Consider the following 139,946-nt stretch of genomic DNA (forward strand, 5'->3'; position numbering starts at 1 on the left):
AACAGTGGGAGGTATTTTCGGTATAGGTATACTCGTGGAAGCAAGACCATGTGGGTTAGAAAAGTATCGCCAGGGTATTGTGCTCATATCATCCAGCCCGATACTTGTACTGAGCAGATGGGAGAACTAGGGATTGGTTTCTTTAATGGGAAAAATAAGATTTTACTCACCGGTAAATCTATTTCTCGTAGTCCGTAGTGGATGCTGGGAACTCCGTAAGGACCATGGGGAATAGCGGCTCCGCAAGAGACTGGGCACAACTAGAAGAAAGCTTTTAGACTACCTAGGGTGCACTGGCTCCTCCCACTATGACCCTCCTCCAAGCCTCAGTTAGGATACTGTGCCCGGAACAGCTGACACAATAAGGAAGGATTTTGAATCCCGGGTAAGACTCATACCAGCCACACCAATCACACCGTATAACTTGTGATACTATACCCAGTTAACAGTATGAAATATAACTGAGCCTCTCAACAGATGGCTCACCCTTAGTTAGGCAATAACTACATACAAGTATTGCAGACAATCCGCACTTGGGATGGGCGCCCAGCATCCACTACGGACTATGAGAAATAGATTTACCGGTGAGTAAAATCTTATTTTCTCTGATGTCCTAGTGGATGCTGGGAACTCCGTAAGGACCATGGGGATTATACCAAAGCTCCCAAACGGGCGGGAGAGTGCGGATGACTCTGCAGCACCGAATGAGAGAACTCAAGGTCCTCCTCAGCCAGGGTATCAAATTTGTAGAATTTTGCAAACGTGTGATAAAGCTAAATATTTATCGTATATAATACCCTTTATGAGGTCTAAGAACACTGTACGCTATCTACGTATGAAGTACCGTAAGGGTACGCTAGTTGCGTAACAATCGCTTTGCCGTGATCGAGACGCTCAAGCGTCACGTTCACTCACGGCCAAGAGATCACAGGCAGGCACGTTATTGGCTGTTAACTAACGTAATGATTCGCTATAGCGTAGCGGACGCTCGGGACCACGAGGAGATCACCAGCGGCGCTGACGCTCACTATATTAAACCTTTGTATCTAAACCATAAACAGTGTATTGTGAAGTAAAACCTTAGTGTAATGTTAGAGTGTAAATGCAACACAGTATAACCTTATTACCTTAAAAGCTGTTCGAGCGTCACCGACGCTCTGAGAATACTTAATACTATAAGAAACACACAGATACCGTGCTCAGGGTCCAACGCCTAAAATATATATTATGAATGCTATACTTGCAAAAGAGTTTAAACACAATACAAGTCATACACTACAATATAACATAGACTACCTAACCAGATAACTACACAGGAAATACAATACAATACAATTTAAGGGAAAATGAGAGAGAAAGAGAAGGAGAGAGAGAGAGAGAGAAATTGAGAGAGATTGGCTCGGAATAACAAGAAGATCAATATGATTGCGGAGAAACACTTACGCACAAGGGGAAACGATCGCATGCGCCTCGATATCCAGCTCCCGATTATCAGCAATGAGAACCGTTGAAGAGAGTGAACTGGATATGGTCGGCCTGCCTATTTATGCCCCACACACAATACAATTCAATGGTCCCTACAATCTCATTGTTCATTGGACACAGGAATTCGGCTTCGCATTATAACAAAAGGTCATAGGTTGATTCATACAGGTGGGCTGTGACTGCTTCCAACTGTTCAGGTGGGTGGGATACTGAGTTTCCCGCCGCATGACTAAATAAGAACAAATAATAGTAAATGGACATAAACTTCTTATGTCCATAACTATTCGCATGAGCGATTAATCCGCTCCAAACAAACACCGGAATATTGCTATTTAAATACTCTTCCGATGGGTACCAAACACCACTGTATGACCCCTGTTAGACCCTTCGTACAATACAAAGAGGGATCTCTCTGTTCAGGAACATGCTATATTAACTAAACTTTCAGAATCTATCAAAGGGACCATGATCTACAAAATACATTATTACTGAAAATATGTAACGATTGAGTCGCACGCTACGATCACATAAACTCTACCGTAAATACGCATACCGTGCGCCTGCGGGTGCCCGCGACTGTGAGTATGCGCACGCACGGGAGAGCGCACGCATGCGCAGCGCGGACCAGAATGAGGTGCAAATATGGCAGTGTGTATAGAGATATTTTTCTGACTTTGACACGTGTTTGCCCCTGACCAAGTTGCAGCTCGGCAAAGTTGTAAAGCCGAGACCCCTCGGGCAGCCGCCCAAGATGAGCCCACTTTCCTCGTGGAATGGGCTTTTACTGATTTAGGATGCGGCAATCCAGCCGCAGAATGCTCCAGCTGAATTGTGCTACAAATTCAGCGAGCAATAGTCTGCTTAAAAGCAGGAGCACCTATTTTGTTGGGTGCCTACAGGATAAAAAGCGAGTCAGTTTTCCTGACTCCAGCCGTCCTGAAAATATAAATTTTTAAGGCCCTGACTACGTCCAGTAACTTGGAATCTTCCAAGTCCCTAGTAGCCGCAGGCACTACAATAGGTTGGTTCAAGTGAAAAGCTGATACCACCTTAGGGAGAAACTGGGGACGAGTCCTCAATTCTGCCCTATCCATATGGAAAATCAGATAAGGGCTTTTACATGACAAAGCCGCCAATTCTGACACACGCCTGGCCGAAGCCAAGGCCAACAACATGACCACTTTCCACGTGAGATATTTAAAATCCAGTTTTAACTGGCTCAAACCAATGTGATTTTAGGAAACTCAACACCACGTTGAGATCCCAAGGTGCCACAGGAGGCACAAAAGGGGGCTGAATATGTAGCACTCCCTTTACAAATGTCTGAACTCCAGGCAGTGAAGCCAGTTCTTTCTGGAAGAAAATCGACAGAGCCGAAATCTGGACCTTAATGGAACCCAAGTTCAGGCCCATAGTCACTCCTGACTGTAGGAAGTGCATAAAACGACCCAGCTGAAATTCCTCTGTTGGGGCCTTCCTGGCCTAACACCACGCAACATATTTTCGCCAAATACGGTGATAATGGTTTGCGGTTACTTCTTTCCTGGCTTTTATCAGCGTAGGAATGACTTCCTCCGGAATGCCCTTTTCTTTAGGATCCGGAATTCAACCGCCATGCCGTCAAACGCAGCCGCGGTAAGTCTTGGAACAGACAGGGCCCCTGCTGTAGCAGATCCTGTCTGAGCGGTAGAGGCCATGGGTCCTCTGATATAATTTCTTGAAGTTCTGGGTACCAAGCTCTTCTTGGCCCATCCGGAACCACGAGTATCGTTCTTACTCCTCGTTTTCTTATTATTCTCAGTACCTTTGGTATGAGAGGCAGAGGAGGGAATACATAAACCGACTGGTACACCCACGGTGTCACTAGAGCGTCCACAGCTATTGCCTGAGGGTCCCTTGACCTGGCGCAATATCTAGTTTTTTGTTTAGGCGGGACGCCATCATGTCCACCTGTGGCCTTTCCCAACGGTTTACCAACAGTTGGAAGAATTCTGGATGAAGTCCCCACTCTCCCGGGTGTAGGTCGTGTCTGCTGAGGAAGTCTGCTTCCCAGTTGTCCACTCCCGGAATGAACACTGCTGACAGTGCTAAGACGTGATTTTCCGCCCATCTGAGAATCCTTGTGGCTTCTGCCATCGCCATCCTGCTTCTTGTGCCGCCCTGTCGGTTTACATGGGCGACTGCCGTGATGTTGTCTGATTGGATCAGTACCGGCTGGTTTTGAAGCAGAGGCCTTGCCAGACTTAGGGCATTGTAAATGGCCCTCAGTTCCAGAATATTTATGTGTAGGGACGACTCCTGACTTGACCAAAGTCCTTGGAAATTTCTTCCCTGTGTGACTGCCCCCCAGCCTCGAAGGCTGGCATCCGTGGTTACCAGGACCCAGTCCTGTATGCCGAATCTGCGGCCCTCTTGAAGATGAGCACTCTGCAGGCACCACAGTAGAGATACCCTGGTCCTTGGAGACAGGGTTATCAGCCGATGCATCTGAAGATGCGATCCCGACCACTTGTCCAAGAGGTCCCACTGAAAGGTTCTTGCATGGAACCTGCCGAATGGAATTTTGCTTCGTAAGAAGCTACCATTTTTCCCAGGACTCGTGTGCAGTGATGCACCGATACCTGTTTTGGTTTCAGGAGGTCTCTGACTAGAGATGACAGCTCCTTGGCTTTCTCCTGCGGGAGAAACACTTTTTGCTGTTCTGTGTCCAGAACCATCCCCAGGAACAGTAGGCGTGTGGTAGGAACCAGCTGTGACTTTGGAATGTACAGAATCCATCCGTGCTGTTGTAGCACTTCCCGAGATAGTGCTACTCCGACCAACAACTGCTCCTTGGACCTCGCCTTTATAAGGAGATCGTCCAAGTACGGGACAATTAAAACTCCCTTTTTTCGAAGGAGTATCATCATTTCTGCCATTACCTTGGTAAAGACCCTCGGTGCCGTGGACAGTCCAAACGGCAGTGTTTGGAATTGGTAATGGCAATCCTGTACCACAAATCTGAGGTACTCCTGGTGAGGATGGTAAATGGGGACATGCAGGTAAGCATCCTTGATGTCCAGGGATACCATGTAATCTCCCTCCTCCAGGCTTGCAATAACCGCCCTGAGCGATTCCATCTTGAACTTGAATTTTTTTATGTATGTGTTCAAGGATTTCAAATTTAAAATGGGTCTCACCGAACCGTCCGGTTTCGGTACCACAAACAGTGTGGAATAGTAACCCCGTCCTTGTTGAAGTAGGGGCACCTTGACTATCACCTGCTGGGAATACAGCTTGTGAATTGCCTCTAGCACAGCCTCCCTGCCTGAGGGAGTTGTCGGCAAGGCAGATTTTAGGAAACGGCGGGGGGGAGACGCCTCGAATTCCAGCTTGTACCCCTGAGATACTACTTGAAGGATCCAGGGATCCACCTGTGAGCGAGCCCACTGATCGCTGAAATTTTTGAGGCGGCCCCCCACCGTACCTGGCTACACCTGTGGAGCCCCCGCATCATGCGGTGGACTCAGAGGAAGCGGGGGAAGAATTTGATTCTGGGAACTGGCTGACTGGTGCAGCTTTTTCCCTCTTCCCTCGTCTCTGTGCAGAAAGGAAGCGCCTTTGACCCGCTTGCTTTTCTGAAGCCGAAAGGACTGTACCTGATAATACAGTGCTTTCTTAGGCTGTGAGGAAACCTGAGGTAAAAAAATTTCTTCCCAGCTGTTGCTGTGGATACGAGGTCCCAGAGACCATCCCCAAACAATTCCTCACCCTTATAAGGCTCTATGTGCCTTTTAAAGTCAGCATCAACTGTCCAGTGTCAGGTCTCTAATACCCTCCTGACAGAATGGACATTGTATTAATTCTGGATGCCAGCCGGCAAAATATCCCTCTGTGCATCCCTCATATATAAGACAACGTCTTTAATATGCTCTTATGTTCGCAAAATAGTATCCCTGTTTGACAGGGTCACAGACCACGCTGCAGCAGCACTATCTGCGAGTGTGTAAATACAGACTTCAGGATAGCCTCCTGCTTTTTATCAGCAGGTACCTTCAAAGTGGCCGTATCCTAAGACGGCAGTGCCACCTTTTTTGACAAACGTGTGAGCGCCTTATCCACCCTAGGGGATATCTCCCAGCGTAACTTATCCTCTGGCGGGAAAGGATACGCCATGCGGGAAAGGATATGCCATCAGTAACTTTTTAAAAATTACCAGTTTCTTATCGGGGGAACCCACGCTTTTTCACACTTCATTCACTCATTTGATGGGCGAACAAAACACTGCCTGCTTTTTCTCCCCAAACATAAAAGCCTTTTTTAGTGGTACTTGGGTTAATGTCAGAAATGTGTAACACATTTTTATTGCCGGGATCATGTAACGGATGTTCCTAGTGGATTGTGTATATGTCTCAACCTCGTCGACACTGGAGTCAGACTCCGTGTCGACATCTGTGTCTGCCATCTGTGGGAGCGGGCGTTTTTGAGCCCCTGATGGCCTTTGAGACGCCTGGGCAGGCGCGGGCTGAGAAGCCGGCTGTCCCATAGCTGTTACGTCATCCAGCCTTTTATGTAAGGAGTTGACACTGTCGGTTTATACCTTCCACCTATCCATCCACTCTGGTGTCGGCCCCACAGGGGGCGACATCACATTTATCGGCATCTGCTCTGCCATCACATAAGCCTCCTCATCAAACGTGTCGACACAGCCGTACCGACACACCGCACACACACAGGGAATGCTCTGACTGAGGACAGGACCCCACACAGCCCTTTAGGGAGACAGAGAGAGAGTATGCCAGCACACACCAGAGCACTATATAATTTAGGGATTAACACTATATTGAGTGAATTTTTCCCAATAGCTGCTTGTATATACAATATTGCGCCTAAATTTAGTGCCCCCCTCTCTTTTTAACCCTTTGAGCCTGCAAACTACAGGGGAGAGCCTGGGGAGCTGTCTTCCAGCTGCACTGTGAAGAGAAAATGGTGCCAGTGTGCTGAGGGAGATAGCTCCGCCCCTTTTTCACTGACTTTTCTCCCGCTTTTTTATGGATTCTGGCAGGGGTATTTATTACATATATAGCCTCTGGGGCTATATATTGTGATATATTTGCCAGCCAAGGTGTTTTTATTGCTGCTCAGGGCGCCCCCCCCCCCCCAGTGCCCTACACCCTCAGTGACCGGAGTGTGAAGTGTGCATGAGGAGCAATGGCGCACAGCTGCAGTGCTGTGCGCTACCTTGGTGAAGACTGATGTCTTCTGCCGCCGATTTTCCGGACCTCTTCTTGCTTCTGGCTCTGTAAGGGTGACGGCGGCGCGGCTCCGGGAACGAACACCAAGGCCAGTTCCATGCGGTCGATCCCTCTGGAGCTAATGGTGTCCAGTAGTCTAAGAAGCCCAAGCTAGCTGCAAGCAGGTAGGTTCGCTTCTTCTCCCCTTAGTCCCTCGATGCAGTGAGCCTGTTGCCAGCAGGTCTCACTGTAAAATAAAAAACCTAAAATAAACTTTCTTTCTAGGAGCTCAGGAGAGCCCCTAGTGTGCATCCAGCTCGGCCGGGCACAGAAATCTAACTGAGGCTTGGAGGAGGGTCATAGTGGGAAGAGCCAGTGCACACCAGGTAGTCTATAAGCTTTCTTTTAGTTGTGCCCAGTCTCCTGCGGAGCCGCTATTCCCCATGGTCCTTACGGAGTTCCCAGCATCCACTAGGACGTCAGAGAAATTTGCAATATGGTGATGTTATATTTTGTCCCCTATGTCCTCCCAGATGATGCCTATTTCATATGTGGGAGGAAGGCGTACAAGTGGCTTGCACCGAGCTCAGAGGGATTGTGTTATATTGGGAGAGTACTGCCAGAGGTCATGACCATAACCCATGATAAGATGAAAGACGTTCACCGCAGTGCTCAGGCTCCTTATACTCATACTCACTATGAACACATCATCAAGAGACACCTCATAGATAGGACAGAGCACGCAGCCTCTGATTTGATCCACGAATCCAACGGGATTCAATTCCTTCTCGCATTAGACATCACCCGTACTGCCAGAGGAATTATAAATTATAGGTATATCCATGCGCTAGCGAACTTGATAGATAATATCACTGAGATGTATGACGACACCTTCAGGTATACGGGAAGGGAGTTACAAGCTTATAAGCAGGAACTGATACCACGCAATTGGTTCTCAGGTTTAGGAAAGTGGGCTCAAAATGTCATCATGAGTGTAGGGAAGTTTCTCCTTTGTATCCTGGGAGGCGTCATAATTATTGGTTTGATGTTTAGGTGTGTTCGAATTCTGACGCGGCGCAAGCATGGCACAAAATTGATGAGTCTAAGGAGCAAGGGTACTGTTACAGCAGCAGATTTAGTTTACGACCCATCCATAGAGACTGTGATATGATAAGGAATGCAAATGAATTTCATGGCCTTTCGTTCACCCGTTTTTCTTTTGTCTCCCCCTCTGCCCAGATACATCCATCCGGAAAAAGACATCAGCCCTACCCAAAATGTTTATGTGAATGTATTTTATTTATATGTTTTATCTTCATCTCTGCAACCTTCAGTTAATGGCACACATAGTCAACAGGTGATATCCACATATACTAGCACTCACATATGTTTCCCCCTCCATGTATCATCAACTAAATGTGCACCCCATTTGTTGGAACAAGAAGCCGAAAAGAGCTCGGTAGTGTTTGTTGGCCCATTTACAGACCTTTGATACGGGATGAGAAGGATTTAATGTATACTTCGCAATACCTCGAAGCTTATTTAGAACATATACGGCACGATGATACATGCCCCTCAGACATGGATTCATACATACATGCTTTTACTATCCCACTAGGTCATACATTTCCCACCTACGATTCTCCTCCGACAACTCCAAGCTTCTGTAGATATTGTGTAGATATTTTTCTGTTTTTAGCGATTAGTTAGTGGCAGTTATTGGTGACTGCCAAAGGGTGGACTGTCAAAAGTTGAAAAATATTGCAGTACACACATCACGTACAAACTACCAACAGATGGCCTCCGTGCGCGTATTTGCTCCCCTGTGCGTGCGCATATTCGCAATTTGCGTATGGCCGCTCCCGCGGTCCTGCGCATTAGCGCGTGGTATGAGTATTTACGGTAGAGTTTGTGAACGCATGGAAGGCTATCAAAATACATTACATATTTAATCCAAATAGTGCACAATGTACACATAGCCTCCCTGCACCACATCAGAAAGTAACAACAGTTTGAATGGTTTCAGAACAAAGGGATTCACCTTTACAGAATAGGAGGGGACAGAACAAGGTTACAAGGTGGTGTTTGGTATCCAGCTGAAGGGTATTTTAAGGGACACATTCCGCTGTTGGTTTGAGGAAGACCGCATGTTCCCAGGAGCAGAATATAGATATAAACTGTATTTACTGTACATTATGTATGCGGCGGGAATCCAGAGGAGACCACCCACAAGAGCAGTGAAAATAGACATCGCCTACCTATTCAAACAGACCTATGACCTCTCCTGTACTGTAAATGACCATCCTTGTGTCCAATGGACAAAGAGATTACAGTATCCATTGTGTTATGTTTTGGATGAAGTGAATAAAGAGAGCCTGCAGCAGGCCTGGTCAGACACAAGGCTCGCAACGTTATCTATCAGATGACCGAGGACCGTAACGGGTTGCGCAAGCGAATCCACTCACGTATGTAACATTGACTGTAGCCATTTACTCTGTTATATTGTATTGTTTGTATTGTAACCCCTTTCAGCAATAATACACTGTGGTGTCGGAACCCAGTGGTTTAACTACAGACTGGTGTCGTGTATTTCTTTCCCTGCTAAGGTTTAAAGTGTAATAGCATCACACTGCATTGCTGCATAAGGTTTAAAGTGTAATAGCATCACACTGCATTGCTGCATAAGGTTTAAAGTGTATTCATTGGGTGTGTACGCACTGTGTGTACTTTGTACCGTCAGCGCGGCGTTTGTACGCAAAGTCCGTACACGATACGGGACTCTACGCTAACAGCGTAAAAAGTACGTAAAGTGTGTTTAAGGTATAGCTTTCATTTCTGTATATAAATCAGCATTGTCACTTATACTGTTAGAGGACAGAAGCGTTTAAATCATATTGTGACTTTGTGGACATTAAACACAGTCACTACAGTTATTCAAAAACAAGATGATTGTCTCTTATTTCCAATCTGTATACTTTGGGAAAATAATAATTGAAGCCTACTTATGGCATTTTACAATCCCTCCTTTCACTATTTAATTCCAACATCTTTGACAGAGAATTGTATTACTAAAAATCATTGAAATTCTGGACAGTGAATGTCAGGGTTTTTGCAAGAAAGTGTTAGTAATACCGCACTGATCAATAGATTATCGAATTGATATGTGAACCAATAATAGACAATGTAGGAGAAAAAAAACAAAAATCAGTCAGATTGGTGGTGCACCCAGAGTCAGTGAGTAAATCGTATGAGCCAAAAAGAGAAAAGAAGACTCTTGTGTGGGCACACTCTGGAAACTATTAAGAAAAATTAGGTCATATGTAGATTTAAGATCAAAATGTTTTATTAGATATCGTTAAAACAATTGTATAACAAACTGGAACAGAATCAACAACAAAGTGAGACACCACATATAAATTAAAACTTTTTAAGTAAAGTAAAGAGAAGGTCTCCTTCTTGGATCTAAATATCTATAAAACCACTGAGGGTACATTAGCGACAGCTATTCCGCAAGGATACAGCAACCAACAGCATCCTTTTCCAAACCAGTTCCCATTTTCCACCAACTATTGAAAATATACCCAAAGAGGAATTTTTGAGACTTAGGCGCAACTGCACTGAAGACCATGTATACAAACAGAAGAGCTCTGAGTTAACTGATCGCCTAATGGCACGAGGCTATAGTAAACGCTCTCTGAAAAGAGCACAACATCAAGTCTCAGGAATTAAAAGGGAATCATTGATCTTCCAGAAGTCCAACAAGAATAAGGAAGACACTAAAATCAGATTTGTAGGATCCTTTTGTCCAGAATGGCGGTCCCTTAGTGATGCTATACAAAAGCACCTGCCTATTCTACACCTGGATGCAGACTTATCATCCTTTCTGGATTCCAAAATACAGATGAGCTGGCGTAGATCCAAAAACATACAGGATATGGTAGTACGCAGCCACTTCACCAAAGAACCAGCCAGATGTGATAAAATAACGGGATCTTTTCCATGTGGGCATTGCAAAGCCTGTCCTCAGATCCACAAAAGTAAGTTAGTCCAGGATAGGATGGGACAAGACATTATTACCATCAAACATTTTTTTAATTGTGATACCCAAGGCTTGGTCTACTGCATCACATGCAGCTGCGATCTAAAGTATGTCGGGATGACGAGAAAATTTGAACTAAGGATTTTGGAACACATGGGAACAATCCGGAATGCCATGATGGATTTGTCAAGAGGCAAAAAACTCACATCACTAGCACGACATTTTCATGCTAAACACCGAGATTCGCCCAGTGAGATGTGGATTTTTGGGCTGGATAGTGTACATCTAGGAATCAGAGGTGGTGATTTAAGTAAAGAATTATTAAAAAGGAAAGTGAACTGACCCCTTCTTGTTAGGGGGTCTGAAGCCGACAGGCCTCAATGAGTATATCAACTATAGTGTCTTTCTCTAAGGTTCAATCAATGAGTATTACATACTTCAGATTTTAGGACCCCTGCAGAGCTCCTTTTTATAGTATCCGTTAGATAGGATCTGCATACTCTATTGATTCATACCAACAGATATATTTAGGCTGATTTATCGTATGTGAGACCTTTATGATAATAGAGAATCTGTGGGACCCATGTATGCATCTTCATAAGGCATGCTAGCTCATACCATATATATTCACGTGCACGGATGGGATATGTCGATATCTCCTCATACAAATAACACTCAAATCTAAACAGGCATTTTTTTTTATAGGCGTATAGATATAACTAAGTGGATTCTGTTTTTTACAGAGTTAAATTTGGGTTAAACTAAACTTTACTTTACCTCTTCCTGACTTTAACACCACCCCAGGGTACAGGGACCGTTTTTTACTATCGGATCCCACAATGCATGGATCCGTTCTTGTTTCTCATACTTACCCAACTTTGCAAATCCTATACTAGCATATTTATAGCCAGCTCCTTCCAGGTCACACTTCACTTGTTTTTAGCACATCTCACTCTCATGTGATATGGTCACTGACACCTTTTCACGTTTGGTTTTGCATCTCTTTTGCCACCTGTAATGTAGGACTTATGCTTCTCTGACACAGGTTTTATCGACAAATTGTAGACCTTGTCTTATTTCCATTCCAAAAAATTGTTTTGGTTTTCGTTCTTGGCACTCCCACATTTTACACTGCATAGCTCACTTTTGGCACTGAGAAATCACACTGATACTAATTACTACTAGGACTTAACTTGGGTATGATCACACATTATCTGTGACAATACCACGTTTCATCTCACTTTTTTATTCACCTTCACTGTTTAAGTCTCTAACTATAAATAGCTTGTATATATATTAAATGATAATATAAAAAATTAATAATAAAAAATAGGATTTTGGTACTTACCAGGTAAATCCTTTTCTTTGAATCCATAGGGGGCACTGGAGTACTCTTGGGATATGGACGGCTTAGCAGAAACAAAGGCACTGAATATTTAAATTTAGAACTCTCCACCCCTCCATATCCCCGAGTACCTCAGTGTATTACCTCAGTGTTTTTTACTGAGCCGAACAGGAACTATAGAGAGGTTGACAATGGAGAATTCCTATAACCTAACGGACAACAACAAAGTTGACACATAACGTTACTGCCAACGAAACAGTTGACACCATAACCGATAGAACCTTATAATTTGAACCAGTCGGTGAAAATGTGTTACCATAAGATCCCCTGAGCTTAATACAACCCAGGTAAAACTGCTCTGGGTGGGCGTCCAGTGCCCCCTATGGATTCAAAGAAAAGGATTTACCTGGTAAGTACCAAAATCCTATTTTCTTTTTCATCCACTAGGGGTCACTGGAGTACTCTTGGGACGTACCAAAGCTTCCCCCGTGGGCGGGAGAGCTGTTTGACACCTGTAACACTAGACGGCCAAAGCTAGATGCTGATGCCGCAAACGTATCAAACCTGTAAAAGCGCACAAACGTGTGCACTGAAGACCATGTAGCCGCACGGTCAAGCTGCGTCGTAGAAGCTCCACGACCAGCTGGCCATGACGTTCCCACAGAACCTGTGGGATGAGCTATTACTGATGTAGGCGACTGTAACCTAGCCTTAAGGTAAGCCTGACGTATAGTCAGTTTTTCCATCTGGATAAGGTCTGCTGAGAAGCTGGCCAACCCCACTTGGCAGCATCATAGAGAACAAACAACGTATCCGTATTACGAACTGTAGACGTTCGGGACATATAAACGCGTAATGCGCGTACCACATTCAGAATTCTAGAATGTGCTGTCAACACAGGAACCACTATTGGTTGATTGATGTGAAAAGATGACACTAGCTTTGGTAAGAAATCGGGATTCGTCTGAAGTTCCGCTCTGTCATCAGGAAACACCAAATACGGTGGCTTGCATGACAAGGCACCCAAATTTGAAAAACGCCTTGCCGAAGCTAAGGCTAGAAGAAAAAACGTTTTCCAAGTCAGAAACTTAATATCCACTTGCTGTAAGGGTTCAAAATATGAAGACTGTAAGAAATCTGAACCCAAATTCAAGTCCCATGGCGCTGTAGGTGGAATAAATGGAGGCTGTACTCTGAGGACACCCTGCAGAAAAGTGTGTACCGACGGCAATAGAGCCAATCGTCTTTGAAAATAAATTGACAACACAGATACCTGCACCTTCAGTGTAGATAAACGCAGTCCTCCATCCAACACCATCTGTAAAAATAACAGAATACGGGTAACTTGAAATATGATGTCGGAAACTTCCGAGCTTCACACCAACCTATATAGGCACGCCAAATTCTGTAAAAATGAGCTGCCGTAACCGGCTTCCTAGCTCGTAACATGGTTGGTATAACCGATACTGTAATGCCCTCTCTTCTTAAGAGGGCGGTCTCAACAACCACCCTGTCAACCGCAGCCGCGCTAAATAGGGGTAAAAGAACGGCCCCTGTTGTAACGGGTTGGACGTAGTATGAGCGGCCAAGGATCGTCTGCGAGTAGTCCTCGGAAATTCGAGAACCAAACTCTCCGAGACCCATGAGATATCACTAGTATGACTGTGACGGACTCTCTTATGATCCGTTTTAGCAACGGAGAGAGCAGCGGAAAACGGTGGAAACAGATACACGAGGCTGTACGGCCACGCGATTGTGAGAGCATCCACCGCCACTGCCCTTGGGATCTGTCGTTCTGGACACATACTGGGCGTTTGTAATTGTGGCGAGATGGCATCATGTCCACCTGAGGGTTACCCCACCTGTGGACCAACATGTGAAACACCTCTGGATTTAATGCCCAGTCTCCTGGATGAAAATCCCGACGGCTGAGATCATCTGTCTAGCAGATGTCCACTCCCGGAATGAACCCAGTCGACAATATCACCTTGTGGTATTCTGGGCAATTGAGGATTCGAGCTACTTCCCGCATTGCCATGCGGCTTCTCGTTCCTCCCTGGTTGTTGTGTATGCGACTGCCGTCGCGTTGTCTGACTGCACCTGGACAGTCTGAGAGCGAAGCATGTAGTGCATTGTAAATTGCACGGAGTTCCAGGACATTTATAGACAGCAATCTGTCGTGATCCGTTTAGAAACCCTGTTGCTGACCATTTTAAACTACAACTCCCCAACCTCTGAGACTCTCGCCCAGAGTAGAGACACCCTCGCTTCCCTGTGGGAAATCTGCCTATGTGAGGGCGACTACTGCTGTTGAAATGGACGCGAGTGAAAACCTCCGAACTGAAGCGCTTCGAAAGCCCATCATTGTTCCTAATAGGCGAATACACAAATGTACCGATAGTGTGCGTGGCTTGAGCACTAATTGTACCAGATGGCGTATAATCTGTTCTTTCTGGTGTAGTAGGTAAATTATTTGATTTACCGTATCTGGAATCATACCTAGGAATTGAAGTCGTTGAGACGGAATTAGATGCGATTGTTTTTGAAGTTGACACTGCAACCGTGGTGTACGTTAACAGCGCAAGTCGGAGGAGCATCTGTTGAAACGGAGCTCTTGTGAGCAGATCGTTAAGTACGGAACGATTGTCACTGCCAGGAATCTGAGATGAGCTATCATCACAAACATCACTTTGGTGAATACCCGAGGCGCTGACAAGAAGCCAAACGGTAGAGCCTGAAACGGTTAATGGCTGTGGCGTATTGCCAAACGCAAGAACCTGTGATGAGGTGACCAAACCGGAATGTGTAAGTACGCATCCTGGAGATCAAGCGCAACCATGCAATCGTGTGGCTCCAAATATGCAAATACTGACCGCAGAAAATCCATCTTCAATCTGTAGTAAGTGACTTACTGATTGAGACTGCGACGGAGCCCTCCGGCTTTGGTACCACAAACAGACGGGAATAATAACCCTGACCTTGTTGGTGTACCAGGCCTGGAAATAAAAACTGCTGAATCCAGCAGAGACTGAATGGCAACCTGCCAAAACGCCTTATTTCGTCCGACAGAGGCAGTCCTGTCTTTTAACCCTAAATAGCGGATCCATCCATGAGTGGATGGCTGGAAACCCGGCAAATGTAACGTGTAAAGGCGCGCTCCCACAATTGGAAAGATGGGCTGGGAGCTCGTCAAGCCACTGGCTTGTTGTGACTTTAGCGCCCTGGCGTTACAACGCGTGACTGTTTTTGTACCACAGCCTTGAAAAGACTGAAGTCTAAAGGCTTTAAACGCCGGACCAGAGTATTTCCGTCTTGATACCGGAGGAGGCAATGGCTAGACCCCCCCCCCCCCCCCCCGCCTTGGCCTGAAATATCAAATTTAGGACCAAACAACTTCTGGCCTTGTCGTGCTGAAACTAGCGACGATGAAAAACGAGAATCGAGGTAACAGGCGGCAGCAGAAGCTTTACAGAGATACTCTGCAGCTTCTCGATAAGTCTAACGTGATCGTCATTGTTTCCATACATAGAGCGCCTAGTGAACCAAATGTATCTTGGGTCTTTATAAGGTTTGACACAGACGAATTCACCAATGGCGGATTCTCCTATTTAGATGTGGAAACGGGTAAATAGACTTAAATCTTAGTAAGATATTCTAAATAAGAAACTCATTGAAGATCTGTCGTTTAGTAAATACGACGGATTAGATGTTAGAGTCTCCTTAGTCTCTGTAAATTTGAGACACTGACTCACTGGTCATTAGCAATGTATGGTTGTCAAAACCCGCACTATCTGACTGCTGGTCTAATGTGCCCTTCTCACTCGTAGTTAGCGCTGTGAGGTTTGACATAGAATTGTCAGACTGCATTAAATTATAAGACCAGTTAAATTAACACCCTGGTACCCAAAGGGAAGTTGGACCTTTGGAAAGGCTGAGACTCCTCCGTTAGAGCTGGCGGAGTAACTTCCGAGACTCCGATCTTACCGCTCCTGTCGAGCGGAGTCAATTTGAATTGCCAATGCTTAACATAGGATCTGGGAATGAACCGGCTTCCGGAGTGGAAACCTACAAAACAAACTGAACCTGTGGTAGATTTATGTACAGACATTGTAGTAAACCTTATTTTTAGTCTGTGTTGGAGCCTTACTCCTTATACAGACAGACAACACAATAGCCAAAGGACAGACACTGGCACGACTCAGTAAAATCTTTACTTAAGGTGTGTAATATATATATATATATATATATTTATGGCCGAAATACAGTTCACATGGCCAGCCTATGTGAAACCTGAACCAAAATTCCCACTAACACCCCTGCGCCTCCGTGTGGAGTAGAGATGTAGGGCAGGAATGTTCTGGAATTACAAACTGGAAGAAACAGGAAGCATGGTTAAAATGGCCCCCATGCCATGCTTACACTGATAATCACAGGACAGGTTACAATACCTGCTGCAGTGTTAATATAGGCTCAATAGACTATTATACAGTGATAATCACAGTCTAGTATACAGTGATAATCACAGGCAGGTTACAATACATGCCTTCAGTGTTAATATAGGCTCAATAGCCTATTATACAGTGATAATCACAGGCAGGTCACAATCCAGTTAATATAAGCTCTGCCTGCAGTTTAATTCTGTATTAATACCTTCTATAGATATGGCAGCCTGCTATTCTTTTCCTTAATTTTCCCCCTTGCAGCCGCGCTGTAATCAGCCAGGTCCCCCCCCCCCCCCTTCCCTGTACTCCCTGTAGCGCTGTGTCTCAGCGGGGAGCCGGGAAGCTCATTGCAGGGAGGCGAGGGACACGTATTTCAGAGCAGCGGAGGTCGGCTGGCCGGAGCGGCGCGTAGCGGCTTCCGGCGTCGCTAGCCGAGCTGCGGCGGGTCTCCCCCTCTGAGCGCTGCACTTTCAATACAGCGCTGACGGAACGCCTGGCGGGAGGACGGAGCGCCTGGGGCGGGAGGACGGAGCGCCTGGGGCGGGCGGACGGAGCGCCTGGACGGAGCGGCTGGGGGGGCTATTATGAGCGGCAGTGAGCGGGCGGCATTACCAACGGACCGCCCCGTTTCCCCAGCATACCTTGTTGCAGGGAGGCCTGCGACGGGCTTCATCTGTAAGCTCCGAGCTCTTCAGTTTATGGCTGCGACGGTGCTTCTATCTGTAAGCTCCGTCCAGCTGTTGCAGGAGGCAGTGGACTGCCTGTGGCTGTGAGGGTGCTCTTTGTGAGGACCGACACGCTGTTGCAGGAGGCAGTGAGGGTGCTCTTTGTGAGGACCGACACGCCATGCGCTGTCCGTGCAGCGGCACTATCCCGGACCCATGTTTTTAAAGAAACTGGGAAGGGATGTGCTAAGTGAAAAAGTAAAAATGTAAAAGTAAAAATGAGAAATTAATAAAATCTTCAACAAAGTGTGGGAACTCGACACAAGCCTTGTTAGTGCTGTGAGCACAGAAAAAACACTGAGGTAATACACTGAGGTACTCGGGGATATGGAGGGGCGGAGAGTTCTAAATTTAAATATTCAGTGCCTTTGTTTCTGCTAAGCCAGACATGTCCAAACTGCTGCCCTCCAGCTGTTGAGAAACTACACATCCCAGCATGCCCTGACACAGCTTTAGCATTCTCTGACAGCAAACTGTGTCAGGGCATGCTGGGATGTGTAGTTTCACAACAGCTGGAGGGCCGCAGTTTGGACATGCCTGTGCTAAGCCGTCCATATCCCAAGAGTACTCCAGTGACCCCTAGTGGATGAAAAAGAAAAATACATTCCCTTCCTGGTGTTATTCCTCATACATTCTGAGTATATTGTACATATATTTTCTTTTTAAATAAAATATTTAGTATCATTTAGTTTCATTTTTTGTATTACATTAATTATTTTTATTATCTTTTTATATATTTATATATATATATATATATATTTTTATATTTCTTTATTCCTTATTTTTCATATTTTTTTAATTACGGTATATTTTTTTGCATTTATATTTATTTTCATTACTTTTATTATTATATTTTTTTTTTCATTTTTATTATTTCTATACTAAGAATCTATAATGCCTGATTTATTCAACTTTTCTTAAAAAAGGAATCCTATTTGGATTTTAGACGAAAATGTATATACTTGGTCCTCAATTGTTCTGTTTATATGATATAATGAATAGCTGACAGGTATTAATATCAGCATCTACACAGGTCTCTATATGTTACAGTCTAAGTTTAAAACCTTACCGAATTGGCTATATAGGATACAACCTAAGCCTGCTGGTATCTAAAATGTGCATCTGGAGATACTAGGCCCTTTTATTAATATGCTGGAACAATATATCTCTCTGTCATGATGCAGATCATCACTGACAAGGGAGAACACAATTGCCGTGCGCCCGATGAGCTTTCTTCAGCTTCCGGCAACACGCAGGGACGTGGCTCTCGGTTGCATGGTAACCAAGACTTACAAGCCATGACCACTGCGGGGATTGGCTGGAATCTAATTCCACAACGGCTTCTGGCGGAACACTGATGTCACTCTTGGTTGCTCAACAACCAAGATCAACTAATTAATATCTTAGTGTGGATTGGTCGGAGCTTGAAATTAAAAACAATTTAAATAGCTCCAGGGGGCGGGTTGAATACTCAGGAAGTGACCAAGGCCGTGCAGCGGGCAAAACGCATCTTCCGTCACCCAAATATCTACATCCACGGGTAATATCATCTCTCTCACATCCCTCTATGCTGACATTGCTTATGCCTGTATATTGATGCTCCTGGCCGCGAGGGCTCATATTTTGCATGTTTCCCTGTAGCAGGCTATTCATCATGGGGCACTGGAATTGAAGGGATTTTGTTATTTATTTATAACTGATACAGGGGCTGTTAATTTAGGAGGCATATACACTGCTAAAAAAAATTAAGGGACAACTTAAACAACACAATGTAACTCCAAGTCAGTCACAATTCTGTGACATCAAACTGTCCACTTAGGAAGCAACACTGACTGACAATCAATTTCACATGCTGTTGTGCAAATGGAACAGACAACAGGTGGAAATGATAGGCAATTAGCAAGACACCCCCAATTAAGGAGTTGTTCTGCAGGTGTTGAATACAGACCACATCTCAGCTCCTATGCTTTCTGGCTGATGTTTTGGTCACTTTTGAAAGCTGGCAGTGCTTTCACTCTAGTGGTAGCATGAGACGGAGTCTACAACCCACACAAGTGGCTCAGGTAGTGCAGCTCATCCAGGATGGCACATCAATGCGAGCTGTGGCAAGAAGGTTTGCTGTGTCGGTCAGCGTAGTGTCCAGAGCATGGAGGCGCTACCAGGAGACAGGCCAGTACATCAGGAGACATGGAGGAGGCCGTAGGATGGCAACAACCCAGCAGCAGGACCGCTAACTCCGCCTTTGTGCAAGGAGGAACAGGGGGAGCACTGCCAGAGCCCTGCAAAATGACCTCCAGCAAGCCACAAATGTGCATGTGTCTACTCAAATGATCAGAAACAGACTCCATGAGGGTGGTATGAGGGCCCGACGTCCACAGGTGGGGGTTGTGCTTACAGCCCAACACCGTGCAGGACGTTTGGCATTTGCCAGAGAACACCAAGATTGTCAAATTCGCCACTGGCGCCCTGTGCTCTTCACAGATGAAAGCAGGTTCTCACTGAGCACGTGACAGACATGACAGAGTCTGGAGACGCCAAGGAGAACGTTCTGCTGCCTGCAACATCCTCCAGCATGACCGGTTTGGCAGTGGGTCAGTAATGGTGTGGGGTGGCATTTCTTTGGGGGGCCGCACAGCCCTCCATGTGCTCACCAGAGGTAGCCTGACTGCCATTAGGTACCGAGATGAGATCCTCAGACCCCTTGTGAGACCATATGCTGGTGCGGTTGGCCCTGGGTTCCTCATAATGCAAGACAATACTAGACCTCATGTGGCTGGAGTGTGTCAGCAGTTCCTGCAAGACGAAGGCATTGATGCTATGGACTGTCGTGGCCGTTCCCCAGACCTGAATCCAATTGAGCACATCTGGGACATCATGTCTCGCTCCATCCACCAACGCCACGTTGCACCACAGACTATCCAGGAGTTGGCGGATGCTTTAGTCCAGGTCTGGGAGGAGATCCCTCAGGAGACCATCCGCCACCTCATCAGGAGCATGCCCAGGCATTGTAGGGAGGTCATACAGGCACGTGGAGGCCACACACACTACTGAGCCTCATTTTGACTTGTTTTAAGGACATTACATCAAAGTTGGATCAGCCTGTAGTGTGTTTTTCCACTTTAATTTTGAGTGCGACTCCAAATCCAGACCTCCATGGGTTAATAAATTTGATTTCCATTGATAATTTTTGTGTGATTTTGTTGTCAGCACATTCAACTATGTAAAGAACAAAGTATTTAATAAGAATATTTCATTCATTCAGATCTAGGATGTGTTATTTAAGTGTTCCCTTTATTTTTTTTGAGCAGTGTATTACTGCATCAATTATTCTGTACTTTTGCAACAGTATCAAACAATTGTTACTTTGTCACTGTCAATATTCAACACAGCAGTTGTTACTTTGTTTTGTGTAGTAGCTGATGAATTATGAATAGGTACCACTTTAAACATTTTTCATCAGTCGGTACCTATCAATTAGGTGTAAATTTCTTAATAACACTCTTAGTTGGATTTATTGACCCTGTATATTTATACAGTACCATTGCACGGAGTATATTAGGCAACATTGCCATCATCAATTTTGTATCTGTATTACTTTCTCTACGAATGTCTATCTGTGCATATAAGATCTCCACCTAATATACGAATCCTTATTAGGTGCAGGTGATTTAAACAGGGGTTTCTGTGACAGTGATATCGCCGGCATTTTAACAATAATTAACCTGTATGGTTTGAGATCATTTAGCATTACAATTTGCCTATGCCGTCTGATCGTGACTGTCTGTTAATAGTGTCACACCCGAGAATTAGGGTTTACCTAGCATTTATAGAACAATAAGTAGAACATCAAGTATATATCATTACTTCGGGGTTCATTTCTTCGGATATAACCTCAGTACTTCTGATTTCGTTCTACACTATTTCATGGACTCTCATTAGCGATTCATAAGGTTATGACTTTTCATTTTTCTCTTGCCATACCTCTATCTCTACTTAGCTTACTCTCCCATTAGGTGAACTCTCATCAGTGATTCCGGAGTTAGGGGCTACTTTTCTACTATCATACCACATTGTTAACGCCCGACCCCGTCCGATCTTGGAAGCAAAGCAGTATTGGGCTTGGTCAGTTCTTGGATGGGAGACCTCCTAGGAAGACCCAATTTTGTAGAAATAAAGATCATGGCCATACTCCGTGCCTAACATTGACAGCAGATTCACCACTTGATACTTGTTCCCACTTCTATATTTTTTTTACTAAGTGTTGTTAACAAGGGAGTACACGTTTCTCCCCTTGGTTGGGTGTGCACGTGTTTCTTTGCTGATGGATTTACAGTCAGATACAATCAGTTTATATGCTTCCTAAATCTACACAATCCTGACAGGAGATATTTACATTTCTCTATACCCCTGAGCGTGTTAACAAGGGAGCACACGCTTCTCCCCTTGGATGGGTGTGCATGTGTTTCTTTGTATCTGACTGTCTGTAAATCCATCAGCAATCAGTTTATATGCTTCCTAAATCTACACAATCCTAACAGGAGATATTTAAATTTCTCTATAACCGTGAGTTGATAACAGACCTGACGGGTTTGGGTCAAATATATGTCTTCGGTCCAAATGATTTAAACCAACTGATGTTCATTTTCAATATCGGTGTAAACCTGATGAACCGTAGACTTTAAAAGTTTTAATTTATATGTGGTGTCTCACTTTATTGTTGATTCTGTTCCAGTTTGTTATAAAATAGTTTTAACGATATCTAATAAAACATTTTGATCTTAACTTTATATATGACCTCATTTTTCTTAATAGTTTCAAGAGTGCGCCCACAAGAGTCTTCTTTTCTAATTTTTGCTCAATGTCAAGAGTTTTATAAATAGATCAGTATGCTCATTTACAAGCAAAAATAAGATTTTACTCACCGGTAAATCTATTTCTCGTAGTCCGAAGTGGATGCTGGGAACTCCGTAAGGACCATAGGGAATAGCGGCTCCGCAGGAGACTGGGCACAACTAAAGAAAGCTTTAGGACTACCTGGTGTGCACTGGCTCCTCCCACTATGACCCTCCTCCAGACCTCAGTTAGGATACTGTGCCCGGAAGAGCTGACACAATAAGGAAGGATTTTGAATCCCGGGTAAGACTCATACCAGCCACACCAATCACACCGTATAACTCGTGATACTATACCCAGTTAACAGTATGAAAATAAGATTTTACTTACCGATAAATCTATTTCTCGGAGTCCGTAGTGGATGCTGGGGTTCCTGAAAGGACCATGGGGAATAGCGGCTCCGCAGGAGACAGGGCACAAAAAGTAAAGCTTTTCCAGATCAGGTGGTGTGCACTGGCTCCTCCCCCTATGACCCTCCTCCAGACTCCAGTTAGGTACTGTGCCCGGACGAGCGTACACAATAAGGGAGGATTTTGAATCCCGGGTAAGACTCATACCAGCCACACCAATCACACCGTACAACCTGTGATCTAAACCCAGTTAACAGTATGATAACAGCGGAGCCTCTGAAAGATGGCTTCCTTCAACAATAACCCGAATTAGTTAACAATAACTATGTACAATTTATGCAGATAATCCGCACTTGGGATGGGCGCCCAGCATCCACTACGGACTCCGAGAAATAGATTTATCGGTAAGTAAAATCTTATTTTCTCTATCGTCCTAGTGGATGCTGGGGTTCCTGAAAGGACCATGGGGATTATACCAAAGCTCCCAAACGGGCGGGAGAGTGCGGATGACTCTGCAGCACCGAATGAGAGAACTCCAGGTCCTCCTTAGCCAGAGTATCAAATTTGTAAAATTTTACAAACGTGTTCTCCCCTGACCACGTAGCTGCTCGGCAAAGTTGTAATGCCGAGACCCCTCGGGCAGCCGCCCAAGATGAGCCCACCTTCCTTGTGGAGTGGGCCTTTACAGATTTAGGCTGTGGCAGGCCTGCCACAGAATGTGCAAGTTGGATTGTGCTACAGATCCAACGAGCAATCGTCTGCTTAGACGCAGGAGCACCCATCTTGTTGGGTGCATACAATATAAACAACGAGTCAGATTTTCTGACTCCAGCTGTCCTTGCAATATATATTTTTAATGCTCTGACAACGTCCAGTAACTTGGAGTCCTCCAAGTCACTTGTAGCCGCAGGCACTACAATAGGCTGGTTCAGATGAAATGCTGACACCACCTTAGGGAGAAAATGCGGACGAGTCCGCAGTTCTGCCCTGTCCGAATGGAAAATCAGATATGGGCTTTTGTAAGATAAAGCTGCCAATTCTGATACTCTCCTGGCAGAAGCCAGGGCTAGAAGCATGGTCACTTTCCAAGTGAGATATTTCAAATCCACCTTTTTTAGTGGTTCAAACCAATGAGATTTTAGAAAGTCCAAAACCACATTGAGATCCCACGGTGCCACTGGAGGCACCACAGGAGGCTGTATATGCAGCACTCCCTTAACAAAGGTCTGGACTTCAGGGACTGAAGCCAATTCTTTTTGAAAGAAAATCGACAGGGCCGAAATTTGAACCTTAATAGATCCCAATTTGAGACCCATAGACAATCCTGATTGCAGGAAATGTAGGAATCGACCCAGTTGAAATTCCTCCGTCGGAGCACTCCGATCTTCGCACCACGCAACATATTTTCGCCAAATTCGGTGATAATGTTGCACGGTTACTTCCTTCCTTGCTTTAATCAAAGTAGGAATGACTTCTTCCGGCATGCCTTTTTCCTTTAGGATCCGGCGTTCAACCGCCATGCCGTCAAACGCAGCCGCGGTAAGTCTTGAAACAGACAGGGACCCTGCTGAAGCAAGTCCCTCCTTAGAGGTAGAGGCCACGGATCTTCCGTGATCATCTCTTGAAGTTCCGGGTACCAAGTCCTTCTTGGCCAATCCGGAACCACTAGTATCGTTCTTACGCCTCTTTGCCGTATAATTCTCAATACTTTTGGTATGAGAGGCAGAGGAGGAAACACATACACCGACTGGTACACCCAAGGCGTTACCAGCGCGTCCACAGCTATTGCCTGCGGATCTCTTGACCTGGCGCAATACCTGTCCAGTTTTTTGTTGAGGCGAGACGCCATCATGTCCACCATTGGTCTTTCCCAACGGGTTACCAGCATGTGGAAGACTTCTGGATGAAGTCCCCACTCTCCCGGGTGAAGATCGTGTCTGCTGAGGAAGTCTGCTTCCCAGTTGTCCACTCCCGGGATGAACACTGCTGACAGTGCTATCACATGATTCTCTGCCCAGCGAAGAATCCTTGCAGCTTCTGCCATTGCACTCCTGCTTCTTGTGCCGCCCTGTCAGTTCACATGGGCGACTGCCGTGATGTTGTCCGACTGGATCAACACCGGTTTTCCCTGAAGCAGAGGTTCTGCCTGGCTTAGAGCATTGTATATTGCTCTTAGTTCCAGAATGTTTATGTGAAGAGACGTTTCCAGACTCGTCCATACTCCCTGGAAGTTTCTTCCTTGTGTGACTGCTCCCCAGCCTCTCAGGCTGGCGTCCGTGGTCACCAGGATCCAATCCTGTATGCCGAATCTGCGGCCCTCCAATAGATGAGGACTCTGCAACCACCACAGAAGAGACACCCTTGTCCTTGGAGACAGGGTTATCCGTAGGTGCATCTGAAGATGCGACCCTGACCATTTGTCCAACAGATCCCTTTGGAAAATTCTTGCGTGGAATCTGCCGAATGGAATTGCTTCGTAAGAAGCCACCATTTTTCCCAGGACTCTTGTGCATTGATGTACAGACACCTTTCCTGGTTTTAGGAGGTTCCTGACAAGCTCGGATAACTCCTTGGCTTTTTCCTCCGGGAGAAAAACCTTTTTCTGAACCGTGTCCAGAATCATCCCTAGGAACAGCAGACGAGTTGTCGGCATTAACTGGGATTTTGGAATATTCAGAATCCACCCGTGCTGTTTTAGCACTTCTTGAGACAGTGCTAATCCCATCTCTAGCTGTTCTCTGGACCTTGCCCTTATTAGGAGATCGTCCAAGTATGGGATAATTAATATGCCTTTTCTTCGAAGAAGAATCATCATCTCGGCCATTACCTTTGTAAAGATCCGAGGTGCCGTGGACAATCCGAACGGCAGCGTCTGAAACTGATAGTGACAGTTTTGTACAACGAACCTGAGGTACCCCTGGTGTGAGGGGTAAATTGGAACGTGGAGATACGCATCCTTGATGTCCAAGGATACCATAAAGTCCCCCTCTTCCAGGTTCGCTATCACTGCTCTGAGTGACTCCATCTTGAACTTGAACTTCTTTATGTACAGGTTCAAGGACTTCAGATTTAGAATAGGCCTTACCGAGCCATCCGGCTTCGGTACCACAAAAAGAGTGGAATAATACCCCTTCCCTTGTTGTAGAAGAGGTACCTTGACTATCACCTGCTGAGAGTACAGCTTGTGAATGGCTTCCAAAACCGTCTCCCTTTCGGAGGGGGACGTTGGTAAAGCAGACTTCAGGAAACGGCGAGGTGGATCTGTCTCTAATTCCAACCTGTACCCTTGAGATATTATCTGCAGGATCCAGGGATCTACCTGGGAGTGAGCCCACTGCGCGCTGTAATTTTTGAGACGACCGCCCACCGTCCCCGGGTCCGCTTGAGAAGCCCCAGCGTCATGCTGAGGCTTTTGTAGAAGCCGGGGAGGGCTTCTGTTCCTGGGAAGGAGCTGCGTGTTGCTGTCTCTTCCCTCGACCTCTGCCTCGTGGCAGATATGAATAGCCCTTTGCTCTCTTATTTTTAAAGGAACGAAAGGGCTGCGGTTGAAAAGTCGGTGCCTTTTTCTGTTGGGGAGTGACTTGAGGTAGAAAGGTGGATTTCCCGGCTGTAGCCGTGGCCACCAAATCTGATAGACCGACTCCAAATAACTCCTCCCCTTTATACGGCAAAACTTCCATATGCCGTTTTGAATCCGCATCGCCTGTCCACTGTCGCGTCCATAAAGCTCTTCTGGCCGAAATGGACATAGCACTTACCCGTGATGCCAGTGTGCAGATATCCCTCTGTGCATCACGCATATAAAGAAATGCATCCTTTATTTGTTCTAACGACAGTAAAATATTGTCCCTGTCCAGGGTATCAATATTTTCAATCAGGGACTCTGACCAAACTACCCCAGCACTGCACATCCAGGCAGTCGCTACAGCTGGTCGTAGTATAACACCTGCATGTGTGTATATACTTTTTTGGATATTTTCCATCCTCCTATCTGATGGATCTTTAAGTGCGGCCGTCTCAGGAGAGGGTAACGCCACTTGTTTAGATAAGCGTGTTAGCGCCTTGTCCACCCTAGGAGGTGTTTCCCAGCGCTCCCTAACCTCTGGCGGGAAAGGGTATAATGCCAATAATTTCTTTGAAATTATCAGCTTTTTATCAGGGGCAACCCACGCTTCATTACACACGTCATTTAATTCTTCTGATTCAGGAAAAACTATAGGTAGTTTTTTCACACCCCACATAATACCCTGTTTAGTGGTACCTGTAGTATCAGCTAAATGTAACGCCTCCTTCATTGCCAAAATCATATAACGTGTGGCCCTACTGGAAAATACGGTTGATTCGTCACCGTCACCACTGGAGTCAGTGCCTGTGTCTGGGTCTGTGTCGACCGACTGAGGCAAAGGGCGTTTCACAGCCCCTGACGGTGTTTGAGTCGCCTGGACAGGCACTAATTGATTGTCCGGCCGCCTCATGTCGTCAAACGACTGCTTTAGCGTGTTGACACTATCCCGTAATTCCATAAATAAAGGCATCCATTCTGGTGTCGACTCCCTAGGGGGTGACATCCTCATATTTGGCAATTGCTCCGCCTCCACACCAATATCGTCCTCATACATGTCGACACACACGTACCGACACACAGCAGACACACAGGGAATGCTCCTAACGAAGACAGGACCCCACTAGCCCTTTGGAGAGACAGAGGGAGAGTTTGCCAGCACACACCAAAAAACGCTATAATTATATAGGGACAACCTTATATAAGTGTTTTCCCTTATAGCATCTTTTTTATATATTTCTAACGCCAAATTAGTGCCCCCCCTCTCTGTTTTAACCCTGTTTCTGCAGTGCAGGGGAGAGCGTGGGAGCCTTCCCTCCAGCCTTTCTGTGAGAGGAAATGGCGCCGTGTGCTGAGGAGATAGGCCCCGCCCCTTTTCTGGCGGGCTCGTCTCCCGCTATTTAGAGAAATCAGGCAGGGGTTAAATATCTCCATATAGCCTCTAGGGGCTATATGTGAGGTATTTTTAGCCTTTATATAGGTTACATTTGCCTCCCAGGGCGCCCCCCCCCCAGCGCCCTGCACCCTCAGTGACCGCGTGTGAAGTGTGCTGAGAGGAAAATGGCGCACAGCTGCAGTGCTGTGCGCTACCTTTAGAAGACTGCAGGAGTCTTCAGCCGCCGATTCTGGACCTCTTCTGACTTCAGCATCTGCAAGGGGGCCGGCGGCGCGGCTCCGGTGACCATCCAGGCTGTACCTGTGATCGTCCCTCTGGAGCTTGATGTCCAGTAGCCAAGAAGCCAATCCATCCTGCACGCAGGTGAGTTGACTCCTTCTCCCCTCAGTCCCTCGCTGCAGTGATCCTGTTGCCAGCAGGAATCACTGTAAAATAAAAAACCTAGCTAAACTTTTTCTAAGCAGCTCTTTAGGAGAGCCACCTAGATTGCACCCTTCTCGGCCGGGCACAAAAATCTAACTGGAGTCTGGAGGAGGGTCATAGGGGGAGGAGCCAGTGCACACCACCTGATCTGGAAAAGCTTTACTTTTTGTGCCCTGTCTCCTGCGGAGCCGCTATTCCCCATGGTCCTTTCAGGAACCCCAGCATCCACTAGGACGATAGAGAAATATAACTGAGCCTCTCAACAGATGGCTCAACAATAACCCTTTAGGTAGGCAATAACTATAAACAAGTATTGCAGACAATCCGCACTTGGGATGGGCGCCCAGCATCCACTACGGACTACGAGAAATAGATTTACCGGTGAGTAAAATCTTATTTTCTCTGACGTCCTAGTGGATGCTGGGAACTCCGTAAGGACCATGGGGATTATACCAAAGCTCCCGAACGGCGGGAAGAGTGCGGATGACTCTGCAGCACCGAATGAGCAAACTCTAGGTCCTCCTCAGCCAGGGTATCAAACTTGTAGACTCTTGCAAAAGTGTTTGAACCCGACCAAGTAACAGCTCGGCAAATTTGTAAAGCCGAGACCCCTCGGACAGCCGCCCAAGAGCCCACTTTCCTCGTGGAATGGGCTTTTACAGATTTAGGGTGCGGCAGTCCAGCCGCAGAATGTGCAAGTTGAATCTTGCTACAGATCCAGCGAGCAATAGTCTGCTTAGAAGCAGGAGCACCCACCTTGTTGGGTGCATACAGGATAAATAGCGAGTCAGGTTTCCTGACTCCAGCCGTCCTGGAAACATATATTTTTCAGGGCCCTGACTACGTCCAGTAACTTGGAATCCTCCAAGTCCCGAGTAGCCGCAGGCACTACAATAGGTTGGTTCACATGAAAAACTGATACCACCTTAGGAAGGAATTGGGAACGAGTCCTCAATTCCGCCTTATCCATATAAAAAATCAGATAAGGGCTTTTGCATGACAAAGCCGCCAATTCTGATACACGCCTGGCCGACGCCAAGGCCAACAGCATGACCACATTCCACGTGAGGTATTGTAGCTCCACGGATTTAAGTGGCTCAACCCAATGCGACTTCAGGAAATCCAACACCACGTTGAGATCCCACGGTGCCACTGCAGGCACAAACGGGGGCTGACTATGCAGCACTCCCTTAACAAAAGTCTGAACTTCAGGCAGTGAAGCCAGTTCTATTTTGGAAGAAAATCGATAGAGCTGAAATCTGGACCTTAATGGAACCCAATTTTAGGCCCATAGTCACCCCTGACTGTAGGAAGTGCAGAAATCGACCTAGCTGAAATTCCTCCTTTGGGGCCTTCCTGGCCTCACAGCACGCAACATATTTCCGCCATATGCGGTGATAATGGTTTGCGTTCACTTCTTTCCTAGCTTTAATTAGCGTAGGGATAACTTCCTCCGGAATGCCCTTTTCCTTCAGGATCCGGCGTTCAACCGCCAATCCGTCAAACGCAGCCGCGGTACGTCTTGGAACAGACAGGCTCCCTGCTGCAGCAGGTCCTGTCTGAGCGGCAGAGGCCATGGGTCCTCTGAGATCATTTCTTGGAGTTCTGGGAACTAAGCTCTTCTTGGCCAATCCGGAACAATGAGTATAGTTCTTACTCCTCTCCTTCTTATTATTCTCATTACCCTGGGTAAGAGAGGCAGAGAAGGGAACACATACACCGACCGGTACACCCACGGTGTCACTAGAGCGTCCACAGCTATCGCCTGAGGGTCTCTCGACCTGGCGCAATATCTTTGTAGCTTTTTGTTGAGGCGGAACGCCATCATGTCCACCTGTGGCCTTTCCCAACGGTGTACAATCATTTGGAAGACTTCTGGATGAAGTTCCCACTCTCCCGGGTGGAGGTCGTGTCTGCTGAGAAAGTCTGCTTCCCAGTTGTCCACTCCGGGAATGAACACTGCTGACAGTGCTAACACATGATTTTCCGCCCATCGGAGAATCCGTGTGGTTTCTGCCATCGCCATCCTGCTTCTTGTGCCGCCCTGTCGGTTTACATGAGCGACCGCCGTGATGTTGTCTGACTGGATCAGCACCGGCCGGTGTTGAAGCAGGGGTCTAGCCTGACTTAGGGCATTGTAAATGGCCCTTAGTTCCAGAATATTTATGTGTAGGGAAGTCTCCTGACTTTTCCATAGTCCTTGGAAGTTTCTTCCCTGTGTGACTGCCCCCCAGCCTCGAAGGCTGGCATCCGTGGTCACCAGGACCCAGTCCTGTATGCCGAATCTGCGGCCCCCTAGAAGATGAGCACTCTGCAGCCACCACAACAGCGACACCCTGGCCCTTGGAGACAGAGTTATCCGCCGATGCATCTGAAGATGCGACCCGGACCACTTGTCCAACAGATCCCACTGGAAGATCCTTGCGTGGGACCTGGCGAATGGAATTTCTTCGTAAGAAGCTACCATCTTTCCCAGGGCTCGCGTGCATTGAAGCACCGACACCTGTATTTGTATTAGGAGGTCTCTGTCTAGAGACGACAACTCCTTGGACTTCTCCTCCGGGAGAAACCCTTTTTATCCTGTTCTGTGCCCAGAACCATACCCAGGAACAGTAGATGCGTCGTAGGAACCAGCTGCGACTTTGGAATATTCAGAATTCAGCCGTGCTGTTGTAGCACTTCCCGAGATAGTGCTACTCCGACGAACAACTGCTCCCTGGACCTCGCCTTTATAAGGAGATCGTCCAAGTACGGGATAATTATTTCGGCCATTACCTTGGTAAATACCCTCGGTGCCGGGGACAGACCAACGGCAACCTCTGGAATTGGTAATGACAATCCTGTACCACAATTTTGAGGTACTCCTGGTGAAGAGGGTAAATAGGGACATGCAGGTAAGCATCCTTGATGTCCAGTGATACCATGAAATTCTCCAGGCTTGCATTAATCGCCCTGAGCGATTCCATTTTGAACTTGAACCTTCGTATATAAGTGTTCAAGGATTTCAATTTTAGAATGGGTCTCACCGAACCGTCTGGTTTCGGTACCACAACATTTTGGAATAGTAACCCCGGCCTTGTTGAAGGAGGGGTACCTTGATTTCACCTGCTGGAAGTACAGCTTGTGAATTGCCGCCAGTACTACCTCCCTTTCTCCGAGGGCAGCAGGCAAGGCTGATGTGAGGTAACGGCGAGGGGGAGTCGCCTCGAACTCCAGCCTGTATCCCTGTGATACTACTTGCAGAACCAAGGGATCCACCTGTGGGCAAGCCCACTGGTCCCTGAAGTTCCCGAGACGCGCCCCCACCGCACCTGTCTCCACCTGTGGAGCCCCAGCGTCATGCGGTGGACTCAGAGGAAGCGCGGGAAGATTTTTGATCCTGGGAACTGGCTGTCTGGTGCAGCTTTTTCCTTCTTCCCTTGTCTCTGTGCAGAAAGGAAGCGCCTTTGACCCGCTTGCTTTTCTGAAGCCGAAAGGACTGTACCTGAAATACGGTGCTTTCTTAGGCTGTGAGGAAACCTGAGGTAAAAAAATTTCTTCCCAGCTATTGCTGTGGATACGAGGTCCCAGAGACCATCCCCAAACAATTCCTCACCCTTATAAGGCAGAATCTCCATGTGCCTTTTAAAGGCAGCATCACCTGTCCACTGCCGGGTCTCTAATACCCTCCTGGCAGAATGGACATTGCATTAATTCTGGATGCCAGCCGGCAAATATCCCTCTGTGCATCCTTCATATATAAGACGACGTCTTTAATATGCTCTATGTTAGCAAAATATTATCCCTGTCTAGGGTATTAATATTATCTGACAGGGTATCAGACCACGCTGCAGCAGCACTATTTATGCTGAGGCAAATGCAGGTCTCAGTATAGTACCTGAGTGTGTATATACAGACTTCAGGATAGCCTCCTGCTTTTTATCAGCAGGCTCCTTCAAAGCGGCCGTATCCTCAGACGGCAGTGCCACCTTTTTTGACAAACGTGTGAGCGCCTTATCCACCCTAGGGGATATCTCCCAACGTGACCTATTCTCTGGCGGGAAAGGGTACGCCAGCAGTAACTTTTTAGAAATTACCATTTTCTTATCGGGGGAACCCACGCTCTTTACACACTTCATTCACTCATCTGATGGGGGAACAAAACACTGGCGGCTTTTTCTCCCCAAACATAAAACCCCTTTATTGTGGTACTTGGGTTCATGTCAGAAATATGTAACACATTTCTCATTGCCGAGATCATGCAACGGATGTTCCCAGTGGATTGTGTATATGTCTCAACCTCGTCGACACTGGAGTCAGACTCCGTGCCGACATTTGTGTCTGCCATCTGAGGTAACGGGCGTTTTTTGAGCCCCTGATAGCCTTTGAGACGCCTGGGCAGGCGCGGGCTGAGAAGCCGGCTGTCCCACAGCTGTTACGTCATCCACCCTTTTATGTAAGGAGTTGACATTGTCGGTTAATACCTTCCACCTATCCATCCACTCTGGTGTCGGCCCCACAGGGGGCGACATCCCATTTATCGGCCTCTGCTCCGCCTCCACGTAACCTTCCTCATCCAACATGTCGACACAGCCGTACCGACACACCGCACACACACAGGGAATGCTCTGACTGAGGACAGGACCCCACAAAGTCCTTTGGGGAGACAGAGAGAGAGTATGCCAGCACACACCAGAGCGCTATATAATGCAGGGATTAACACTATAACTGAGTGATTTTTCCCCCAATAGCTGCTTGTATACACATATTGCGCCTAAATTTAGTGCCCCCCCTCTCTTTTTAACCCTTTGAGCCTGAAAACTACAGGGGAGAGCCTGGGGAGCTGTCTTCCAGCTGCACTGTGAAGAAAAAATGGCGTCAGTGTGCTGAGGGAAATAGCCCCGCCCCTTTTTCGGCTGACTTTTCTCCCGCTATTTTCATGGATTCTGGCAGGGGTAATTTATCACATATATAGCCCTGGGACTATATATTATGATGATTTGCCAGCCAAGGTGTATTATATTGCCCTCAGGGCGCCCCCCCCCCAGCACCCTGCACCCATCAGTGACCGGAGTGTGAGGTGTGCATGAGGAGCAATGGCGCACAGCTGCAGTGCTGTGCGCTACCTTGTTGAAGACAGAAGTCTTCTGCCGCCGATTTTCCGGAACACTTCTTGCTTCTGGCTCTGTAAGGGGGCCGGCGGCGCGGCTCCGGGACCGAACATCGAGGTCGGGTCCTGTGGTCGATCCCTCTGGAGCTTATGGTGTCCAGTAGCCTAAGAAGCCCAAGCTACCACCAGTTAGGTAGGTTCGCTTCTTCTCCCCTTAGTCCCTCGCTGCAGTGAGTCTGTTGCCAGCAGATCTCACTGTAAAATAAAAAACCTAAAATATACTTTCTTTCTAGGAGCTCAGGAGAGCCCCTAGTGTGCATCCAGCTCAGCCGGGCACAAGATTCTAACTGAGATCTGGAGGAGGGTCATAGTGGGAGGAGCCAGTGCACACCAGGTAGTCCTAAAGCTTTCTTTAGTTGTGCCCAGTCTCCTGCGGAGCCGCTATTCCCCATGGTCCTTACGGAGTTCCCAGCATCCACTAGGACGTCAGAGAAACACATTTTCAAAAAATAACAAAATTATGGGTTTTGTGAAGAATCCGGCAAGTTCATAAAAGAAGCAATGTCTGTTTATAAAGATTATTGAGTATCTAAAGAAACAGATTGTGATGTTTGAAGAGTTCAATTGGTTCATAAGGTTAAATTTTAAATACAATGCTGAATACAGTAATATCAAAAAAAGTTTCAAATATCTGCAAAAGAAACCAATTCACATTGATTATATTAAATGTTTTGATAAGTTTTGTAATTTCAAAGAGTTTATTGCACAAAATAGTGCTGATCCACATTTCAGTACAGTGTGTAAACATTAACATGCAGTCAAAATGAAATTAGTGTTTTAAGATCTAATGTATGCCATTCAGAACTTTTAAAGATTGCAGAGTGTTTATTTTGTGTTCCCAGGCATAACACTAATGTAGAAAATAAGAATTTACTTACCGATAATTCTATTTCTCATAGTCCGTAGTGGATGCTGGGAACTCCGAAAGGACCATGGGGAATAGCGGCTCCGCAGGAGACTGGGCACAAAAGTAAAAGCTTTAGGACTAGCTGGTGTGCACTGGCTCCTCCCCCTATGACCCTCCTCCAAGCCTCAGTTAGGATACTGTGCCCGGACGAGCGTACACAATAAGGAAGGATTTTGAATCCCGGGTAAGACTCATACCAGCCACACCAATCACACCGTACAACCTGTGATCTGAACCCAGTTAACAGCATGATAACAGAGGAGCCTCTGAAAAGATGGCTCACAACAATAATAACCCGATTTTTGTAACTATGTACAAGTATTGCAGACAATCCGCACTTGGGATGGGCGCCCAGCATCCACTACGGACTATGAGAAATAGAATTATCGGTAAGTAAATTCTTATTTTCTCTGACGTCCTAGTGGATGCTGGGAACTCCGAAAGGACCATGGGGATTATACCAAAGCTCCCAAACGGGCGGGAGAGTGCGGATGACTCTGCAGCACCAATTGAGAGAACTCCAGGTCCTCCTCAGCCAGGGTATCAATTTTGTAGAATTTTACAAACGTATTTGCTCCTGACCAAGTAGCTGCTCGGCAAAGTTGTAAAGCCGAGACCCCTCGGGCAGCCGCCCAAGATGAGCCCATCTTCCTTGTGGAGTGGGCATTACAGATTTTTGGCTGTGGCAGGCCTGCCACAGAATGTGCAAGCTGAATTGTACTACAAATCCAACGAGCAATAGCCTGCTTAGAAGCAGGAGCACCCAGCTTGTTGGGTGCATACAGGATAAACAGCGAGTCAGATTTTCTGACTCCAGCCATCCTGGAAACATATATTTTCAGGGCCCTGACAACGTCTAGCAAACTAGGAGTCCTCCAAGTCCCTAGTAGCCGCAGGCACCACAATAGGTTGGTTCAGGTGAAACGCTGAAACCACCTTAGGGAGAAACTGAGGACGAGTCCTCAATTCCTCCCTGTCCGAATGGAAAATCAGATAAGGGCTTTTACAGGATAAAGCCGCCAATTCTGACACGCGCCTGGCCCAGGCCAGGGCCAACAGCATGACCACTTTCCATGTGAGATATTTTAACTCCACAGATTTAAGTGGTTCAAACCAATGTGACTTTTTGGAACCCAAAAACTACATTGAGATCCCAAGGTGCCACTGGAGGCACAAAAGGAGGCTGTATATGCAGTACCCCTTTTACAACGTCTGAACTTCAGGGACTGAAGCTAGTTCTTTTTGGAAGAAAATTGACAGGGCCGAAATTTGAACCATAATGGACCCCAATTTCAGGCCCATAGACACTCCTGTTTGCAGGAAATGTAGGAATCGACCCAGTTGAATTTCCTCCGTCGGGCCTTACTGGCCTCGCACCACGCAACATATTTTCGCCAAATGCGGTGATAATGTTTTGCGGTTACATCCTTCCTGGCTTTGATCAGGATAGGGATGACCTCATCCGGAATGCCTTTTTTCCTTCAGGATCCGGCGTTCAACCGCCATGCAGTCAAACGCAGTCGCGGTAAGTCTTGGAACAGACAGGGTCCTTGCTGAAGCAGGTCCCTTCTTAGAGGTAGAGGCCACGGATCCTCCGTGAGCATCTTTTGAAGTTCCGGTTACCAAGTCCTTCTTGGCCAATCCGGAGCCACGAATAATAAGAATTTACTTACCGATAATTCTATTTCTCGGAGTCCGTAGTGGATGCTGGGGTTCCTGAAAGGACCATGGGGAATAGCGGCTCCGCAGGAGACAGGGCACAAAAAGTAAAGCTTTACGATCAGGTGGTGTGTACTGGCTCCTCCCCCTATGACCCTCCTCCAAGCCTCAGTTAGGTACTGTGCCCGGACGAGCGTACACAATAAGGAAGGATTTATGAATCCCGGGTAAGACTCATACCAGCCACACCAATCACACCGTACAACCTGTGATCTAAACCCAGTTAACAGTATGATAACAGCGGAGCCTCTGAAAAGATGGCTCACAACAATAATAACCCGATTTTTGTAACTATGTACAAGTAATGCAGATAATCCGCACTTGGGATGGGCGCCCAGCATCCACTACGGACTCCGAGAAATAGAATTATCGGTAAGTAAATTTTTATTTTCTCTATCGTCCTAGTGGATGCTGGGGTTCCTGAAAGGACCATGGGGAATAGCGGCTCGGCAGGAGACAGGGCACAAAAAGTAAAGCTTTAGGATCAGGTGGTGTGCACTAGCTCCTCCCCCTATGACCCTCCTCCAAGCCTCAGTTAGATTTTTGTGCCCGGCCGAGAAGGGTGCAATCTAGGTGGCTCTCCTAAAGAGCTGCTTAGAAAAGTTTAGCTTAGGTTTTTTATTTTACAGTGAGTCCTGCTGGCAACAGGATCACTGCAACGAGGGACTTAGGGGAGAAGAAGTGAACTCACCTGCGTGCAGGATGGATTGGCTTCTTGGCTACTGGACATTAGCTCCAGAGGGACGATCACAGGTACAGCCTGGATGGTCACCGGAGCCTCGCCGCCGGCCCCCTTGCAGATGCTGAAACGAGAAGAGGTCCAGAATCGGCGGCAGAAGACTCCTCAGTCTTCTTAAGGTAGCGCACAGCACTGCAGCTGTGCGCCATTTTCCTCTCAGCACACTTCACACGGCAGTCACTGAGGGTGCAGGGCGCTGGGAGGGGGGCGCCCTGGGAGGCAAATGAAAACCTTTTTTGGCTAAAAATACCTCACATATAGCCTCCGGGGGCTATATGGAGATATTTAACCCCTGCCAGAATCCGTTAAGAGCGGGAGACGAGGCCGCCGAAAAAGGGGCGGGGCCTATCTCCTCAGCACACAGCGCCATTTTCCCTCACAGAAAGGCTGGAGGGAAGGCTCCCAGGCTCTCCCCTGCACTGCAGAAACAGGGTTAAAACAGAGAGGGGGGGCACTAATTTGGCGTTAGAAATATATAAAAAAGATGCTATAAGGGAAAACACTTATATAAGGTTGTCCCTATATAATTATAGCGTTTTTTGGTGTGTGCTGGCAAACTCTCCCTCTGTCTCTCCAAAGGGCTAGTAGGTCCTGTCCTCTATCAGAGCATTCCCTGTGTGTGTGCTGTGTGTCGGTACGTGTGTGTCGACATGTATGAGGACGATGTTGGTGAGGAGGCGGAGCAATTGCCTGTAATGGTGATGTCACTCTCTAGGGAGTCGACACCAGAATGGATGGCTTATTTAGGGAATTACGTGATAATGTCAACACGCGCCAAGGTCGGTTGACGACATGAGACGGCCGACAAACAATTAGTACCGGTCCAGACGTCTCAAAAACACCGTCAGGGGTTTTAAAACGCCCGTTTACTTTAGTCGGTCGACACAGACACAGACAGGGACACTGAATCCAGTGTCGACGGTGAATAAACAAACGTATTCCTTATTAGGGCCACACGTTAAGGGCAATGAAGGAGGTGTTACATATTTCTGATACTACAAGTACCACAAAAGAGGGTATTATGTGGGATGTGAAAAAACTACCGTAGTTTTTCCTGAATCAGAAAAATTAAATGAAGTGGGTGATGATGCGTGGGTTCCCCCCGATAGAAAATATGGGCGGTATACCCTTTCCCGCCAGAAGTTAGGGCGCGTTGGGAAACACCCCTTAGGGTGGATAAGGCGCTCACACGCTTATCAGAACAAGTGGCGGTACCGTCTATAGATAGGGCCGTCCTCAAGGAGCCAGCTGACAGGAGGCTGGAAAAATATCATAAAAAGTATATACACACATACTGGTGTTATACTGCGACCAGCGATCGCCTCAGCCTGGATGTGCAGAGCTGGGGTGGCTTGGTCGGATTCCCTGACTAAAAATATTGATACCCTTGACAGGGACAGTATTTTATTGACTATAGAGCATTTAAAGGATGTATTTCTATATATGCGAGATGCACAGAGGGATATTTGCACTCTGGCATCAAGAGTAAGTGCGATGTCCATATCTGCCAGAAGATGTTTATGGACACGACAGTGGTCAGGTGATGCAGATTCCAAACGGCACAAAGGTGTATTGCCGTATAAAGGAAGAGGAGTTATTTGGGGTCGGTCCATCGGACCTGGTGGCCACGGCAACTGCTGGAAAATCCACCGTTTTTACCCTAAGTCACATCTCTGCAGAAAAAGACACCGTCTTTTCAGCTTCAGTCCTTTCGTCCCTATAAGAGTCATATCTGCCCAGGGATAGAGGAAAGGGAAGAAGACTGCAGCAGGCAGCCCATTCCCAGGAACAGAAGCGTTCCACCGCTTCTGACAAGCTCTCAGCATGACGCTGAGACTGTATAGGACCCCTGGATCCTACAAGTAGTATCCCAGGGGTACAGTTTGGAATGTCGAGACGTTTCCCCTGCGCAGGCTCCTGAAGGCTGCTTTACCAAGGTCTCCCTCCGACAAGGAGGCAGTATGGGAAAAAATTCACGAGCTGTATTCCCAGCAGGTGATAATTAAAATTACCCCTCCTACAACAAGAAAAGGGGTATTATTCCACACTATATTGTGGTACTGAAGCCAGAAGGCTAGGTGAGACCTATTCTAAATCTAAAAAAATTTGAACACTTACAAAGGTTCAAATCAAGATGGAGTCACTCAGAGCAGTGATAACGAACCGGGAAGAAGGGGACTATCTGGTGTCCCGAGACATCAGGGATGCTTACCTCCATGTCCCAAATTTGCCCTTATCACTAAGGGTACCTCAGGTTCGTGGTATAAAACTGTCACTATCAGTTTCAGACGCTGCTGTTTGGATTGTCTACGGCACCCCGGGTCTTTACCAAGGTAATGGCCGAAATGATGGTTCTTCTTCGAAGAAAAGGCGTCTTAATTATCCCTTACTTGGACGATCTCCTGATAAGGGCAAAGTCCAGGGAACAGTTGGAGGTCGGAGTAGCACTATCTCGGATACTGTTACAACAGCAGGGGTGGATTCTAAAGATTCCAAAATCGCAGCTGATCCCGACAACAAGTCTCCTGTGCTTAGGGATGATTCTGGACACAGTCCAGAAAAAGGTGTTTCTCCCGGAAGAGAAAGCCAGGGAGTTATCCGAGCTAGTCAGGAACCTCCTAAAATCAGTGCATCATTGCACAAGGGCCATGGTAAAAAAAAAAAAAAAAAAAATGGGGACTTCCTTCGAAGCAATTCCAGTCGGCAGATTTCATGCAAGAACTTTTCAGTGGGATCTGCTGGACAAATGGTCCGGATCGCATCTTCAGATGCATCAGCGGATAACCCTATATCCAAGGACAAGGGTGTCTCTCCTGTGGTGGTTACAGAGTGCTCATCTTCTAGAGGGCCGCAGATTCGGCATTCAGTTTTGGATGTTGGTGACCACGGAGGCCAGCCCGAGAGGCTGGGGAGCAGTCACACAAGGAAAAAATTTCCAGGGAGTGTGATCAAGTCTGGAGATTTTTCTCCACATAAATATAGCTAAGGGTAAATTTATAATGCTCTAAGCTTAGCAAGACCTCTGCTTCAAGGTCAGCCGGTATTGATCCAGTGGGATAGAACATCACGGCAGTCGCCCACGTAAATAGACAGGGCGGCACAAGAAGCAGGAGGGCAGTGGCAAAAACTGCAAGGACTTTTCGCTGGGCGGAAAATCATGTGATAGCACTGTCAGCAGTGTTTCATTCCGGGAATGGAAACTGGGAAGCAGACTTCCTCAGTAGGCACGACCTCCACCCGGCAGAGTGGGAACTTCATGGGGAAGTTTTCCACATAATTGTAAACCGTTGGGAATTACCAAAGGTGGACATGATGGCGTCCCGTCTGAACAAAAAACGGGACAGGTATTGCGCCAGGTTAAGAGACCCTCAGGCAATAGCTGTGGACGTTTCTGGTAACACCGTGGGTGTACCAGTCGGTGTATGTGTTCCATCCTCTGCTTTTCATACCTAAGGTACTGAGAATTATAAGACGTAGAGGAGTAAAAACTATACTCATGGCTCCGGATTGGCCAAGAAGGACTTGGTACCCGGAACTTCAAGAGATGCTCACAGAGGACTTATGGCCTCTGCCGCTAAGAAGGGACTTGTTTCAGCAAGTACCATGTCTGTTCCAAGACTTACCGCAGCTGCGTTTGACGGCATGGCGGTGGAACGCCGGATCCTAAGGGAAAAGGCATTCAGGAAGAGGTCATTCCTACCCTGGTCAAAGCCAGAAAGGAGGTGACCGCACAACATTATCACCACATGTGGCGAAAATATGTTGCGTGGTGTGAGGCCAGGAAGGCCCCACGAAGAAATCTCAACTCGGTCGATTCCTGCATTTCTTGCAAACAGGAGTGTCTATGGGCCTCAAATTGGGGTCCATTAAGGTTCAAATTTCGGCCCTGTCGATTTTTCTTCCAGAAAGAATTGGCTTCAGTTCCTGAAGTCCAGAAGTTTGTCAAGGGAGTATTGCATATACAACCCCCTTTTGTGCCTCCAGTGGCACTGTGGGATCTCAACGTAGTTCTGGGATTCCTCAAAACACATTGGTTTAAAACCAGTCAAATCTGTGGATTTGAAGCATCTCACATGAAAAGTGAACATGCTCTTGGACCTGGCCTGGACCAGGCGAGTGTCAAATTGGTGGTTTTTTTCTCAAAAAAGCCCATATCTGTTTGTCCATTCGGACAGGGCAGAGCTGCGGACTCGTCCCCAGTTCTCTCCCTAAGGTGGTGTCAGTGTTTCACCTGAACCAGCTTATTGTGGTGTCTTGCGCCTACTAGGGACTTGGAGGACTCCAAGTTGCTAGATGTGGTCAGGGCCCTAAAAATATAGGTTCCAGGACGGCTGAAGTCAGGAGAACTGACTTGCTGTTATCCTGTATGCACCCAACAAACTGGGTGCTCTTGCTTTTAAGCAGACTTTTGCTAGTTGGATGTGTAATACAATTCAGCTTGCACATTCTGTGGCAGGCCTGCCACAGCCAAAATATGTAAATGCCCATTCCACAAGGAAGGTGGGCTCATCTTGGGCGGCTGCCCGAGGGGTCTCGGCCTTACAACTTTGCCGAGCGGCTATTTAATCAGGGGCAAACACGTTTGTAAATGAGAGAACTCCAGGTCCTCCTTAGCCAGGGTATCAAATTTGTAGAATTTTACAAACGTGTTCTCCCCCGACCACGTAGCCGCTCGGCAGAGTTGTAATGCCGAGACCCCTCGGGCAGCCGCCCAAGAAGAACCCACCTTCCTTGTGGAGTGGGCTTTTACCGATTTTGGCTGTGGCAGGCCTGCCACAGAATGTGCAAGCTGAATCGTACTACAAATCCAGCGAGCAATAGTCTGCTTAGACGCAGGAGCGCCCAACTTGTTGGGAGCATATAGTATAAACAGCGAGTCAGATTTCCTGACTCCAGCTGTCCTTGAAATGTATATTTTTAAAGCTCTGACAACGTCCAACAACTTGGAGTCCTCCAAGTCGCTTGTAGCCGCAGGCACTACAATAGGTTGGTTCAGATGAAATGCTGACACCACCTTAGGGAGAAAATGCGGACGAGTCCGCAGTTCTGCCCTGTCCGAATGGAGAATCAGATATGGGCTTTTGTAAGATAAAGCTGCCAGTTCTGACACTCTCCTGGCCGAAGCCAGGGCTAGTAGCATGGTCACTTTCCATGTGAGATATTTCAAATCCACAGTTTTTAGTGGTTCAAACCAATGAGATTTGAGAAAGTCCAAAACAACATTGAGATCCCACGGTGCCACTGGAGGCACCACAGGGGGCTGTATATGCAGCACTCCCTTAACAAAAGTCTGGACTTCAGGAACTGAAGCCAATTCTTTTTGGAAGAAAATCGACAGGGCCGAAATTTGAACCTTAATAGATCCCAATTTGAGACCCATAGACAATCCTGATTGCAGGAAATGTAGGAATCGACCCAGTTGAAATTCCTCTGTCGGAGCACTCCGATCCTCGCACCACGCAACATATTTTCGCCAAATGCGGTGATAATGTTGCGCGGTTACTTCCTTCCTTGCTTTAATCAAAGTAGGAATGACTTCTTCCGGCATGCCTTTTTCCTTTAGGATCCGGCGTTCAACCGCCATGCCGTCAAACGCAGCCGCGGTAAGTCTTGAAACAGACAGGGACCCTGCTGAAGCAAGTCCCTTCTCAGAGGTAGAGGCCACGGATCTTCCGTGATCATCTCTTGAAGTTCCGGGTACCAAGTCCTTCTTGGCCAATCCGGAACCACTAGTATCGTTCTTACGCCTCTTTGCCGTATAATTCTCAATACTTTTGGTATGAGAGGCAGAGGAGGAAACACATACACCGACTGGTACACCCAAGGCGTTACCAGCGCGTCCACAGCTATTGCCTGCGGATCTCTTGACCTGGCGCAATACCTGTCCAGTTTTTTGTTGAGGCGAGACGCCATCATGTCCACCATTGGTCTTTCCCAACGGGTTACCAGCATGTGGAAAACTTCTGGATGAAGTCCCCACTCTCCCGGGTGAAGGTCGTGTCTGCTGAGGAAGTCTGCTTCCCAGTTGTCCACTCCCGGGATGAACACTGCTGACAGTGCTATCACATGATTCTCTGCCCAGCGAAGAATCCTTGCAGCTTCTGCCATTGCACTCCTGCTTCTTGTGCCGCCCTGTCTGTTCACATGGGCGACTGCCGTGATGTTGTCCGACTGGATCAACACCGGTTTTCCTTGAAGCAGAGGTTCTGCCTGGCTTAGAGCATTGTAGATTGCTCTTAGTTCCAGAATGTTTATGTGAAGAGACGTTTCCAGGCTCGACCACACGCCCTGGAAGTTTCTTCCTTGTGTGACTGCTCCCCAGCCTCTCAGGCTGGCGTCCGTGGTCACCAGGATCCAATCCTGTATGCCGAATCTGCGGCCCTCCAATAGATGAGCACTCTGCAACCACCACAGAAGAGATACCCTTGTCCTTGGAGACAGGGTTATCCGCTGGTGCATCTGAAGATGCGACCTTGACCATTTGTCCAACAGATCCCTCTGGAAAATTCTTGCGTGGAATCTGCCGAATGGAATTGCTTCGTAAGAAGCCACCATTTTTCCCAGGACTCTTGTGCATTGATGTACAGACACCTTTCCTGGTTTTAGGAGGTTCCTGACAAGCTCGGATAACTCCTTGGCTTTTTCCTCCGGGAGAAAAACCTTTTTCTGAACCGTGTCCAGAATCATCCCTAGGAACAGCAGACGTGTTGTCGGAATTAACTGGGATTTTGGAATATTCAGAATCCACCCGTGCTGTTTTAGCACTTCTTGAGACAGTGCTAATCCCATCTCTAGCTGTTCTCTGGACCTTGCCCTTATTAGGAGATCGTCCAAGTATGGGATAATTAATACGCCTTTTCTTCGAAGAAGAATCATCATCTCGGCCATTACCTTGGTAAAGACCCGAGGTGCCGTGGACAATCCGAACGGCAGCGTCTGAAACTGATAGTGACAGTTCTGTACGACGAACCTGAGGTACCCCTGGTGTGAGGGGTAAATTGGAACGTGGAGATACGCATCCTTGATGTCCAAGGATACCATAAAGTCCCCTTCTTCCAGGTTCGCTATCACTGCTCTGAGTGACTCCATCTTGAACTTGAACTTCTTTATGTACAGGTTCAAGGATTTCAGATTTAGAATAGGTCTTACCGAGCCATCCGGCTTCGGTACCACAAATAGAGTGGAATAATACCCCTTTCCTTGTTGTAAAAGGGGTACCTTGACTATCACCTGCTGAGAGTACAGCTTGTGAATGGCTTCCAAGACCGTCACCCTGTCGGAGGGGGACGTTGGTAAAGCAGACTTCAGGAAACGGCGAGGTGGATCCGTCTCTAGTTCCAACCTGTACCCCTGAGATATTATCTGCAGGATCCAGGGATCTACCTGCGAGTGAGCCCACTGCGCGCTGAAATTCTTGAGACGACCGCCCCCGAGTCCGCTTGAGAAGCCCCAGCGTCATGCTGAGGCTTTTGTAGAAGCGGGGGAGGGCTTCTGTTCCTGGGAAGGAGCTGCCTGTTGCTGTCTCTTCCCCCTTCCTCTGCCTCGTGGCAGATATGAATATCCCTTTGCTCTCTTGTTTTTAAAGGAACAAAAGGGCTGCGGTTGAAAAGTCGGTGTCTTTTTCTGTTGGGGAGTGACTTGAGGTAAAAAGGTGGATTTCCCGGCTGTAGCCGTGGCCACCAAATCCGATAGACCGACACCAAATAACTCCTCCCCTTTATACGGCAAAACTTCCATATGCCGTTTTGAGTCCGCATCGCCTGACCACTGTCGCGTCCATAAACTTCTTCTGGCCGAAATGGACATAGCACTTACCCGTGATGCCAGTGTGCAGATATCCCTCTGTGCATCACGCATATAAAGAAATGCATCCTTTATTTGCTCTAAAGACAGTAAAACGTTGTCCCTATCCAGGGTATCAATATTTTCAATCAGGGACTCTGACCAAGCTACCCCAGCACTGCACATCCAGGCTGTCGCTATAGCTGGTCGTAGTATAACACCTGTATGTGTGTATATACTTTTTTGGATATTTTCCATCCTCCTATCTGCTGGATCTTTAAGTGCGGCCGTCTCAGGAGAGGGTAACGCCACTTGTTTTGATAAGCGTGTGAGCGCCTTGTCCACCCTAGGAGGTGTTTCCCAGCGCGCCCTAACCTCTGGCGGGAAAGGGTATAAAGCCAATAACTTCTTTGAAATTAGCATTTTTTTATCGGGGGCAACCCACGCTTCATCACACACCTCATTTAATTCATCTGATTCAGGAAAAACTATAGGTAGTTTTTTCACACCCCACATGATACCCTGTTTTGTGGTACCTGTAGTATCAGCAATATGTAACGCCTCCTTCATTGCCAAAATCATATAACGTGTGGCCCTACTGGAAAATACGGTTGATTCGTCACCGTCGCCACTGGAATCAGTGCCTGTGTCTGGGTCTGTGTCGACCGACTGAGGCAAAGGGCGTTTTAGAGCCCCTGACGGTGTTTGAGGCGCCTGGACAGGCACTAATTGATTGTCCGGCCGTCTCATGTCGTCAAACGACTGCTTTAGCGTGTTGACACTATCCCGTAATTCCATAAATAAAGGCATCCATTCTGGTGTCGACCCCCTAGGAGGTGACATCCCCATATTTGGCAATTGCTCCGCCTCCACACCAATATCGTCCTCATACATGTCGACACACACGTACCGACACACAGCAGACACACAGGGAATGCTCTTAACGAAGACAGGACCCCACTAGCCCTTTGGGGAGACAGAGGGAGAGTTTGCCAGCACACACCAAAAGCGCTATATATGACAGGGATAGCCTTATAATAAGTGCTCCCTGTATAGCTGCTTTAATAATATAGTTTTGCCACAATTTTGCCCCCCCTCTCTTGTTTTACCCTGTTTCTGTAGTGCAGTGCAGGGGAGAGCCTGGGAGCCTTCCTGACCAGCGGAGCTGTGTGAGGAAAATGGCGCTGTGTGCTGAGGATAGGCCCCGCCCCTTTTTCGGCGGGCTCGTCTCCCGCTCTTTAGTGGATTCTGGCAGGGGTTAAATATCTCCATATAGCCCCCGGAGGCTATATGTGAGGTATTTTTAGCCAAAAAAGGTTTTCATTTGCCTCCCAGGGCGCCCCCCTCCCAGCGCCCTGCACCCTCAGTGACTGCCGTGTGAAGTGTGCTGAGAGGAAAATGGCGCACAGCTGCAGTGCTGTGCGCTACCTTAAGAAGACTGAGGAGTCTTCTGCCGCCGATTCTGGACCTCTTCTCGTTTCAGCATCTGCAAGGGGGCCGGCGGCGAGGCTCCGGTGACCATCCAGGCTGTACCTGTGATCGTCCCTCTGGAGCTAATGTCCAGTAGCCAAGAAGCCAATCCATCCTGCACGCAGGTGAGTTCACTTCTTCTCCCCTAAGTCCCTCGTTGCAGTGATCCTGTTGCCAGCAGGACTCACTGTAAAATAAAAAACCTAAGCTAAACTTTTCTAAGCAGCTCTTTAGGAGAGCCACCTAGATTGCACCCTTCTCGGCCGGGCACAAAAATCTAACTGAGGCTTGGAGGAGGGTCATAGGGGGAGGAGCCAGTACACACCACCTGATCGTAAAGCTTTACTTTTTGTGCCCTGTCTCCTGCGGAGCCGCTATTCCCCATGGTCCTTTCAGGAACCCCAGCATCCACTAGGACGATAGAGAAATAGTGCTTACTCCTCTCCATCTTATCAATCTTAGTACCTTGGGTATGAGAGGCAGATGAGGGAACACATACACTGACTGGTACACCCACGGTGTTACCAGAGCGTCTACAGCTATTGCCTGAGGGTCCCTTGACCTGGCGCAATACCTGTCGAGTTTTTCCCAACGGTTTATAATCATGTGGAAGACTTCTGGGTGAAGTCCCCACTCTCCCGGGTGGAGGTCGTGTCTGCTGAGGAAGTCTGCTTCCCAGTTGTCCACTCCCGGAATTGCTGACAGTGCTATCATATGATTTTCCGCCCCGCAAAGAATCCTTGCAGCTTCTGCCATTGCCCTCCTGCTTCTTGTGCCACCCTGTCTGTTTACGTGGGTGACTGCAGTGATGTTGTCCTACTGGATCAACACCGGCTGACCTTGAAGCAGAGGTCTTGCTAAGCTTAGAGCATTGTAAATGGCCCTTAGCTTCAGCATATTTATGTGAAGTGATGTCTCCAGGCTTGACCATAAGCCCTGGAAATTCCTTCCCTGTGTGACTGCTCCCCAGCCTCGCAGGCTGGCATCCGTGGTCACCAGGACCCAGTCCTGAATGCCGAATCTGCGGCCCTCTAGAAGATGAGCACTCTGCAACCACCACAGGAGGGACACCCTTGTTCTTGGTGACAGGGTTATCCGCTGATGCATCTGAAGATGCGACCCGGACCATTTGTCCAGCAGGTCCCACTGGAAAGTTCTTGCGTGGAATCTGCCGAATGGGATTGCTTCGTAGGAAGCCACCATTTTACCCAGAACCCTTGTGCATTGATGCACTGAGACTTGGCTCGGTTTTAGGAGGTTCCTGACTAGCTCGGATAACTCCCTGGCTTTCTCCTCCGGGAGAAACACCTTTTTCTGGACTGTGTCCAGGATCATCCCTAGGAACAGAAGACGAGTCGTCGGAACCAGCTGCGATTTTGGAATATTGAGAATCCAATCGTGCTGCCGCAACACTACCTGAGATAGTGCTACACCGACCTCCAACTGTTCCCTGGATCTTACCCTTATCAGGGAATCGTCCAAGTAAGGGATAACTAAAATTCCCTTCCTTCGAAGGAATATCATCATTTCGGCCATTACCTTGGTAAAGACCCGGGGTGCCGTGGACCATCCATACGGCAGCGTCTGAACTGATAGTGACAGTTCTGTACCATAAACCTGAGGTACCCTTGGTGAGAAGGGTAAATTTGGACATGAAGGTAAGCATCCTTGATGTCCCGAGACATCATGTAGTCCCCTTCTTCCAGGTTCGCAATCACTGCTCTGAGTGACTCACTCTTGAATTTGAACCTCTGTATGTAAGTGTTCAAGGATTTCAGATTTAAAATAGGTCTCACCGAGCCGTCCGGCTTCGGTACCACAACAGTGTGGAATAATACCCCGTTCCCTGTTGCAGGAGGGGTACCTTGATTATCACCTGCTGGGAATACAGCTTGTGAATGGCTTCCAAAACTGTCACCCTGTCAGAAGGAGACCTCGGTAAAGCCGACTTTAGGAAACGGCGAGAGGGAGACGTCTCGAATTCCAATTTGTACCCCTGAGATATCACCTGAAGGATCCAGGGGTCTACTTGCGAGTGAGCCCACTGCGCGCTGAAATTCATTGAGACGGGCCCCCCACCGTGCCTGATTCTGCTTGTAAAGCCCCAGCGTCATACTGAGGGCTTGGCAGAGGCGGGAGAGGGTTTCTGTTCCTGGGAACTGGCTGATTTCTGCAGCCTTTTTCCTCTCCCTCTGTCACGGGGCAGAAATGAGGAACCTTTTGCCCGCTTGTCCATGAAAAGACTGCGCCTGATAATACGGCGTCTTCTCATGTTGAGAGGCGACCTGGGGTACAAACGTGGATTTCCCAGCTGTTGCCGTAGCCACCAGGTCTGAAAGACCGACCCCAAATAACTCCTCCCCTTAATAAGGCAATACTTCCAAATGCCGTTTGAAATCCGCATCACCTGACCACTGTCGTGTCCATAACCCTCTACTGGTAGAAATGGACAACGCACTTAGACTTGATGCCAGTCGGCAAATATTCCGCTGTGCATCACGCATATATAGAAATGCATCTTTTAAATGCTCTATAGGCAAAAATATACTGTCCCTATCTAGGGTATCAATATTTTCAGTCAGGGTATCCGACCACGCCAACCCAGCACTGCACATCCAGGCTGAGGCGATTGCTGGTCGCAGTATAACACCAGTATGTGTGTAAATACATTTTAGGATACCCTCCTGCTTTCTATCAGCAGGATCCTTAAGGGCGGCCATCTCAGGAGAGGGTAGAGCCCTTACAAGCGTGTGAGCGCTTTATCCACCCTAGGGGGTGTTTCCCAACGCACCCTAACCTCTGGCGGGAAAGGATATAATGCCAATAACATTTTTGAAATTATCAGTTGTTATCGGGGGAAACCCACGCATCATCACACACCTCATTTAATTTCTCAGATTTAGGAAAACTACAGGTAGTTTTTCCTCACCGAACATAATACCCCTTTTTGGTGGTACTCGTATTATCAGAAATGTATAAAACATTTTTCATTGCCTCAATCATGTAACGTGTGGCCCTACTGGAAGTCACATTTGTCTCTTCACCGTCGACACTGGAGTCAGTATCCGTGTCGGCGTCTATATCTGCCATCTGAGGTAACGGGCGCTTTAGAGCCCCTGACGGCCTATGAGACGTCTGGACAGGCACAAGCTGAGTAGCCGGCTGTCTCATGTCAACCACTGTCTTTTATACAGAGCTGACACTGTCACGTAATTCTTCCAACAGTTCATCCACTCAGGTGTCGACCCCCTATTACAGGCAATCTGCTCCGTCTCCACATCATTTTTCTCCTCATACATGTCGACACAAACGTACCGACATATAGCACACACACAGGGAATGCTCAGGACCCCACTAGCCCTTTGGGGAGACAGAGGGAGAGTTTGCCAGCACACACCAGAGCGCTATACATATACAGGGATAACCTTATATAAGTGTTTTTCCCCTTATAGCTGCTGTATCTTTAATACTGCGCATAATTAGTGCCCCCCCCCTCTTTTTTAACCCTTTCTGTAGTGTAGTGACTGCAGGGGAGAGCCAGGGAGCTTCCCTCCAACGGAGCTGTGAGGGAAAATGGCGCCAGTGTGCTGAGGAGATAGGCTCCGCCCCCTTATCGGCGGCCTTATCTCCCGTTTTTCTATGTATTCTGGCAGGGGTTAAATGCATCCATATAGCCCAGGAGCTATATGTGTTGTATTTTTTGCCATCTAAGGTATTTTTATTGCGTCTCAGGGCGCCCCCCCCAGCGCCCTGCACCCTCAGTGACCGGAGTGTGAAGTGTGCTGAGAGCAATGCAATGGCGCACAGCTGCGGTGCTGTGCGCTACCTTATTGAAGACAGGACGTCTTCTGCCGCCGATTTTCCGGACCTCTTCTGGCTCTGTAAGGGGGACGGCGGCGCGGCTCTGGGACCCATCCATGGCTGGGCCTGTGATCGTCCCTCTGGAGCTAATGTCCAGTAGCCTAAGAAGCCCAATCCACTCTGCACGCAGGTGAGTTCACTTCTTCTCCCCTTAGTCCTTCGATGCAGTGAGCCTGTTGCTAGCAGGACTCACTGAAAATAAAAAACCTAATTTAAACTTTTACTCTAAGCAGCTCAGGAGAGCCACCTAGATTGCACCCTTCTCGTTCGGGCACAAAAATCTAACTGAGGCTTGGAGGAGGGTCATAGGGGGAGGAGCCAGTGCACACCAGCTAGTCCTAAAGCTTTTACTTTTGTGCCCAGTCTCCTGCGGAGCCGCTATTCCCCATGGTCCTTTCGGAGTTCCCAGCATCCACTAGGACGTCAGAGAAAGAGTATTATCCCTAATATCATCTTAATGAACCGACGAAAGACATGTTTCAGTTAGAATCTATAAAGGATCTTCTGACGGTCCTAGTAGACCTTTAAAGTACTTATGATTGGATTTTGGTTTTAGATTAAACAAATATTTAACAAAATAGGATCATCTGATAGGTATGATATGATTTGATCTGTATGTAAAGGCACAAGCTGAGGAGAAAATGGCCCAGTCAGTGGGTAAAGGAGGCAAAACTTTTTTTAGGTATATAAGCGAAAAGAGAAAAACAAAAGGCGGAATTATAAAACTAAAGACGGACACTGGGAGTCTTGTTGAAGGAGACAATTTAATAGCAGATCATCTTAATGATTATTTTTGCTCAGTATTTACTACTGAAAGAGAGGGGAAGGGGCCACAGTTAAGTTGCAGGGATATTCAGGAAAATGAAACAAGTACATTTACAGAGGAGAAGGTCCTAACAGAACTCTCAAAGCTGAAAGTGGACAAATCTATGGGGCCAGATGGGATACATCCAAGGATACTAAAAGAACTTAAAGAGGTGCTGGTAGCACCATTGACAGAATTATTCAACCAGTCATTAGCTACAGGAGTAATTCCAGGGGACTGGAAAAGAGCAAACGTAGTCCCACTGCACAAAAGTGGAAGCAAGGAAGAGGCAAACAACTACAGACCAGTGAGTCTTACATCAGTAGTAGGGAAATTGATGGAAACACTCTTAAAAGAAAGAGTTGTAGATTATCTCAAATCCGGCAATTTACTGGATCCCAAACAGCATGGATTCACTGGGGGGAGATCATGTCAAACAAATCTTATTGACTTTTTTGATTGTGTGACTAAAGTGATGGATAAAGGTGGAGCCATGAATATAGCTTATCTAGACTTTAGTAAGGCTTTTGACACAGTTCCACATCGCAGACTGCTAAATAAACTTGAAAGTTTGGGATTGGATATTAGGATTATTGAATGGATAAGATCTTGGTTGAAGGATAGAAAACAGAGAGTTGTGGTAAATGGAGTGCATTCACAGGAGGGAAATGTTACCAGTGGAGTACCCCAGGGATCTGTACTTGGACCAGTGCTTTTTAATATATTTATTGGTGACATTGCAAATGGCATTAAAGGGAAAGTATGCCTTTTTGCAGATGACACAAAGGTATGCAACAGGGTAGACACACCAGGTGGGGTAAAACAAATGATTGAGGATCTCGGTAGACTAGAGGAATGGTCAAGAGTCTGGCAATTACAGTTTAATGCCAAAAAATGCAAAATCATGCACTTGGGTCTCAAAAATCCTAAAGCTAAATACAGTATTAATGGCACTATACTGGAAACTACTGAGGAGGAAAGGGATCTAGGAGTTACTATTTCAGATGACTTAAAGGCAGGTAAGCAATGTAACAAGGCAATGAGGAAGGCTAGTCAGATGCTTGGCTGCATTGGGAGAGGAATCAGCAGCAGAAAGAAAGAATAATGCCACTGTATAGGTCATTGGTACGGCCTCATCTAGAATACTGTATTCAGTTCTGGAGGCCATATCTTCAAAAGGATATTAATACATTAGAAACTGTACAAAGGAGGGCAACTAAAATGGTGCATGGCCTACATCACAAAACATACCCAGAAAGACTAAGAAATCTCAATATGTATAGTTTGGAGCAGAGAAGGGAAAGGGGGGACATGATAGAAACTTTCAAATATATCAAGAGTTTTAACAAAGTCCAGGAGGGAAACATTCTCCAAATGAAGAGAAGCAAAAGGACACGAGGACATGCACTGAGACTGGAGGGGGGGGAGGTTCAGGGGAAATTTGCGGAAAAATTATTTCACAGAAAGGGTAGTGGACAAGTGGAATAGCCTCCCATCAGAGGTGGTAGAGGCTAAGACAGTAGAGCAATTTAAACATGCATGGGATAGACATAAGGATATCCTTACAAAGAAATAAGGATCAATTAAGGTTAGAGATAAAAAATATTACAAAAAAAAAAAAAAGGGGCAGACTAGATGGGCCAAGTGGTTCTTATCTGCCGACAAATTCTATGTTTCTATGTTCTATGTATAATCTGTTTTATGATGATTAAGCATTGAATAAACTTGATTCTGTTCACACTGTTCTATTACTAGCATATTTTTTAATAAATTAGTTTTAGTGACTTCAACTTTATGTCCATTTGGTTATCTTATCTATATGTAACTTGTGGAGAGGGGGTCCAGGGTCTGTGTCTGCCAGAGATATAGCTGACTGGGCCAAGGTTCAGAAATATGGGTTACCTAAAATTTAAAGCAACAAATTGATAAACAAAAAAACATTCATGAGTGTGCTACCATGCACAACAAAATCATATCTACCATTGTGGGTGACAAGGACTCTTGTTCTGCACGCATGTGACCATGTCATGCACGTTCACAAAGTTTAAATGTTACTCATAATGAAGGAAACGCCCCCTTTACTCCAGCTGGGCCTCATCTCTTACGGTCACACTAACTTAGCACAGGACCTATGTATCATATCTACCATTAGAGGAATAAGGCCGGGGGAAAAGTTCCCTTATTCATGTAACAAAAGTCTCTATTAGATTTGGATCCTTTTACAGTATATAATGTACCGCTGACCAAATGATGCAAAGACTTGTAGTTTTGCCCTCACACGCATGTCTGAATTTATGTAATCGAAAATACACAAAATCTATCCTGCAGTTTGGTCAAGCAGCCAACACCAGCACTGATATACAGTACATAGTGATAAGGGGAAAGCCAGTCATATATTGTTTTCCTGCCCCATTATCCCTGGTAACTGTGTGGAAGTCAGGCCTCATTACACTGATGGTAGCAGTGATTAGCAGAGTGATGCCCCGGCCCGTGTGGGGATGCAGCATGGGGTAACGTGTGAGTGTCCCGTCATCCTGCTGTTACTACTATCTATGTGACATCATTTAGTGGAGCTATAGCACCCAAACCTGCCATAACCTCCCCCCAAAACAAAAACAATTTATACGATTCTAACAGACAAGGCAGTGTGGCTGTGCGGTCCACATAACAAGTGCTTATAGGTCTCCCTTAGCGGGAGCATGGTCGCACGTTGTGCAGCCACCTTTACCTCAACACAAAAAAACAAAGCTTAGTATTAGTAATGACGACGCAACGCCCAGGCGCCGGACTTTTATAAGTAAGGGGGAGGGGCTATAAATGTCACGTGACCCCGGACTGCCTTTTCCCGCGCTCTCGCCGTCCGCAGTGGTAGTGTGGTAGAGGCTGGGCCGCACCGCCCCCTCCCATACTCGCCCTTACCAAAGATGGCCGTGTACGTGCGCACCCGGAGTTCGCGCAACCTCGGCCGAGCCCCGCCCGTGTCCCCGCCCACGGCAGCGGTCACGTGATTTTGTGTATCAAGATGGCGTCGGTGGCGGAGAAGGAGGGTGCTGAGGTGGGAGGAGAAGGAGGAGGAGGCGGCCTGGCAGGCTCTAGCCCGGGAGGAGGCGGGGATAACCGGAGCAGGTGAGTACAAAGAGTGGGCCGTTGATGAGGTGCGGGGGAGAGGGAGGGGTGTGTGCACACGTGGTCTCTGCGGGCATTGTGGGGTGAGCAGCAGCTGCAGAACCGCTGCGGGCGTTACCAGCGAGCGGGTCACGGGGTGTGGGCGGCTTCCGTGTTCTCACACACACGTGTTTCACTCTGTACCTGTTATACATGCATGATGCCTTGCAGGCATAGAGAGCCCACTCTTTCTAGCTTCTGGACCAGAACTATAAGTCCCAGCATGACTTGCAAGCTCATATCGCGTTTGGCTGGCAATGGTGTGTTGGGGAGACGCAGCTTTATGTTTGCATTGTAATACAGATACATGTAGGCACTCTGCTGCCTTCCAGCTCACAATGATTACGAGTCCCATCATGCCCTCCAGCAGCTGGAGTGCCAGTAGTACCATGTGTCCACTTCACAAGGCATAGGTTTGCAAGATGCCTGCTGTCAGCATTGTTCTCCTGTCTCCAAATACATGGGACACTTACACCCCACTATATCCCACCCTGAGTGAGCCTGCGGGTTACTGTCTGCTAATCCTAGGCTAGTAGTCTGCAGTGCTGGCGATGTCACCAGACATCTCTCCTCATGCCACACTGCAGATCAGATACACACAATAGCTCCATGTGTACATACTTCAGTGGATCCAGGCTGTTTGCTGGAGCGCTTAAGTCATTAATTGGCTAACGCTCCTGCATAATAATATTTTTTTTATTTATATAACGCTTTTCTCCTGCTGTACACAAAGCCGCTTCACATCCATCAAAAACATGGTACATAGTGCAAACACACCTATACAATTATCATACCTCCCAACATGACCCTCTCCAGGAGGGACACAATGCTCTGCTTCTGGACTTTTCTCTTAATTTATGATTGCCATCACCTGTGCTGAACAGGTCTATGGATTAGAAAGGTGTTTCAGCACAGGTGATGGCATTCATAAATTAATAGGGAAGTCCAGGAGCGATGCATTCTGTCCCTCCTGGATAGGGTCACGTTGGGAGGTATGAATTATGGAGCTGATATCTGGGTGTGTGCCTGTCTTTACACTGCTCAGCAAGTATAGGGATGGGCATTGATGTATGATGATTCCCTTTTTTGGGTGTTATTTTTTGTTTACACTCCAGTTTCATGCCCGGTACATTGAGGTTTTTGGGTTGATTCTGGAGACGTGATGAATAGCATCAATCCAAATATCCTGGAGTGGCAGCAGCGATATACTTACCTGGTCCCCAGCGTCTTGGTTTGTTGGTTTTGTCTTTAAATTATTACCACTTTTAAATGTCGGAAAGACTAGCCGATGCCAGCAAGTCTCAGGTTATGACTTTTCCCCATGGTGTTTTGCAATATAGCTTATAATAATGATTTGAAACTAGAAGGATGCTTGTAGAAAAAAGTATCGATTCTGTAAGAACATGTGCTGCATAGATTGCAACAAATTGCTATTTTGTGTTTATGTTGCAAGTTTTGTCTGTGGCCTTGGATGACCTCAAGACTACAGCTGTTTGTCTTCAGTAGCATGTTCTCCACATTATAAGCTTATTGGGGCATATGTATTAACCTGGAGAAGGCATAAGAAGGGATAAACCAGTGATAAGTGCAAGGTGTTAAACACACCAATATGTAATTTAACAGCAGCTCATTGGCTGGTGCGTTTATCACTGGTTTATCACTTCCTTATGCCGTCTCCAGGCTTACTACATCTGCCCCAGTGTTTCTGATCAGTCATACACCTGGTCCACAGGTAATGCTGCCCAAAGACCGCACAGTAGAGCTGATGACCAGGTAGGAGTGTCAGGGCAATAATTAGCATGCCTACATACACTGTAATATTTATAGAGACCATCTACAATCACAGCATGGAATTGGCTGAATGATGGTCAGGGGGATTGAACATGTTTGAAAATCCAATCAAACAATTATTGTACATGTACATATACTGAAACGAGAATAGTTCACAGCAGTCTTTTCATTGGCGGATCTGAACAATTAACATTCAGTGTATGGACAACTTTTTTCTGCAAAGGAGATGTTGAAACCCATAGCAACAAATTAGATTTTGTGCGTCCTGGTATGGTTGCAAAATGTAATCAAGCACCAGTCCACTGTGGGTACCTGCAGATTCAAGGGGGGCACACACGGAGAGATCCGTTCTTAAAATCTAAGCAACATGACTAGATTGCTTGGATTTTAAGCACGAATCTCTCGTGTGTAAGCCCCCCATGATAGCGCTATCGCTGGTGCTAGATTGGCACCCGCTGGGTGAAATGAGTGACCCCCTCCCCCCTCGCTCAGCACACATCTCCCCGTCTGTAAGGCCCTTTAGGGTGTATAGGGGGGTACACACGGGAGATTTCTCCCAGACATGTGTGCTGAGCGATCTATCACAGACCGCTCAGCACACATATCTCCCCCCAGATCAGCACAGCGCGATGTGTGCTGAGCGAGGGAGGGACCGCTCATTTCACCCAGCGGTGAAATGAGCGATCTACTAGATTTGGCATGCATGCCAAATCTAGAGCTGGCGATAGCGACGCGCGGAGCCGCACATCGCTGTCGCCCCTACACATGGAGCGATGTGTTCTTAATTTCTAAGCAATCTAGTCAGATTGCTTAGAAATTAAGTGAACATCGCTCGCTGTGTACCCCCCTTATCTGTCTATCTGTGCAAAAAGAAGGCACTCACCGGTTTCAGCAAATAAATATCTTTTATTACCACCTCATCAGTCTATAAAATGAAATGTAATCAACATTCATAAAATTCCTATCGTTTAGCCAGTGGTTGTGGTTCAGTATTAATTACACAGTATTTAATTACAGTGACTCCATTCAACTGAGTTCTGCAGCTGGGCTGGATACAGAGTCTTCCAACGAAAAGGACACATTGGTATGTAATATACTGACCTACAGGATTATGAAGGGTGTTAGTAGTTCTATGGCCATGTATAGATCTATGGTCCAGTAGAGTAGATCACCTTTCCCCTATGTCTCTGACTATTCTTGTACAACATTACATCCTCCTCATTTTTCTGGTAGAAGTTAAACCCTACTTTACATTAGGTCAGAGATTCCCAAATGCGGTCCTCAAGGCACCCCAACAGTCCAGGATTTAGGTATATCCATGGCTCAGCACAGATGGTTCAATCAAATTGACTTGTGCTAATTAAGTCACCTGTGTCCAAGTATGGATACATTTAAAACCTGGCCTGTTGGGGTGCCTTGAGGACCGTGTTTGGGAACCTCTGCATTGGGTATATTTAAAGTCAAATTCAGAAACTAGAAAGCCTTTGCTATAGTATTTGCAGATGAAAATATATACTTTTTTGCTGGTAGTGCTACAGTAAAGCAGCGGTTTATGACAGCGTGATAAGCCTAATACCGCTTTCACATCGCAGTGCCGGATCACACCCGGGAATTGGAAACGGGGCCTTCCTAGGTGCAACCCGGCATTGAACTCTTTCAGACTGGCTTCCCGACAGTATGCCGGGTTGGGTTACCATCGGGGGCGAGTGCAGAGGCGGCGCTGGGAGATGAGATCATCTGTCTATACTGTGAACAGGTCTCAGGTCTATTCCCGGGTTGAAATCCTGGGTCAGGCAACCTGGAAATTCGGGAAATACCCCTTTCACACTGCACAGTGACCCGCGTCGACCGGCAATATACCGTGTCGATACCGGGTTATTTGTGCGATGTGAAAGGGATTTTGGTTATGATAGAGCTGGTAAACGGACTTCACACTTGAGTTAGTCAGGTGAATTTAAAAGTCAGCTTGCTTCTTTAAGGAAGATGAGATCTGGAAAAATATAGACAAGAGACTGATTCAGAGGTGGCAGCAAAGTGATAAGAAATGCCAGTAACTGTGCAGTTTGGTAAGACCATGCTGCACTGCAGGTGGGGTAGATGTAACATGCGCAGCGAAATATAGATTGGGAGGGTCGTGCTGAGCTCAGATTTAAATTGCTGTGTAAAAATAAAGCTGCTCTGCATTTGTGGGCTACATGCAAAAGCAGCCAGCCTGCATGGAAACAAAAACTTATTTGCACCCCTGTCTTGCAGCATGGCTTATCTAGATTCAATGGAATCTTTATAAAAAAAAATTCATTGCTTTGCTCTCCACTCTGAACCCACACTTATTTAGGGGTTAACTTAACAAAAATTGTGACATAGCCTCCAAAATGAACATTTATTAATTCCTCATTTCACAATTATATGGATTGTTATTAGCGCAGTTACTGTGACACCGTCTCCAATGAGCATTGTAGAAAACATTGTGATGGGCATTGTAAAGGCACCAGCTCACAGAGAGCATCCAGTGAAAAACGTGCTATTGCCATCTTGAGATTGCTTGGGTAATAAAGGCAAGCTCTACAGCTACGCTTCTTGGGGTGTTGCATGCCATTTAACCACATCCCATAGAATATTATGGGAACTGTCTCTACGAGATAGGGATAGCCATGGAATAGTGGTGTTGATGCCACATTACAGAATGCCTTGTGGTGACATGCATCCTTTGCAAGGTAACTATCAATGGCTATGTGGTGTGTAGTCGGCGGGACACATGCAAATGTGCTGTGCTGCAAATACTGCTGATATTGCGGTTATCGGATGGGCATCAGAATGGAGCATGCAGTAGTTGGCAATCCCTGCAACAAATGCAAAAAAAGACAAAAAACTATATCCATCAAGCCAGGAACATCATTGGTTCCTAATAATCAGCTTCCGTTATCCATCCCTACTGGAAGCTCGATTAATGGCAAAGCATAACTATCTCCAATATTTCCTGCTTACACCCTTGTTAAATAGGGCTGTTTATAATTCTGCTGAAGGCTGGGTACACACTTGGCTGACAGATGGGCTGTCCAGCTGTCTGATCTTTTCCTGATGCCTGAAGCTGGGAGCATGGAGTTTAAGCAACTCACTGGTACTGAAATATCACCAGTATAAGCTTGTTGCTTCTAGTAGTTAATAAAAGCAAGTCGGCACCATCAGATCCAACTCCTCAATTGCTGTACAATGGGACGGTTTGCTTGCTTCTGTACAGTATGGGAGTGAGGGCAGCATATACAAGTGTGGGATCCTGTTATTTCAGACACCCCATTTTGGTTCTCCTGCAAGGATCCTAGCTAAGTTAACTGGCTGTATCTTCATTAGTCAGGCTTTTTGTGGTGTTGAACTCTGCGTACACATTACGTAGGCTACTGGTTAGTAGTGAATATAAGGGAACAAGAGTATCCCCAGAGACATGGGCCCTCATTCCGAGTTGATCGCTAGCTGCCGTTGTTCGCTGCGTAGCGATCATCTAAAAAAATGGCAAAACTACGCATCGCAATGCGCATGCGCAACGTACGGGTACAAAGAGCAGCGTGGTTTTGCACAGGTTCTAGCGACGCTTTCAGTCGCACTGACGGGACGCAAGGAGATTGACAGGAAGTGGGAGTTTCTGGGTGGCAACTGACCGTTTTCTGGGAGTATTTGGGAAAACGCAGGCGTGGCCGAGCGTTTGCTGGGCGGGTATCTGACGTCAATACCGGGTCCTTCGTCGCAGCAATCATCGCACAGAATAAGTAACTACAGGGCTGGTCTTGTTTTGTACAAAATGTGTTTGCAGGCGCTCTGCTGCACAGGCGTTCGCACTCCTGCAAAGCGAAAATACACTCCCCAGTGGGCGGCGACTATGCGTTTGCACGGCTGCTAAAAGTAGCTAGCGAGCCATCAACTTGGAATGAGGGCCATGGACTCTTCAGAATTATGTTAGACCTGTTACTCAGATGTGGGTTATGCGTTTTGCCTTGTGGAGATTTGAATAATGGTTTGTCTGTTCCAGGACTCCACTGCGGAAGGTGAAGCCATGGACACTCAGCCTGGTTCCGTGGATGAGGATAATGGACGCCAGCTAGGCGATATAGAACTGCAGTGTAGCCTTTGTTTGAAATGGTTTGGAGCAGAAACATTTGGGATAGATACCACGTAAGTGACTTCATGCTGCTGGGTCCTTTCATATGAAATTAGTAGTGTAGGCAGAGTATGCATTATAATGGGTATTTCTGTGTTTGTAGGTCCTGTCTTCCATTTATGACTAACTACAGCTTCCATTGTAATATGTGTCATCACAGCGGAAACACCTACTTTCTGAGAAAGCAAGCAAGTAAGTCGGCAATCATAACACACAGAAATCCAGTAGAGACCATTCTGGTGCTTCAGTGTATTGTTCCATTTGTCCAGTGTCTTGTGCATCGCCAGGCCAAGCCAGGTCCGTCACATAATTACAAATATCAGTGTTGCCAGCACAAACCCACAACCTTACAAGTTAGGTAATCTGCCTCTCCCCCCTCAGACTCTCTACAAAACTTCAAACGGGCTTTTAGGACCCACTTCTTCACCAAACCCAGCTAACTCTCATCCTAAGCCCTCTGTCCCATGCATACTGTCTGCCCCATCTGTGTCATCCGTGTGTCTGCCCCTCCCGTTTAGAATGTAAGCTCTCATGAGCAGGGCCCTCTTCCCTCATGTGCTTTTCCTTCTCTTACTTAAACCATCTTCTACTCCTCACTCCCTTTGATGTCACCAAATCCCTCCGTTTTCTTCCGCCCTGATACGTATTTCAGTGTCCTTTGCTGATGCAGCTATGTTTACATACCCTGTACTTGTCCTATAGTGTCTTGAACTTTACAGTAAGTCACCCTTTTTCTTGTTTTGCTTATTTGTTTATGTACTCTGTAATTGGGCGCTGCAGAATTCTTGTGGCGCCATATAAGTAAAGGAGAATAATAATAAAAATATTGGGTTTGGAATACTGCATTTCATTAAAGGTTGTTTTTTTTTTTTTAGCTTTAACAATTAATAATGGAAAAATGCATAGAGAATTTCGGACACTTCCAGGACCACGTGCTTGTAATATCTGGGGCTATCCCTGGAAATAAAGAGTATTTGGTAACTGTCATCCTATTCTCTCTCTCTCTCTCTCTCTCTCTCTCTCTCTCTCTCTCTCTCTCTCTCTCTCTCTCTCTCAATGACTCTGGCCCAAGTCACGTAACAGTATGCCACCTTCTCAGCTAGTTAGTGATATAAGTACTGTTGTAACACTTGGTACAGAGATAGGTCATGATTCTGAGTCGGACACAATGGCATCTGCATGCTGTTGCTGCTACAAAGCCCTTCCCTGGTGTACCTCCGTGTATCCGAATGTGCAAAGACTGAGGCGCCCACTTGCAACGCATGTAGACGCATTACAGTCTGGTGTGTCTTTAAACGCATTATGGAAACTTGGGCCATCCCCATGGCATGTGCAGATACTCCATCTGGGTACTGGGCTGAGTGCCTGTATGCCACGGATATCAGCAACACGCCTAAAGCATTGTCAGAAGTCACATTATATCCAGCTTCTAGCCATCCCCCATTACCTCCCAGTCTCCATCCAGGGACACCGCTTACATTTCTGCTACAGTGTATCTAAATTTGTTTTGCCACTCTGTACCTATAAAATCAGGAGGCATGCGCAGGCGAATCGCATCACTCCACTGCATCCGACATCGCCACAGCATCTAGTGGCTACACCGCCATTATGCAGTTCCATAGGTAGGAATTGTACTCCAATAGTCACACCCATCGCCATAGAACTATAAGTACTGGAAACAGAACACTGCAGAAAATGGTTATGTACCATCCACAGGAATATTCTGTGCAAATGTTTTTAGCAAGTTTCTTAAATAAAAACTTTTGTAGTGTGGGGATTTCCATTCTCCAATTAATAATCACAGCATTATTGTCAGTTGTTCGTTCTTCATATTGCAGATTTAAAGGAAATGTGTCTCACTGCTTTAGCAAATCTGACATGGCATTCTCGAAACCAGGAGGAGCATCCAAAGACCATGTTTTCCAAAGACAAGGTATCCTTTATATTTCTGGGATGTATTCTATTTCTGTACATAAGGCTTGCTTTAATAATCACGTTAGTGGGAGCTTGTCTAAGCCACTCTGCCATTGTGAGGCTAATTCTCACTAGGTAATATGTTAGGCCTCGTTTCCCAAAGCAGCCTCATTTAGGGGGTCATTCTGAGCTGAACGTAGCTGTGCCAAATTCAGCACAGCTACGATCATCTTCCCAGACATGCGGGGGGACGCCCAGCACAGGGCCAGTCTGCCCCGCATGGCAGACCCCCCCCCCCCCCGCACAAGTACAAAAGCATTGCACTGCGGCGATGCTTTTGTACTTGAGGAGTAACTCCTGGCTGGTGCGGCACGCCCCCCCCCCCCCACCCCGCACGGTCCGGCCACACCTGTGTTGGCCGGGCCGCGCCCCGAAAACGGCAGCTAAACGCCGCTGTGCCGCCCCCTTCCACCGAGCGAACGCCTCTGCCTGTCAATCCGACCCGATCGCTGCACTGCGAACAACTGCAATGTGTGATCGGGTTGGAATGACCCCCTTAGTTCTGATAGGTGATTAGTGGCTTCTTCCCTGTTTAGTGCATTTTGTGCTGATGGGAGCAGCCTTCAGCCACCCGGCCTTTCAGGCCATTGTTACCCAACTGCTAGTGGCTGTGGCCGGTAACAAAGTAAGCCTGCAGGGGCCATTGGCCGTAGGTGTTTCTGACTCTTTAGGGATATTGTATTGTGGAAATAAGTATACAGTAAGCAGTACATGTGCCACGGCCACATGACTATGTTAAAGGAACCGTGAATTTCCACTGACATTCCTCCCCAATTATAGTATTTAACAGGTGGGAGTACACTGTCATTGTTTATGCCTGGTACCCAATCTGGTAATAAATATGATTTATCCTATACTGTTACTGTGGTGCAGAATAAGATTAGTCTGTAGTCAGAGAATAATAATCTGTTTTCTGCAGGATATAATTCCATTTATTGATAAATACTGGGAGAGTCTGACTACACGGCAAAGACCAGGGAAAATGTCCTGGCCAAACAGTATAGTGAAGACTATGGTAAGTGTTTCTTACATACAATAGCTTCTGCCTACATTCATTTGATGTAAAAACACATACAATAGCACATTCTTGCATAAGTCTTGTATAACAGCATTAAGACATCCCATCATTGACCGTCCATTTAGAGCTGGAGATCGGTATGTGGAGATCAGGCATAGTTAATATTTCCAGTTTTCACAATTGAAATGTTGTGTCCTAATGTAACTGTTTCAGGCGTTCATGCGATGTAATATGTACAGTTTGCTGATCTTCATCATGTTCATTTCAGAGCAAAGAGCGGGATGTGTTTTTAGTGAAAGAGCACCCTGACCCAGGCAGCAAGGATCCCGAGGAGGACTATCCAAAATTTGGCCTCCTTGACCAGGTGACGGCAGTTTAAATGTAACGCTTCCCCATTGGTCACTTACCCAGTAACACAATTACTGCAGTATATGTAGTCGTGCAGTCACATAACCCACTCCTTCACCCCGCAGTATCTCTCCCCCTTTTGGGTTGTTAGTACTGAGGATTTGGAATGATCTCTTTCCTTATTTGTGCTCTTTTACATTTCCATAGGTCTGCCTGGCATGTTACTGATTTCTCCTTATTTTCTAGGATTTGGGAAATATTGGTCCAGCCTATGACCAGAAGCAGAGCAGTGCTTTGTCCGCTGGAAGTACTTTAAATGGTGAGTAGACGTCTTAATATACAGAATATAGGTTGTCTTGTAGTTTACACCAGAGCTATATGCCTTCCCTGTCTGTAACATGGTGAATTGGAGACATATACATGTTTGTAATATAAAATATCACTGATAATATATCAAGTTTGGCATCTCTTACCTGGGTTCCACTTCTCCGGAGAAGGTATATTATTTCTGCGGCTTTGTGTCAGTGTAATTTGCATAGAACGGGTCATGTAGGCCACCTCGTCCTACAGTCTCACTCTATGAATCGTACTTTGCTTGGCGAGAAATAAACCCGTACCCAGAATACTGGGGGAAATGTATCAAACCTTGCAGAGAGAGAATGTGGAGAGAGATCAAGTACCAGCCAATCAGCTCCTAACTGTTATATTATAGGCTGCATTTGAAAAAACGACATGAGATGATTGGCTGGTATTTGATCTCTCTCCGAGGTTTGATACATCTCCCCCCTCACTGTCACAAACATTCTGGATATTATACAGGTGTGGGATCTATTTTCTTAGAATACTTGTTACAGTATTTTTTTTTTTTTTTTCATCCACTAGGGGGCATAGGTACCATTGAGTATAGCTTGGAGAGTTGGAGTCAGGGCACCAATCAATTAAAAACTATTTTAGGTAGGTCCTCTATTCTCCCTGTTCCGGATGCTTCTTTCCTTCAGGATCCCACTGATAGGAAGCTGAAAACCTTCCTTAAAACAGCCTACTCGAACGCAGGTGCTATCATGCGTTCTGCGCTGGCTTCAGCATGGGTGTCTAAAGCAGTCTGCCGCTGGGCTGAGGATTTGGAGGCTGGGCTTAGCTCTGGTATGAATAGCAAGGAGCTATGGTCCCTTGTGGTGCTCCGGACGGATCTGTTAACTTGAGGTCCATGCCTGCCTTCATCCAGATCTCGCACGTCCAGATCTATGACGGGTTGGCTGTTGAGACATAACGTCCAAAGGGCGAAGAACTTTTCCAAGAAGGTCATTTGCACGATGCTTAATGCCCGCAAACCCTTGTAGGCTAGGATTTATTACCGTGTTTGGTGAACCTAATTTGCCTGGTGTTCAACCAAGAGTTTCTCTAACGTCCTAAGTGGATGCTGGGGACTCCGTAAGGACCATGGGGAATAGCGGCTCCGCAGGAGACTGGGCACATCTAAAGAAAGCTTTAGGACTATCTGGTGTGCACTGGCTCCTCCCCCCATGACCCTCCTCCAAGCCTCAGTTAGATCTCTGTGCCCGAACGAGAAGGGTGCACACTAGGGGCTCTCCTGAGCTTCTTAGTGAAAGTTTTAGATTAGGTTTTTTATTTTCAGTGAGACCTGCTGGCAACAGGCTCACTGCATCGAGGGACTAAGGGGAGAAGAAGCGAACTCACCTGCGTGCAGAGTGGATTGGGCTTCTTAGGCTACTGTACATTAGCTCCAGAGGGACGATCACAGGCCCAGCTTGGATGGGTCCCAGAGCCGCGCCGCCGGCCCCCTTACAGAGCCAGAAGGCAGAAGAGGTCCGGAAAATCGGCGGCAGAAGACGTCCTGTCTTCAACAAGGTAGCGCACAGCACTGCAGCTGTGCGCCATTGCTCTCAGCACACTTCGGTCACTGAGGGTGCAGGGCGCTGGGGGGGGGCGCCCTGAGACGCAATAAAAACACCTTGGATGGCAAAAAATGCATCACATATAGCTCCTGGGCTATATGGATGCATTTAACCCCTGCCAGAATACATAGAAAAACGGGAGATAAGGCCGCCGATAAGGGGGCGGAGCCTATCTCCTCAGCACACTGGCGCCATTTTCCCTCACAGCTCCGTTGGAGGGAAGCTCCCTGTCTCTCCCCTGCAGTCACTACACTACAGAAAGGGTTAAAAAAGAGAGGGGGGCACTAATTAGGCGCAGTATTAACTATACAGCAGCTATAAGGGGAAAAACACTTATATAAGGTTATCCCTGTATATATATATATATATATATATATATATATATATATATATATATATATATATATATATGAGCGCTCTGGTGTGTGCTGGCAAACTCTCCCTCTGTCTCCCCAAAGGGCTAGTGGGGTCCTGTCCTCTATCAGAGCATTCCCTGTGTGTGTGCTGTATGTCGGTACTTTTGTGTCGACATGTATGAGGAGAAAAATGATGTGGAGACGGAGCAGATTGCCTGTAATAGTGATGTCACCCCCTAGGGGGTCGACACCTGAGTGGATGAACTGTTGGAAGGAATTACGTGACAGTGTCAGCTCTGTATAAAAGACAGTGGTTGACATGAGACAGCCGGCTACTCAGCTTGTGCCTGTCCAGACGTCTCATAGGCCGTCAGGGGCTCTAAAGCGCCCGTTACCTCAGATGGCAGATATAGACGCCGACACGGATACTGACTCCAGTGTCGACGGTGAGGAGACGAATGTGACTTCCAGTAGGGCCACACGTTACATGATTGAGGCAATGAAAAATGTTTTACACATTTCTGATAATACGAGTACCACCAAAAAAAGGGGTATTATGTTCGGTGAGGAAAAACTACCTGTAGTTTTCCTAAATCTGAGAAATTAAATGAGGTGTGTGATGATGCGTGGGTTTCCCCCGATAACAACTGATAATTTCTAAAATGTTATTGGCATTATATCCTTTCCCGCCAGAGGTTAGGGTGCGTTGGGAAACACCCCCTAGGGTGGATAAAGCGCTCACACGCTTGTAAGGGCTCTACCTTCGCCTGAGATGGCCGCCCTTAAGGATCCTGCTGATAGAAAGCAGGAGGGTATCCTAAAAGGTATTTACACACATACTGGTGTTATACTGCGACCAGCAATCGCCTCAGCCTGGATGTGCAGTGCTGGGTTGGCGTGGTCGGATTCCCTGACTGAAAATATTGATACCCTAGATAGGGACAGTATATTTTTGCCTATAGAGCATTTAAAAGATGCATTTCTATATATGCGTGATGCACAGCGGAATATTTGCCGACTGGCATCAAGTCTAAGTGCGTTGTCCATTTCTACCAGTAGAGGGTTATGGACACGTCAGTGGTCAGGTGATGCGTATTCCAAACGGCATTTGGAAGTATTGCTTTATTAAGGGGAGGAGTTATTTGGGGTCGGTCTTTCAGACCTGGTGGCCACGGCAACAGCTGGGAATTCCACGTTTGTACCCCAGGTCGCCTCTCAACATGAGAAGACGCCGTATTATCAGGCGCAGTCTTTTCGTGGACAACATTTCTGCCCCGTGACAGAGGGAGAGGAAAAAGGCTGCAGAAATCAGCCAGTTCCCAGGAACAGAAACCCTCTCCCGCCTCTGCCAAGCCCTCAGTATACGCTGGGGCTTTACAAGCAGAATCAGACACGGTGGGGGGCCCGTCTCAATGAATTTCAGCGCGCAGTGGGCTCACTCGCAAGTAGACCCCTGGATCCTTCAGGTGATATCTCAGGGGTACAAATTAGAATTCGAGACGTCTCCCCCTCGCCGTTTCCTAAAGTCGGCTTTACCGATGTCTCCTTCTGACAGGGAGACAGTTTTGGAAGCCATTCACAAGCTGTATTCCCAGCAGGTGATAATCAAGATACCCCTCCTGCAACAGGGAACGGGGTATTATTCCACACTGTTGTGGTACCGAAGCCGGACGGCTCGGTGAGACCGATTCTAAATCTAAAATCTTTGAACACTTACATACAGAGGTTCAAATTCAAGATTGAGTCACTCAGAGCAGTGATTGCGAACCTGGAAGAAGGGGACTACATGATGTCTCGGGACATCAAGGATGCTTACCTTCATGTCAAAATTACCCTTCTCACCAAGGGTACCTCAGGTTTATGGTACAGAACTGTCACTATCAGTTCAGACGCTGCCGTATGGATGGTCCACGGCACCCCGGGTCTTTACCAAGGTAATGGCCGAAATGATGATATTCCTTCGAAGGAAGTGAATTTTAGTTATCCCTTACTTGGACAATTCCCTGATAAGGGTAAGATCCAGGGAACAGTTGGAGGTCGGTGTAGCACTATCTCAGGTAGTGTAGCGGCAGCACGATTGGATTCTCAATATTCCAAAATCGCACCTGGTTCCGACGACGTGTCTTCTGTTCCTAGGGATGATCCTGGACACAGTCCAGAAAAAGGTGTTTCTCCCGGAGGAGAAAGCCAGGGAGTTATCCGAGCTAGTCAGGAACCTCCTAAAACCGAGCCAAATCTCAGTGCATCAATGCACAAGGGTTCTGGGTAAAATGGTGGCTTCCTACGAAGCAATCCCATTCGACAGATTCCACGCACCAGTGGGACCTGCTGGACAAATGGTCCGGGTCGCATCTTCAGATGCATCAGCGGATAACCCTGTCACCAAGGACAAGGGTGTCCCTCCTGTGGTGGTTGCAGAGTGCTCATCTTCTAGAGGGCCGCAGATTAGGCATTCAGGACTGGGTCCTGGTGACCACGGATGCCAGCCTGCGAGGCTGGGGAGCAGTCACACAGGGAAGGAATATCCAGGGCTTATGGTCAAGCCTGGAGACATCACTTCACATAAATATCCTGAAGCTAAGGGACATTTACAATGCTCTAAGCTTAGCAAGACCTCTGCTTCAAGGTCAGCCGGTGTTGATCCAGTCGGACAACATCACGGCAGTCACCCACGTAAACAGACAGGGTGGCACAAGAAGCAGGAGGGCAATGGCAGAAGCTGCAAGGATTCTTCGCTGGGCGGAAAATCATGTGATAGCACTGTCAGCAGTATTCATTCCGGGAGTGGACAACTGGGAAGCAGACTTCCTCAGCACGACCTCCACCCGGGAGAGTGGGGACTTCTCCCAGAAGTCTTCCACATGATTAAAAACTCGACAGGTATTGCGCCAGGTCCAGGGACCCTCAGGCAATAAGCTGTAGACGCTCTGGTAACACCGTGGATGTACCAGTCAGGATATGTGTTCCCTCCTCTGCCTCTCATACCCAAGGTACTGAGATTGATAAGATGGAGAGGAGTAAGCTCTATATTCGTGGTTCCGGATTGGCCAAGAAGGACTTGGTAACCGGAACTTCAAGAGATGCTCACGGAAGATCCGTGGCCTCTACCTCTAAGAAGGGACCTGCTCCAGCAGGGACCCTGTCTGTTCCAAGACTTGCCGCGGCTGCGTTTGACGGCATGGCGGTTGAACGCCGGATCCTGAAGGAAAAAAGGCATTCCGGATGAAGTCATCCCTATCCTGATCAAAGCCAGGAAGGATGTAACCGCAAAAACATTATCACCGCAATTGGCGAAAATATGTTGCGTGGTGCGAGGCCAGTAAGGCCCGACGGAGGAAATTCAACTGGGTCGATTCCTACATTTCCTGCAAACAGGAGTGTCTTTGGGCCTGAAATTGGGGTCCATTAAGGTTCAAATTTCGGCCCTGTCAATTTTCTTCCAAAAAAGAACTAGCTTCAGTCCCTGAAGTTCAGACGTTTGTAAAAGGGGTACTGCATATACAGCCTCCTTTTGTGCCTCCAGTGGCACTTTGGGATCTCAATGTAGTTCTGGGTTCCAAAAGTCACATTGGTTTGAACCACTTAAATCTGTGGAGTTAAAATATCTCACATGAAGAGTGGTCATGCTGTTGGCCCTGGCCTGGGCCAGGCGCGTGTCAGAATTGGCGGCTTTATCCTGAAAAAGCCCTTATCTGATTTTCCATTCGGACAGAGCGGAATTGAGGACTCGTCCTCAGTTTCTCCCCAAGGTGGTTTCAGCGTTTCACCTGAACCAACCTATTGGTTGTGCCTGCGGCTACTAGGGACTTGGAGGCCTCCAAGTTGCTAGACGTTGTCAGTGCCCTGAAAATATATGTTTCCAGGACGGCTGGAGTCAGGAAATCTGACTCGCTGTTTATCCTGTATGCACCCAACAAGCTGGGTGCTCCTGCTTCTAAGCAGACTATTGCTCGTTGGATTTGTAGTACAATTCAGCTTGCACATTCTGTGGCAGGCCTGCCACAGCCAAAAAATCTGTAAATGCCCACTCCACAAGGAAGGTGGGCTCATCTTGGGCGGCTGCCCGAGGGGTCTCGGCTTTACAACTTTGCCGAGCAGCTACTTGGTCAGGAGCAAATACGTTTGTAAAATTCTACAAAATTGATATCCTGGCTGAGGAGGACCTGGAGTTCTCTCATTTGGTGCTGCAGAGTCATCCGCACTCTCCCGTCCGTTTGGGAGCTTTGGTATAATCCCCATGGCCCTTACGGAGTCCCCAGCATCCACTTAGGACGTTAGAGAAAATAAGAATTTACTTACCGATAATTCTATTTCTCATAGTCCGTAGTGGATGCTGGGCGCCCATCCCAAGTGCGGATTGTCTGCAATACTTGTACATAATTATTGTTACAAAAATCGGGTTATTGTTGTGAGCCATCTTTCAGAGGCTCCTCTGTTATCATGCTGTTAACTGGGTTCAGATCACAGGTTATACGGTGTGATTGGTGTGGCTGGTATGAGTCTTACCCGGGATTCAAAATCCTTCCTTATTGTGTACGCTCGTCCGGGCACAGTATCCTAACTGAGGCTTGGAGGAGGGTCATGGGGGGAGGAGCCAGTGCACACCAGATAGTCCTAAAGCTTTCTTTAGATGTGCCCAGTCTCCTGCGGAGCCGCTATTCCCCATGGTCCTTACGGAGTCCCCAGCATCCACTACGGACTATGAGAAATAGAATTATCGGTAAGTAAATTCTTATTTTCAGTCCCAGGTCTTTCCGTCTTTTACGGGTCCTTTCTTTTCTACAGGCGTGTCTGGATTTGAGCCTCAAGCTCTCTTCTGTGAAAGTTCAGGTCTCCGCCCTATTTGTGCTTTTTCAAAGACAGATTGTGTTCTTATTAGATATTAAGACATTCTTTCAGGGTGTCCTCGTTCAACCACAGTTTGTCCCTCTGGTAGCTCCATGGGAACTGGCCTTGGTTCTTCAAGTGCTTAAGTTTGCCCACTTTGAACATTTGACCATAATGGATTTGCGTTGGCTCACAAGGAAAACTGTCTTTTTGCTTGCTATTGTGTCAGTCCGGCTAGTGTCTGACCTGAGCGCATTGTCTTGTCGTATGCTGATTGGCCTGTTTTTACACACACGATTGGGCTATCTGCCCAAGGTTGTGTCACGAGTCCGCCTTAATCAGGAGATTGTCGTACAAGTCTTTGATGCTCTGAGTGCTTCCCCTCTTTGGACATGTATGGGCTCTTCGCATTTACATGGCCAGGACAAGAGATCTGAGCAGGTCAGATTCTATTTCCCTTGTATGATTGCCACAAGCGGGGCTGGCCTGCCTCCAAATAGACCTTGGCCACGCCTACGCGGTGGCGAGTCGTCCAGTCCCGGCGGGAGTAAGAGCTCCTTCTACCCGATCAGTTGGACCTTCTTGGGCAGCTCAGCGTGTTGCTTCGGCAGAGCATTTCTGGAAAGTGGCCACGTGGTCTTTGGCCCTAATTTTTCTTCGTTTCTACGCCTTCGATACATTTCTCTTACAGAGTCCCCAGCATCCTCTAGGACGTAAGGACCATGGGGGTATAGACGGGCTCCGCAGGAGACATGGGCACTTTAAGACCTTTAATGGGCGTGAGCTGGCTCCTCCCTCTATGCCCCTCCTCCAGATTCCAGTTAGATCCTGTGCCCAGAGGAGACTGGTCACACACTAGGGGAGCTCTACCGAGTTTCTCTAGAAAATAGACTTTGTTAGAGATTTTATGTTCAGGGAGACCTGCTGGCAACAGACTCCTTGCTTCGTGGGACTGAGGAGAGAGAAGCAGACCCACTTTCCTGGACTGATGGGCTCTGCTTCTTAGGCTACTGGACACCATTAGCTCCAGAGGGTCTGAACACTGGTGTCGTCTAGCTGTTCGTTCCCGGAGCCGCGCTGCCGTCCTCCTCACAGAGCCGGAAGATAGAAGCCGGGTGAGTATAGAAAGAAAGAAGACATCAGAGCTTCGGAAGGTACCGCGCAGCTGTTGTGCTGCGCGCCTTTGCTCCCGCACACACACTAGGCACTGCAAGGGTGCAGGGCGCAGGGGGGGCGCCCTGGGCAGCAAGGAGTACCTCATAAAAACGACTGGCAAGCTATATACACTGCATTACAGGGTATTTAAAACCCCCGCCAGTATAAATATTAGCGGGACCGAAGCCCGCCGTCGAGGGGGCGGGGCTTCGTCCCTCAGCTCTAACCAGCGCCATTTTCTCCACAGCTTGGCTGCAGAGACGCTGCTCCCGAACCCTGCCCTGATATCTGCAAGTAACACAGTACAAAACGAGGGGGGGGGCACAATATTTGGTGCTGATTTGATATATATATTATATATAAAACGTGCTATACAGGTCTGGGGTATTGTTATTTCTCTAACGTCCTAGTGGATGCTGGGGACTCCGAAAGGACCATGGGGAATAGCGGCTCCGCAGGAGACTGGGCACAAAGTAAAAGCTTTAGGACTAGCTGGTGTGCACTGGCTCCTCCCCCTATGACCCTCCTCCAAGCCTCAGTTAGATTTTGTGCCCGAACGAGAAGGGTGCAATCTAGGTGGCTCTCCTGAGCTGCTTAGAGTAAAAGTTTAAATAGGTTTTTTATTTTCAGTGAGACCTGCTGGCAACAGGCTCACTGCATCGAGGGACTTAGGGGAGAGAAACGAACTCACCTGCGTGCAGAGTGGATTGGATTTCTTAGGCTACTGGACATTAGCTCCAGAGGGACGATCACAGGCCCAGCCATGGATGGGTCCCGGAGCCGCGCCGCCGGCCCCCTTACAGATGCTGAAGCAAGAAGAGGTCCATAAATCGGCGGCAGAAGACTTTCCTGTCTTCATAAGGTAGCGCACAGCACTGCAGCTGTGCGCCATTGCTCTCAGCACACTTCACACTCCGGTCACTGAGGGTGCAGGACGCTGGGGGGGGGGGGCGTCCTGGGAAGCAATGAATTTACCTTAGTTGGCGAAAAATACATCACATATAGCTCCTGGGCTATATGGATGTATTTAACCCCTGCCAGTTTTCCAGTAAAAAGCGGGAGAAGAGCCCGCCGTGAAGGGGGCGGGGCCTATCTCCTCAGCACACAGCGCCATTTTTCCCACACAGCTCCGCTGGTAGGAAGGCTCCCAGAATCTCCCCTGCATCCTGCAACTACAGAAACAGGGTAAAAAAGAGAGGGGGGCACTTATTTGGCAAAATAACAGATATAAGCAGCTATAAGGGATAGACACTTATTGTAAGGTTGTCCCTATACATATATAGCGCTCTGGTGTGTGCTGGCAAACTCTCCCTCTGTCTCCCCAAAGGGCTAAGTGGGTCCTGTCCTCTATCAGAGCATTCCCTGTGTGTGTGCTGGGTGTCGGTACGTGTGTGTCGACATGTATGAGGAGGAAAATGATGTGGAGGCGGAGCAGAGTGTCTGTAACAGTGATGTCACCCTCTAGGGGGTCGACACCTGAGTGGATGTACTGTTGAAAATTACGTGACAGTGTCAGCTCTATATAAAAAAAAAACAGTGGTTGACATGAGACAGCCGGCTACTCAGCTTGTGCCTGTCCAGACGTCTCATAGGCCGTCAGGCAGATGGCAGATACAGACGCCGACACGGATACTGACTCCTGTGTCGACGGTGAAGAGACAACCGTGATTTCCAGTAGGGCCACACGTTACATGATTGAGACAATGGAAAATGTTTTATACATTTCTGATAATACGAGTACCACCAAAAAAGGGGTATTATGTTCGGTGAGGGAAAAACTACCTGTAGTTTTCCTGAATCTGAGAAATAAAATGTGTGATGATGCGTGGGTTTCCCCCCGATAACAATTAATAATTTCTTAAAAAGTATTGGCTGCATACCCTTTCCCGCCAGAGGTTAGGATGCATTGGGAAACACCCCCTAGGGGGGATAAGGCGCTCACACGCTTGTAAGAACAAGGGCTCTACCCTCTCATGAGATGGCCGCCCTTAAGGATCCTGCTGATAGAAAGCAGGAGGGTATCCAAAAAAAGGTATTTACACACATACTGGTGTTATACTGCGACCAGCTATCGCCTCAGCCTGGAGGTGCAGTGCTGGGTTGGCATGGTCGGATTCCCTGACTGGAAATATTGATATCCTAGATAAGGATAGTATATTATTGCCTATACAGCATTTAAAAGATGCATTTCTATATATGCATGATGCACAGCGGAATAATTGCCGACTGGCATCAAGTATAAGTGCGTTGTCCAATTCTACCAGTAAAATGGTCAGGTGATGCGGATTCCAAACGTCATTTGGAAGTATTGCCTTTGAAAGGGAACATTTGGGGTCGGTCTTTTAGACCTGGTGGCCACGGCAACAGCTGGGAAATCCACGTTTGTACCCCAGGTCGCCTCTCAAAATAAGACGCCGTATTATCAGGCGCAGTCCTTTGTTGGCAAGCGGACAAAAGGTTCCTCTTTTCTGCTCGTGACAGAGGGAGAGGAAAAAGGCTGCAGAGATCAGCCAGTACCCAGGAACAGAAACCCTTTCCAGCCTCTGCCAAGCCCTCAGTATGACGCTAGGGCTTTACAAGCTCAGGCACGGTGGGGGCCCGTTCTCAATGAATTTCAGTGCGCAGTGGGCTCACTCGCAAGTAGACCCCTGGATCCTTCAGGTAATATCTCAGGGGTACATATTGGAATTCGAGACGTCTCCCCCTCGCCGTTTCCAAAAGTCGACTTTACCGACGTCTCCCTCTGACAGGGAGGCAGTTTTGGAAGCCATTCACAAGCTGTATTCCCAGCAGGTGATAATCAAGGTACCCCTCCTGCAACAGGGAACGGGGTATTATTCCACACTATTGTGGTACCGAAGCCAGACGGCTCGGTGAGACCGATTCTAAAATCTTTGAACACTTACATACAGAGGTTCAAATTCAAGATTGAGTCACTCAGAGCAGTGATTGCGAACCTGGAAGAAGGGGACTACATGATGTCTCGGGACATCAAGGATGCTTACCTTCATGTCAAAATTTACCCTTCTCACCAAGGGTACCTCAGGTTTATGGTACAGAACTGTCACTATCAGTTCAGACGCTGCCGTAGGGATGGTCCACGGCACCCCGGGTCTTTACCAAGGTAATGGCCGAAATGATGATGTTCCTTCGAAGGAAGGGAATTTTAGTTATCCCTTACTTGGACGATTCCCTGATAAGGGTAAGATCCAGGGAACAGTTGGAGGTCGGTGTAGCACTATCTCAGATAGTGTTGCGGCAGCACGATTGGATTCTCAATATTCCAAAATCGCAGCTGGTTCCGTCGACGTGTCTTCTGTTCCTAGGGATGATCCTGGACACAGTCCAGAAAAAGGTGTTTCTCCCGGAGGAGAAAGCCAGGGAGTTATCCGAGCTAGTCAGGAACCTCCTCAAACCGAGCCAAGTCTCAGTGCATCAATGCACAAGGGTTCTGGGTAAAATGGGGGCTTCCTACGAAGCAATCCCATTTGGCAGATTCCACGCAAGAACTTTCCAGTGGGACCTGCTGGACAAATGGTCCGGGTCGCATCTTCAGATGCATCAGCGGATAACCCTGTCACCAAGGACAAGGGTGTCCCTCCTGTGGTGGTTGCAGAGTGCTCATCTTCTAGAGGGCCGCAGATTCGGCATTCAGGACTGGGTCCTGGTAACCACGGATGCCAGCCTGCGAGGCTGGGGAGCAGTCACACAGGGAAGGAATATCCAGGACTTATGGTCAAGCCTGGAGACATCACTTCACATAAATATCCTGAAGCTAAGGGACATTTACAATGCTCTAAGCTTAGCAAGACCTTTGCTTCAAGGACAGCCGGTGTTGATCCAGTCGGACAACATCACGGCAGTCACCCACGTAAACAGACAGGGTGGCACAAGAAGCAGGAGGGCAATGACAGAGGCTGCAAGGATTCTTCGCTGGGCGGAAAATCATGGGATAGCACTGTCAACAGTATTCATTCCGGGAGTGGACAAACTGGGAAGCAGACTTCCTCAGCACGACCTCCACCCGGGGAGAGTGGGGACTCCACCCAGAAGTCTTCCACAGGATTATAAACCGTTGGGAAAAACTCGACAGGTATTGCGCCAGGTCCAGGGACCCTCAGGCAATAGCTGTAGACGCTCTGGTAACACCGTGGGTGTACCAGTCAGGGTATGTGTTTCCTCCTCTGCCTCTCATACCCAAGGTACTGAGATTGATAAGATGGTGAGGAGTAAGCACTATATTCGTGGCTCCGGATTGGCCAAGAAGGACTTGGTAACCGGAACTTCAAGAGATGCTCACGGAGGATCCGTGGCCTCTACCTCTAAGAAGGGACCTGCTCCAGCAAGGACCCTGTCTGTTCCAAGACTTACCGCGGCTGCGTTTGACGGCATGGCGGTTGAACGCCGGATCCTGAAGGAAAAAGGGCATTCCGGATGAAGTCATCCCTATCCTGATCAAAGCCAGGAAGGATGTAACCGCAAAAACATTATCACCGCAATTGGCGAAAATATGTTGCGTGGTGCGAGGCCAGTAAGGCCCGACGGTGGAAATTCGACTGGGTCGATTCCTACATTTCCTGCAAACAGGAGTGTCTATGGGCCTGAAATTGGGGTCCATTAAGGTTCAATTTTCGGCCCTGTCGATTTTCTTCCAAAAAGAACTAGCTTCAGTCCCTGAAGTTCAGACGTTTGTAAAAGGGGTACTGCATGTACAGCCTCCTTTTGTGCCTCCAGTGGCACCTTGGGATCTCAATGTAGTTTTTGGGTTCCAAAAAGTCACATTGGTTTGAACCACTTAAATCTGTGGAGTTAAAATATCTCACATGGAAAGTGGTCATGCTGTTGGCCCTGGCCTGGGCCAGGCGCGTGTCAGAATTGGTGGCTTTATCCTGTAAAAGCCCTTATCTGATTTTCCATTCGGACAGGGCGGAATTGAGGACTCGTCCTCAATTTCTCCCTAAGGTGTTTTCAGCATTTCACTTAAACCAACCTATTGTGGTGCCTGCGGCTACTAGGGACTTGGAGGATTCCAAGTTGCTGGACGTAGTCAGGGCCCTGAAAATATATGTTTCCAGGACGGCTGGAGTCAGAAAATCTGACTCGCTGTTTATCCTGTATGCACCCAACAAGCTGGGTGCTCCTGCTTCTAAGCAGACGATTGCTCGTTGGATTTGCAGTACAATTCAGCTTGCACATTCTGTGGCAGGCCTGCCACAGCCAAAATCTGTAAAAGCCCATTCCACACGGAAAGTGGGCTCATCTTGGGCGGCTGCCCGAGGGGTCTCGGCTTTACAACTTGGTCAGGGGCAAACACGTTTGCTAAATTCTACAAATTTGATACCCTGGCTGAGGAGGACCTGGAGTTCTCTCATTCGGTGCTGCAGAGTCATCCGCACTCTCCCGCCCGTTTGGGAGCTTTGGTATAATCCCCATGGTCCTTTCGGAGTCCCCAGCATCCACTAGGACGTTAGAGAAAATAAGAATTTACTTACCGATAATTCTATTTCTCATAGTCCGTAGTGGATGCTGGGCGCCCATCCCAAGTGCGGATTGTCTGCATTACTTGTACATAGTTATTGTTACAAAAATCGGGTTATTGTTGTTGTGAGCCATCTTTTCAGAGGCTCCTTCTGTTATCATGCTGTTAACTGGGTTCAGATCACAAGTTGTACGGTGTGATTGGTGTGGCTGGTATGAGTCTTACCCGGGATTCAAAATCCTTCCTTATTGTGTACGCTCGTCCGGGCACAGTATCCTAACTGAGGCTTGGAGGAGGGTCATAGGGGGAGGAGCCAGTGCACACCAGCTAGTCCTAAAGCTTTTACTTTGTGCCCAGTCTCCTGCGGAGCCGCTATTCCCCATGGTCCTTTCGGAGTCTCCAGCATCCACTACGGACTATGAGAAATAGAATTATCGGTAAGTAAATTCTTATTATTTCAGAATGTGGCGGCGTTGGGTGTGAGCTGGCAAACTTCCTCTCTGTCTCTCCAAAGGACCTCCTTGTGGGTCTGTCCCCTATAATTCAGTGTGTGTGGGGGTGTCAGTACGTGTGTGTTGACATGTCTGAGGCGGAAGGCTATTCGAGGGAGGAAGAGGAGCAAAATGTGATAGTGACTGCGTCGGCACCGCCGACTGCTGATTGGGTAGACATGTGGACTGTTTTGAATGCAAGTGTGGCTTTATTGCATAAAAGATTGGACAAAGCTGAGTCTCAGAACCAAGCATGGAGTCAATCCATGGATATTGCTGTGTTTCAGAACCCGTCCCTTTACCAAGATAGCAGACACTGATACCGTCACCGATTCCGACTCCAGTGTCGACTATGATGAGGCGAGGTTACACCCACGGGTGGCCAAGAGTATTCAGTACATGATTGTAGCAATAAGGGATGTATTGCATATCACAGAGGACCCTTCTGTCCCGGACACAAGGGTCTGTATGTATAAAGAGAAGAAACGTGAGATAACGTTTCCCCCATCTCATGAACTGAACCCGCTATTTGAAAAGGCTTGGGAAACTCCAGACAAGATGCTGCAGGTTCCCAAGAGAATTATTATGGCGTATCCTTTCCCCTCACAGGACAGGTTACGGTGGGAATCCTCTCCCTCGGTGGATAAAGCCTTGACGCGGTTATCCAAAAAAGTGGCCCTACCGTCCCCGGACACGGCGACACTAAAGGATCCTGCGGACCGCAAGCAGGAAACCACTTTAAAATCAATTTATGCGACTACGGGAGCCCTCCTCAGACAAGCAGTTGCGTCGGCATGGGTGAGTAGCGCGATTGCAGTTGGGCAGATAACTCGTCATCTGACATGGACACCCTCGACAGGGATACTGTTCTGTTAACTTTGGGTCACATCAAAGATGCAGCGTTATACCTAAGGGAGGCTGCGAGAGATATTGGCCTCTTGGGATCAAGGGCCAATGCCATGGCAATTTCAGCTAGGAGGTCGCTGTGGGACCCGTCAATGGACTGGTGATGCTGACTCCAAGAGACTTATGGAGGCTCTGCCTTAAAAGGGTGAAGTTTTGTTTAGGGATGGCCTCGCGGACCTGGTTTCCACAGCTACCGCGGGTAAGTCTTCTTTCTTTATCATCCACTAGGGGTCACTGGAGTACTCTTGGGATATGGACGGGCGTAGCCGAACAAAGGCACTGAATATTCAAATTTAGGACTCTCCCCCCTCCATATACCCGAGTACCTCAGTGTACTCTGCCAGTGTTTTTTCGGTGCTCACAGCATGAACATCGGCCTGTGGGATTGCCCACTTTTCAGAAGATTTTATTACTTTTTATTTTTAATTTTTACACTTCCCGTCCCAGTTTCTGGAAAAACATGGGTCTGGGATGGTGCCGCTGCAAGGCAGCGTATGGCGTGTCGGTCCTCACAAAGAGCACCCTCACAGCCACAGGCGCTATAAGACAGCGCATGGCGTGTCGGTCCTCACAAAGAGCACCCTCACAGCCACAGGCAGCCACTGTCTCCTGCAAGCTGAACGGAGCTTACAGAAAGAAGCCCCGTCACAGCCAGGATGAGACAAAGAGCTGGAAGAAACTACAGCTGCAAGGAGCTTACAGCAGAAGCCCCGTCACAGCCAAGATGAGAAGGCTGAAACGGAGCTTACAGACAGAAGCCCCGTCACAGCCAAGTTACAGCATGCGGCACAAGGTATGGTGGGGTGTCAGGGCGGTCAGCTCACGCTGCCGCCCTGCTGTGTGGGAGTGTGATACTGTAACCCGCCGCTGAAGCAGAGCAGAAAGCATGCTTTCGTGCAAGTAAGTCCCAGAGAAAGGTGTGCTGCAACTTGAGCTATACTTTTAAGTGATTTGAGATATGCAATGCATACACGGGATCAGTATGTCTTACTGGCAGACGGGATGCAGACAGCAGCATCCCGTCTGTCGGAATCCCAGCAATGAGTTGGCTCGCCGTGCTTTGGTGTGGAGCCCTCACCCCCCGCTGAAGGACCCGCTACGCGCAGAGCGGCCGCACGTCACTCAGACGCCGGCCGCTCTCACAGCGCTGATTGCCCGGCACCACTACACCGAGACTCGCCGTGTGCTAACAGAGCGGCCGCACGTCACTCACGGACGCCGGCCGCTCTTCCAGTGAGGACACCGCACGCCGCTGACCGGACACTGCGGTAGGAGGCGCCGCCCGCTCTTCCGGACGGCTCCCCGGCGCTATACACAGCGCTCTCCTGCTCTCCCTGCACCCGCTCCCCGTACGCTGCAGGTAACATGGGAGAGGCACCCTCACAAGCAGCGCTGCTGCAGGGGGGGGGAGGGGGAGTAATGCCCATAGCAGCAGCAAAGGCTGCATGGGTTAACAATAGGCAGCGTTTTAAACAGTGTCATGGCCTATAACATCAGTATAAAACTGATGTTTCAGCACATTTTTATATATATAATATATAATGAAGCTTTTTGCTGGCAGGGAGACTGGGTATAATATCAGTATGGACTGTGATTATATGTTTAAGCACATTTTATATATATAATATATATATGAGGCTTTGGCTGGCAATAGGCTATCAGTGGCTTAACCTATTGCGGGTTTAACCATGTTTTCTGTTATTTTCTGTTAAGGCTGCAAGATAATAACATTCACTGCAGGCAGTGTTCATATTAATGGAGGCTAACTAAATGCATGTATTTTTACTGTATCCTACACCTGTGTTATCACTGTATAATAGGCTATTAAGCCTATATTAACTGTATAATAGGCTATTAAGCCTATATTAACACTGCAGCAGGTAACCTGTACTGTGATTTTCTGTGAAAGCATGGCATGACGGCCATTTTAATCATTGCTGTTTTTCCAGTTTATAATTCCAGAACATTCCGGCCATACACCTCTACTCCACAAGGAGGCGCAGGGGTGTTGGTGGGAATTTTTGGTTCAGGTTTCACATAAGTTAGCCATGTAATCTGTATGTCTACATAATTCTAGAACATTCCTGCCCTACATCTCTAAGCCACCAGAGGCACAGGGGAGTTAGTAGGAATTTGGTTCGGGTTTCATATGCCCATGTGAACTGCTTTTCACATAAAGAATACTCTGGTTTCTCTTCACATCGAATAAATCTTTTGTTTTTACTAAAGTTTCAGTAGAGAGAAACAACCATCAGTTTAATATGTTCAACAATAACATATATAGATATTACACACAATAAGTCGTGCAAGTGTCTGGCTGTTGCCTATTGTGGTGTCGGTCTACATAGCGAGTAAGGCTCTAGTGCAGACTAGAAATAATTTTTAAAAGTCTTACGTTGGCAATTCAAATTAAAAGAGCGGTAACGGAGTCTCGGAAGTGAATCCGCCAGCTCTAACAAAAGACAGTCTTTCCAAAACGGCCAAATTCCCTTTGGGTACCAGACTGTTTATTTCACTGGTCTTATAATTTAATGCACGATTTTATGTCAAATCTCACACCGGTAACTACGTGTGAGAAGGGAACATTAGTACAGCAATCAGATAGTGCGGGGTTTTTTGACCACTATTGGTAAATGCGTGTCTGTCAAACTTTATAAAAACCCAGGATACATTTGGGTTACTATAATCGATGTATGAAACAATGTCGATCGCTGTTAAAATAAGCTACAGAGTATATCTGTAAAGCTTCTGCTAACGCAGGTTACGTTCATCGTCGCTAGTTAAGCGCGACAAGGCCAGAGCTTGTTTGCTCCTAGCTTGTTTGCTCCTAAATTTGATACAGTCATTACGCATCCAGTATCAAAATGCAAACGGCGTTTTATCCCTTATAAGCGGTGGTACAAAACAGTCACGCCTTGTAAACAAGACGCTACAGTCAGCAAGCCAGTGGTTTGATGACCTCTTTTCCAATTGTGGAACCGCGTGTTTACATGTTACATTTGCGAGGTTTCAAAACTTCAACTCAGGGTTGTCTCAGCTATTTACAGATTAAAGGTCAAAACTGCCTCTGTCGAACAGTTTGGCATGTTGCCATTTAGTCTCTGCTGCCTTTCAGCTGTCTTTATAACAGGCAGTGGTACACCAACACAGTCAGAGTGACTTATTCCTCTCTGTTTGAGCAAAACCAAACACAAGTCACTTACTGCAGTGGGAAAATGGATTTTCTGCGGATAGTATTTGCATATTGCAGCCATATCCATTCCGGTTGGTTCATCACAGGTTCTAGCGTTTGCAAATCGCCACAACATTAACCATTTCAGGTCTACCGTTTCTTATCGCCTCGGGTATTTACCAAAGTGATGTTGGTGATGATAGCTCATCTCACATAAGAACTCTGTCTCAACAGAGTTTCTTTATCTTAGATGATCTGCTCATAAGAACTCTGTCTCAACAAAGTTCCTCTAACTTGCGTTACTAAAATAGACTGCGGTAGCAGATCAAGTTCAAAAATAATCGCATCTAATTCCATCTAAACGATGTCAATTCTTAGGTAAGATTATAAATACGGTAAATCAAAGACTTTTACCTACTACACCAGCAAGAACAAATGTACAGCTAGTAATTAGTGCAAAACACGCACACTAACGGTACATTGGTGTATTCACCTGTTAAGAATAATGATGTGTTTCGAAGCGATTTAGTTCGCCGCCCTTCACTTGCGTGTCCCACAGAGGGGCGAGGGGGTATATACTCTGGACTAGAGTCGCAGAGGTTCAGGAGTTGTAGTTAAATAATATCAGCGACAAAGGTTCCAAAATCACGACAGATTGCGGTCGATAAATGTCCTGGAACTACGTGCATTTTACAATGCAATACATGCTTCGCTTTCAGTCTAACCAGGGACAGTCAGACAAGGCAACGGCAGTTGCATACACAACAACCAGGGAGAATCAAGAAGCCGCATGGCAATGCGGCAGGTAACTCAAATCCTCAATGGCTCAGAACACCATTATGTGAAAATGTCAAAAGATCATTCCGTGAGTGGACATCTCTTAGACAGATGATCTCACCCGTCAGGATTTGGATCCTGAAAACTGGACATTAAATCCAGAGGTGTTTCATATGTGAGTCCACAGAAGGGGGTTACCCTGATGGCATCTCGCCACAATTACAAAAGCTCAGTATGTGTACAAAACAACAGATCACAAGGGCAGTGGCGGTGGAGTCTCTCACATTCATGTGGTCATTCAGCATCGGGTATCTGGATCCACTATTTTCCGCTGATCTCTCCGTTGCCAAAACGGATCATAAGACAGTTCGTCACAGTCATACTGGTGGTATCTCAGGGGTTTCGTAGAAGTTTGCTTCTCGAATTTCCAAGGAATACTTGCACACGATCTTGGCCGCTCATAATACGTTCAAACTGTTACATCAGGGAACGTTCTTTTACCCATAGTTACCTAGGTACCTATTATCTATGTACCGCAGCTGCGGTTGACGGGGTGAGGGTTCAGACCGCCCTCTTAAGAAATAGAGCATTACAGTATCGGTTATACCAACCATGTTAACTAGTAAGCCGCTTAAGGCAGCTCATTATTACAAAATTTCGTGTGCTTACATAGGTTGTAAACCTCGGAAGTTTCCAACATCATCCTTCAAGTTACCCGTATTCTGTTAAACGGGGTGGGATGGAAAACTGCGTTGATCTACACTAAGAGTGCAGGTATCTGTGTGGTAAATTTATATTCAAAGACGTTTGCCTCGATTTGCGTCTGTACACACCTTTCTACAAGGTGTCATCAAAGTTCAGACTCTATTTATCCCACCTACAGCGCCAGGCGACTTGAGGTTGGGTTCAGATTTCTTACAGTTTTCATATTTTGGACCCTTTCAACAAAAGGGAATTAAGTTTCTCATTTTGGAAAACATTTTTTCTTATAGCCTTGGCTTCTAGCCTTGGCTTCGGAAAGGGTTTTGGTTTCATATTTGGGTGCCTTGTATTCCAAGCCACCGTATTTGAGTTTTCTCAGGACAAAGCAGATCTTCGGACGAATTCCGCTTTCGTATTCTTCACATCAATATACCATTAGTGGTTTTTGTGTGGACAGCACATTCTAGAATTCTGAATGTGGTACACGCATTACGCGTTTATATTTGTCCCGAACGTCTACAGTACGTGATATGAATACGTTGTTTGTTCTCTATGATACTGCCAACTGGGGTTAGCCAGTTTCTCAGCAGACATTATCCAGTTGGATAATAATGATGACTACAAGTCAGGCTTACTTTAAGGCTAAGTTACAATCGCCGTCAGTAATAGCTCATCCCACAGGTTCTGTGGGAATGTCACAACCAACGGGTCGTGGAGCGTCTACGACGCGGCTACATAGCCTTCAGTGCACCACGTTTGTGCACTTTTACACGTTACGAATGGTGGCGCCATCAGCATCTAGCTTTGGCTGCCTACTGTTACAAGTATCAAACAGCTCTCCCGCCCACGAGGGAAGCTTTGGTACGTCCCAAGAGTACTCCAGTGACCCCTAGTGGATGATAAAGAAAATAGGATTTTGGTACTTACCAGGTAAATCCTTTTCTTTGAATCCATAGGGGGCACTGGACGCCCACCCAGAGCAGTTTTACCTGGGTTGTTTTAAGCTCAAGGGAGCTTAGTTAACACATTTTACTTGGGTGGTATTAAGCCCAGAGGAGCTTATGGTAACACATTTTCACCGATTGGTTCAAATTATAAAGTTCTATCGGTTAAGGTGTCAACTGTTTAGTTGACAATAAGGTTATGGGTCAACTTTGTTGTTGTCCCTTAGGTTATAGGTATTCTCCATTGTCAACCTCTCTATATAGTTCCTGTTCGCTCAGTAAAAAACACTGGCAGAGTACACTGAGGTACTCGGGTATATGGAGGGGGGAGAGTCCTAAATTTGAATATTCAGTGCCTTTGTTCGGCTACGCCCGTCCATATCCCAAGAGTACTCCAGTGCCCCCTATGGATTCAAAGAAAAGGATTTACCTGGTAAGTACCAAAATCCTATTTTTTTGCCTTTTGTTCCCCCACAGCAAAAGAAAACGCCTCAGTACCAGATGCAGTCCTTTCGGTCTCATAAATTCAGAAAGGGGCGTGGATCGTCTTTCCTCGCCAGAGGAAGAGGGAAAAGAACACCAGCTACGGCTAGTTCCCAGGAGCAAAAGTCCTCTCCGGCTTCTGCCAAATCCACCGCATGACGCTGGGGCTCCCCTGTGGGAGTCTGCACCGGTGGGGGCGCGTCTTCGGCTATTCAGCCAGGTCTGGGTTCAGTCGGACCTGGATCCTTGGGTGCTAGGAATTGTGACCCAAGGGTACAAACTGGAGTTCGAAGACGTGCCTCCACACCGATTTTTCAAAACGGCCTTACCAGCTTCTCTCCCAGAGAGAACAATAGTTTCAGCGGCAATACAAAAGATGTGTCAACAGCAAGTGATTATCATGGTTCCCCGGTTACAACAGGGAAAGGGGTTTTATTCAACTCTATTAGTGGTCCCGAAGCCGGACAGCTCGGTTCTAAACCTAAAATCCATAAACCTGTATTTGAGAAGATTCAAATTCAAGATGGAATCTCTCCGAGCGGTGATCTCCAGTCTGGACGGGGGGGGGGGGGGGAGTTTATGGTCTCACTGGACATAAAGGATGCATACCTTCATGTCCCCATATACCCTCCACATCAGGCGTCCCAGAGATTCGCTGTGCAGGATTGTCATTACCAATTTCAGACGTTGCCGTTTGGGCTTTCCACGGCCCCGAGGATTTTCACCAAGGTAATGGCAGAAATGATGGTGCGCCTGCGCAAGCAGGGGGTCACAATTATCCCGTACTTGGATGATCTCCTGATAAAAGCGAGATCAAGAGAACAATTACTGAAAAATGTGGAGCTCTCTCTGAGGGTGCTACAACAACACGGCTGGCTTCTAAATTTGCAGAAGTCGCAGTTGGTTCCAACAACTCGGCTGTCATTCTTAGGCATGATTCTGGATACGGAAAGACAGAGGGTTTTTCTTCCAGTGGAAAAAGCTCAGGAAATCCAGACCATGGTCAAGGATCTGCTAAAACCAAAACGAGTATCGATTCATCAATGGGCTCGAGTGTTGGGAAAGATGTCGCGGCCTGCGAGGCCATTCCGTTTGGCAGGTTTTATGCAAGAGCTTTTCAGTGGATCCTACTGAACAAGTGGTCAGGGTCCCATCTCCAAATGCATCGGTTGATGTGCCTGTCCCCCAGGGCCAGGATCTCTCTCCTGTGGTGGCTCCAGGGGGCTCACCTTCTAGAGGGTCACAGGTTCGGAATTCAGGATTGGGTTCTCGTGACCACGGACGCGAGCCTCCGAGGATGGGGAGCGGTCACACAGGGAATAAACTTTCAGGGAATATGGTCAAGCCAGGAGGCTTGTCTGCACATAAATGTGCTGGAATTAAGGGCCATATACAATGGCCTGAGACAGGCGGAGCACCTTCTTCGCAACCTACCGGTTCTGATCCAGTCAGAAAACGTCACCGCTGTGGCGCATGTAAACCGACAAGGCGGAACAAGGAGCAGAGCAGCAATGGCAGAGGCCACCAGGATTCTTCGCTGGGCGGAAAATCACGTGAGCGCTCTGTCAGCAGTATTCATTCCAGGAGTGGACAACTGGGAAGCAGACTTCCTCAGCAGACACGATCTCCATCCAGGAGAGTGGGGACTTCATCAAGAGGTCTTTGCAGAAGTGACAAGTTGCTGGGGACTCCCTCAAATAGACATGATGGCGTCACGCCTCAACATGAAGCTTCGGACGTATTGTTCAAGGTCAAGGCACCCTCAAGCGATATCGGTGGACGCGCTGGTAACACCATGGGTGTATCAGGCGGTCCATGTGTTCCCTCCACTTCCGCTCATCTCGAAAATATTGAGAATAATAAGAAGAACAAAGGTTCAGACGATACTCATTGTTCCAGATTGGCCTCGAAGGGCCTGGTATCCAGATCTTCAGGAAATGCTCACGGAAGATCCTTGGCCTCTTCCTCTCAGAGAGGATCTGTTACAACAGGGGCCGTGTGTGTTACAGGACTTACCGCGATTACGTTTGACGGCATGGCGGTTGAACGCCAGATCCTAGCTAGGGAAGGTATTCCAGGGGAAGTCATCCCTACTCTACTTAAAGCTGGGAAGGAGGTAACGGCGAAGCACTATCACCGTATCTGGAGGAAGTATGTGTCTTGGTGTGAATCCAAGAATGCTCCTACGGAGGATTTTCAGCTGGGTCGTTTTCTCCATTTTCTACAGACAGAAGTGGATATGGGCCTGAAGTTAGGCTCCATTAAGGTGCAGATTTCGGCATTATCAATATTCTTTCACAAGTAATTGGCTTCTCTTCCAGAAGTGCAGACCTTTGTGAAGGGAGTACTGCACATCCAAGCTCCTTTTGTGCCCCCAGTGGCACAGTGGGACCTTTAACGTGGTGTTACAGTTTCTTAAATCACATTGGTTTGAACCTCTTTAAACTGTTGACTTGAAATTTCTCACTTGGAAAGTGGTCATGTTATTGGCCTTGGCTTCGGCAAGGCGGGTATCAGAATTGGCGGCCTTGTCTCACAAGAGCCCCTATCCGATTTTCCATGTAGATAGAGCGGAATTGAGAACTCGTCCTCAATTTCTACCCAAGGTGGTTTCGTCGTTTCACATGAACCAACCTATTGTGGTGCCGGTGGCTACGGATGTCTTGGAGGATTCCAAGTCCATTGATGTGGTCAGGGCTTTAAAAATCTATGTAGCCAGAACGGCTCGTATTAGGAAAACAGAGGCACTGTTTGTCCTGTATGCGGCCAACAAGATTGGCGCGCCTGCTTCCACTCAGACTATTGCATGCTGGATCTGTAACACGATTCAGCAGGCTCATTCTACGGCTGGATTGCCGTTACCAAAATCGGTAAAGGCCCATTCCACTAGGAAGGTGGGCTCATCTTGGGCGGCTGCCCGAGGCGTCTCGGCATTACAGCTTTGCCGAGCAGCTACTTGGTCGGGGTCAAACACTTTTGCAAAGTTCTACAAGTTTGATACCCTGGCTGATGAGGACCTCATGTTTGCTCAATCGGTGCTGCAGAGTCATCCGCACTCTCCTGCCCGGTCTGGAGATTTGGTATAAACCCCGTGGTCCTTACGGAGTCCCCAGCATCCTCTAGGATGTAAGAGAAAATAAGATTTTAAACCTACCGGTAACTCTTTTTCTCCTAGTCCGTAGAGGATGCTGGGCGCCCGTCCCAGTGCGGACTGAAATCTGCAATAATTGTACATAGTTATTGATAAGGGACACACAGGTTGTGTTGCTTTTGAAATCAGGTTGTTGCTGTTTTCTGTTGTTGTTCATACTGTTAACTGGTTTACTTATATACCATGTTGTACGGTGTGTTTGTGGTGTGAGCTGGTATGCGTCCCACCCTTGATTAACAAAATCCTTTTCCTCGAAATGTCCGTCTCCTCTGGGCACAGTTCCTATAACTGGAGTCTGGAGGAGGGGCATAGAGGGAGGAGCCAGTTCACGCCCATTAAAGGTCTTAAAGTGCCCATGTCTCCTGCGGAGCCCGTCTATACCCCCATGGTCCTTACGGAGTCCCCAGCATCCTCTACGGACTAGGAGAAAAAGATTTACCGGTAGGTTTAAAATCTTATTTTTCCTCGTCTGATGCAAGTTATGGGCGTTCCATTCTCAGTTCAGGTCAGGGTGGTCCATAGGGGGCACAGTGCACCCACTTTGACGCACCTGGTTTGCGGGGGTTTGTTCCTTTTGTACCGGTTTTCATGCTGTTCTCCTGTTGTGTGTATGTGTCGGTCTTTCTTCGCCCTCTCCTTTTTCTCACTCCTGCCTTAGGCTTGCTAACCTAACTGTCTTGCGGGGGGCGGGGTACAGTGGAGAGGGAGTCTAGGGCTGCTGGTTAAAAGTTTTTAACTGACTGGTACCCAGACTCCAACTCTCCAAGCGCTACCCTTGGTACCCGTGCGCCCCCCCCCCCCCCCCCCTCTCCCCTATGGACCCAAAGAAAAGTATTTAATAGGTAAGTATCCATTTTTTTTAAACCCATAGTTTGGAGCACACTGTCTAAAATACAAGGTCTATCCCTATGCTGCTGCTGCCATTCCCCAGTTACATTGTGCAGGGTGACTGTATGAGGCCACATCTGGTCATTGTTACTGTACATATACTTTTTAGTAAAGCAGCAAAAATGTTTACAGGTTTTTTCTGAACTGTATGAACAGTGGGTTTCTTTATAAGGGAGTCATTACACACAATCCCTATATTATTGCAGTACATTTCTGTAAAACGTGCCATTGTGTTTGGATCTGATCACGAATGCTGGGCATATACCATACAATTATCTGGCAGATAATCTGCCAGATCTGACTGATTGGAATGAAAATCTGTTAATGGATGAAAGCAAATGACAATCAACCATTTTCTTCCAAACACTGGAAAATTAACAAAAACTTTCGTTCAAACTGGTGAAATCACGGATTTAACCAATTTATATGAACTATATGAGCAAATGGTTGATTGTCATTTGCTATCATCCATTACCAGATTTTCTTTCTAACCAGCCAGATAATTATATGGTGGATGCCCTGCTTAAGAGACCACAGATAGAGATTGTAATCCTGCTTGGGGTCACAACCCAGTGGTAGCCCACCTTTGCTCTATGCAACCCACCTGGCCTATCGGTAAACCCAGTGCCCACCTATTCTTCCTCCCCCCCCCCCCCCCCTTCCCCTTCCTTCCAGACTTACCTGGAGGTGTATTCCTTAAACACAGCAAACCGTAATATTACTCTGTTCCCAGTTCCTTTTACATCTGATCATCAGTTGTTGGTTTTTAGGGTCAGCGGCAGCCAGTTCTGCCAAAGGTAGAGGAGCCAAGCGCAAGCAACAAGATGGAGGATCCACCAGCACTGCCAAAAGAACCCGCAGGTACAGGCTCTGTATAGGATCTTGGGTGTTTAGAGAGAGGTGTGTGTGTGTGTGTGTGTGTGTGTGTGTGTGTGTGTGTGTGTGTGTGTGTGTGTGTGTGTTGTTTTCTACGGAGACAAATGAAGTCTATTTTAGCTAATATGTGAGTGAAGAAAGTTATTAGTAGATTATATTTTTTAAATCCAGTTTTGTTTACTATCTGACTACAAGTCCCAGCATGCTTTACCATCTGATCGGTGGGAGAGTGTGCTGGGACTTATAGTTTCACAACAGCTGGTGAGACGCAGGTTGGCCAGGCCCGGTTTAGAGGAAAGGTAAAATTGTCTGTTTGTTGTGCACAAAAATAGGTGAAATGTAACTGTAATACATATCACAATGCTGTAAGAAAATCAAACAACGTCTATTTTAAACCCATAATAGACAGGATAATAGCCTATGAAGCTTGAGAAAATTGAGTGAAATCTAAACTATGTTCAGCCGTGAACTTATGTGTCCGCTCCCTCTGTATAAATATGGCCTTGGCAGCGCTTCACTTGCCCAATAACCATATTCAGTCTAATGGCTGAATCCGGGCAGTGACCTCCATCCACCCCTGGTGACTTGGTGTTCAGGAAAGAAGTCCGAGCCAAATCTAGTTCCTTCTTAGGGGTGCGTCTAGGGAATCATCTGACTCCTGGAGGCTGGGACGATGTCGGCTAGTCAACCCTTGCAAGATAAACCAAGAAGTTGAGTATGGTTCTACCCAGTAGCATACAGCGATTTATCATGCTGCAAGAAGGTGTTCACCATCTCGGCACCAGGAAAGCGTTTTATTCTGGGAGTCCAGAAGTAGGGATAGTTCTAGTGGATTACTCTTCTCTAGCCAAGTGTGCAGGAAAACTGTCCCCAAAAGCTGCTGGCAAATAACGAAGAAGAAGCCTACATTCAGATTTATCAAAGAGATAGACTATTGCTCCCTCTGTAGATGTAAGTAGTTTTCTCTAGCATCCACTAGGGAACACTGGAGGCTGAATACGTTTGGGATAGACGGCTGGCTATCAGGAGCTGGCACACTACATCTTGTTGAAAGATTATGCAGACTCCTCCCCCTCTATCCCCCATAAGCCCCAGTTTTGTTTTTTTACTGTGCCGAAGGAGCCGGTCACAGAACAATAGTGCTCCTGCACTAACTCATCAAGAACACACTCCAGGAGGTGCCCTTTGCCACCTACTCAAAGGTGGTGTCCGGGTACCTCAGCAGCCTGCCTGAGTCAGGGGAACTGTATCAGGTCTTCACTAAAAGCACCTGCCAGGATCTGTTCTGCACGCCGATTGCCTGGGGTCTCTGGAAAGGTAAGCATGGCAACCGCTGCCTCACCCCTTCACATAGCAACACGGGCACCAGTAATGAGAGCTGCGTGGCCCCCAGCGGGTGGGAGCCACGGGAGCAGGAGAGTTATACTGCGGGACGCGCCACGTGTAACCGGATGGCGCATTGCACAGCGCTAGCCGCGAGGCAGCATACAGCAGTAATCCTCCCTGAGTGCGGTAACTGTGTGGAGGGGACATACAGCGCTAGACGCTGACAGGCTGGAGCGCAATTACATGAAAGCTTAGCTCAGCCTGTGTACCTGGCCACGCTATCATGGCGCTGAGCGGGTGCATGGTGTGGGGGAAAGAAGGGGCGGAGCTTATACATAATATCAGCGCTGTTGCAAGGAGCGTTGTTGTTCTCCCTCTTTTCTTTTTACAGTTGGGAGACTTGCCCACTGGAATTATCCCTGCAGATCCCAGACTTCTCCTACTCACTGGAAGCTAAAGTACACGGGGAAAGGCAATTGGCCAGTTTGGGGGGTTTCAGTGTAAATTCTTAAGGGGACAGAGTTTATATAGCACATGTGCTCTTTCCCTCTATCTTACCTGCCCTCTCTTTCATTCTCACACTAACTACTGTGTTTGTGTGTAAGTACGTGTCTCTTGTCCTTGAGCCTGAGCCACAATGTCAACAAGGAATACAGCACAAAAGGCTTCTCAAAAGTTTTTTGTTTGTACTGACTGCAACAAAAAGTTGCCACAAGCCTCAGACGGATCTACTGTTTCTCTATCGTCCTAGTGGATGCTGGGGTTCCTGAAAGGACCATGGGGAATAGCGGCTCCGCAGGAGACAGGGCACAAAAGTAAAGCTTTCCGATCAGGTGGTGTGCACTGGCTCCTCCCCCTATGACCCTCCTCCAAGCCAGTTAGATTTTTGTGCCCGGCCGAGAAGGGTGCAATCTAGGTGGCTCTCCTAAAGAGCTGCTTAGAAAAGTTTAGCTTAGGTTTTTTTATTTTACAGTGAGTCCTGCTGGCAACAGGATCACTGCAACGAGGGACTTAGGGGAGAAGAAGTGAACTCACCTGCGTGCAGGATGGATTGGCTTCTTGGCTACTGGACATCAGCTCCAGAGGGACGATCACAGGTACAGCCTGGATGGTCACCGGAGCCTTGCCGCCGGCCCCCTTGCAGATGCTGAAATAAGAAGAGGTCCAGAATCGGCGGCAGAAGACTCCTCAGTCTTCTAAAGGTAGCGCACAGCACTGCAGCTGTGCGCCATTTTCCTCTCAGCACACTTCACACGGCAGTCACTGAGGGTGCAGGGCGCTGGGAGGGGGGCGCCCTGGGAGGCAAATGAAAACCTATTTTGGCTAAAAATACCTCACATATAGCCTCCGGAGGCTATATGGAGATATTTAACCCCTGCCAGAATCCGTTAAGAGCGGGAGACGAGGCCGCCGAAAAAGGGGCGGGGCCTATCTCCTCAGCACACAGCGCCATTTTCCCTCACAGAAAGGCTGGAGGGAAGGCTCCCAGGCTCTCCCCTGCACTGCACTACAGAAACAGGGTTAAAACAGAGAGGGGGGGCACTAATTTGGCGTTAGAAATATATAAAAAAGATGCTATAAGGGAAAACACTTATATAAGGTTGTCCCTATATAATTATAGCGTTTTTGGTGTGTGTGCTGGCAAACTCTCCCTCTGTCTCTCCAAAGGGCTAGTGGGTCCTGTCCTCTATCAGAGCATTCCCTGTGTGTGTGCTGTGTGTCGGTACGTGTGTGTCGACATGTAGGAGGACGATGTTGGTGAGGAGGCGGAGCAATTGCCTGTAATGGTGATGTCACTCTCTAGGGAGTCGACACCGGAATGGATGGCTTATTTAGGGAATTACGTGATAATGTCAACACGCTGCAAGGTCGGTTGACGACATGAGACGGCCGACAAACAATTAGTACCGGTCCAGACGTCTCAAAAACACCGTCAGGGGTTTTAAAACGCCCGTTTACTTTAGTCGGTCGACACAGACAGGGACACTGAATCCAGTGTCGACGGTGAATAAACAAACGTATTCCTTATTAGGGCCACACGTTAAAGGCAATGAAGGAGGTGTTACATATTTCTGATACTACAAGTACCACAAAAGAGGGTATTATGTGGGATGTGAAAAAACTACCATAGTTTTTCCTGAATCAGATAAATTAAATAAAGTGTGTGATGATGCGTGGGTTCCCCCCGATAGAAAATTATGGGCGGTATACCCTTTCCCGCCAGAAGTTAGGGCGCGTTGGGAAACACCCCTTAGGGTGGATAAGGCGCTCACACGCTTATCAAAACAAGTGGCGGTACCGTCTATAGATAGGGCCATCCTCAAGGACCAGCTGACAGGAGGCTGGAAAATATCATAAAAAGTATATACACACATACTGGTGTTATACTGCGACCAGCGATCGCCTCAGCCTGGATGTGCAGAGCTGGGGTGGCTTGGTCGGATTCCCTGACTAAAAATATTGATACCCTTGACAGGGACAGTATTTTATTGACTATAGAGCATTTAAAGGATGCATTTCTATATATGCGAGATGCACAGAGGGATATTTGCACTCTGGCATCAAGAGTAAATGCGATGTCCATAACTGCCAGAAGATGTTATGGACACGACAGTGGTCAGGTGATGCAGATTCCAAACGGCACAAAGGTGTATTGCCGTATAAAGGAAGAGGAGTTATTTGGGGTCGGTCCATCGGACCTGGTGGCCACGGCAACTGCTGGAAAATCCACCGTTTTTACCCTAAGTCACATCTCTGCAGAAAAAGACACCGTCTTTTCAGCCTCAGTCCTTTCGTCCCTATAAGATCATATCTGCCCAGGGATAGAGGAAAGGGAAGAAGACTGCAGCAGGCAGCCCATTCCCAGGAACAGAAGCGTTCCACCGCTTCTGACAAGTTCTCAGCATGGCGCTGAGACCGTACAGGACCCCTGGATCCTACAAGTAGTATCCCAGGGGTACAGATTGGAATGTCGAGACGTTTCCCCTTCGCAGGCTCCTGAAGTCTGCTTTACCAAGGTCTCCCTCCGACAAGGAGGCAGTATGGAAAAAAAATTCACAAGCTGTATTCCCAGCAGGTGATAATTAAATTACCCCTCCTACTACAAGAAAAGGGGTATTATTCCACACTATATTGTGGTACTGAAGCCAGAAGGCTAGGTGAGACTTATTCTAAATCTAAAAAATTTTTGAACACTTACAAAGGTTCAAATCAAGATGGAGTCACTCAGAGCAGTGATAACGAACAGGAAGAAGGGGACTATATAGTGTCCCGGGACATCAGGGATGCTTACCTCTATGTCCCAAATTTGCCCTTCTCACTAAGGGTACCTCAGGTTCGTGGTGCAGAACTGTCACTATCAGTTTCAGACGCTGCCGTTTGGATTGTCCACGGCACCCCGGGTCTTTACTAAGGTAATGGCCGAAATGATGATTCTTCTTCGAAGAAAAGGCGTCTTAATTATCCCTTACTTGGACGATCTCCTGATAAGGGCATAGTCCAGGGAACAGTTGGAGGTAGGAGTAGCACTATCTCGGATACTGCTACAACAGCACGGGTGGATTCTAAATATTCCAAAATCGCAGCTGATCCCGACGACACGTCTGCTGTGCCTAGGGATGATTCTGGACACAGTCCAGAAAAAGGTGTTTCTCCCGAAAGAGAAAGCCAGGGAGTTATCCGAGCTAGTCAGGAACCTCCTAAAAACAGTGCATCATTGCACAAGGGTCCTGGTAGAAAATGGTGGCTTCCTACGAAGCAATTCCATTCGGCAGATTTCACGCAAGAACTTTTCAGTGGGATCTGCTGGACAAATGGTCCGGATCGCATCTTCAGATGCATCAGCGGATAACCCTATATCCAAGGACAAGGGTGTTTCTCCTGTGGTGGTTATAGAGTGCTCATCTTCTAGAGGGCCGCAGATTCGGCATTCAGGATTGGATGCTGGTGACCACGGAGCCCAGCCCGAGAGGCTGGGGAGCAGTCACACAAGGAAAAAATTTCCAGGGAGTGTGATCAAGTCTGGAGACTTTTCTCCACATAAATATACTGGAGCTAAGGGTAAATTTATAATGCTCTAAGCTTAGCAAGACCTCTGCTTCAAGGTCAGCCGGTATTGATCCAGTGGGAAAAACATCACGGCAGTCGCCCACGTAAACAGACAGGGCGACACAAGAAGCAGGAGGGCAATGGCAAAAACTGCAAGGACTTTTCGCTGGGCGAAAAATCATGTGATAGCACTGTCAGCAGTGTTTCATCCCGGGAATGGAAACTGGGAAGCAGACTTCCTCAGCAGGCACGACCTCCACCCGGGAGAGTGGAAACTTCATCGGGAAGTTTTTTCCACATGATTGTAAACCGTTGGGAAATACCAAAGGTGGACATGATGGCGTCCCGTCTGAACAAAAAACGGGACAGGTATTGCGCCAGGTCAAGAGACCCTCAGGCAATAGCTGTGGACGTTCTGGTAACACCGTGGGTGTACCAGTCGGTGTATGTGTTCCCTCCTCTGCTTCTCATACCTAAGGTGCTGAGAATTATAAGACGTAGAGGAGTAAGAACTATACTCATGGCTCCGGATTGGCCAAGAAGGACTTGGTACCCGGAACTTCAAGAGATGTTTACAGAGGTCTTATGGCCTCTGCCGCTAAGAAGGGACTTGCTTCAGCAAGTACCATGTCTGTTCCAAGACTTACCGCAGCTGCGTTTGTTGGCATGGCGGTGGAATGCCGGATCCTAAGGGAAAAAGGCATTCCGGAAGAGGTCATTCCTACCCTGGTCAAAGCCAGAAAGGAGGTGACCGCACAACATTATCACCACATGTGGCGAAAATATGTTGCGTGGTGTGAGGCCAGGAAGGCCCCACAAAGAAATTTCAACTCGGTCGATTCCTGCATTTCCTGCAAACAGGAGTGTCTATGGGCCTCAAATTGGGGTCCATTAAGGTTCAAATTTCGGCCCTGTCAATTTTCTTCCAGAAAGAATTGGCTTCAGTTCCTGAAGTCCAGAACTTTGTCAAGGGAGTATTGCATATACAACCCTCTTTTGTGCCTCCAGTGGCACTGTGGGATCTCAACGTAGTTCTGGGATTCTTCAAATCACATTGGTTTAAAACCAGTCAAATCTGTGGATTTGAAGCATCTCACATGAAAAGTGACCATGTTCTTGGCCCTGGCCTGGACCAGGCGAGTGTCAAATTGGTGGTTTTTTTCTCAAAAAAGCCCATATTTGTTTGTCCATTCGGACAGGGCAGAGCTGCGGACTCGTCCCCAGTTCTCTCCCTAAGGTGGTGTCAGTGTTTCACCTGAACCAGCTTATTGTGGTGCCTTGCACCTACTAGGGACTTGGAGGACTCCAAGTTGCTAGATGTTGTCAGGGCCCTGAAAATATAGGTTCCAGGACGGCTGGAGTCAGGAAAACTGACTTGCTGTTATCCTGTATGCACCCAACAAACTGGGTGCTCTTGCTTTTAAGCAGACTATTGCTAGTTGGATGTGTAATACAATTCAGCTTGCACATTCTGTGGCAGGCCTGCCACAGCCAAAATATGTAAATGCCCATTCCACAAGGAAGGTGGGCTCATCTTGGGCGGCTGCCCGAGGGGTCTCGGCTTTACAACTTTGCCGAGCGGTTATTTAGTCAGGGGCAAACACGTTTGTAAAATCCTACAAATTTGATACCCTGGCTAAGGAGGACCTGGAGTTCTCTCATTCGGTGCTGCAGAGTCATCCGCACTCTCCCGCCCGTTTGGGAGCTTTGGTATAATCCCCATGGTCCTTTCAGGAACCCCAGCATCCACTAGGACGATAGAGAAAATAAGAATTTACTTACCGATAATTCTATTTCTCGGAGTCCGTAGTGGATGCTGGGCGCCCATCCCAAGTGCGGATTATCTGCAATACTTGTACATAGTTACAAAAATCGGGTTATTATTGTTGTGAGCCATCTTTACAGAGGCTCCGCTGTTATCATACTGTTAACTGGGTTTAGATCACAAGTTGTACGGTGTGATTGGTGTGGCTGGTATGAGTCTTACCCGGGATTCAAAATTCCTCCCTTATTGTGTACGCTCGTCCGGGCACAGTACCTAACTGGCTTGGAGGAGGGTCATAGGGGGAGGAGCCAGTGCACACCACCTGATCGGAAAGCTTTACTTTTGTGCCCTGTCTCCTGCGGAGCCGCTATTCCCCATGGTCCTTTCAGGAACCCCAGCATCCACTACGGACTCCGAGAAATAGAATTATCGGTAAGTAAATTCTTATTTTTGTATGCTCTCAAGAAGATGTGGCCCAAGCCACTATTTCTGCGGATGGTTCAAACCCTCCATGGCCTTTGGCCTTAGCACAGGTTATGTCAGATCTACGATCCAAATTGGCAGCCTCTCGTAGAGAGAGTCAGCCAGAGATTCTTCTTTGCTCCCTTCTCTTTCCACAGGGCCAGCGTGGGCAACGGGACTGGACAAATCTATGGAGGGTTTGGTTAACCGGATGGATTCTTCTGTCAAACCAGTACCGGAGCGTCCAAAGAAGAAGACGACTGTTCCGGCAATCCTTCAGTCAGATGAGTCTGACGAGGAACGACGAGCGAGAGAAGGGTCGGAGGAAGAAGATGGAGAGCTTGAGGTGTCCGATACGGAGACGTGTGACAACATCCAGGGAGTGGAAGCCCTTATAAGGGCAGTCCGTCAGGTATTAAATATCATGAACACAGCTCCCCCAGAATCCCTGGATTTTTAGTAATTTGGTAATAAAAGCAAGTCCTCCATAACCTTTCCCTTTTCACCAAAATTGGATGAACTTCTGTCCGAAGCCTGGAAACATCCGGATAAAAGGTTTCATGTTCCGAAACGGTTTCTGGTTTCGTATCCATTTCCGCCTACCATGACGGAAAAGTGGGAACAACCTCCTTTGGTCGACTCGTCACTCTCAAGATTGTCAAAGAAGACCGCCTTACTGGTTCCAGGAGCAACGGCCTTAAAGGATCCTTCAGATCGTAAGATGGAAAAGACCCTGAAGTCTATCTGCAAGGCCGCAGGTGCTTTACTTTGGCCAGCATTAGTAGGATCTTGAGTAAACAAGGCGGTGGAACATTGGGCTTACCAATTGATTGCTGACTTGGAAGCTGATGTTCCACCTGAAGAGCTAAATGTTCTAGCAGAACATATTAAAGAATCCGCGGCTTACTTGGGAGAAGCTTCTAAGTATGTTTTCAAAGTTGGAGCACGAATCTCGGCCTCCGCTGTGGCAGCTCGTCGAGCACTGTGGTTACGTTCTTGGCAGCCGGATGCAGGATCTAAGCGAACGGCAGAGGCACTACCATTTACAGGGAAAGTTCTCTTTGGAGCTGAGCCTAATAAACTAATATCTCAGGCTACGGGTGGAAAATCCACTTTCCTGCCGTCCATAACTCCTCCACCTAAACGGACTTATTCGGGTCCTTCCTTTCATTCCTTTCGGAACTCAACTTCATTTTGGCCCAAATCTAGAACCTCAGCAAGTCAACCCAAAGGTGGTAGAGGCCGAAGTCGTCAACAGACTACCCGTTGCCAGGAGCCCAAGCCTACTGAGAAGACAGTGACATGGCTCCCTTCCCATCTGGGTACTCCCATGGTGAGTGCGCGTCTCCGTGGGTGCACACGTCCATGGATGCGTGGGTACGTGCCCTTGTGTCCAGAGGTTACAAAATCGATTTCGAAGTTTCACCACCACGGTTCTTTACCACTGGTATTCCAGCTTCAGAGGACAAACAGAGGGCTCTTCAGGGAGCAATTTAGTCTCTCTTGGACTCAGCGGTGTTAATGCCAGGTCCGGGTCCGCAGCGGACAAAAGGATACTACTCAAACCTGTTTGCAGTTCCGAAGCCGGACGGATCGTTACGACCCATCCTGAATTTGAAGTCGTTGAATCAATATATCACACATATTACTGCTTCAGGATGGAGTCTATCGGCTCAGTAATCTCGGGTCTGGAGCCAGGAGAGTTGATGACTTTCCTGGACATAAAGGATGCATACCTGCACATCCCCATTTGGGAGCCTCATCAGGAATTCTTGAGATTTGCAATTCTGCAGGACCATTATCAGTTCCGAGCACTTCCATTCGGACTGTCTTCGGCTCCGAGAGTATTTACCAAGGTCATGGCTGTCATGATAGCACATCTTCGATCGCTTGGAGTGACGATTGTACCTTACAATCTTTTACTCAAAGCTCTCCTGCGACATGGTTGGATACTCCATTTCAGGAAATCCAACCTCTTGCTATCCCAGCGCATCCAATTTCTGGGTCTGATAATGGATACCAAGCTTCAGAAAGTATTCCTACCGGTGGACAAGGCTCAGAGTATCCGTCTGATGGTTCAGAAGGTCCTCAAGCCGAGGAAAGTGTCGTTACATCTCTGCATTCGTCTCTTAGGGAAGATGGTGGCGGCCTACGAGACGTTACAATTCGGTCGGTTTCATTCCCGAACCTTCCAGCTGGACCTCGACTCAGTGGTCGGGGTCACATCTCCATCTCCAGGGAACGGTGGAATTAGCTCCCCGAACTCGAGTGTCTTTTTCTCTGGTGGCTTCAGATGCACAACTTCATGGCGGGGGAAGAGATTCAGCATATGGGATTGCATCTTTGGTTACTACCGATGCCAGTCTCAGAGGCTGGGGTGTGGTCATTCGGCAACATCACTTCCAGGGAAAGTGGTCTGATCGGGTACAGGTTCTACCCATAAACATGTTGGAACTGAGGGCCATCTTCAATACGCTTCAGCAGGCTGTGCACCTACTTCGGGCGAGACCAGTGCGGGTACAGTTGGACAATGCGACCACAGTCTCTTATATCAACCGCCAAGGCAGCACAAGGAGTCGCATGGCCATGCGAGAGGTGACTCGAATTCTGAGATGGGCCGAAATTCACAGAGTTCTGTTATCAGTTGAATTCATTCCGGGAGTGGACAACTGGGAAGCCAGTTACCTCAGGACCTTCACCCCGGGGAGTGGGCTCTACACCTTTCAGGTATTTCAACAGTTAGTTCGTCGATGGGGTCTCCCACAGGTAGACCTCATGACCTCCCATTTGAATTATCAATTACCACGCTACATGTCCAGAACTCTGGATCCCAGTGCAGAAGACGTGGACGCTCTCACAGCTCCTTGGCCATACGAACTGGTTTACCTGTTCCCTTCATTTCCTCTTCTACCTCGAGTACTCAAATGGATCAAGAGGGAATCCACGTGGGTCATTCTCGTGGCTCCGAATTGGCCTCAGAGAGCTTGGTATTGGGACCTCCTCCAGCTACTAGCAGACCACCCATGGCAGTTGCCTCTTCGTCCAGAATTGTTACAACAAGGGCCGTTACTTCACCCAGATGTGACGCGGGTGCGTTTAACGGGGTGGCTCTTGTAGCCTCTATTCTGAGAAGTAAGGGAATTTCTTCTTCAGTGATTCTGACCATGCTCAGGGCTCGTAAACCTGTCACGGCGGCTCATTACCTCTGTATATAGCGAACCTATATGTCTTGGTGCGCGGCCAGGGGATGCGACATGAGGGCTTTTAAACTGGCTCATCTTTTTTGTTATTTTTGCAAAAGGATTTGGATGATGGACTACGTCTTGGTTCACTCAAGGTTCAAATTTCTGCCTTGTCAATCCACTTCCAGAAGAAATTGTCCGTCATGCCAGAAGTGCAGACCTTTTTGTAGGGGGTGTCGCGAGTGCAACCACCATTTGTTCCGCCTACTGCTCCATGGGACCTTAATTTTGCGATTCCTACAGTCTTCGGTTTTTGAACCATTGACGGAGGTGGAATTAAAGTTTCTTACTTGGAAAACTGTTTTCCTTTTGGCCTTGGCATCAGCTCGACGAGTGTCTGATTTAAGCGCCTTGTCGTGTAAGCCACCTTATCTCGTTGTTCATGAAGATAGGGCGGAACTTCGGACGCACACTGGTTTCCTGCCGAAGATGGTTTCCGCATTTCATATTAACCAACCGATTGTGGTTCCTGCTTTCAACTCAGGAGAATCTTCTTCTTTAGATATTGTCCGAGTGCTTCACATTTATGTAACTCGGGCGGCATCTTTGCGTAAAACAGATGCCTTGTTTGTCTTGTATGACGCGAGCAGGTGGGGTTGGCCTTCTTCGAAACAGACTTTGGCGAGATGGATTAAGTTGACCATTAGGCAGGCCTACTTGAACTCAGCACGCCAACCTCCAGCAGTTATTTCGGCGCATTCCACTAGGTCTGTGGGTCCGTGATGGTGCCTCTCTTTCCCAGCTTTGCCATGCGGCTACCTTGTCGGCTCATACTTTTGTTCGATTCTATAAGTTTGATACATTTGCTGCCTCCGCTTCGCAGTTTGGGCGGCTTGTCTTGCAGATTCCTCAGTGCTCTCCCGCCCGTAGGGACTGCTTTGGGACGTCCCCAACGTATTCAGCCTCCAGTGTCCCCTAGTGGATGCTAGAGAAAGGAGGATTTTGGAACTTATTGATAAATGCCTTTCTCAAAATCCATAGGGGAATACTGGACGCCCACCCAGCACTGTTTCCTTCTTGCGTTGTGGTTCAAGGATTGTTTGTTTGTTCTTGTTTAATTGTTGTTCCTCTCTGTTTCATCTCCTCTCGGCTCAGTTATTAAAACTGGGGCTTATGGGGGATAGAGGGGGGGGAGTCTGCATAATCTTTCAACAAGATGTAGTGTGCCAGCTCCTGATAGCCAGCAGTCTATCCCCAACGTATTCTGCCTCCAGTGTCCCCTATGGATTTCGAGAAAGGGATTTATCGGTAATTACCAAAATCCTCCTATCCCTACCTGTCATACTAGGAGAAACAAGATATTTGGGTTCCAAGTCCCTTTGCTGCCTCCCACCGCTTACTATAGTTCTACATTTCTGCTAACTTTTCCATTAAAGTACCCGTAAGGAAGTTTTGGATTAGGCGGTAGAACCATAAGTAACCTGCACAGAGAGCTCCCTACACTTAACAAGTGACATATACATAACATTTTTGAAATCACTCATACAAAACACAGGGCAACAAAGGTAGCCACTTCCCTGAGGGTGTCATTGCTAAAGGGCGGGGGCACATAAATTGCTAAGGTCATAAGTGGGCATAGCCCTGAGCAACACATGGTGATCATGGGGCTCAATTTGAACCTGTCCCAGATTGAGCGGTTTCCTAATCAGAGTAGAATTATATATATTTTTTTCTAAAGCCCAGATCTCTCCTGTCTTATGCCACATAGCAACAGGGGTCTCCTCATTATTTTCTTTCTTAGGTGGATTTTATTCTCTATTATTCCTAAACATTCTAAGAATTTGAAGTTGACACAGGGAAAAAAAAAGTAAAAAAAAATGCATTATTATTATTTTCAGGTGCAGATTTTGTTGTTAAATCCTACATCTTCAATCCTGCTTTTTGGGAGGACAAAGTAATGCCAACGTGCTTATTTGATGGAGAAAATCACATTTACTTTTAGTCCACTTTATTAAAATTTATTAAATCTAACTAGAAATGCTGGAGCAAAAAGACTGGTGTTTTCGGAAAATGCAGAGTCGTCTTAAAAAAAATAAAAAAAAGTATATCATTTGTGTGAGTACTGCATAAAAAAATGATGTTGGAATGTGACGAGTGCAAACGATTCATGGGCTCAGCAATGGACTGAGGAAGCACTCAGCAGTGATGGGGTTTATACAGATATGATCATGCGTTTATGTACATAGAAATTTAACAGTGAGTAAAACGGCCACTAGATGGCGCTCAGCTGGTAGAAAATTCCATACAGGACTTATTCCTGTAATAATGTACTAAAAAATGGATCCATACTGTGTAAGTTCTCAGTATTGAGGTAAAACACAAGTACATGGTGGTTTTCCAAGTATTGCTCAGATCACCTTGCAGAACAGAGACCCTCCAGATACTGCAGGTCTCTTACATTATGAAATATGTGTTAGTAAAGTTACCCTTTCTTTCCAGTGACCCGCTGTTTGCAGCACAGCGCCTTCCTCCTCATGGTTATCCACTAGAGCATCCATTCAACAAGGATGGGTATAGATACATCCTGGCAGAACCTGATCCACATGCACCTGACCCTGAGAAACTGGAACTGGACTGCTGGGCTGGAAAACCAATCCCGGGTGACCTGTACAGAGCTTGCCTATATGAGCGGGTGCTGCTCGCCCTCCACGACCGCGGTGAGGAGCTTTCTGGTGTATATGAGGGGAGGATAAATACATGTATTTAACGTCTCCATTCCTTTATGCTGCATGGATTTTACAGATTTGCTTTTATTACTGAATTCTATAGGGAGTATTCAATTAGTGCAGTTCTTTCGACCAGTTGAAAAATACCATGTGTATCAGCGAATTTGCCGCCGATACACATGTTTTGGCGAATTTGCTGCGTTTTCGCCCATGTTTTGGCAAAAATGGATTCGGAAACGCCCGCAATTGGATACCCTGTGTCAAATTAGTGACGTTTTTTCGACCAGTTATAAAAACAGAACTTAATTGAATACACCCCTCAGTGCTCTAAGCATATTTTAGCCCTTCACCTCTCCTGCTGCTGCTATTAGTAACCAATATGCTGTCCTGTCTTTTTACCATCTTATTACCCAAACCTTTGTTATACGCTTTGTGTAGTCTCATAACCAAACGTCTCTTTAGCTCCTCAGCTAAAGATCTCTGACGACCGTCTGACTGTTTTGGGAGAGAAGGGATATTCCATGGTGAGGGCATCCCACGGTGTGAGGAAAGGAGCCTGGTACTTTGAGATATTTATTGATGAAATGCCCCCCGATACAGCTGCCAGGCTGGGCTGGTCTCAAGCTTTAGGTAAGGTGTTTTCAGGGCAGCTTTCATGTGTGGGATGTAATGTTGGCAAACTTCTATTAAAGCTCCGGGGGTAGGAAGCTGCAAAATATAAAACCGCCGTGTTATTAAAAGCAAAACATGGCGTGTTTTGCTTTTAATATCATTGCCGTTATAAATTTTGCAGTCAAACCTGCCAAGTAGGGTTCCCCCCATGAGTCATCCATCTGTCTCTCAGCCAAGGCCGTTGAGACAGCTGCAGGGACGGAGTACTGATGGGGCCGTGGCCAAATCCGGGAAGCTTGGCCACATCCCCTCTGGGTAAAATAATGGACAATGCTATGGGGGAATACAATTAGTTGCGCTCAACTTGCACCTGCGAGTAAATACTTGTAGATTTTTGTTGAGTTCGGCACTAGAATGGGTCCAGCATTTGCACGTCATCACAACAGCAACTGTCACCTAATTGGATTCCCCTCTATTCATGGCACCAGGAGAAAGGAACATTTGTCCACCTCAGCAGCTGGCCCGGGCCTTTCCAGCAGGCATGGACCTGGGTAATCAGTTGTTGCACCACTGCTCACAGCAACCCAAAGATGATGAACTGCGTTACAGCACCATGTTGTTTTACACCGAAATCCGTGATTATACAACACTTTTGTTTTAAAGTATGACTCACTAACACACCGTGGAGCCATCATCTGAATCTGTGTTTATGATAGTAAGGTCTGCCGGGGCGTTGGAACATTACAGAGGCACCTTGTGATTTTGTGGTCTGTAATGTTGGGCTGTTCAAAAGAAAGGGGCGAACAGCGGAACAGGTCATCGGGCAATTTAGTCAAAGTAAATTCTGAAACGTCCAATTTAGCTAAAGCTAACGTATTCCAGTGTAAGCAAACTGCTTAAGTGTTTCTCCAAAATAATTCCCGAGTATCAATTAAAGCAGACAGAAGAGCTGTTTATTTTTGTGTTTTACGTAAGTTGCACAAATATTCATGTTACAAGTTCTATTCACTACAGTAATATTACAAACTGTGCTTGTGTTATCAAACCCGCATATTGGGAAATGACGTTATCAAAAGGGATTTAAACATTTAGACAATATTTTTTTCTTTATATAATTGGAAACCTTTTGAAGACAATATGGTGTTCCAAAAGGCTTATAAGAAAATGGGAAAATTAAAATACACAGCGGAAAAAAATAAAACAAATATGAAAAGAAAAATAAATTTGCAAAAGAATAAGGAAGAACAAGGAGTTTTTTGTTGTTCCCCAGTCACATAAACACACTGAAATAACACGTTCGATCTTACGAGGTTCCTCTTCAAGGAGCAGTGTTTTAGATGCTTATTATGCACAGCCACTCAAGGTGGTAGAATCCAATAGAAGTTTTGTTTGGGCCTAAAAAAAACTACAGATGATCAGAAGGGGGAACACAACAAGAGACTGAGAACCATGAGGAGTGGGAAATGCAGCACAGGATCCTCACTAGAATACCTTTCCTCAGGTGCAGAATAACCAAGGGAAGATCATCCTGTCTCATTACTGATCATGTGCTTACACAGTCCACAGGAGAGGACCATAAAAACTTGGGATTTAATTTTGGCGTCTTCTCTGCTCAAAAAGAAATTAAATTGGGAGATATAAACCTTAGAATCTGACAGCTCAGAGAATTGCTCACATCCAAATGGTAGGATAACTCCATAACCAAATGGCTAGTGGATTAATCACCCCAGATAAACATTTATGCCCTTTTCTCTGACGTCCTAGTGGATGCTGGGAACTCCGTAAGGACCATGGGGAATAGCGGGCTCCGAAGGAGGCTGGGCACTCTAGAAAGATCTTAGACTACCTGGTGTGCACGGGCTCCTCCCACTATGACCCTCCTCCAAGCCTCAGTTAGATTTCGTGCCCGGCCGAGGTTGGATGCACACTAGGGGCTCTCCTGAGCTCTTAGAAAGAAATAGACTTAGGTTTTTTTTATTTTCAGTGAGACCTGCTGGCTGCAGCGAGGGACTAAGGGGAGAAGAAGCGAACTCGCCTGCTTGCAGCCGGATTGGGCTTCTTAGGCTACTGGACACCATTAGCTCCAGAGGGATCGACCGCAGGCCCAGTCCTTGGTGTTCGGTCCCGGAGCCGCGCCGCCGTCCCCCTTACAGAGCCAGAAGCAAGAAGATGGTCCGGTAAATCGGCGGCATGAAGACTCAGTCTTCACCAAGGTAGCGCACAGCACTGCAGCTGTGCGCCATTGCTCCTCTCACACACTTCACACTCCGGTCACTGAGGGTGCAGGGCGCTGGGGGGGGGCGCCCTAAGGCAGCAATAAAAACACCTTGGCTGGCAAAAATACCTCAATATATAGCCCCAGGGGCTATATATGAGGTAAATACCCCTGCCAGATTCCATAAAAAAGCGGGAGAATAGGCCGCGGAAAAGGGGCGGAGCTATCTCCCTCAAGCACACTGGCGCCATTTTCCCTCACAGCTCCGATGGAGGGAAGCTCCCTAGCTCTCCCCTGCAGTTTACAACACAGAAAAGGGTTAAAAAAGAGAGGGGGGGCATTTAATTTAGGCGCAGTATACATATATAAAAAAAGCAGCTATAGGGGACATAACTCAGTTAGTCCCTGCATTATATAGCGCTCTGGTGTGTGCTGGCATACTCTCACTCTGTCCCCCCAAAGGGCTTTTGTGGGTCCTGTCCTCGTTTAGAGCATTCCCTGTGTGTCTGCGGTGTGTCGGTACGGCTGTGTCGACATGTTGAATGAGGAGGCTTATATGGTGACGGAGCAGAGGCCGATATATGTGATGTAGCCCCCTGTGGGGCCGACACCAGAGTGGATGGATAGGTGAAAGGTATTAACCGACAGTGTCAACTCCTTACATAAAAGGGTGGATGACGTAACAGCTGTGGGACAGCCGGCTTCTCAGCCCGCGCCTGCCCAGGCGTCTCAAAGGCCATCAGGGGCTCAAAAACGCCGGCTCTCTCAGATGGCAGACACAGATGTCGACACGGAGTCTGACTCCAGTGTCGACAAGGTTGAGACATATACACAATCCACTAGGAACATCCGTGACTTGATCCCGGCAATAAAAAATGTGTTACACATTTCTGACATTAACCCAAGCACCTCTAAAAATGGGTTTTTAGGTTTGGGGAGAAAAAACAGGCAGTGTTTTGTTCCCCCATCAGATGAATAAATGAAGTGTGTGAAAAGCGTGGGTTCCCCCGTTTAGAAACTGGTAATTTCTAAAAAGTTACTGATGGCGTACCCTTTCCCGCCAGGAGGATAAGTTACGCTAGGAGATATACCCTAGGGTGGATAAGGCGCTCACACGGTTGTCAAAAAAGGTGGCACTGCCGTTTTAGGAACGGCCACTTTGAAGGTACCTGTTGATAAAAGACAGGAGGATATCCTGAAGTCTGTATTTACACACTCAGGTACTAGACGGAGACCTGCAGATCGTGCTGCTGCAGCGTGGTCGGTGACCCTGTCAAACATGAGAACATATTAAAGACGTCGTCTTATATATGAGGGATGCACAGAGGGATATTTTGCCGGCTGGCATCCAAAATGAATGTAATGTCCATTCTGTCAGGAGGGTACTAGAGACCTGTCACGGGACAGGTGATGCTGACTTTAAAAAGATTCTGCCTTATAAGGGTGAGGAATTATTTGGGGATGGTCTCTGGGACCTCGTATCCACAGCCACAGCTGGGAAGAAATATTTTTACCTCAGGTTTCCTCACAGACTAAGAAAGCACTGTATCAGGTACAGTCCTTTCGGCTTCAGAAAAGCAAGCGGGTCAAAGGTGTTTCCCTTCTGTACAGAGACAAGGGAAGAGGGAAAAAGCTGCACCAGTCAGCCTGCTCCCAGATTCACGGGGGGGGTCCACAGGTGTAGCCAGGTACGGTGGGGGGCCGTCTAAAAAATAAATAATTTTTCAGCGATAAGTGGGCTCGCTCACAGGTGGATCTCTGTTTCTTTCAAGAAGTATGTCAGGGATACAAGCTGGAATTCGAGATATCTCCCCCCAGCCGTTTCCTAGATTATGGCTTGCCGACAACTCCCTCAGGCAGGGAGGCTGTACTAAAGGCAATTATTAAGCAGTATTCCCAACAGGTAATACTCAAGTGCCCCTACTTCAACAAGGACGGGGTTACTATTCTACACGGGTGGGGGTACCGAAACCGCATGGTTCGGTGTGACCCATTTATATTAAAATCCTTGAACACATACATAAAAAAAATTCAAGTTCAAGATGGAATCGCTCGGGGCGGTTATTGCAAGCCTGGACGAGGGGGATTACAGGGTATCCCAGGACATCAAGGATGCTTACCTGCATGTCCCCATTTACCATCCTCGCCAGAAGTACCTCAGATTTGTGGTACAGGATTACCATTACCAAGTCCAGACAGGACTGTACAAGGCACCGAGGGTGTTTACCGGGGTAATGGCCGAAATGATGATACTCCTTCGAAAAAAGGGAGTTTTTAATTATCCCGTACTTGGACAATCTCCTTATAAGGGCGAGGTCCAAGGAGCAGTTGCTAGTCGGGGTAGCACTATTTTGGAAAGTGCTACAACAGCAGAGTTGGATTCTAAACAGTCCAAAGTCACAGCTGGTTCCTATGACACGTCTACTGTTCCTGGGGATGGTTCTGGACACAGACCAGAAATAAGTGTTTCTCCGGGAGGAGAAAGCCAAGGAGCTGTCATCTCTAGTCAGAGACCTCATGAAGCCAAAACAGGTATCGGTGCATCATTGCACGCGAATCCTGGGAAAAAGGGTAGCTTCCTACGAAGCAATCCCATTCGGCAGGTTCCATGCAAGAACTTTTCAGTGGGACCTGTTGGACAAGTGGTCCGGATCGCATCTTCAAATGCATCGGCTGATAACCCTGTCTCCAAGGACCAGGGTATCTCTAAAATGGTGGCTGCAGAGTGCCCATCTTAAGGAGGGCCGCAGGTTCGACATACTGGACTAGGTCCTAGTGACCATGGAGGCCAGCCTTTGAGGCTGGGGGCAGTCACACAGGGAAGAAAATTCCAAGGACTTTGGTCAAGTCAGGTGACTTCTCTACACAGGCAAGGCCTCTGCTTCAAAACCAGACGGTACTGATCCAATCAGACAACATCACGGCGGTCGCCCATGTAAACCGACAGGCCGACACAAGAAGCAGGATGGCGATGGCAAAAGCCACAAGGATTCTCCGATGGACGGAAAATCATGTGTTAGCACTGTCAACAGTGTTCATTCCCGGAGTGGACAACTGGGAAGCTGATCTTCTCAGCAGACACGACCTCCACCCGGGAGAGTGGGGACTTCATCCAGAAGTCTTCCAAAGGATTGTACACCTTTGGGAAAGGCCACAGGTGGACATGATGGCGTCCCGCCTCAACAAAAAGCTATAAAAGATATTGCGCCAGGTCAAGGGACCCTCAGGCGATAGTTGTGGACGCTCTGGTAACACCGTGGGTGTACCAGTCGTTTTATGTGTTCCCTCCTCTGCCCCACATACCAAAGGTATTGAGAATAATAATAAGAAGGCGAGGAGTAAGAACGATACTCGTGGTTCCGGATTGGCCAAGAAGAGCTTGGTACCCAGAACTTCAAAAAATTATATCAGAGGACCCATGGCCTCTGCCGCTCAGACAGGACCTGCGGCAGCAGGGGCCCTGTCTGTGCCAAAACTTACCGCGGCTGCGTTTGACGGCATGGCGGTTGAACGCCGGATCCTGAAGGAAAAGGGAATTCCGGAGGAAGTCATTCCTACGCTTATTAAAGCTAGGAAAGAGGTTACAGCAAATCATTATCACCGCATATGGCGGAAGTATGTTGCATGGTGTGAGGCCGAAAAGGCCCCAACAGAGGAATTTCAACTAGGTCGATTTCTGCATTTCCTGCAAGCAGGAGTGAATATGGGCCTAAAACTGGGCTCCATTAAGGTACAGATCTCGGCTCTGTCGATTTTCTTTCAAAAAGAACTAGCTTCAGTACCTGAAGTTCAGACTTTTGTAAAGGGAGTGCTGCATATTCAGCCCCCGTTTGTGCCCCCTGTGGCACCTTGGGATCTCAACGTGGTGTTGAGTTTTCTTAAAATCACATTGGTTTGTACCACTAAAAACCGTGGATCTGAAATATCTCACGTGGAAGGTGGTCATGTTATTGGCCTTGGCTTCGGCCAGGCGAGTATCAAAATTGGCGGCTTTGTCCTGTAAAAGCCCTTATCTGATTTTCCATATGGATAGGGCAGAATTGAGGACTCGTCCCCAGTTTCTCCCTAAGGTGGTGTCAGCGTTTCACCTGAACCAGCCTATTGTGGTGCCTGCGGCTACTAGGGACTTGGAGGACTCCAAGTTGTTAGACGTGGTCAGGGCCCTGAAAATATATGTTTCCAGGACGGCTGGAGTCAGAAAATCTGACTCGCTGTTTATCCTATATGCACCCAACAAGCTGGGTGCTCCTGCTTCTAAGCAGACTATTGCTCGTTGGATTTGTAGTACAATTCAGCTTGCACATTCTGTGGCAGGCCTGCCACAGCCAAAATCTGTCAATGCCCATTCCACAAGGAAGGTGGGCTCATCTTGGGCGGCTGCCCGAGGGGTCTCGGCTTTACAGCTTTGCCGAGCTGCTACTTGGTCAGGGGCAAACACGTTTGCAAAATTCTATAAATTTGATACCCTGGCTGAGGAGGACCTGGAGTTTTCTCATTCGGTGTTGCAGAGTCATCCGCACTCTCCCGCCCGTTTGGGAGCTTTGGTATAATCCCCATGGTCCTTACGGAGTTCCCAGCATCCACTAGGACGTCAGAGAAAATAAGAATTTACTCACCGGTAATTCTATTTCTCGTAGTCCGTAGTGGATGCTGGGCGCCCGTCCCAAGTGCGGTGTATCTGCAATACTTGTACGTAGTTATTGTTAACTAAATCGGGTTATTGTTGAGCCATCTGTTGAGAGGCTCGGTTGTTTCATACTGTTAACTGGGTTTCATATCACGAGTTATACGGTGTGATTGGTGTGGCTGGTATGAGTCTTACCCGGGATTCAATATCCTTCCTTATTGTGTACGCTCGTCCGGGCACGGTGTCCTAACTGAGGCTTGGAGGAGGGTCATAGTGGGAGGAGCCAGTGCACACCAGGTAGTCTAAGATCTTTCTAGAGTGCCCAGCCTCCTTCGGAGCCCGCTATTCCCCATGGTCCTTACGGAGTTCCCAGCATCCACTACGGACTACGAGAAATAGAATTACCGGTGAGTAAATTCTTATTATTTATCAATGAGTGATACAATTCAATGTGAGTGATAAATTGCACCAGCAAATCAGCTCCTACCTGCCATGTTACAGACTGTTTTAGGCCCTACACACTGGCCGATTTTCTGAAAGATATGAACGATCTCGTTCATAAATGAACGAGAACTCGTTCATATCTTTCACTGTGGAGACTCCAGCGATGAACGATGCGCGGCCCCGCGCTCGTTCATCGCTGGTCGGCTGTGCATGCAGGCCAATATGGACGATCTCGTCCATATTTGCCTGCACTTCAATGCAGCCTCGTGACGGGGGGAGTGAAGAAACTTCACTCCCCCGTCACTGCCCCCCCGCCGCCGGGTCGCTCGTCGGCCGTTTCGGCCGTCGGGCAGCTCGGCGGCGGGTCGGCCAGTGTGTAGGGCCCCTTTGAAAAATGACAGGAGCGGATTGGCTGGTGCAATTTCACTCGCAGTGAAATTTATCACTCATTGATAAATAAGGCATTACTTTGGGTATTTGGAGATGTCTATGAGTACATGTTGTGTTTTTGCTTGTTTGTTTTTTCAAACTTGTACCCTGAGAATATACAGAAGAAAAGAGAACTGTACAGGGATTTAAAGAAATATATCTTTTATTTATTTATTTATTTATTTTTATATTTCACAATTTTTTATCTGTAGTGTCATGCTATGGTACCATTTCCATAGGAATCCAGCATCTACAGGCGAATAATGAACTGGGTGTTTGTAGCCATTATTGTCCATTATCTACATTAGTAAGCTAAATTATCAGTGTCCTGTAGGCAGGGAACCACTGATGTAGTCACAGCATTTGCTAGCATATTGCTGTTCTTTCCAGTTCTTTATTTCTAGGCAGCTGTGTTGTGCTTAGTACACTCTGTACAGCTACAGTATATTATTGAATCCTAGAACTTATGTCCACGGCTGCGTATGAAAACCATGATTTAGCAAACACTTCTTACCCTTTGGCTGATCTTTTATCTTGGGCCCTGGGTTCCGCTATTTCTAGTGAGGCTGGTACGTTATACTCCGTTTGTAACAAGGCGTAGTAAATGAGAGCGTTGCATAGGGCTCTGCAGTATCTGTGACGTAAAGCACTCGCTGCTGTAACAAGTAGGACCTGATACATGAGACCCTTTAGCTGGTTATTTGAGGAATGACTATTTACATTCCACTCTGATACTGTGATAGCATGCTTAATGCAGGCAAAAGGGATGATTGTGTTTCTTTCTGCGGAGCTCCATTGGGCAGTTCTCTCATATATACACTGAGGCTCCTTACCCTTTAACACTGCAGGTAAATGGGAGACACTACTTTGACACCAGTTGCGTCAGGAAACCATTACTATATCACAGACATGATGGACCAGAAGTGCACATTCCAATGGGGGCAGAGTTATTAAAAGCAATGGCACTAATAATACTAGTAACACTCGGTAAGGGTCCTCAGGGAGGTTGCATTCCTTCTCACTCCTATATTTTACCCATTTCTCTGTCAGTGCATAGGGTCATTTAGTTGAGACGTGAGCTCAGTAGTGACCTCTGCTTGTACATTCAGGTAATCTCCAGGCCCCACTGGGTTATGACAAGTTCAGTTACTCATGGCGGAGCAAGAAGGGGACCAAATTCCACCAGTCCATTGGTAAACACTATTCCGAATCCTATGGGCAGGGTGATACGCTGGGGTTTTACATCAGCTTGCCGGATGAAACAGAGACTGCACAGGCGCTGCCAGACACGTACAAAGATAAGGTAGGTGGTGTATGCAGAGAACATTACATTGTTATCGCCCATCGGATAGAAAATGTTACCGGTTCATCACAATATCTGCTGTCCTGTGTTCTCTCTCTAAGGCTTTGATCAAATTTAAGAGTTACCTGTACTTCGAAGAAAAAGATTTTGTAGATAAAGCTGAAAAGAATTTGAAGCAAACCCCCAGCAGCGAGGTGAGTCACGGGATAAATGACTAAACGGCCTACAGGATAATTTCACTTTTCAAACAAGCTTCTGTTAAATATAATAGGGAGACCAGCACCTCTACACAGACATAGGACTGTTACACCAGAGGTTCCCAAACTGTGTGCCGTGGCTCCCTGAGGTGCCTTGGGACACTTGCAGGGGTGCCCTGGTTTGGTGGTACAGGACCAATTCAAATTATTCATGGTCAATATAATAGGCAAAACCAGTGCTGGTGGCTGCCAGTCATAAAATATGTGGCCAAACAGAAGCAAATCTTGTCCCTCACCACACAACTGACCCTAAAGATGACATGTAAACGCAATCTACTTAATGTAGTATGTCTATCTAAATTTCTCAATAAGAAATTTTTGGCCTAGGGGTGCCGTGAAAAAAATTCTGATATTCTAGGGCGCCGTGATTCAAAAAAGTTTGGAAACCACTGTGTGACACCACTCCACCTTTCTGCAGATGTTAGCCTGTTGCATTCATTCCCTAGCTGCTGCTGCAGGCAGCTGGATGGTGGTGACAGTGGAGAGCGATTACTGCTGCTGATGGTGACATGTTTGTGGCAGTAGTCTACAACTGGCATTTTATAGTCATTATGCACAGATCTGTGATACTACTGCGGAATAGCCTTCCCCCTGCTAAATACAAATCCTGAAAGGTGCTACTGGGATTCCCAAAAGTCCCTACAAAATGTATTTATGGGGTTGCAGTGATGAAACAAAAACAGATGTATTTTCAGCAACAATGATCATCTACACACATTGCATGAAGGTGGAATTATCCTTCCAGCTGATAGTGTGGAAGCTGCTTCACCACATACTTCCTGGATGAAGCGCTATTTCACCTTTTCAAAAACTTCTCTTTTTAAGCCACAGGCAAACTGGTGATGTGGGGTGACATAAAATGGAATGAATGCACTGTGATGTTTTTGCCTAGTGCACATGTAGTACATCAGTGAAAAGGTTCCCGGTTCCCCCACAGTTCTGTCTTTTTGGGGCTTTTTTCTTTCTGCAAATGTCTTCCCAGAGAACTTCAATCTAAACATGACTGGTATAGCCTAAGGGTGTTACATCCTGACATCACGTGGCCATTGCATTTATGTGTGTTCTCTCCCAACTGCAGATTATATTCTATAAGAATGGAGTCAGCCAAGGAGTGGCCTATAAAGATGTATTTGAAGGTGTATATTACCCTGCAATATCGCTGTACAAGTGCTGCACTGTAAGTGTATATGTCAGTCTGTGTGTTATGTGTCACGCAATGTGGAATCGGCCGCTCCCATGCAATCGAGTTTATGACCTAGAAAAGGTCCTCCAGCTGCTATGGAACTACATATCCCTGATGCAGGTTTAGCATGCCCGAATACCAAAACTATGTCAGGACATGCTGAGATGTGTAGTTCCATAGCAGCTGGAAGCCTGCATGTTGAATACCCCTGACTGATGATATAGCATAAGTTAGACCAGCAGCAGATAGTCTTCCAGCCTGGGGGTTGCCTGCTACACATCATTCTTGTATGGAGCACTTTGCTCATGCTATGTCTTGTGTTTCATATGTTTTTCTGCCACATGATTGATTTCATGCATTCAGAGGCACACTTCACACCCACTTTCAGCATGCCAGGGTATTGCAATGCATCCGACCACCTGATGAACGCATGTACAAGTGTCTGAGATTGGGTATTGCCGTGATTTCATCCTTTTCTCTTGACAAACTTGTCCATACAGCATGTGTGGCCCCTACCCTAAATCAGGCATGTCCAAACTGCGGCCCTCCAGCTGTTGTGAAACTACTTATCCCAGCATGCCCTGACACAGTTTTGCTGTCAGAGAATGCTAAAGCTGTGTCAGGCAATGCTGGGATGTGTAGTTTCACAACAGCTGGAGGGCCGCAGTTTGGACATGCCTGCCCTAATTGAACCGTTGCCAGACTGATTTTATAAAGCAGGACTGGTTGTTGCCACATGGTCACTGAAGATCCATGTAGGAGTGTGGGGGTTATCGTGGCGATTTTCATTGTGATCCAGTTAATTTGTTTTAGTTTCTGGACAGCTGGAAAATGCTTGTTCTGCAGTAGTCTGTTGTATTGCAATTTGTGTGTTTTAGGGATATATCTCCTAAGTACAGTTTATCAGCAATTTACCCTTCATATAACAGAGTATAAAAGGTGCGGATCATTGTATAAGTACTTTATCCTTGTCTTAGGTTTCTGTAAATTTTGGACCCCAATTCAGATACCCGCCAAAGGATGTGTCTTTCCGTCCGGTAAGTACTCATTCAGTAATATCTGTACTTCTAGAATCAGTAGCCTGCTCCTATATACTGTAGTGTTAAATAGCTTAGATCAGAGGGGGCCCTTTAAATAGGACTATTATAATGTTCTAGTGTTTTTGGTGTCATGGGAAAGCCACTGTGTATTGTGCAGTAAGTGATACAACCATTCCGGGACTACTCACTGAACGACGTCTGTAAAGAGAGAGACCCTTTCTGTGACTGAGTTTTGAGTACAGCCCTGACGTGGGCGACTGGTCTCTGTGCCCAGTTCTGTAAAGGGCTGAGACGTCAGCGATCTCCACCAGCTGTTCCATTTTCCCATTTAAGAGAAGGTTTTCCTTATAGATTTTGTTGTATGTTTAGCCCATAATGTTGCAGACCTGACCATACACAGCATGAAGCTCCTTTGTTTTGCCCCCACAGATGAGTGACATGGCATGGAAAGCAGTTGTGGAGCACACATTAGCAGATGCTCTCTATCATGTGGAAACAGAGGTTGATGGCAGAAAGAGTCCTCCGTGGGAACCATAACCCTTTTGATTGTACAAAAACAAAATCTATGTATTACTTTGTTATTATCTTGTCCTCCATTTCCCCCCCACTCCCATTAGATCACTGAAGTGACCAACTGGTCGCAGCACACGAGCGGAGGCTGATGGGTCTTCTGTACCAGCCCGTTCCACCTTGTGGGCACTCTGATCTTGTGGGAGTGACAGAAGCTGTCCTATTTCTCAGGGTTCCACTGTATGCAGAGGCTTAAGAATAATCCTGCTTTGCCTCCTTATTTCCTGAGCTCGGGCAGTGCTGTCACTAACCACCAAAGTGTATTCATTGAACAAAGCAACCCTTTTATATGTAGATCTTTTCCCCTCCATGGCCAGTACATATATGGAATGAAGAAAACATACCTCAATCCCATACTTGCATCCGTACAACATGGACTCGTGCTATCCTGAGAACGGCCCTATTGCTCAATTTTAATGTTTTGAAAATGGCACATTGGCAGTGGATGGGCATGTGTATACTTTCTTGTGACAGTCACACAGTCCCATTACATGAGGGGCAGTGTTCTTTTAGGACTGCTCTCTCCAGGATGCATTCCAGTTACAAAGTGTTGGGTGCTAATGGGATCTTAGAGGTGTTGACGGTTCAGTAAGTAAATCCCTTTATGATAACATTTTGCCTCAGGCCGGTGTGATTGCTGTGAATGCCTTACTGTTATCTGCATCCCAGATACTCCATTGTCTAAGCAAACTCTACCCCAGATGAAGGTCTGCAAAGTACCGTACCTAAACGCACAAAGTCTTCGATACGTCCTGGGAGGCTCTCTATGCCGCTGAATCTGGTGTTCATTCAGATGTAAGGAAAATATTTGTTTTAAATAAAAATAAAAAATATTATTTACAGGCGTATGTTTATTTTTAAAGCTGTACCACATACTAGGAGGGACCAACCTTGGTCATGATCACCATGCGCCCTAGTCTTCCCAGATACTCTACATATAGCTAGAGGTGAGTGGGTTCGGATTTACTCGGTTCTTTACGCCAGAATTATCGCCATTTCTTATTTTCTGGAACTTTCTTATTGGCTAACCAAAACACATGATGTCCGATAGCCAATAAGGAGATTCGGGTAAATCTGAGTAAAACCGAACCCGCTCATCTCTACATAAGCCTATATGTTCCCCTTTCACGTGTGTGAGAAACATGACTTTCTGAAGGCATCTGTGAGATGATGCCTGTTGGTTGGAAATTACTGTTCCCCACCAGATCCTATTGCCGTGGAGGCGCTTGGAATTTGGACACAATCTGTGACATTTGTGAAACTGGCAGGAAAAGTGTAGCCCGTAGAAGTTTACATTCATATTTAAACTGGAGCAGAGAAGATTCTAGAACCTGGGGCCTAATTCAGACCTGATCGCTTGCTAGGGTTTTTTTTGCAGTCCTGCGTTCGCATAGTCTCCACCCAGAGGGTGTATTTTCGCTTTGCAAGTGTGCGCACGCATGTGTAGCAGAACTGTACAAACAGATTTTGTGCAGTCTCTGAGTAGTCCATGACTTACTCAGCCGCTGTGATCACATCAGCCTGTCCGGGACCGGAATTGACGTCAGGAACCCTCCCTGCAAATGCATAAACACGCCTGCGTTTTTCCAAACACTCCCTGAAAACGGTCTGTTGACACCCACAAATGCCTTCTTCCTGTCAGACTCCTTGCGAACGCCAGTGCGAATGTATTCTTCGCACAAACCCATCGCTGAGCGGTGATCCGCTGTGTACCCATGCGACGTGCCTACGCATTGCATTGCATGCGCAGTTTAGACCTGATCGCAGGCTGTATGAAAACGCAGCCTAGCGATCAGGTCTGAATTAGGCCCCTGGTTGGTTGGTATGGTCCACAACAGCTGGTCTCCTACCATCTTGTCACATAGACATTACGTTGGGGGTAAGCTTTACTAGGGAATGGGGCACATTATAAACAACTGCTGCTCCACCTATGCCACCTTGACCCCTCACTGCCCAGCACAGTAGTTTCGGGGCTCTGCCTGATCTTCTCTGTTTTATTCTGAAGAGCTTTGTTCCTTTCTATATCCGTATTGTCTGCCGTTTATTGCTGTGTATGATATTATTATAAGATTGACTTACCTCTTCTCTCAGTGGTGCGTTTCTCCTCTAACCGACCATGTTTTCAGGATTGCTGTCTCTGGAAACTGGTCGGATACTTGCTGACCCAGGCAATTAGACAAATTGCCTGTGCATTAGACAAAAGAAAAGCCTAACACCGCAAGCTGAAAAAACACTGCCTGATATGCACATTTAGAACATGGTCTTTTCCTTATGGGATTATGACCCCAGTGTACAGCACATGGTGTTAGTACCCAAAGGCTATTAGGGGGACAATGTGCACGCCATATAATAGAATATATATGAATAGCTGTGTACACAGCAGTCAGCAAAGAATATTGTTCATGCAGGCACATGTCTCTAGGTGTCATTCAGGTTGACACTGCTGTGCATGTGAGCTGCTACTGACGTCGCTACTGTCATTTTCCATGTACAGGAAAAAGGAATTACTAGCTTGTGAGCAGCGCTGCCTTACCTCTCTCTGTCTGTTATTATCTAGTGCCGCCTTATTCCTAACTGTAAAGCACAACAGAAATAACATAATGGAAACGTTGTAGTTGCTGAATAAAGGGAAGTGCAATATATTGATTCCTATACAAGGATCTATGTGAACGCGTTGTTCAGGCTGACACTGACCTGAGTTTTATGCTTATTGCATCTCGTCCTATGTAATCTTTTTTTTTTTTTTTTTCTCTAACGTCCTAAGTGGATGCTGGGGACTCCGTCAGGACCATGGGGAATAGCGGCTCCGCAGGAGACAGGGCACAAAAAATAAGAATTTACTTACCGATAATTCTATTTCTCGGAGTCCGTAGTGGATGCTGGGGTTCCTGAAAGGACCATGGGGAATAGCGGCTCCGCAGGAGACAGGGCACAAAAAGTAAAGCTTTAGGATCAGGTGGTGTGCACTGGCTCCTCCCCCTATGACCCTCCTCCAAGCCAGTTAGGTACTGTGCCCGGACGAGCGTACACAATAAGGGAGGAATTTTGAATCCCGGGTAAGACTCATACCAGCCACACCAATCACACCGTACAACTTGTGATCTAAACCCAGTTAACAGTATGATAACAGCGGAGCCTCTGAAAAGATGGCTCACAACAATAATAACCCGATTTTTGTAACTATGTACAAGTATTGCAGATAATCCGCACTTGGGATGGGCGCCCAGCATCCACTACGGACTCCGAGAAATAGAATTATCGGTAAGTAAATTCTTATTTTCTCTATCGTCCTAGTGGATGCTGGGGTTCCTGAAAGGACCATGGGGATTATACCAAAGCTCCCAAACGGGCGGGAGAGTGCGGATGACTCTGCAGCACCGAATGAGAGAACTCCAGGTCCTCTTTTGCCAGGATATCAAATTTGTAGAATTTTACAAACGTGTTCTCCCCTGACCACGTAGCTGCTCGGCAGAGTTGTAATGCCGAGACCTCTCGGGCAGCCGCCCAAGATGAGCCCACCTTCCTTGTGGAATGGGCCTTAACCGATTTAGACTGTGGCAGGCCTGCCTCAGAATGTGCAAGTTGAATTGTGTTACAAATCCAACGAGCAATCGACTGCTTAGAAGCAGGCGCACCCAACTTGTTGGGTGCATACAGTATAAACAGCGAGTCAGATTTTCTGACTCCAGCTGTCCTGGAATATATTTTCAGGGCCCTGACAACTTCTAGCAACTTGGAGTCCTCCAAGTCCCTAGTAGGGGCAAGGCACCACAATAAGCTGGTTCAGGTGAAACACTGACACCACCTTAGGGAGAGAACTGGGGACGAGTCCGCAGCTCTGCCCTGTCCGAATGGACAAACAGATATGGGCTTTTTTGAGAAAAAACCACCAATTTGACACTCGCCTGGTCCAGGCCAGGGCCAAGAGCATGGTCACTTTTTATGTGAGATGCTGCAAATCCACATATTTGACTGGTTTTAAACCAATGTGATTTGAGAAATCCCAGAACTACGTTGAGATCCCACAGTGCCACTGGAGGCACAAAAAAAGGGGTTTGTATATGCAATACTCCCTTGACAAACTTCTGGACTTCAGGAACTGAAGCCAATTCTTTCTGGAAGAAAATTTACAGGGCCGAATTTGAACCTTAATGGACCCCAATTTGAGGCCCATAGACACTCCTGTTTGCAGGAAATGCAGGAAACGACGAGTTGAAATTTCTTTGTGGGGCCTTCCTGGCCTCACACCACGCAACAAATTTTCGCTACACGTGGTGATAATGTTGTGCGGTCACCTCCTTTCTGGCTTTGACCAGGGTAGGAATGACCTCTTCCGGAATGCCTTTTTTTTCCTTAGGATCCGGCTTTCCATCGCCATGCCGACAAACGCAGCTGCGGTAAGTCTTGGAACAGACATGGTACTTGCTGAAGCAAGTCCCTTCTTAGTGGCAGAGGCCATAAGACCTCTGTAAGCATCTCTTGAAGTTCCGGGTACCAAGACCTTCTTGGCCAATCCGGAGCCATGAGTATAGTTCTTACTCCTCTACGTCTTATAATTCTCAGCACCTTAGGTATGAGAAGCAGAGGAGGGAACACATACACCGACTGGTACACCCACGGTGTTACCAGAACGTCCACATCTATTGCCTGAGGGTCCCTTGACCTGGCGCAATACCTGTCCCGTTTTTTGTTCAGACGGGACGCCATCATGTCCACCTTTGGTATTTCCCAACGGTTTACAATCATGTGGAAAAAACTTCTCAATGAAGTTTCCACTCTCCCGGGTGGAGGTCGTGCTGAGGAAGTCTGCTTCCCAGTTTCCATTCCCGGGATGAAAAACTGCTGACAGTGTTATCACATGATTTTCCGCCCAGCGAAAAGTCCTTGCAGTTTCTGCCATTGCCCTCCTGCTTCTTGTGTCGCCCTGTCTGTTTACGTGGGCGACTGCCGTGATGTTTTTCCCACTGGATCAATACCGGCTGACCTTGAAGCAGAGGTCTTGCTAAGCTTAGAGCATTATAAATTTACCCTTAGCTCCAGTATATTTATGTGGAGAAAAGTCTCCATACTTGATCACACTCCCTGGAAATTTTTCCCTTGTGTGACTGCTCCCCAGCCTCTCAGGCTGGGCTCCGTGGTTACCAGCATCCAATCCTGAATGCCGAATCTGCGGCCCTCTAGAAGATGAGCACTCTATAACCACCACAGGAGAGACACCCTTGTCCTTGGATATTGGGTTATCCGCTGATGCATCTGAAGATGCGATCCGGACCATTTGTCCAGCAGATCCCACTGAAAAGTTCTTACGTGAAATCTGCCGAATGGAATTGCTTCGTAGGAAGCCACCATTTTTACCAGGACCCTTGTGCAATGATGCACTGTTTTTAGGAGGTTCCTGACTTGCTCGGATAACTCCCTGGCTTTCTCTTCCGGGAGAAACATCTTTTTCTGGACTGTGTCCAGAATCATCCCTAGGCACAGCAGACGTGTCGTCGGGATCAGCTGCGATTTTGGAATATTTAGAATCCACCCGTGCTGATTGTAGCAGTATCCGAGATAGTGCTACTCCGACCTCCAACTGTTCCCTGGACTATGACCCTATCAGGAGATCGTCCAAGTAAGGGATAATTAAGACGCCTTTTCTTTGAAGAAGAATCATCAATTCGGCCATTACCTTGGTAAAGACCCCGGGGTGCCGTGGACAATCCAAACGGCAGCGTCTGAAACTGATAGTGACAGTTCTGCACCACGAACCTGAGGTACCCTTAGTGAGAAGGGCAAATTTGGGACATAGAGGTAAGCATCCCTGATGTCCCGGGACACTATATAGTAGAGATGAGCGCCTGAAATTTTTCGGGTTTTGGTTTTGGGTTCGGTTCCGCGGCCGTGTTTTGGGTTCGACCGCGTTTTGGCAAAACCTCACCGAATTTTTTTTTGTCGGATTCGGGTGTGTTTTGGATTCGGGTGTTTTTTTCAAAAAAACCTAAAAAACAGCTTAAATCATAGAATTTGGGGGTAATTTTGATCCCAAAGTATTATTAACCTCAAAAAACATAATTTACACTCATTTTCAGCCTATTCTGAACACATCACACCTCACAATATTATTTTTAGTCCTAAAATTTGCACCGAGGTCGCTGTGTGAGTAAGATAAGCGACCCTAGTGGCCGACACAAACACCGGGCCCATCTAGGAGTGGCACTGCAGTGTCACGCAGGATGTCCCTTCCAAAAAACCCTCCCCAAACAGCACATGACGCAAAGAAAAAAAGAGGCGCAATGAGGTAGCTGACTGTGTGAGAAAGATAAGCGACCCTAGTGGCCGACACAAACACCGGGCCCATCTAGGAGTGGCACTGCAGTGTCACGCAGGATGTCCCTTCCAAAAAACCCTCCCCAATCAGCACATGATGCAAAGAAAAGAAAAAAGAGGTGCAAGATGGAATTATCCTTGGGCCCTCCCACCCACCCTTATGTTGTATAAACAAAACAGGACATGCACACTTTAACCAACCCATCATTTCAGTGACAGGGTCTGCCACACGACTGTGACTGATATGACGGGTTGGTTTGGACCCCCCCCAAAAAAGAAGCAATTAATCTCTCCTTGCACAAACTGGCTCTACAGAGGCAAGATGTCCACCTCATCTTCACCCTCCGATATATCACCGTGTACATCCCCCTCCTCACAGATTATCAATTCGTCCCCACTGGAATCCACCATCTCAGCTCCCTGTGTACTTTGTGGAGGCAATTGCTGCTGGTCAATGTCTCCGCGGAGGAATTGATTATAATTCATTTTAATGAACATCATCTTCTCCACATTTTCTGGATGTAACCTCGTACGCCGATTGCTGACAAGGTGAGCGGCGGCACTAAACACTCTTTCGGAGTACACACTTGTGGGAGGGCAACTTAGGTAGAATAAAGCCAGTTTGTGCAAGGGCCTCCAAATTGCCTCTTTTTCCTGCCAGTATAAGTACGGACTGTGTGACGTGCCTACTTGGATGCGGTCACTCATATAATCCTCCACCATTCTATCAATGTTGAGAGAATCATATGCAGTGACAGTAGACGACATGTCCGTAATCGTTGTCAGGTCCTTCAGTCCGGACCAGATGTCAGCATCAGCAGTCGCTCCAGACTGCCCTGCATCACCGCCAGCGGGTGGGCTCGGAATTCTGAGCCTTTTCCTCGCACCCCCAGTTGCGGGAGAATGTGAAGGAGGAGATGTTGACAGGTCGCGTTCCGCTTGACTTGACAATTTTGTCACCAGCAGGTCTTTCAACCCCAGCAGACCTGTGTCTGCCGGAAAGAGAGATCCAAGGTAGGCTTTAAATCTAGGATCGAGCACGGTGGCCAAAATGTAGTGCTCTGATTTCAACAGATTGACCACCCGTGAATCCTTGTTAAGCGAATTAAGGGCTGCATCCACAAGTCCCACATGCCTAGCGGAATCGCTCCGTGTTAGCTCCTTCTTCAATGCCTCCAGCTTCTTCTGCAAAAGCCTGATGAGGGGAATGACCTGACTCAGGCTGGCAGTGTCTGAACTGACTTCACGTGTGGCAAGTTCAAAGGGCATCAGAACCTTGCACAACGTTGAAATCATTCTCCACTGCACTTGAGACAGGTGCATTCCATCTCCTATATCGTGCTCAATTGTATAGGCTTGAATGGCCTTTTGCTGCTCCTCCAACCTCTGAAGCATATAGAGGGTTGAATTCCACCTCGTTACCACTTCTTGCTTCAGATGATGGCAGGGCAGGTTCAGTAGTTTTTGGTGGTGCTCCAGTCTTCTGTACGTGGTGCCTGTACGCCGAAAGTGTCCCGCAATTTTTCTGGCCACCGACAGCATCTCTTGCACGCCCCTGTCGTTTTTTAAAAAATTCTGCACCACCAAATTCAAGGTATGTGCAAAACATGGGACGTGCTGGAATTTGCCCATATTTAATGCACACACAATATTGCTGGCGTTGTCCGATGCCACAAATCCACAGGAGAGTCCAATTGGGGTAAGCCATTCCGCGATGATCTTCCTCAGTTGCCGTAAGAGGTTTTCAGCTGTGTGCGTATTCTGGAAAGCGGTGATACAAAGCGTAGCCTGCCTAGGAAAGAGTTGGCGTTTGCGAGATGCTGCTACTGGTGCCGCCGCTGCTGTTCTTGCGGCGGGAGTCCATACATCTACCCAGTGGGCTGTCACAGTCATATAGTCCTGACCCTGCCCTGCTCCACTTGTCCACATGTCCGTGGTTAAGTGGACATTGGGTACAACTGCATTTTTTAGGACACTGGTGAGTCTTTTTCTGACGTCCGTGTACATTCTCGGTATCGCCTGCCTAGAGAAGTGGAACCTAGATGGTATTTGGTAACGGGGGCACACTGCCTCAATAAATTGTCTAGTTCCCTGTGAACTAACGGCGGATACCGGACGCACGTCTAACACCAACATAGTTGTCAAGGACTCAGTTATCCGCTTTGCAGTAGGATGACTGCTGTGATATTTCATCTTCCTCGCAAAGGACTGTTGAACAGTCAATTGCTTACTGGAAGTAGTACAAGTGGGCTTACGACTTCCCCTCTGGGATGACCATCGACTCCCAGCGGCAACAACAGCAGCGCCAGCAGCAGTAGGCGTTACACGCAAGGATGCATCGGAGGAATCACAGGCAGGAGAGGACTCGTCAGACTTGCCAGTGACATGGCCTGCAGGACTATTGGCATTCCTGGGGAAGGAGGAAATTGACACTGAGGGAGTTGGTGGGGTGGTTTGCGTGAGCTTGGTTACAAGAGGAAGGGATTTACTGGTCAGTGGACTGCTTCCGCTGTCACCCAAAGTTTTTGAACTTGTCACTGACTTATTATGAATGCGCTGCAGGTGACGTATAAGGGAGGATGTTTCGAGGTGGTTAACGTCCTTACCCCTACTTATTACAGCTTGACAAAGGGAACACACGGCTTGACACCTGTTGTCCGCATTTCTGGTGAAATACCTCCACACCGAAGAGCTGATTTTTTTTGGTATTTTCACCTGGCATGTCAACGGCCATATTCCTCCCACGGACAACAGGTGTCTCCCCGGGTGCCTGACTTAAACAAACCACCTCACCATCAGAATCCTCCTGGTCAATTTCCTCCCCAGCGCCAGCAACACCCATATCCTCCTCATCCTGGTGTACTTCAACACTGACATCTTCAATCTGACTATCAGGAACTGGACTGCGGGTGCTCCTTCCAGCACTTGCAGGGGGCATGCAAATAGTGGAAGGCGCATGCTCTTCACGTCCAGTGTTGGGAAGGTCAGGCATCGCAAACGACACAATTGGACTCTCCTTGTGGATTTGGGATTTCAAAGAACGCACAGTTCTTTGCGGTGCTTTTGCCAGCTTGAGTCTTTTCAGTTTTCTAGCGAGAGGCTGAGTGCTTCCATCCTCATGTGAAGCTGAACCACTAGCCATGAACATAGGCCAGGGCCTCAGCCGTTCCTTGCCACTCCGTGTGGTAAATGGCATATTGGCAAGTTTACGCTTCTCCTCCGACAATTTTATTTTAGGTTTTGGAGTCCTTTTTTTTCTGATATTTGGTGTTTTGGATTTGACATGCTCTGTACTATGACATTGGGCATCGGCCTTGGCAGACGACGTTGCTGGCATTTCATCGTCTCGGCCATGACTAGTGGCAGCAGCTTCAGCACGAGGTGGAAGTGGATCTTGATCTTTCCCTAATTTTGGAACCTCAACTTTTTTGTTCTCCATATTTTATAGGCAGAACTAAAAGGCACCTCAGGTAAACAATGGAGATGGATGGATTGGATACTAGTATACAATTATGGACGGACTGCCACGGTTAGGTGGTATAAAAAAAACACGGTTAGGTGGTATATATTATAATAATAATAATACAATTATGGATGGACGGACTGCCTGCCGACTGCCGACACAGAGGTAGCCACAGCCGTGAACTACCGCACTGTACACTGGTTGATAAAGAGATAGTAGTATACTCGTAACAACTAGTATGACACTATGACGACGGTATAAAGAAAGAAAAAAAAATACCACAGTTAGGTGGTATATATTATAATAATAATACAATTATGGATGGACGGACTGCCTGCCGACTGCCGACACAGAGGTAGCCACAGCCGTGAACTACCGCACTGTACACTGGTTGATAAAGAGATAGTAGTATACTCGTAACAACTAGTATGACACTATGACGACGGTATAAAGAATGAAAAAAAAACCACGGTTAGGTGGTATATATTATAATAATAATACAATTATGGATGGACGGACTGCCTGCCGACTGCCGACACAGAGGTAGCCACAGCCGTGAACTACCGCACTGTACACTGGTTGATAAAGAGATAGTAGTATACTCGTAACAACTAGTATGACACTATGACGACGGTATAAAGAATGAAAAAAAAACCACGGTTAGGTGGTATATATTATAATAATAATACAATTATGGATGGACGGACTGCCTGCCGACTGCCGACACAGAGGTAGCCACAGCCGTGAACTACCGCACTGTACACTGGTTGATAAAGAGATAGTAGTATACTCGTAACAACTAGTATGACACTATGACGGTATAAAGAATGAAAAAAAAACCACGGTTAGGTGGTATATATTATAATAATAATACAATTATGGATGGACGGACTGCCTGCCGACTGCCGACACAGAGGTAGCCACAGCCGTGAACTACCGCACTGTACACTGGTTGATAAAGAGATAGTAGTATACTCGTAACAACTAGTATGACACTATGACGACGGTATAAAGAAAGAAAAAAAAATACCACGGTTAGGTGGTATATATTGTAATACAATTATGGATGGACGGACTGCCTGCCGAGTTCCGACTGCCGACACAGAGGTAGCCACAGCCGTGAACTACCGCACTGTACTGTGTCTGCTGCTAATATAGACTGGTTGATAAAGAGATAGTATACAATACATACAACAATATACTACTATACTGGTGGTCAGGCACTGGTCACCACTAGTCACACTGGCAGTGGCACTCCTGCAGCAAAAGTGTGCACTGTTTAATTTTAAATTAATATAATATTATGTACTCCTGGGGGCTCCTGCTATAACAACCTGCAGTGCTCCCCAGTCTCCCCCACAATTATTATAAGCTTTGCCTTTTATACATTGATGTGCAGCACACTGGGCTGAGCTGAGTGCACACAGACTGAGTCACACTGTGTGACTGGCTGCTGCTGTGTATCGTTTTTTTTCAGGCAGAGAACGGATATAGCAGAGAACGGATATATTATATTAAAATAAATAAAAGTTAACTAACAACAACTGCACTGGTCACTGTGGTAAACTCTGTCTGACTCTGCACAATCTCTCTCTCTCTTCTAATCTAATTTCTAATGGAGAGGACGCCAGCCACGTCCTCTCCCTATCAATCTCAATGCACGTGTGAAAATGGCGGCGACGCGCGGCTCCTTATATAGAATCCGAGTCTCGCGAGAATCCGACAGCGTCATGATGACGTTCGGGCGCGCTCGGGTTAACCGAGCAAGGCGGGAGGATCCGAGTCTGCTCGGACCCGTAAAAAAAACATGAAGTTCGTGCGGGTTCGGTTTCAGAGAAACCGAACCCGCTCATCTCTACTATATAGTCCCCTTCTTCCTGGTTCGTTATCACTGCTCTGAGTGACTTCATCTTAATTTGAACCTTTGTAAGTGTTCAAAAAAATTTTTTAGAATAAGTCTCACCTAGCCTTCTGGCTTCAGTACCACAATATAGTGTGGAATAATACCCCTTTTCTGTAGTAGGAGGGGTAATTTAATTGTCACCTGCTGGGAACACAGCTTGTGAATTTTTTTTTTTTTTTTTTTTTTTTCATACTACCTCCTTGTCGGAGGGAGACTTGGTAAAGCAGACTTCAGGAGCCTGCGAAGGGGAAACGTCTCGACATTCCCATCTGTACCCCCGGGATACTACTTGTAGGATCCAGGGGTCCTGTACGGTCTCAGCGCCATGCTGAGAACTTGTCAGACGCGGTGGAACGCTTCTGTTCCTGGGAATAGGCTGCCTGTTGCAGTCTTCTTCCCTTTCCTCTATCCCTGGGCAGATATGATCTTATAGGGACGAGAGGACTGAGGCTGAAAAGACGGTGTCTTTTTCTGCAGAGATGTGACTTAGGGTAAAAAACGGTGGATTTTCCAGCAGTTGCCGTGACCACCAGGTCCGATGGACCGACCCCAAACAAGTCCTCTTCCTTTTTACGGCCATACTGTGCCGTTTGGAATCTGCATCACCTGACCACTGTCGTGTCCATAACATCTTCTGGCAGTTATGGACATCGCGTTTATTCATGATGCCAGAGTGCAAATATCCCTCTGTGCATCTCGCATATATAGAAATGCTCTATAGTCAATAAAATACTGTCCCTGTCAAGGGTATCAATATTTTTAGTCAGGGAATCCGACCAAGCCACCCTAGCTCTGCACATCCAGGCTGAGGCGATCGCTGGCCGCAGTATAACACCAGTATGTGTGTATATACTTTTTATTATATTTTCCAGCCTTGTCAGCTGGTCCTTGAGGACGGCCCTATCTATAGACGGTACCGCCACTTGTTTTGATAAGCGTGTGAGCGCCTTATCCACCTTAAGGGGTGTTTCCCAACGCGCCCTAACTTCTGGCGGGAAAGGGTATACCGCCCATAATTTTCTATCGGGGGGAACCCACGCATCATCACACACTTTATTTAATTTATCTGATTCAGGAAAAACTATGGTAGTTTTTTCACATCCCACATAATACCCTCTTTTGTGGTACTTGTAGTATCAGAAATACGTAACACCTCCTTCATTGCCTTTAACGTGTGGCCCTAATAAGGAATACGTTTGTTTATTCACCGTCGACACTGGATTCAGTGTCCCTGTCTGTGTCTGTGTCGACCGACTAAAGTAAACGGGCGTTTTAAAACCCTTGACGGTGTTTTTGAGACGTCTGGACCGTACTAATTGTTTGTCGGCCGTCTCATGTCGTCAACCGACCTTGCAGCGTGTTGACATTATCACGTAATTTCCTAAATAAGCCATCCATTCCGGTGTCGACTCCCTAGAGAGTGACATCACCATTACAGGCAATTGCTCCGCCTCCTCACCAACATCGTCCTCCTACCTGTCGACACACACGTACCGACACACAGCACACACACAGGGAATGCTCTGATAGAGGACAGGACCCACTAGCCCTTTGGAGAGACAGAGGGAGAGTTTGCCAGCACACACCAAAAACGCTATAATTATATAGGGACAACCTTATATAAGTGTTTTCCCTTATAGCATCTTAATATATATATAAGCATATCGCCAAATTAGTGCCCCCCCTCTCTGTTTTAACCCTGTTTCTGTAGTGCAGTGCAGGGGAGAGCCTGGGAGCCTTCCCTCCAGCCTTTCTGTGAGGGAAAATGGCGCTGTGTGCTGAGGAGATAGGCCCCGCCCCTTTTTCGGCGGCCTCGTCTCCCGCTCTTAACGGATTCTGGCAGGGGTTAAATATCTCCATATAGCCTCCGGAGGCTATATGTGAGGTATTTTTAGCCAAAATAGGTATTCATTTGCCTCCCAGGGCGCCCCCCTCCCAGCGCCCTGCACCCTCAGTGACTGCCGTGTGAAGTGTGCTGAGAGGAAAATGGCGCACAGCTGCAGTGCTGTGCGCTACCTTTAGAAGACTGAGGAGTCTTCTGCCGCCGATTCTGGACCTCTTCTTACTTCAGCATCTGCAAGGGGGCCGGCGGCAAGGCTCCGGTGACCATCCAGGCTGTACCTGTGATCGTCCCTCTGGAGCTGAAGTCCAGTAGCCAAGAAGCCAATCCATCCTGCACGCAGGTGAGTTCACTTCTTCTCCCCTAAGTCCCTCGTTGCAGTGATCCTGTTGCCAGCAGGACTCACTGTAAAATAAAAAACCTAAGCTAAACTTTCCTAAGCAGCTCTTTAGGAGAGCCACCTAGATTGCACCCTTCTCGGCCGGGCACAAAATCTAACTGGCTTGGAGGAGGGTCATAGGGGGAGGAGCCAGTGCACACCACCTGATCCTAAAGCTTTACTTTTTGTGCCCTGTCTCCTGCGGAGCCGCTATTCCCCATGGTCCTTTCAGGAACCCCAGCATCCACTAGGACGATAGAGAAATAAAGCTTTAGGATTAGGTGGTGTGTACTGGCTCCTCCCCCTATGACCCTCCTCCAAGCCTCAGTTAGGTTTTTGTGCCCGTCCGAGCAGGGTGCAATCTAGGTGGCTCTCTTAAAGAGCTGCTTAGAAAAAGTTTTTTAGGTTTTTTATTTTCAGTGAGTCCTGCTGGCAACAGGCTCACTGCATCGAGGGACTTAGGGGAGAGAATTTCAACTCACCTGCGTGCAGGATGGATTGGATTCTTAGGCTACTGGACACCATTAGCTCCAGAGGGAGTCGGAACACAGGTCTCACCCTGGGGTTCGTCCCGGAGCCGCGCCGCCGACCCCCCTTACAGATGCTGAAGATTGAAGGTCCGGAAACAGGCGGCAGAAGGCTCTTCAGTCTTCATGAAGGTAGCGCACAGCACTGCAGCTGTGCGCCATTGTTGTCACACACTTCACACCAAGCGGTCACGGAGGGTGCAGGGCGCTGCTGGGGGCGCCCTGGGCAGCAATATTTTAATACCTTAAGGCAAAAGAATACATCACATATAGCCATTAAGGCTATATGTATGTATTTAACCCATGCCAGTTATCTAAATCTACGGGAGGAAAGCCCGCCGAAATAGGGGGCGGGGCTTATTCTCCTCAGCACACAGCGCCATTTTCCTGCTCAGCTCCGCTGTGAGGAAGGCTCCCAGGACTCTCCCCTGCACTGCACTACAGAAACAGGGTAAAACAGAGAGGGGGGGCATTTTTTGGCGATATATTGGATATATTTAAGCTGCTATAAGGAACAACACTTATATAAGGTTGTTCCCATATATATTATAGCGCTTGGGTGTGTGCTGGCAAACTCTCCCTCTGTCTCCCCAAAGGGCTAGTGGGGTCCTGTCTTCGATAAGAGCATTCCCTGTGTGTCTGCTGTGTGTCGGTACGTGTGTGTCGACATGTATGAGGACGATGTTGGCGTGGAGGCAGAGCAATTGCCGATAATGGTGATGTCACCCCCCAGGGAGTCGACACCGGAATGGATGGCTTTGTTTATGGAATTACGTGATAATGTCAGCACATTACAGAAATCAGTTGACGACATGAGACGGACGGCAAACCAGTTAGTACCTGCCCAGGCGTCTCAGACACCGTCAGGGGCTGTAAAGCGCCCTTTACCTCAGTCGGTCGACACAGACACTGAATCTAGTGTCGACGGTGATGAAACAAACGTATTTTCAAGTAGGGCCACACGTTATATGATCACGGCAATGAAGGAGGCTTTGCATATCTCTGATGCTGCAAGTACCACAAAAAGGGGTATTATGTGGGGGGTGAAAAAACTACCTGTAGTTTTTCCTGAATCAGAGGAATTAAATGATGTATGTGATGAAGCGTGGTTTAACCCAGATAGAAAAATGCTAATTTCAAAAAAGTTATTAGCATTATACCCTTTCCCGCCAGAGGTTAGGGCGCGCTGGGAAACACCCCCTAGGGTGGATAAGGCGCTCACACGCTTATCAAAACAAGTGGCGTTACCGTCTCCTGATACGGCCGCCCTCAAGGATCCAGCAGATAGGAGACTGGAATCTACCCTAAAAAGTATATACACACATACTGGTGTTATACTGCGACCGGCCATCGCCTCAGCCTGGATGTGCAGTGCTGGGGTCGTCTGGTTGGATTCCCTGACTGAAAATATTGATACCCTGGATAGGGACAGTATTTTATTGACTATAGAGCAATTAAAGGATGCTTTCCTTTATATGCGAGATGCGCAGAGAGATATTTGCACTCTGGCATCGAGAGTAAATGCGATGTCCATATCTGCCAGAAGGAGTTTATGGACGCGACAGTGGTCAGGTGATGCGGATTCCAAACGACATATGGAAGTATTGCCGTATAAAGGGGAGGAATTATTTGGCGTCGGTCTATCGGATCTGGTGGCCACGGCAACTGCCGGAAAATCCACCTTTTTACCTCAGACCCCCTCCCAACAGAAAAAGACACCGTCTTTTCAGCCGCAGTCCTTTCGGTCCTATAAGAACAAGCGGACAAAAGGACAGTCATATCTGCCTCGGGGCAGAGGAAGGGGTAAGAGAGGGCAGCAAGCAGCCCCTGCCCAGGAACAGAAGCCCTCCCAGGGTTCTGCAAAGCCCTCAGCATGACGCTGGGGCCTTACAAGCGGACTCAGGAATGGTGGGGGGTCGACTCAAGAATTTCAGCGCACAGTGGGCTTGCTCACAGGTGGACCCCTGGATTCTGCAGGTAGTATCTCAGGGTTACAGGTTGGAATTCGAGAAGTCTCCCCCTCGCCGGTTCCTAAAGTCTGCTTTGCCAACGTCTCCCTCAGACAGGGCGACGGTATTGGAAGCCATTCACAAGCTGTTTGCTCAGCAGGTGATAGTCAAGGTACCCCTCCTACAACAGGGAAAGGGGTATTACTCCACACTATTTGTGGTACCGAAGCCGGACGGCTCGGTAAGACCTATTCTAAATCTGAAATCTTTGAACCTGTACATACAAAAATTCAAGTTCAAGATGGAGTCACTCAGAGCAGTGATAGCGAATCTGGAAGAAGGGGACTTTATGGTGTCCCTGGACATAAAGGATGCTTACCTGCATGTCCCAATTTGCCCTTCACATCAAGGGTACCTCAGGTTCGTGGTGCAAAACTGTCATTATCAGTTTCAGACGCTGCCGTTTGGATTGTCCACGGCACCTCGGGTCTTTACCAAGGTAATGGCCGAAATGATGATTCTTCTGCGAAGAAGAGGCGTATTAATTATCCCTTACTTGGACGATCTCCTGATAAGGGCAAGGTCCAGAGAACAGCTGGAGGACGGAGTAGCACTAACCCAAGTAGTGCTGCAACAACACGGGTGGATTCTGAATTTTCCAAAATCTCAGTTGACCCCGACAACACGTCTGCTGTTCCTGGGAATGATTCTGGACACGGTTCAGAAAAAGGTGTTTCTTCCGGAGGAGAAAGCCAGGGAGTTATCCGAACTTGTCAGGAACCTCCTAAAACCAGGGACAGTGTCTGTGCATCAATGCACAAGAGTCCTGGGAAAGATGGTGGCTTCTTACGAAGCGATTCCATTCGGCAGATTCCACGCACGAACTTTTCAGTGGGATCTGCTGGACAAATGGTCCGGATCGCATCTGCAGATGCATCAGCGGATAACCTTATCGCCACGGACAAGGGTGTCTCTTCTGTGGTGGTTGCAGAGTGCTCATCTGTTAGAGGGCCGCAGATTCGGCATACAGGACTGGGTCCTGGTGACCACGGATGCCAGTCTGAGAGGCTGGGGAGCGGTCACACAAGGAAGAAACTTCCAGGGAGTATGGTCAAGCCTGGAGATGTCTCTTCACATAAATATACTGGAGCTAAGAGCGATTTACAATGCTCTAAGCCTGGCAAAACCCCTGCTTCAGGGTGGCCTCTACCTCTAAGACGGGACCTGCTTCAGCAGGGACCGTGTCTATTCCAAGACTTACCGCGGCTGCGTTTGACGGCATGGCGGTTGAACGCCGAATTCTAAAGGAAAAAGGCATTCCGGAAGAGGTCATTCCTACACTGGTAAAAGCCAGGAAGGAGGTGACTGCACAACATTATCACCGCATTTGGAGAAAATATGTTGCGTGGTGTTAGGCCAGGAAGGCCCCCACGGAGGAATTTCAACTGAGTCGATTCCTACATTTCCTGCAAACAGGATTGTCTATGGGCCTCAAATTGGGGTCCATTAAGGTTCAAATTTCGGCCCTGTCGATTTTCTTCCAGAAAGAATTGGCTTCAGTTCCTGAAGTCCAGACTTTTGTAAAAGGAGTACTACATATACAGCCCCCGGTTGTGCCCCCAGTGGCACCGTGGGATCTTAATGTAGTCTTGGATTTTCTCAAATCCCATTGGTTTGAGCCGCTCAAATCGGTGGAGCTGAAGTATCTCACATGGAAAGTAACCATGCTACTGGCCCTGGCTTCAGCCAGGAGAGTATCAGAATTGGCGGCTTTATCATATAAGAGCCCATATCTGATTTTCCATACGGACAGGGCAGAACTGCGGACGCGTCCTCATTTTCTGCCTAAGGTGGTGTCAGCGTTTCACCTGAACCAGCCTATTGTGGTGCCTGCGGCTACTAACGAGTTGGAGGATTCCAAGTTGTTGGACGTGGTCCGGGCATTGAAAATATATATTTCAAGAACGGCGGGAGTCAGAAAGTCTGACTCACTGCTTATATTGTATGCACCCAACAAGATGGGTGCTCCTGCTTCTAAGCAGACGATTGCTCGTTGGATTTGTAGCACAATTCAACTTGCACATTCTGTGGCAGGCTTGCCACAACCTAAATCTGTCAAGGCCCATTCCACAAGGAAAGTGGGCTCATCCTGGGTGGCGGCCCGGTGAGTCTCGGCATTACAACTCTGCCGAGCTGCTACTTGGTCAGGGGCAAACACGTTTGCAAAATTCTACAAATTTGATACCCTGGCTGAGGAGGACCTTGAGTTCTCTCATTCGGTGCTGCAGAGTCATCCGCACTCTCCCGCCCGTTTGGGAGCTTTGGTATAATCCCCATGGTCCTGACGGAGTCCCCAGCATCCACTTAGGACGTTAGAGAAAATAAGAATTTACTTACCGATAATTCTATTTCTCGTAGTCCGTAGTGGATGCTGGGCGCCCATCCCAAGTGCGGATTGTCTGCAATACTTGTACATAGTTATTGTTACAAAAAAATCGGGTTGTTATTTGTTGTGAGCCGTCTGTTCAGAGGCTCCTACGTTTGTCATACTGTTAACTGGGTTCAGATCACAAGTTATACGGTGTGATTGGTGTGGCTGGTATGAGTCTTACCCGGGGTTCAATATCCTTCCTTATTGTGTACGCTCGTCCGGGCACAGTATCCTAACTGAGGCTTGGAGGAGGGTCATAGGGGGAGGAGCCAGTACACACCACCTAATCCTAAAGCTTTATTTTTGTGCCCTGTCTCCTGCAGAGCCGCTATTCCCCATGGTCCTGACGGAGTCCCCAGCATCCACTACGGACTACGAGAAATAGAATTATCGGTAAGTAAATTCTTATTTATTTTTTTTTCTTGCTGGTGTGCGAAACATCACAAATCCCGTCTCTTCTTAATGGCTTGTGTCCCCCTTTGCATGCTTGATCTCTATATAGAATATGAAGTCATTAACATTATTCAAATTGAGTTTTTGTAAAATGTACTTCATCTGCTGTATGACTCTTTTTGAATATGAGTTGTCTACCTTTCCCTCTACCACCACTTTCTGTTTTTCTTTTTGTGTCTGTTTTTTTTTTTTTTTTTTACTCCATGAAAACTTAGGGGCAGATTTATCAGCGAGTGATATTCTTGTAATCACTCATTACAAATGATAAATGGTGCGCCAGCCGTCCTTTTTCAAACATGTGACAGATAGGAGCTGATTGGCTGTAGCACAATTTATCATTCGTAGCGAGTGACAACAAAAATATCACTCATGGAACTTGCCCCTTATTGACAGAAGAATAGATATAGTAGATACTGGTCTGGGTCATGTGACCAGCGGTCAGCATACTGACGCCGGGTTCTGTTCCCACTCTATGGGTGTCGTGGACAACCACGAGTGGGAATAGCCCTGGGCCGTGGCGGCCGAGATCCCGGCGTCGGTATGCTGACCGCCGGTCACCTGACTACATCCCGTAGTGACAGGTTGCACCTTTCCCCAGGCAGCTTTGGCTCTCTGCTGAGGTCTATCATTGCACCTAATATTGGGTTCATTTCTGGTGATCCTATGTTACCCTTGTTGATCTTTCTCCTGGTCTTTCCACAAGATCACATGTAGTTGTATCTGTGCGCAGCTGTAGAGGGCAGTGGTAATCTGTCAACGTTTTCACTTTTGTTTTTCTGTTGACATTTATTTTTTTTAACTTTTATCAGAGAAGGAATCCAAGCGATACACATGGATGTCATGTACCCGTGCAAAGCGACATCTTATTCTGCAGGTTTTGCTAAATTTGTAGTTCAAGGAAAGTTTTTTCTCATCCTTGCCAATCCACGTATGCAAGATTATCCGCTGGCGGGCACCTGCCTCTTAGCTCCTCACTGCCTCTACTTACAGGGCTCTAGGCTATCCCTAGTTATGGCTGCTAATGTTTCGGTATCTGGTTCTTTTCTTCACTTAGTGTAATACTCAAGTGGCTGAAGGAGAAATGTGATTTTATTTTTGATCCATTAAATCTTTTCCTCTGTTGCTCTCAGGAGGTACAGATCTGTCACCTGTAATGTACCCGTCATCTGTGCTCTACTCCAGTTTTCTGTTCTAGTTGTATGACACCCTTACTTTACTGCATGTTCTCTGGGCTTCCCAGGCCTTGGAAGGGTGGAGATGGCAAAAGCAGGAGGACTGATCTTAAAGGGTCCTCCTGCTGGAGTTTAGCCCCAGTATAATGTCTGTGTGTTCAACATCCTGGTCTCCATTTTGGTTTAGAGAATGTAAAGTAATGCTAAGATAATAGACCCTCTTTTCTTCCCTTGTGCATCAGTTTATATAAATATCCACCACAAATGAATAGGGGTTGCAGTGTTCCGGTCAGATGCCCCCTCTCATTTGGCACTGTGTATTGGGTTTTCCTGTGAAGAATGAGTGCTACTGAGAACAGAGGATCCTGCAAGCCTGCTCATTATAAGGAGTCTGTGTCACAACCTAGCGGCAGATATAAACACTGTGCATTTCATAATAAAGGACAGACAGTGTAATGGGAAACCTTTTATTACAGCACAAGTGAAGTAAGAAACATTCATGCAGCCACTGCTAGTGTCTAGCTTCATCCTAGGTACATTCTTATAGGCCATAGACATCTGATGGCAACAAGTGTTATATAAAACCTATACGTTCATCCTGCTTATAACTGCTGATCCTGATATGCCTACTACTGGGAAATCCCTTTCATTGTGTATGTGCGTGTACATCTAGAATAATGAGAAGTAGATGAGTGGGTGTGGCCATACATCCTTACTCTGTGCACTGACAAGCCACAAAAATACAAGTTCCATCAACCATAACATTAAATACATAAATAAGTTACACAACTCATTGCAGCTTGATCATAAATATTAAATAAAATATAATAACACTGGGTAGCAATAAATAATATCAATAAAAAGCAGAACTAGGAAAATAAATTAGTGCAGACTAGTTTGATGTACGTGTATAACATATAATTGGTAAAATATCCTTTATCTAGTGTGTCGTACGTATGTTTGCACTAGTCTCAAAGCCTCCATTACTCTGTGGCAGCGCAGGGTACAATTTATGGCACTGGCCCCCAGTATAGCAGGTCCGTGTGACTTGCAGAATATCACTTTAGGGTTCTTTATGGTTGGGAAGCAGAGTTATAAAACAAGCTTGGTATTATCGGTCAGACAAAAAAGGAGAGTGCCCTATTCACAATCTTACAACCTATCAGAAAATAGAACATTAGGGTAAGAGTCACGTAGTGCGTATTGGTCCAGCCAGAACGCAATGCGAGAAGGTGCTTAGTGGTGCTATGTGATCCAGTCCCACAACAATGGGGTCGATTCAATTCGGCAACAGATGAATAGCGCCGGGAATTAGCTCCCGACGCTATTCAAATCAGCTACTAGTTACCCGCAATTGTCGGGAATTCTTCTCTCTCCCCCGGGGGGGTGCGACAAGAAAACCGACGAGTGCTGCCGCGCGGCCGGCGTGATGCTGATTCTGCTGGGAATCAGCATCGCCGCTGGTAGTTAAGTCGGAGAATGCCCGTTCTCCCGACAAAACTACCTGTTAAGTCGGCGAGAACGGGCATTTGCCGACTTAACTTTAGCTGAATTGAATAGAGTCGGGAGCTAAATCCCGGCGCTATTCATCTGTTGCCGACTTGAATCGACCCATTGTTGGTTTCAGCATAGAAAGAGAATAAAGGTCATGCGTGGACAACATAGAGGGGAGGTAATCCGGTGGAACAGCCTCGGGAGTATAAAAATGTGATTTAATAATGTAATCTAAGATGAAAAAGGGAGTTTACAAGAAATAATGGATCAAAGAATGAATAACTTTTAGGCAGCAGGTGTGAAGGGTAAAGGTTTATTGTGTTATCAACACAAAAAGAAGTGATGCAGCTAACATGGATAAAGTAGCATTTTTGGTTAATGTGGCGAGAGGATATCCAAAATGTAGAAAATAAATTCATTTTCACAGGCCAACGCAGATGGCAAGAGTTGATAGAAGATATACATATTTGGGTCTCATTCGCATAGAGATGATAGGTATCAGTTTTCCAAAAGAACTGCTATATATAGAGAAGAGCAGTCTTGTGCTTCATCTGATGGAGGATCCAGAGTCATGACCACTGAAGCTGTGGTATGATGAGTAGTATGAGAAGTAGGATAGGACTGTAACCTGCAGACCCAAGGAATGCAGCATTTGTAGAAGACAGAAATTCCCACACGCAGTCCTGTGCTGCAAGAAGTTTGTGATCAGTGGCAAATGTAGCACAGTAGTGCATGGGCATTAGAGGCAGGTTCTTGCCTTCAGCTATAGCAGCAATCATATTCCTGACCACTTTTAGGCTCAGGAGTATGCAGTTCAGTAGGAGCCAGTGAGTCATACCTTAAGGGGGAGATGTACTAAGCAGTGATACAAGTGGAGAAGTGAGCCAATGGAGAGGTTGCCATGGCAACCAATCAGCATTGAAGTGACCTTTTATAATTTGCATACTATAAAATTATACAGAGCGGCTGGTTGCCATTGCCAACTTCTCCAATCTTATCACCGCTTAGTACATCTCCCCCTTAGTTCCTTATAAACAGGCTGTGTGCAGTGTAGCCCATAAAATTGCCTGTTACAGGTACACACACAGTAAAATGTTTTAATATGAGTGCATGAACGATGCAGAAATGGGGATGTAGTTCTCTGGACAAATACAGTACCTGCAAATAGCATCCACTATAGTACTGCGTCGTCCTCTGATCACAGAAGTGTCACTGGTTACCCTTGCTGTACTTGCAGACTATATATTGTATGTCTGCTGGTAGCTGACAATGTTAGTGAGAGGTGTATGCTCTGCAGGCATATGTGATGGAATACAGGAAGTACCTGTGGCTAGCTTGTGCATCGCTGCATACACCTAGCCATCAGTCTCCATAGCAACAGGGAAAGTACTATTCATATTACTGAGGAAAGTAGGCATCACAACACAACAATATTACAAAGTATACTATGATGGAGCGTCTTTGTACTATATGTGGCACTGCAAGTGGATGATATGGCCACACATGATTTTTCTTCACCTTTTCACCCTGGGTTATTATTTCTGGATGTTCATGGCTAGTGGGTACATTATAATGTTTTTTTTTCTCAAATCACGTGCTCACAGTGTAGAGGTTTTGTGGGCTGAACCAATATTCATGAATCAGTGCTATCACTGAGGCATGAAGTGAAAGGTGGTTCATGCCTCATCAGTTGTGTTAAATTGATAGGCTGTTAGTTCAGTTCACAAAATGGCTGCCTTTACTGTGTGTAGGCATCAAGTACATTTCAAGCATCTATTAAAACATACAGAGTCAGCAGTTATGACCTTAGCATTGCACCAATGATGTTATCAAGATTAAGGGGTAGATGTATCAAATGTTGGAAAGAGATAAAGTACCAACCAATCAATTCCTAACTGTCATTGTTCAAACACAGCCTGTACAATTGCAGTTAGAAGCTGATTGGTTAGTACTTTCTCTCCACTTTATCTCTCCCTAATGTTTGATACATTTCCCTAAGTGACTACACCACCAATTTACAGATATCATTTGGAGGACTGCGTTTCTTCCAGTCACTGCATACTGCGATATCTGGCTTTCAGGAAAAGGTTTTCAGGTTAGTTTACAACAATGAGGAAAATAGGAACAGACGTGAAGAACAGATTTTTCTTAGTGTTTTGTTCTCTATAATTAGAGGGAATTTAAACCACCAAGGTAATTTAGGCACACGTTTATAGATGTACTCAAAATGATCACTATCGGAGTGGTGCCTGTATGACATTACAACAGTTGACATACTGGGGCAGATGTACTAAGCTTTGAACAGTCATAAAGTGAAGATAAACTACCAAACAATCGGCTCCTGTCATTTTTCAAACAGCCTGTAACATGGCAGTTAGAAGCTAATTGACTGGTACTTTATCTCCAACCACTTTATCTCTCTCTCCAAGGTTAGGTGGACATGTACTAAGCAGTGATAAAAGTGGAGAAGTGAGCCAGTGGAGAAGTTGCCCATGGCAACCAATCAGCTGCTCTGTATACTTTTATAGTAGGCAAATTATAAATGTTACGTCACTGCTGATTGGTTGCCATGGGCAACTTCTCCACTGGCTTACTTCTCACTTTTATCACTGCTTAGTACATGTCCCCCTATAGACCCTAAACTCTCTCCACTTTATTTCCCTCCAAGGCTTAGTACATCTGCCCCATATTGATGTAACTCACCAACTGGACAGTATTTTATAACCAAGCAAATAAAATGTATAATTATATTGCAGACTGCAATTCATTTTTCAGAAATTAGTGAATCTATTTCCATGTATACATCTTACATGAAGGGGCACCCATCACCTACACTAACCAAAGCATCCACTTTGTGGCTGAATTAAGATCCATGAGAACGCAGCCAATTAATTCGCTAGAATCTAATGATATTCTGAAAATACAGAGTTTTCATTAACTAGAAACAAGTCACATCAAAGA

General features: G+C 47.1%; 1 protein-coding gene and 1 pseudogene across 4 annotated transcripts; both read left to right on the plus strand.

The window, feature by feature from the left end:
- The first annotated feature begins 21,301 nt into the window (after positions 1-21,301).
- Positions 21,302-21,420, plus strand: LOC134937387 (5S ribosomal RNA; annotated as a pseudogene).
- A 31,891-nt stretch (positions 21,421-53,311) lies between these two features.
- On the plus strand, positions 53,312-115,902 carry ASH2L (ASH2 like, histone lysine methyltransferase complex subunit). Of its 4 annotated transcripts, none has more exons than XM_063931615.1 (16): positions 53,312-53,431; positions 56,279-56,345; positions 59,283-59,425; positions 59,515-59,603; positions 61,250-61,344; positions 62,305-62,400; positions 62,672-62,767; positions 62,998-63,070; positions 88,769-88,859; positions 102,156-102,373; positions 102,845-103,012; positions 111,819-112,012; positions 112,114-112,206; positions 113,348-113,446; positions 114,430-114,489; positions 114,922-115,902. In XM_063931615.1, exons 1-16 carry the CDS (start codon positions 53,328-53,330, stop codon positions 115,027-115,029), a joined length of 1,794 nt encoding a protein of 597 aa, XP_063787685.1. In that variant the 5' UTR covers positions 53,312-53,327; the 3' UTR covers positions 115,030-115,902. The 4 variants fall into 4 exon arrangements, with proteins under 4 accessions (XP_063787685.1, XP_063787687.1, XP_063787688.1 ...); XM_063931617.1 differs by lacking the exon at positions 53,312-53,431 and adding an exon at positions 54,431-54,488; XM_063931618.1 differs by lacking the exon at positions 53,312-53,431 and adding an exon at positions 54,511-54,701.
- Positions 115,903-139,946: the final 24,044 nt, after the last annotated feature.

Source organism: Pseudophryne corroboree, chromosome 6 (genome assembly GCF_028390025.1).
Source record: "Pseudophryne corroboree isolate aPseCor3 chromosome 6, aPseCor3.hap2, whole genome shotgun sequence".
Lineage (NCBI taxonomy): Eukaryota > Metazoa > Chordata > Amphibia > Anura > Myobatrachidae > Pseudophryne > Pseudophryne corroboree.

Excerpts from the sequence above, each read along its gene's own strand:
- ASH2L (XM_063931615.1), top strand. The coding sequence starts at position 53,328 with ATGGCGTCGGTGGCGGAGAAGGAGGGTGCTGAGGTGGGAGGAGAAGGA. Across the intron at positions 61,345-62,304 it reads CCATGTTTTCCAAAGACAAG|GATATAATTCCATTTATTGA; the intron begins GTATCCTTTATA and ends TGTTTTCTGCAG. Across the intron at positions 88,860-102,155 it reads ACTGCCAAAAGAACCCGCAG|TGACCCGCTGTTTGCAGCAC; the intron begins GTACAGGCTCTG and ends CTTTCTTTCCAG.